This window comes from Pelodiscus sinensis, chromosome 26 (genome assembly GCF_052426305.1).
Source record: "Pelodiscus sinensis isolate ZL-2025 chromosome 26, ASM5242630v1, whole genome shotgun sequence".
Lineage (NCBI taxonomy): Eukaryota > Metazoa > Chordata > Testudines > Trionychidae > Pelodiscus > Pelodiscus sinensis.
The window spans coordinates 14,829,262-14,951,157 of NC_143077.1; the positions used below are offsets into that span (position 1 = coordinate 14,829,262).

Below are 121,896 nucleotides of genomic sequence, written 5' to 3' on the forward strand. Positions count from 1 at the left end.
ATCTACTGTAAAATCATCAGTGCTTTTCCGGAAAAACGATGCTGCTCCCGTTCGGGCAAAAGTCCTTTTCCGGAAAACTGTTCCGCGAAAATGACGATTGGGGCTTTTTTGCGGAAAAGCGCGTCTACATTGGCACGGACGCTTTTCCGGAAAAAGTGCTTTTCCGGAAAAGCATCCTGCCAATGTAGACGCGCTTTTTCCGGAAATACTTATAACGGAAAACTGTTCCGTTTTAAGCATTTCCGGAAAAGGATGCCGGTGTAGACATAGCCACACAGTATGGAAACAGTGAACAAATGCATTAAACATAGTACTGTGCCCAGCAAGAGGTCTGCATTTAATCTGCACTGGGAGGCAAGCTGAACCCCTGATCAGCCCTAATCAAGGAAGACAAGAATAATCCAAGCCCCCAGAGGAATTATTTCAGCAGCATCTTTGGATAACCCATTAGACCCCCTCTCTTTGATTCAGATGCTGTGCCAGTCAAAAGATCATTCCCTGGGAGTGTTTTGCAGATGGCAGCAAAATTATGGGAGTGGGACAGCTGTTTTTTACCCTTGATAGGGGAAAATCTGAAAGGGACTAAACTCAGACAGGGAAACCAACTTTAATTTCACTCTGCTAAATGGCCCTCTGTTAAAATAACTGCATGTATCTAATAACAAATCCTCCTCCCCCCTCCCCAAGTAATGCTTCAATAAAATTGAATTGCAGGAATGGATAAATAATGCCTCCGTCAGCATTTAGCAAACAGCAATGCCACGCACAAAAAAAACAGAGCAGGGAAGGAAACATACAGACATTCTGATCTAGGTAGTTAATTATCTAAAGCAAAGAAATGCCATAGGATGAATGTACTTCGTGTCTGGAAAATCACAACAGGTTTTAAAGCAAAGGGGACAACTATATTTTTATTTGAAGTAAAAATAGTTTCTGAACTAGGAACGTAGTCACTACCTTTTACTAAGTATTTCAAATATGTCTCTCCCACGCACGCGCGAAAGTTCGTGGAAAGGGCAAAAATGAAAAGCAGTTATAGCCGAGCGAGAATTTAAAGAGGCTTTTGTGAAATACAGGGTTCCCGACAATACTTTCCCTTACAAACTACTCACATATATTAGCGAGCAGACCCCAGAGAAACAGCAAAAGCAGAAAAGATCGCTTCCACAGTACGCACAACAGACAAACTAACTCTAATTTTAACAGACAACTTCGGGGCGCCGGAACCAACGATTACCAGCAGCCCCAGGAGCAAAAATTGTGCTTCCGAAATCTCTTGATGTCGATTCCGCACGAAGTAAGGAAAGCCGCAGCCACCCCACTCCATGTGTCATACATGACAGAAGCCCTTTTTAACGAATCGCTGGCGGCTCCGCCTCCCCAGTCTGTGTGTCAGACTTGAAAGTTACAGGGAGATGTTGGTTCGGCTCCCCTAAGGGACCGTGACATTATATCGCACAAGCACCCCGTTTGGGCCCGCCACGTCTCTTGCATGTATGTTACTGTGCGTCACCCATTAATCCTTAAAATACGCGCACCACAGCAGGCATGAGATGCAAATAAGCCGCATGGCATGTTGGGATTTCACCATAGATGACGCAGAGAGGAGCCGGAGGAGGGGCGGGGCCGGGGTGAGGGGGAGGAGGAGTCTCGCTGCAGCTCAAGACAAGGTAAAAAGCTTCCGCCAAACCCCAGGCTGCCTGCAGCCCCTGGCTCAGTGATGGGCATGAAGGAGAAACTGGAGGGCTGGAAAAGGGAACACTTTAAAGGGGGCACCTGGATTTGAACCAGGGACCACTTGATCTGCAGTCAAATGCTCTACCACTGAGCTATACCCCCCCACCCTGAGAAAACCTGCTCACCCAGATGTAAGGCTGTGGAGCTGGGGAACAGCCTGCTGCGTGGCTCTATCTGTAGCACTTTTCTTTGGCTGCCCTCAGCCTCTCCCTTGCTCTGGGTCTTTTCCCCCTTGCTGTATTCACTGGCTCGCTCCTTTTTCCTTCCCTCCACTCGCTCTCTGGCGCCCTTCTTCACAGTCAGTGCCCTAGTGGGGGGGGGGGGGGGGACCACACGGCCCTGCACGGCTCTCCCCGCCCCCCCCCCACCTTTCTGCCAACCGTCTCCCAGCGCCGACCCCCTCCCCATCCGAACTGAAACCGAATTGAGACCAGGTCTGACCGTACCTCGGGCCCCCTCCCTTCACACCTCAGGCGGGGCAGCCGCAGACTAGGACCCCCGGGGCCAGGCGCTCCACATGGATCCGTGTCCCGGCTCCCTGCGGGGCCCACTGGCTGCTACCGGCCCCGCCCGGCCGTGGGGACCGCGCTGAATCGCGGTGGGGGAGCCTCGCTGTTTGGGGGAGGGGGCTGCCCGAGGTCACATGGGGAGGCTGAAGCGTTGCCATAGGAACACGCCAGCGGCTGTGGGGCATGCGCAGTCTATGACGGGAAACTGGCGCCGGTGCCCTCTCGGGATGTCGGAGGTCACGCACGCGCCTTCTGGGCTGGATTTGCTCGGAGTGCGCATGTGTCGTTTCCTGGCCCGCTGTGCCGGGGAGGCGCTGATTGGCCGCGGCGGTGAGTGTTTCCGGGCGGCACCGGAAGGACGCTCCCGCAGGCGGCGAGTGGCGCAGAGCCGGCAGCAGCGCTGTAGCAGCGGCGGTTGAGGCGGGGGGGGTCCGCCCGCGGAACATGGGGCGATAGCAGGGGGGCACCGGTGAGTGCGGGCCCGTCCCTCGGCGGGGGACGAGGCTGCTCGCGGGGTTAAGGGCTCCCCCCGCCCCGCGCCGGGGCAGGAGGCTCAGGGCTGCCCGCGCTCCCGGAGGCAGGGGTAGCGGTTGGGCCGTCACCAGATAGGCCTCTGTAGAAGAGGCAGCGGCGGGGGTGGGCAGGTGGGAGCCGTGGTGCCCCGCGTGTAACCGGAAATGTTTTCAGCCGCTACAGTTACTTACACGCATTTTAACATCCCTAGAGTCAGCCAATCCTGCCACCACACTTCATGTACACGAACCTGCAAGGTACCTCTCCTGGGAGATCCACCACTTCCAAAGAGGTCCTCTGACAAAACAAGGGATGTTCAAACGTCTGAGATTTTTCTAAATTAAAAAGCTGTAAAGAAAACTTTCAGTCTGTCTTTTTACGTGATTAAAGAAGCCAAAACAAATACTTTAAAAGATCCTTTGCAGATTACTTTTAAATTCTGTGTAGAGATTTCTTTGCTAAATATCTTTTCTTCCTGGAATTAGAAGCTGCAAGCACTCTGATGAACGATTCCTCAAGTTGTCTTGTTGCTGTAGATAAGTAATGTTGCATTTAGCGTATTGGTGTGATAATGCTATTTAGTCAGTTGCAGTACCGATTAGTCAGGGACCAATGGCATTAGTACATGCCATGGGGCCTAGTCCTGATGTGAAGGAAGGCTAGTGTTTCAAAAATCTGTACTCAGCTGCTCTCTACTCCAATACCCACTAGCCCTGTATCTAAAAATGAAGATTTGACATAAGTATAAGCTTCTCCCTTGAGGATCCTGAGAATAACTTGCCATTTGAGAAGACAAGAAATATTAGGTTCACGATTGCTGTTTAAAGTAAAGCTTTGTATTCAATGCCCAGAAAATTGCATTTGATCATTTTAATAAGGACAAAAGATGCTTGTGTTGTGGTGAGTACTGTTTGCTGAAATTTGTTTCATTTTGATTTGCATTTGATAAGGTAGGTGACATGCAAAATAGCTGGTGTCATGAGAATGAGAAGTATGTAGAACAGGAGGAGGGAAGTCAAGGTTAACACTGGCTATTTGCTTACAGGGAGCTTTTGGAAAATGGCCTCTCCATTCGCTGGGCCCACAGCAGTTGCTGATGTAATTAAAGAACTAGATACTCAGATAGCTGTAAGTAAATTGCTTGAGCTTGCCATGAATTGGCATGTAGAACTTGAGGTTAAAACCTGTGCATCCACATTTGCTTTGTTTTCTGATGCCTTGATTATACCCAAAGGTTAAAATTAGAAGTGAGAGTAAACATTACTCTGCATTAATATAGTGCTTTTTGCCCAAGGATTTCAAAGCATTTCACGCATCATCTTCTGATGCCTCCATGGTAGGTAAGATTTCCTACTTTGTGGTTTTGTAAACTGAAGTGCACAGGGTTAAGTGACTGGCCCAAGATCATCAGCAAGCTAGTGGCAAAAGTAAGAATAGTACACTGGAGTCCTCTCTTCTGCTTCTTGAGCTATGCTCCAGAAAACAGGACCTCGCTCCAGAGTTGCCAACTAAGAGCTTACAGGGCTCTGTATGACTGAAGAACATCCCAAGGCATGAATGTAGAGACTTTTCATCATTTTCAGATCTGTTCACATTGGGCTAAAATTGCTATCAGAGCTACGTGAAGTTACTTGCATTTATATTTCTTTTTAAAAAGAAAAATGTACGTAATATGTTTGCAGCAGTGCATGAATTTGAGCATTGGAATGAAACACTAAATATCCACTGTCTTAAGCATTCTTGTGTGATTATTTTTCAAGAGTGACTTTTCTGTGTGAATTATTACAAACTAACAAAAAATCAAATGCTGTTATAGGGGAAAATCATGTTTTCTACAAAAAAGTAGAAAATATTATTTCCCTTGGTTTTTATGTAAATGTTCTGTGTGTTTTTTTTTTTTCCTGGTACCTGTAGCTAGTTTTCAGCTTGCATCATTTTTGTCACTGTGAACAAAGAAATTTCCAAAGAGTGCTGTTTTGTAGAAAAGTTTAAGGAAAACTGCAGTAAAGAGTATTTGAGACCCCAAAATCTAATTATGGAAAATAAATTGCTTAAAACAAAAGTCAGAAATACAAAAATTGTCATAACATCCATTTTATGTTCCAAAACAGAAAATGCAGTTGTCTCAATTATGTGGGCAATAAGATTTTTCAGAGTTAATACAGACTGTTATTAAAGTTTCCACTTAAATCATTTCACATCTTAATGTATGTGATTTAAAATAGTGAGATGCATTTTCTATGTAACAACCTACTTTTTGGTTTGAAGTAGTAGCAAAATTTCAGCTACCATTGACAACTCCATTCATTGAACTGAGATAGAATGATGAAAGACTTGTAAAAGCATGTGAAACCTCTTAATTCAAGCAATTTAATAAATATTTGTATATTAGTTCTAATCACTGCAGTTTTCCTTGACCATTTTTGGTGATAATTGAAGAACACAGGTTTGAAGAGAGCAGTGCTAAAGGTTGAACCTCTGTAGGCTGGCACTCTGGTACAACAACATCCATGGTCTAACATGATTTTAGTTAGCCGAATGTCCACTTATGGGTGTGGACAAGTTTCCCACAATTCATACTTTTTTTTTTTTTACAGCCACCAGTCCTGGCTGTCAGTGTTCTATGCTGTTGTTTAGCTCTAATTTACCCCCAGATATCTTCTAAGAGCCCAGTAACCAGTGGAAGTGTTGGTAATGCTGCTAGACAATATTGATCTCCCATGGTTTGGCAAATTCTCTGGTTTGGCACTGGTCAGGTCCAGAGGGTGCTGGACTAGAGAGGTTCAACATGTATTATGGAGTTGTGGGCCACAGATTTGACTACAAGAAAGTCCAAAGTGGTGGGTTAAGGGTAAGTAGTATGCTAGTAGTCTGAGCCTAATTACTAATCTAGGTTGCCAGTTCTAATTCAGTCCAAAAGTAATCAAAGTGTCTAGTGGCCTATGACATGAGTTAGTCCAAGAACCTTATTGCTAATCTGGAAAGAGCAGGCTGTTAGGTATATGAAATTAGTAAATCCAGGCCTTTGCTTGACAGTCTACCAAATTCCATATTGTGCAGCTGAAAACCTGAATTGAAATGAGGAATCAGATATATAAATCAAAGGAATTTGAGGCAGAGGTGGATTTTCTACTGTCCTGTCACTTTTGGAGGCCTGACTTAATGCTGACAAGGTCTATAGGTGAAATTGAATTTCAGGGCTTAGGCCAATCTTCAATATATTCTCATTACAAACTGTCATACTACTGGAAATATCTTGGTTTGGGAATAATTACTGGTGAGACTTGAAATGCCTTGTTGGTGTTGTGTGGCAAATGCTAGAACAGTGCCTTCCTGTTCTGTACCTGGCTGTAGACAGTGCAGCTACATGAGGAATTGTACTCCGCTTTTCCCTCTTCCCAAGATGTCTGAAATGTAAAAATGCAGTCTTTGTATTATTAGGACCTACATACTCCAGTTCTAGACCAGGTCCCGTTGTGCTAGGCACTGTACAAACACAGAACAAAAAGACCGTTCCTAAGCTAGACCTCAGGAGGTGATGTCATTGATCTGCCAGTTAGAAGTAAGTGTGGAGGCCTAACGCTGCCACCAAAGAGGCACAAGTAAGAGAAGAGGGAAAAAACCTTTTTCTTGTCTGTAGGATTCAGTCACTGATGGAATTTTGGTGTCGGACTGGAAAAAGGAATGCAATGTTCTTAGGATGTTATCCGGCTGGCTCAGACTTTATATTCCTCATCAGTTCTCTATTCAGTGAACTCTGTGCAACCGTAATGCCTTCCATTAAAGTTTTGTTTTTAATATGTTTTTTAAATCTTTTCTTTTTTTCACCCTTGTCCTTCCTCCCCTCTATGGTGAGAAATATCAGATTAAGTTGCAAACCTCTCTTGATGCTGCCTTTTAGGGAGTGGGATCCAATTGCTAAATATACATCTTTACCCCACTTTTAACTTTGACATTCCTTTCCTTCTTCAGCTGATTGGTCTTGGTCCTCACAACCCCAAAAAGAAGCAGGACCTTGATAAACTGTATGATTTGAAGACAAAAGCCCAGCAGATTATGAACCAGTTTGGCCCATCTACCTTGATCAACCTATCCAGTTTCTCCTCAATAAAGCCAGAACCAGCCAGCACGCCACCACAAAGCTCCATGGCAAACAGCACCACCGTGGTAAAAATGCCAGGGACTCCTAGTGGAGGGGGACGCCTCAGTCCTGAAAGCAACCAGGTAATATCACTTGTAATCTTGGACTAGCAAGGAGTTGTTCTGACCCTCTCATCGTTTGATGTCTCTCCTTTAAATGGCCTAGAAACATTTTACATTAATTAATCTGATCAGCAGAGTACCCAAAGTTCACTCAACACTACACGGTTATCCAGTTCCTGCCCCTTTTGAGCTTACAATGTGAATTAGTCACAGATGCTACAGATCAGCTGCAGATTGCTTCCAGTCTCCTAGTGATATATATTAGGGAGAGATCAGAAAATCCTATTCAATCTGTGGCTTGTATGAAAAACAAAATATTAATTACAATGAAAATCTGCCTTCTGATGCTATAGGTCATCACAACAAGTGTAGGGTAATGTGCTGGATTCCCTTCCCTGAAATAGGTGTGAACAGGTTTAAACTGACCTTTCGACTAGTCTGATTGCTGGTTCCATCCTTAACCAATTAACCATTTAATCGATAAGCTGGTGCTTATTGGTTAATGGTATCAGTTAAACTTGGCTGGTAGCGAAGCCTCCTCCCCAGTAGCTTGGAGGACAAGCGCTGCAGGTTCTGCTACTGAGCAGGCAGGAGCTGGCAGCCTGGCTCCTGGGGAGGCTTCGAGTCCACAGCGCGTGTAACCACTAAGATTTTTAGCAGATACGTGGTTACCATATTAAATGACTTGTAACCTCCCTACTGTGTATGTAGGTAACTTATACCCCCTAGGACAATGAGGAAGCTGCACCACAAAAAGCTGCTATTTTATGCATATATTGCAACATTTGTTTTCAGTTTTTAACACATGTAAAATGAATGTAATATTTTGATGCCAGTAGGCATCCGTGTTCTGAATAAAGGAAGATCTCTTATTTCAGTCTTCTCCAGCACCTTGCCTTCTCCTGCAGAAATACCCCCACCCCATGCAGTTCCACTCTTGTAGCAGTGCTGGGGTGTCTTTTGCTCAGCTTCTGAAGAACCAGAAAGAGAAGTGGAGATGGAGAGAAGGCCATGCTCCCCTGGAAGGGAGGTGGGATTGGGAAAAGAGGGCTTACCAGCACAATCATGTCTGAACTCTATAGCTTTCCTGGAATCACGGGTTCAGATCCCAGTTGCTTTGAGTTAGCCTGTCATTGTACCCTGGGAAACCAACCGAATGCTCCATAGTTGTGTGTAGATTTTCTGATACTTTTTACACTGAGGCTTTGTGCACATTCAGCTTCTTGGCACTTCTAAAAAGAGAAAGGGTTTGCCTCAATGTCACTGAACTTAATGTGTCGAAACAACGAGAAGTCCTGTGGCACCTTATAGACTAACAGATTTATTGGAGCATAAGCTTTCATGGGCAAAGACCCACTTCGTCAGATGCGTCAAGTTTCTCTTGTAAGATTTTGGGAATGGGTAATACCTTGCCTATATATCCTTCAACTGTCAACCTGCTGCTGGTGCTCAGTAACTAATAAAATCTCCACTCCATCCCTAACATGTTCTATGCTAATTGACTGCTATCCTTTGCCCAGAAGTGTCTGCAATTCAGTGATATTCTGTGTATCTTATTTGAAGCACTTCTGAATGACAGCCATAGAAATGTAAAATACTGTTTTGCCCATAATATAACCCTGCAGTTATTGAACTTTTTGCACATGCAATACACCTTTAAAAGTTCTCATTATGCAGTTGGTTTCTCTTGCCAGCACACTGTTGCTTTATTAAACATTATTTTGGTATGAAAGAGTTAGTAGCAAATGTTGACTCATGAAAAGACAGCCTGTTTTATTATTTTCTCCCATTGGTCATTGCTTTGTTTGCAGCTGCCAAATAGGTTTGAGTTTCTACATATTGCCCACTGCTTATCTGTGCAGTTATTGGGATTATGCTTTGTTAATACAGTGTATAGCCTGGACCTTTGATTACAGTTGTGGGGGGAAGGTTGCTGCTGGCTGTGTATTGCCAGATTGCCAATGCAGTGTGGAAAAGCCTTCCCTTTTTCCCTCAGGTTTTAACCAAGAAGAAGTTGCAGGATCTGGTGAGAGAGGTGGATCCCAATGAGCAGTTGGATGAGGATGTGGAGGAGGTAGGCCATGATTGACAACCTGTGCTAGTAAAATGACAGACATGGAGACCTAATCCAGAGCTGTCATATGCACCTGTAGCCCTTCACTCGATACAGGAGGATTGGTTCATATTATTGTGCTGTTGCATAAGCTCGGATCCGCATCAGACATGGTACTGATGCTCTGTGATCTCTTGCTGGTGACTCTCACAGACGCCTGTGGGGATTTTCTGTGCAGTATGGTCACACTGAGTTCAGCAAGCAGTGGCTTCTGTGGGCTGAATATCATAGTGGTCGCTGCGTTGTTTGTAACAGTCATGGAAAAAGGATATTCATGGGTTTGAGATGCTCATATCTTCATCCCCTCCCCCAGATGCTGTTGCAGATTGCCGATGATTTCATTGAGAGCGTGGTGACAGCAGCATGCCAGCTAGCCCGGCATCGCAAGTCAAACACTCTGGAAGTGAAGGATGTCCAGCTGCATCTCGGTAAAAGATTCATAGGTTGTCAGCATGAGATCTGTATCTCCTCAGTGAGGAGACAGACTGAGGGGTAGAAGTACCTGAAAACGGATAATCCCCATTAGACCCTGGGGTAGTGGATTGAGTACATGTTACACAAGCCAGGACATTGAGGGAAATAGTCTAACCAAAATGTGTGGAAGCAGAGACATAGAGCCTGTGAATGAACTTGAGCCTACCCTGGCTGTCTAAGCACCATTTCTTAATAGATCTGCTGGGCATCCAGTTAAATGTTGTTAGATTTTTCTTCCTCCAAATTCTCCTATTCCTGAGCATTGGCATGTCATTTTGTACCCATTCTGTAACTTGTATCGTGAGGTCTCTAGTGTGGGGCAGTTTATAATAGGTGTATATTTGGTGTTAGCACAGTACAAATAATAAATAACCTTTAAGAGCCCTAGTCACAGGAGTCCAGATTTCCGAGCACCCCTACTTCTCTCTATATATCCACTGCTTTGACCCGGGAGGGATCCTGTGAACAGTTCTTATTGTCCTGGCACGTCAAGGGCTTCCCTGGGTAGAGCATTCTGCAGTGATTCGTGCTTTCTGTTCCAGAGCGCCAGTGGAACATGTGGATCCCAGGGTTTGGTTCTGAAGAAATCCGGCCATACAAAAAAGCCTGCACTACAGAAGCTCACAAACAGGTGAGGAGCCCTTTGTGAATTCAGTAATAGCCAAATGCAGAGGAGTCAATACTAGCAGAGTGCTTGTCCGACTCCCAGCACACACACTGGTGCTGCTCTTGTTCATCTCCACTCTTGCATTCTTTTCCAAGGAAGAATGGAACCCTGATGAGACTGTGGCACTTTTATGTTCCCAGTGCTGCAGCAATCTAAGCCAGGAACGTTCCTGACTTCCAGCAGAGTCTCGCTTCAAATGCCGTTATTGGGAATCACAGTATGAGAGACTGCTAGTTTGTAATGCTGGCTCCATGCACAGCGGAACTTGTGCAGAGCAATTCTTACCTCACCTCTGATGCTCCAAGGGGGAGCCCAAAACGACCCTTTGCCCACAGGCAATTAAGTGGTCACCCGATTCAGGAGCCAAAACACAACACTGGTCATGGTTGTGTTTTTACAGTCAGTTATGCATGGAGCCAGCAAATGTCGATAGCTGGAAAGCTCTCACTCCAGAATAGTTTAAAAATCCATGTTAAGTGAAGGGAATCCCTGTCTGCAGAACCGCAGGAGTACAGGGATGCTGTTTGATATTGCGATTAGGGCTGTAAGTCTTGCTTTTTGTTAAACGCTGCATTAAAATGTGTGATGGCTGGCTCTGTCGGCTATTGGCAGCAGCCCTGCATGTGTACATCAGTGACACAAGTCTTACTGAGCTACTGCAGGCAGCTGCAGGGTCCCTCCCATTGGAAATACAATTACTGCACAACATGACCGCAAGTGACTTGGCATTGTATATGGGACAGCTGAACATTGTTCCCTCATCTACCTTAAATTTCTCATTAGGGTTCCTCTTGAAGAGCACTTGTGCTTGTCCTGGAATTTCAGCTGCTGGTTACTGTACTGTAGTGGTTTCTGTCTTGCTCCTAGTTTGGCAGTTGCTGAGGTTTTTAAGTCAAAGTTCAAAGTTGGGAATAAAAATCTCCTCCCATGAAACACTCCAGCATGGTAATATGACAGCTCCATTCCTGAGGATAAAATGGTGTGTGGGTGCAGACACAGGGCCTTAACATAGATTTTGATTCAGTGCACAGTGCAAGTAAAATATTAAACTGTGCTAGTTGACTGAGTGAAATTCGTATTAAGGTAGAATCACCAAACCAAAATGGCTACTCAAGACAGAATTCCTCCCAAGGAGAGAAGCACAAACTGTGACATTTTCTTTCTTTCTGGCTATGGATCTATTCATGCTAATGTTAAAATAGAAATCATGTTTAAACACAGATCTAGCTAAGTCATGGTAGAACACTGACTACAGACATGTGAAAACCTTAGTAGGCTCTAGACTAAAACACATCTCAGCATGGCTTATGGTGTGGCCCTTCCCACAAGTTAGATAAACCAAGTTACAAATGGATTTAGCTAGAACCCAGCCTAACTGTTGAAATATGGTTCCCAAACTGCTTAAAGGCCAATGTGTGTGTCTGTAGTTCTTGATATATCACCGCTGTTCAGCATATGGTACTGCACAAGCAACCTTTTGTGGGCCCTATTTCTTTAGTCTCGGCCTCATATGGCCACATTCCAGGCTTGATTTGCAAATAATTATTTCACAGATTCAGTTCTCTGTATTTTCATTTTTGTTTCAGAGGATGGCACTGATCCGCAAAACAACCAAGAAATAACCCCTAGGAATAGCAAGGAGAGAATGGTGCATTTTGGGATATCTGCCTCTAAGCTGAAGCTTCCATGATACCATCGATGGGATATTTTTTTTAATGCTTTACAGAGAAGCATATATTTTTTATTAACAGTGCAGCAATATCTATGACTTTGAGGAGATCGGCCAAAAACCATTATATGCTCACCTTCCCCAGCCCCCCAACAGAGTGCATTGTATCTTGAAACAAAGATTTTGTGACCTTTAAAGTGGTTTATTGTATAAGTGATTGTCCAAGGAACAGAGCATTTTGGTCTTGTTTGGGACAGTATTAGAAGCATCTGTAGAGGTTTTTCGTTTTCCTCCTTCCCACCTGCCAGTTCCAGTTCTTTGTAATGTCAATGTTTATATAAATACTTGCATTTTGTTTTACATTAATAAAGAAATTATTAATCTAAAATCAGGGCACAGTCTTGTGCTTCTGCTCTGAATGTGTGTGCAGCATCTCATTTAAAAGTACAGGCATCAGGAGAGAGCTGCTGCTTGTTGTAGAGATGTTTAAAGGACATACCAGGTTTTGGCTCAAAACAAAGGGGAAAATTAAGATTGCTCTTATGCTGGTAATGGGATAGTACAGAGTAGCCAGTTGAAATCTGGCCTAGGTGGGTAGTGATAACAAGTCCTACTGTCTCTTAGCTGTTTGGCCTATGTGAAATAAGCTAATGGTATCTGTCCGGTTCCTAGTGCACAAAGTTTCACATTAAGACCAACTGGAGCCCAAGCTGACAACTGCAGATGAGATGTCAAGGACTTGGTGGGTCATGGAGACCAGACTTCCCTCTCTGTCTCCCTGCAGTTCAGGGATGGTGGGATGGAAGCATGTGCCAAATGAAAATCTGGTCTCCAGGACTGTCAGCTAACATGCTTCACAAGCACATAACTCATTTTCAAACTGTTCAGAAAATAAATTGAAGCGGAAGCCCCAAATTTGCCCCTAGTAACTACAGCTAATCAGGTGGGAAAGATTCTTCAAATTGCAAACATGAAAAGGGTGGGGAGCATTCCTAAGTCTGTACCTACTGGCTGCGTCTATACTAGCAGGATTTTCCGCAAATGCTTTTAATGGAAAAGTTTTTCCGTTAAAAACATTTGCGGAAAAGAACGTCTAGATTGGCACAGACGCTTTTCTGCAAAAAGTGTTTTTGCGGAAAAGCATCCGTGCCAATCTAGACGCGGTTTTGCGCAAGAAAGCCCCGATCGCCATTTTCGCCATCGGGGCTTTTTTGCGCAAAACAGTTTTCAGCTGTCAACACTGGCCCTTTTGCGCAAAAGCATTTCTGGAAAAGGGCTTTTGCCCGAACAGGAATGTCAAAGTATTTGCGCAAGAAGCACTGATTTCGGACAGTAGAACGTCAGTGCTTTTGTGCAAAATCAAGCAGCCAGTGTAGACAGCTGGCAAGTTTTTCCGCAAAAGCAGCTTCTTTTGCAGAAATACTAGCCAGTCTAGACGCAGCCACTGTGTTTTGAGTCATCAGGACTGAAATCGAAAGCTGCCTCCAAAGGCTTTGTAATAAATGCATAGCCCTAAAATAGGTCATCAGCTTTCCAAACTAAAGGCTGCACCACAGATACAGTCCAGACTCTCATCTGGTGTGTCCATTGGCCAAAAACAATATTCAAATGTAAACTTGAACAAGACACATTTATTGCAGTGAGAGAGGGTTTAAAGGAGTCCTACAGAGATTGGTTAACCTGGGCGGGAAAGGGCAGGTTTGACAGTGCTAGTGACTGACCACGTAGGTAGTGTCTAGATGTTCCAAATTGCCATGCTGAGACCTGACATGGTCCTTCCAAAATGGGGATTCACACCTGTAAGTTTGAAGGTTGTCCGTTCTCTGTGCCTAGCTAGTAACTGCTCTTTTAGGGGCCAGTTGTAGTGATTGTTTATGATGTGGTTTAGATCAGTGGCTCCCAAACTTTACTGGTGCATGGACCACTCTCTTTAAAAAAAATTAAGTGAATGGATGGTATATCAAGTTTGGATACCACTGGTAGTACCCATACCACAGTCTAGTCTGGAACTAGATGGAGACCTGCTCAATTCATTTCTTCTAGTCACCTACAAAGCCAACAGATCCTAGTTTTTTTTAAAAAGCTACCGGCATGGTCTTTATTTTAATCAGTAATGGGCTTTTCAGCATCCTACCTAGTCACAAGAATCCAGCCCAGGGGGAATAGCTGGTCCTGTGGCCGTGGAACCAGATTACTAAATCTGAGGACTGAGGGTCGAGTTGCTTTACCCAGATAGTGACTGTTTTCATATTCAAAACTTGCAACCTTGTCCTTTTCTGCAAAGTCCAGTCACTTAAGTCCAGTGACGGGAGGGAAGTGGTGGCTGGATGATTTGGGTAGGACAGGCCTGCAGCAGAAAGCCACATAATGTTAACTTGAAGGTTTTAAAATGAGATGCTGCATTGAGAATGGGAGAAGCTGGGGGTACTTCAGGTGCTGTTGCTGGCTCTGTAGACTCCACGCTGAGCATCAATGCTGGGAAGTGCTTCACAACCAGGATGGCGAGAGGAATGGAGATTTATACCCTCTGAATCTGCAGGTCTCTCCTGAGTCTAGGGTTGCACTTTATTGCCACTCAGGGGACATTTGCCATTTTCATTGGCATATTTTGCATTAAATTGTTAGAATAATAAAGACAACCAGAAATATTAATAAAATATATTTAACTTTGCACCTAAGTATCAATTTGTCTTTCCCAGTGTGTAGACCACTGGATTGCTATTTGGGATTGCCTTCAAGCACCGAGAGAGCAGTGTAACGCTGTAGCTTTTGAACTTGAGCGGATAGAAATATCCGTTCCAGTTCTGCTTGTTGCTTTCCCTGAGAGAGATTAATGAGCACAACGAACTTGTTAGAACTGGCTCTTGAGACAGTCATTCCATAGAGTACTGCCTGGCAGCCAAGTCTCCTGTGGCAAGGTAGATGGTGATAGCTCATTCTGGCTGCTTAGTTTGCAATATCTGGCTAGCATGAGCACTTCTTCTGCTTCTCTTGTTTTTCCAGGTTCTGTACTTTGGGCTGCTCTGTGGGCGGCAGTTTGCTTTTCACTCCATCCCAATCATTGCTTGGACTCAGCACCCCAGCCTTCATAGCTTCATAGATTTCCAAGGTCAGCAGCCGGAAGGCATCTTCCACATTGCTGTTGCTCTTAGCAGATGTTTCTATGTATTTTGCCCCCAGAGAGGAAGCCAGCTTCTCAGCCTCCTTTCGCTCAACTTGGCGCTGTGCTGCCAGGTCGCTCTTATGCCCAACCAGCACAAAGACCATATGGAAAGGTTTCACTGTATCTGTCACCTCGTGATGCCACTCCCTGATGCTCTCAAAGGATGCTCGGTTGCTCAGGTCAAACATCAGCACTGCCCCAGCGGAGTTGCGGTAATAGGAGCGTGTCACTGACCTAGGACATGAGAACAGCACAACATGAGACTGCATTCTCTATTGCTATATATTCCCAAGGAGATCTTTATAGTACAGAAGCAAAATACAGGACTATGTAGCACTTTAAAGACTAACAAGATGGTTTTAAACCATCTTGTTAGTCTTTAAAGTGCTACACAGTCCTGTATTTTGCTTCAGCTACACCAGACTAACATGGCTACATTTCTATCACTTTATAGTACAGAGGCAGTGCAGGGTGCCTGGTGGAACTGTTTTGGGGGGTGGTTTGGCTGCAGAAAATGTCTGCTTTTTGGTGGAATATTGAAAACCAAAGCTTTAATGCAGAATGGCAGTATACTGCCTCATGGGAGTTGTACTTCAGGTGCTCTGCTTCCTACTGTCCTGGATGACTACATTTCCCATGCTGCACCATTTTCTCCTTTGTTGGTGGTCAGTGATTTATCCCATAGGAATCCCTTGTCATGGTGCATCATGGGAGATGTAGTCTGTCTAGAAATGAGCCAGGACATACAAAGCCCCTGAGCTACACTGCCTGTGAGATGGTTTGGTGCCATTTTGAATGCAAATATTTTGGGTTTGAGACTTTTTTTTTTTTTTTTACTATAGTGAGGAAAGCAGCTCTTTCTCGTGTCCAAACAAAACAAACCCCACAAAACAAAATGCTGCATCCTATGGAGAACTCAAATTGTTTCATCAAAATGGTTTTGCTGGAAATGTTTTGTAGCTAGCCCGAATGCCGCACTAGAACAGCTGTCTGTTGTACAAGTTGTATTGGATTCGTGACACAGCTAAGACTCATCTGTGCCAGTTGCTTGACTTGTGGCCACAGTGCGTCTTTTCTTTCCCCTCATTTAGCCTGGTTTATGCTCCTGCCATGCTGCCTACATATCAGTACACATTAGGAAAATCCAGGCAGCTATGCCATAGGACCCTGGCAGAGGGTAGAGCACCAGGAGGATATACCCACAAGTATCAAATAGAGAAGTGGATGCTGGAATACTCTGCTGCCTTGAGAGAGCTGGCTGAGCTGGTTATGCAGATGTGATTAGTGTCGGGTCTCTATTCCAAACCACTCTCCCGCACTCGCTGTGCTAGCTCACGCTGCTGGTGGCAGAGAATTAGCCATGCTGGGTGTGAACAGAGCATGTTTACAGCCAGTCTGGGTTCTGACGAGAGCAGCTCTTTTAGAAACTCTGCTGCTGCTACCTCACTACCGGTGCGGCCCCACCTGCAGTGGCAACAGCACAGGCATTACTCTTGTGTTGTCTGTGTGTGCTCCAGCACAGTGGTATTAAACAGCTGAGCCCCATTTGTGCTAATAATCACACCCGTGGGAAAGTCCTGGAAACCTGTCTGTGTCACTAACTGGTTACAAACTGGCCAAATCTCCAGTATAAATGAGGCTTCAGAAGCCTCTTTGCTCCCACGACCCCTGCTTTAGTGGTGCACAGCCTGCTCCTTTCAATGGGGTAGATGGATGGTTAATAATTATCCTCTTTGCTCAGGAAGCAGAACACTCTGCACCTAGTATCCTGGGCTGTGTCTACACTGGCGCGATCTTGCGCAAAAGCAGCCGCTCTTGCGCAAAACCTTGCTGCCTGGCTACGCTGGCCGCGTGTTCTTGCGCAAGTAAACTGACGTTCTAATGTATGAAATCAGGGCTTCTTGCACCAGAACTCTGATGCTCCCGCTCAGGAATAAGCCCTTTTGCGCAACTGTTCTTGTGCAAGAGGCCAGTGTAGACAGGCAACATGAATTTCTTGTGCAAGAAAGTCCTATGGTTAAAATGGCCATCAGAGCTTTCTTGTGCAAGAGAGCGTCTACACTGGCATGGATGCTCTTGCGCAAAAGCACATGCCAGTATAGACACTCTCTTGTGCAACTACTTTAACGCAAGATCTCTGATGGAGCCCTGGGGTGCTGGACTTAAGAGTCATGAGTGTGGACTGGACAGCTAGAGGCTGGGGGCTGGACTTGATGAGATCTCTTCCAGTTCTATGATTCTATGATTCTAGCTGGCCTCAGTCCAGTCCCCAGGAATTTCACCTGCACTGCCGTGGATCTGTGGCGCTATACTTAGAATGCTGCACGGACACAAAATTTGTTATCTGCATCCAAAAATGAGCCGCAGATATCCATATCTGGGGATATAAAGCAGATATCCATATCTGGGGATATAAAGCGCATATCCACAAATTTGCTGGGTTCTAGATACAAAATTTGTATCTGCATCCACAAAGGTGAGCTCTAATTGAGATTATTCCCTGAGCCTCCAGAAATCTACCCATGACGTTGTGTGTAGAGACTTACTCCAGACTAAGAGTGTCCACACACCAAAATGAGCTGCGGATATCTGCATCCATATCCACGGAAGTGGGTCCCCACAGATATAAAGCAGAAATCTGCACATTTGCAGGGCTCTAGTTATACCGGTATGAAGTAGGGATGTTAAAATGAGTGTACTGCCAGTCAGCAGCTGCCCAAGATAAGCGCCATCCAGCCAAACCCTGCATCCCTCTCCTCCTCCCACAGCCCAGCCACCCCCCACCCCAGGCCTGAGCCTCCTCCAGCACCAAACTCCCTCACACAGCTTGCACGCCACAACCCTTTCTGCACCCCCAGTTCAGCCCAGCGCCACCTCCAGCACCCCAGCCCCAACTTGTGAAAGAGAGTGAGTGTGGGGGAGGGGGAGGGAGGGAAGGAATGAGTGGGGGGGGAGGACCGCAGGGACAGGGCAAGGCAAGGGTGTTTGGCTTGGTGTGAGCAGACAGTTGGTGGCCCTAGTATGTATCACACGTGGCCCCTGGCCTGGCAGGCTCAGCCACGGGGCCGCAATGCCCCTCTCAGGCCCAACAATCCCTCCCCGCCTCCCTGAGGAGCAGGGTGAAGCCGGCTCCCGCTAAAGCCACTGGCGGGGCACAGGAGGGCTCAGATAGTGATATTCAGAGGGGAAGAGTCGCACCCCAGCACGGAGCCCTCAAGTCCTGCTCTGGGGCAGGTGGGCTGAGTAGGGGCCCACAGCATGGCTGGCTGGAGCGACTCCGCCTGACAGGGCCCCAGCCTGGCAGAGAAGACTCGTTGTGTATCGACGGTTCTCAGAACTAGTCTTGTGATACACAGGACATGCTGGAGCCCTGCGCCCTCCCACGCCGCACCTCTGCTCTGGGCAACGGAGCCGTGTTGGCTGGGCAAGGTGGCGAGTCTCCCCGACTGTGCCCTAGCAGGGCAGGACACATGCACTGAGACCCTGGGAGGAGGAGAGCCCCTGAAGAGAGGCCTTTAAACCCCCCAGCATGCACTAAAGAGCCCTGTGATCCCTGAGTACAGCCCCGGTTAAATGAGCTGGGAGCTGGGGCCCTGTCTGGTTCCCTGCTGATGAAACCACCCTCCTGCCTGGCACCAGCTGTGTTCTTTGCGGGCTGAGTGGCCATGGGGTGCCAGGCATCTGGTTTTCTACCGGGCAGTCCGGTATTTGCACCGTCTGTCCGGTAGAAACATTCAGACAATAGCGGACACGTGCAATGTCCGGTATTTTGTGAATTTCTGGCTGGGCGCCGGAGAGAAGCCTGGCGGGGGTGGAGGGGTGACTGGGAGCCGGAGCGTGATTGGCTTTGGGAGCCCTGCGGTCGCGTGGAAAAGCCGGGTGAGGTGGGACAGGGCGGGCGCCGGGACTCCCCCGCCAGGTCTGCTTCCCGCCCCTCTTCCTCTGTTTCCCCACCACCCCCTGGCCCGGATTTTGCATGGGACCGGAGGCTCCGCTGGTCCCATGTTGCTCCCCCGCCCCCGCCAGGCTTCCCTCCGGCGCCCAGCCGGAAATTCACAAAATACCGGACATTGCACGTGTCCGGTATTGTCTGAATGTTTCTACCGGACAGATGGCGCCAATCGCGGCCCCGCCTCCCAGCTGGGAGCCTCTGGTTGGGAGCAGAAGCCGGGCGGGGGGAGCGGCTCCCAGCCCCGCCCCCGCCCGTGCCCCCGCCCGGCTTCTGCTGGCAAGTAAAGGGAGCGCCTGCTGGGGGTGTGGCCAGAAGGACTCCGGCTGTGGCCAGTGGCTGCACCCCTCCGTCCCCCCACCAGCTCTGCTTCCTGCCCCTCTTCTTCTGTCCTCCCCATCCTCCCCTCCAGCCCCACGGCCCCCAATCCCCCCCCACCTCTGCTTCCGGCCCCCTCTTCCTGCCAGCCAGCCCCGTGGCCCTCAGCTCCCCACCCCCCCGCCCTGCCAGCTCTGTTTCCCGCCCCCCTCCTGGCCAGCCCCGCCCCCCTCCTGGCCGTCTCCCGTTCGTTTTTTAAATGGGGTCTACCTGGCAACCCTAGCTGAATCTGAGAGATTCTCTAGGGTCCCTCCAAGTTGGGCTAGGATGCAAGAGGCGCATCGGCAGAGGGCAGCAGGGGCGAAGTTAACCGAGCCGTGGCCCGTGCTTTTTCTACTCTGAGGCCTTTGGTCTTCGGGCCTGTTCCCCAGCATGATTCACTCAAGAAAATATCAGCCTGTGCGGTAGCTCGGCATTTCCTGCATCTGTATTAATCCCCATTGCAGCTTTAACGCTCCCTTTGCTGGCTCTGGCTCGGTCCTGCCCACGCCTCTCTAACCCTCCCCGGCAGGGGTGAAAGGAACTTCAACTTCTTCCAGGCCCTGCCCTATTGCACACTGGGCCCCTGCCCGCTCTTCAAAAAGCCCCCTGCTGCCCCCCCCCCCCCCCCAATCCCTTCACCTCTGCTCCCGGCAAACCCACCTGAATCGCTCCTGCCCAGCCGTGTCCCAGAATTGCAGCTTGATCCGGAGCCCGGGCTCAAGCTCCACAAACTGGACGTAGAAATCCACCCCCACGGTCTGGTTGATGGAGTCGAGGAAGGCGCCCTCGGTGTAGCGCTTCAGCAGGGACGACTTCCCCACCGTGGAGTCCCCCAGCATGATGATGCGGAACTGGTAGTGCCAGAGCGAATCCATGGGGAGTAGCACAGCGGGTCAGCGCTGCCTGGAAGCCGCACGGAGCCTGGAGAGAGGGGAGCGAAATCCTGCGGCGCGGCTGGTTGGGACTTGCTGGAAGTGGAGCGAGATTGCTTGAGCTGGTGCCGGAAGGCTGGGAGCTGCACTAGCTCATGTCCAGGCAGGCAGCTGCCACCCCTCCCGCTGGGCGCAGGGTGTTTATAGACAGGGAAGGCAGAGAGCACATGCTGCTCCGACACTCGCCGTCAGGCCTGTCTCTCCCCCGCCTGGTTCAGAGACACTGGGCCCAGTGTCAGAGGAGAGGAAGGAGCAAAACAGATGCAAAGCGCGGGGAAGAGGAAGCCGGTTGGAGTGAGATTAGATTACCTGGGGGGCCTTGCTGCGAGGGAGGCCTGGGCGCCAGGTGACTCTGGGTTCTGCTCTAGGACCTGCCACTCTCTGTCTCTGGGCCGCGGGTTCCCCACCCATGTACAACAAGAGTACTGGCCTCACTGGGGAGCTCTCCCAGAACACTCCCCCCCTGAATGACAAATGCCATGTGTGGACAAGAGGGGGCAAACGGGGCAGCTTGTCCCGGATTTCTCATCCGGGAGAGCAGATTTGTAACATGGTGCCCGGGGCCTCAGCCACGGCCCAGCAGCAGGTGTTCAGTTTCACTGTGCTCCTGTGCCCCACGGCCCACCCCACTCCCTCCAATTGGCCCCAACCTCCGGCATGATCAAGTGGTGGCCAGGCCAAACGAGCCAAGCTGTATCATGACACTCAGCATAGGGAGCTGGGCCTGGCCCTATGGGAGAGGTGCTGTTGGACTCCCCATCTAACCATCACCCTGGCACTCAGGAGAAGAGGGGGAACCTCCAATTCAGATTATGTCCTGGACCTCCAGAAATCTACACACATCCTTGTGTGTAGACACTCTTATTCCAGAAGGAGCATTCACGCTCACAGGTTTAATCAGGAATAGTTAAATCTATTTTAAATCCACACCCTACTTTATTACAGATTGTGAACAAGCCCTCAGTCAGTCCAGAGTTGAGCTCTTTGGCTGCAAAGCACTAGAGACAGGCTACATTTTAGCATGCTGGTATAGAGAATATTTAAAAGAGTTTCTCATTCCCTTGATAACTGTCCTGCTGCAGCCACTGTGGGCATGAGCCAAGCACCTGGGGGTAAGCAGAGACCTGTTGTCAGTACCACTGGTTTCCCTTGGGAGAATGTTTATGCAACAAGACACCAACTTAAAAAACAGCAAATAGTCCTGCAGCACCTTAGAGACTAACGAAAAATGTAGATGGTATGATGAGCTTTCGTGGGCACAGCCCACTTCTTCAGAGGGATGGAGCAAGGGGTCCGAGGTACAAATAAATAGCAGAAAAAAAACGGAGAAAAAAATCTTGTCAATTAGAGTGCCTGTGCTATATCAGGCTAATAGGGTGGGCTGTAAGTGCCCGAAACTTAGTGTTGATGTCATTTGGGTGTTGAATAGAATGGCCCATCCAGTTCAAGACACCCAAATGTCATCAACACTAAGTATTGGGCACTCACAGCCCACTCTATTAGCCTTATTTAGCACAGACACTCTCACTGACAAGATTTTTCCCCTCTTTTCCTCCCCATCTTCCCTCTTTTTCTGCTACTTATTTGTAACTCTGGACTCCTTGCGCCATTCCAATGAAGAAGTGGGTTGTGCCCATGCAAGCTCATGATACCATCTAGCTGTTTTGTTAGTCTCTAAGGCCTGCAGGACTCTCCATTGCTTTTTTCAGTTTTTTCAGTGACATATTAACACAGCCCGCACCCCCCGAGACTTGTAAGACACACCATGGTATGTGTTGTGTTGTGTTCACGCCTATGCACCCGAATGCCACAGGTCGTATGCATTAACACACGCCGTGCCTCGTGCCCGGGCGGCTGATTGGGCCTGCAAAATACTTGTAGTTGAATCAGCTCCAGCTTCTCTCCAATCTGAGCCCAAGTTCACCCCACAGATTTGAAAGCAGCGGCTCAGGCACCGTCCTTACTGCCTCAGAGGTGCCAAGCAGACATAACCCCACGGGGCTGTTGCTTAAACTCCCCCATTACAACGCTTCCTGCTGCAACACTTTCCCCTTGTGGCTCCATGGAAATTCCATGCCGGAGGGGTTGGGAACAGAGTGACCAAATACACCAGTCCCAAGATTTGGGGCTTTATCTTACACGGGGGCCTGATACTTGCTCTCTGCTCGCCCTTGGTGGGAAAGGGACCCTGCGAGGCAAGTGATGAGAGCAGTGTAAGAACCGGAAGAAAATAGATTAGGGAGATCCTGTCCAGTTTTTGTCCAGCTTTTCACAGTTTAAGGTTATCAGAGGCCACTATGATTATCTGTGATCCCCTGCATAACACAGACCTCAGAGGCAAGTTTCAGAGGAGTAACCCAGTTAGTCTGTTTCAGCAAAAGCAACAAGGAGTCCAGTGGCATCTCGAAGACTAACCCCTTTATTTGGGCATAAGCTTTCCTGACCAAGTAGGCTCCAGCCCACAAAGACTTAAACTCAAATACATTGGACAGCCATAGAACTTCCCTGCATTAACAGAGTCTCACATAATTATCTCCCTGTCTCCAGTGCCGCATTAACCCAAGCAAAAAGAAACGTGATTATTGCAGAAATTAATCACCAACGGGACCAGATACTGCAGCAGGGGCTTTCTAAGAAATGTGACGGTTAGACTAAAGCCAACATATTAGCTCATCCCCTAACATGATAATTGAAATGCAAAGTTTAAAATTATTTCAAAGGAGAGAAAGGGCAAAATATTGAGTAGGGAAGAGGGCCTAGACATCAGGACTTCTGGCCTTGCCATTCTTCTGATCAAGTCACTTGCCTTTATTGTGCCTCAGTTTACCCATCCATAAAATGAACATAATATTTCCACTCTTCCCAGGAGGGAAATTAAAAACTGTATAGACTGCTTTGTACTCTGATAAAATGGAACCACAGAAGTGCAGAGGCCTTTTGCTGTATAACCTGGCACCGTTTCTCCCTCCCTATCCCCCAGTCTTGAAGGAAGCACCACATTATACAAAGAAACCATGACTTGTTTTTAATGACAAATCCATACAAGCTGGAGATGTAAGTAGCAGCGATTGCACTAGTCCACATGTAGCACAGCTTCGTACCCACGAACAAGAGTAACAGGCACCAGTAAAATACACTGAGGTTAACTCTTGGCTTTACCTGGTCAGCAGGAGGGGTTTTCCCATGGGTCAGGTTTCACTAGAGAGGTTAATGCTAGCTTGAGTCAAGAGATGCAGTATGCTGGGGTACGGTGGAACAGAGCTGAGATTTTTCTAACTAGATGCAGTACGGTACCATAATGTCTCTCGTTAGATCCAGTCTGTGCCACTGAAATCTATAACGTTGTACGGGGGAAGGGAGAGGCAATCTATCTCTGGGAGTTTACTGCAGCAGTTTTAAAGTATTCAAATGCAATCTAACCAGCAGGCTAGTTAGGCACATGATGGCCCAGCATGTGTGGCTGCCAGATGGGACAGTCAGGAGACATAGGTTCTGTTCCTAGGTCTGCCTCATGAGCTTGGGCCAGTCATTTCCCTGCTCTGTGCCTCGTTTCCCTTCCCCACCCCTTTATGTATTTTAATTGCAAGCCCCTTTGGGCAGGGACTGTCTCTTGCTCTATGTTGAATAGCACCTAGTACAATGGGGCCCCCATCTTGGCGGAATACTAATAACGTACTTTTAACGCCTCCTCAGTCCAGAGCAAATAGTTTTGTTGGGTTACACTAGAGAATGAGCAATTCATTTCACAATTAAAGTAGTGCATAAGCACAATGCTGGCCCTTTGCAAAGGGATGAATTTCACCCCTCTGCACTGATCTCTACATCTGAGTTCCACCCTCTGTGAACATCTAATCTGCTTCATCGTGTCCTGAGAATTCTTCCAGTCACCACGCTCCTGAGGCCCCAAATCTGGCCATGATGGTTTCCTTGGGAAGCTGGGCTCTCTGAGATGTTTCAGTAAAACAGGGAGTTTTGGACTGAATCCCATGTAATGCTGGACCACTCTGGGGACGCTGCTCAGGATCAAGGCCCCACTGAATCACTCAGCTGTTTGGTGTATTTGATGCAGGCACATGCCTGCCTACCGGGGGAGAGCTGCAAAGGGGGAAAAAGCTCCAGGACTTGGCACTTCAAAAAGGTGCCTGGGGAGCACAGAGTCCTGGGTCCCCCGGGGTCAGGTCGGCTCTGGTTGGGTGGCGCTGGGGCAGGCGGGATAAAGGGCCTACCCGCAGTAAGGTAGAGGGGTGGGTTCCTGTGTGGCCTAGTGGCTAGGGGCTCCCACCTGGGGAGGACAGGGCTGCTGGTTCAAGACCCAGGTTGCCTCGGGTCAGGACAGGCAGCACTGGGGCAGGTGGGATAAAGGGCCTACCAGCAGTAAGGTAGAGGGGCAGGTTCCCCTTTAAATCAGCCCTGGAGCCCTATGTGGTATGCTCTGGAGGAGGCCAGTGTGGTCCAGGCAGCAAGGGCCAGTTGCCCCCTTTCTGCCCAAGGCTCCATCTCTTCTGGGAGCATGGAGCCTCCACCCATCATGCCCAGGCGGCCCAGCAAGGCTGGCAGCTCACCTGTGCAAGTACACGGATGTTTGAAAAGCTGCACATTCCTAACAATCTTCTTAGTCCTAAAATTCATTTTTAAAAAAGTTAATTAAAAAGCATCAGAGCCAATCCTGTAGTGTATTAAAGGGGCCTTCCCCGCTCCAAACCAAGGGAAAGCCTCTGGCAACTAGTCTGTGCTGCCTCACTCGATTCCTGTTCTCCACCTATAGGGGGCACGTAAAGAAGGGTCGGGGGGGGGGGGAGTTATTCTTCCTAGAGACCCCTTCTCTAGTTTATTTCTCAATCAGCCCCTCCCCCACCACTTTCATCCCCCCACCCTCTCCTGCCAGGTCCTCGCGCCTAGATGCTGGGTTAACATTGGCATTTTTCTTGTGGTTTTCGCCTCTTCTTCTGGGGGTTGCAGGTTCTCTTGTGAATCACCTTCACCCCCTCCCAGCCTTCCTGCAAGTCGATCTCCTTGTTCTTCAGCGCTTCGTAGATGGTGTTGGTCAAGGTCTCGAAGGCCAAGTCCACATTGCTATTGCTTTTGGCAGATGTTTCAATGAAGCCTATGCCCAGGGAGGCTGCCAGCCCTTCCGCTTCCTCGGCGGAGACTTTGCAGTCTGACTTCAAGTCACTTTTGTGGCCAATCAGGAGGAAGACGACCTTCTCCATAATTTGGATGCTGGCCACTTCGTGGTACCACTCAATGATGTGCTCGAAGGACTTCCGATTGGTCATGTCAAACACCAGCAGCACGCCCACCGCGTTCCGATAGAAAGACCTGGTAATGCACCTGGGAACACAAACGTAACAGCTCAGTGCCCCTTCACCCGGGGATCTCATAGATACTAGGGCTGGAAGGGACCTCAAGAGGTCATCGAGTCCAGTCCCCTGCCCTCACGGCAGGACAAGGTACTGTCTAGACCATGCCTGATAGACATTTATCTAATCTGCTCTTAAATATCTCCAGGGACTCCACAACCTCCCTTGGCAATTTATTCCAGTGTTTAACCACCCTGACAGTTAGGAACTTTTTCCTAATGTCCAACCTAAACCTCCCTTGCTGCAGTTTAAGCCCATTGCTTCTTGTTCGATCCTCAGAGGCCAGGAAGAACAAGTTTTCTCCCTCCTCCTTGTGACACCCTTTTAGATACCTGAAAACAGCTATCATGTCCCCCCTCAATCTTCTCTTTTCCAAACTAAACAAGACCGATTCTTTCAGTCTTTCTTCATAGGTGATGTTCTCTAGACCTTTAATTATTCTTGTTGCTCTTCTCTGAACCTTCTCCAATTTCTCCACATCTTTCTTGAAATGCGATGCCCAGAACTGGACACAATACTCCAACTGAAGCCGAATCAGCACAGAGTAGAGCGGAAGAATGACTTCTCGTGTCTTGCTCACAGCACTCTTGTTAATGTTTCCTAGAGTCATGTTTGCTTTTTTTGCAACAGTGACACACTGTTGACTCATATTTAGCTTGTGGTCCACTATAACCCCTAGATCCCTTTCTGCCGTACTCCTTCCTAGACAGTCGCTTCCCATTCTCTATGTGTGAAACTGATTGTTCCTTCTTAAGTGGAGCACTTTGCATTTGTCCTTATTTAACTTTTCATCCTGTTTACCTCAGACCATTTCTCCAATTTATTCAGATCATTTTGAATTATGGTCCTATCCTCCAAAGCAGTTGCAACCCCTCCAAGCTTGGTATCATCAGCAAACTTAATAAGCGTATTCTCTATGCCAATATCTAAATCATTGATGAAGATATTGAACAGAACCGGTCCCAAAACAGACCCCTCAGAAGCTTTGTGTTGCTGAAGCTGCCATCCAGGGACTAGAGCTAGTCTTTCAAGACCCTGGGGCTTCTGGGTCACACATCACTTTCAACCCTCACAAAATAGGGGCCCGGCCCTGCCTTGCTGCTTAATGACATAGCTCTGGGAGTCTCCCCTTCCTCCATTTACCTTTTACTTTAGAAATTCAGATCTCACCTCTTTTTGCTTTTCCTGCAAGATTCTATGGACAACTGGAGACCAAACTGTGGCTCCAAACCCATATCGCAGAAGAATTAGGATTCTAATCTCCACTGATTTCAGTAGGAGTTAGGCTCCAAAATACCTTTACCAGAGATGGCAAAGAAATAAAAGTGGATGAATTAAACAGGCAAATTTGTAGTCAAATGTCCTGAAACGCTTTTTGGGCAACATTTCTCTGACTCAAACGCTTTGCACACACGGTGGAGAAAAGCATTTTGTGTTAAAGATTAACTACCATCGCCCATTGAGTTAAGGGCTGAGAAACCTCCCGCTCCACGTCTCTGGTGCTTCAAGTTGCCCTTTGGCAGAACAAGGGAAGACAAGACATGATGGTCCTGACACGGTCTAATGTAAAACACTAACAGAAAAGAACAAGTCCAGACTTTCTGCAGACATCACGCAGAGACAAACAGGGGCACTATTTTATCCATCTCAAAGGACCTATGGTAAGAGGGATTTTTTTCCCCTGGGAGCTGATCTATGAAAGACTTGCTTTATGGGTCAGATGCTCTCCTACAACACAGCAAAGTGGCCAAGAAGCCAACTCCACTGGCTGGCTGGGGAGTCTCCTTGCATAAGAGAAATCCTTGAGTTATACAAGATGGATGTCACAATTCTATATTGCTGCCCTACTCTGTCCTCAACATGGCCAGGAAAAGGAGGCCATGGCTGATATTCCTGTGGCTGCCAGAATGACCTCTGGGTGTAATTTAGAGCAACCCCCAGACATCTCTAAATTGGGCCACAAGCTGGCTCCTGGATCAGGGAGCTGAAGAGCTGGCATAAAACCACCCATGTGCCTCACATACTCAGTCCACGCGCAGCTCAGATGGGCCTGAGGGTCTGGCCTAGGGAGGTAGGCTTTAGCCCTGTGGTTTTCAAACTTTCGTTCTCATGATGCAGTTGAAGAAAATCATTGGTGCCCATGACCCACCATCATTTGACTAGAGGTGGGCTCCTGAGTGGAGCTGAGGAGGGGAACTTTGGGGCACAGGAGGGGGCTCTGGCTTTGGGGGCTGTCAGGGCAGGCGCAGGAGGGGCTTGCCTTGAGCAGTCCCCAGTCAGCGGTGCAGCAGGGGGTCTAAGGCAGGTTCCCGCCTGTCCTGGCACCGCAGACCAGGCTGCGCCCCACAAGCAGCCGGCAGCAGGTTCCCAGCCAACGGGAGTGTGGAGCTAGAGCCCGGGGCAGTGCACACAGCCCTGTGCATTTTTCTGCCTCTCATTCACCTAGAAGGGGGGCCAAGGCTGCCAGCCGCTTCTGAGGAGCAGTGCAAATCTGCCCCCCACCCACCCACTGGTCACCTGATCCCCCTGCAGCAAGGAGCCCCAGTGCCCCACATTCCAGCACCCCGTGCTGAGTCGCGAGCCGTCCTCTGAAACCCGCTGGGCGAGGCCAGCCGTTCTCAGACTGTGGTGCAGGACCCAGCGGGGGTCACAGCCCCATTTCATGGGGGTGCCAAAGCTGGTGTGAGACTTGCTGGAGCCTGGGGCGGAAGCCAAAGTCGGATCCCCACCCCCTCGGCCCTCAGACTGTAGCCCACCCCCACTCCCTGCCAGTGCGGAAGCCCACGCGCTGGTTTGGCCCCCCAGCCTGGGATCATGCCGTCAATTTTGTTGGGGGGGGGTCATGGTGCAGAGAAGTTTTAGAAACTCTGTAAAACTGCCCCCCTCGCTGTGTTACGGCAGCACTTGAATGGGGGGTTTCCAGGCCTCTGGCCCGGAGGAGTCAGGCGCCGAAATCCCTGAGGCACCAGGCACCTATCCTAGGCCCTCGTCCAGATCCGTTGGTGCGCGCCATGTAGCGTGCGGGCCACGGGGCGAGGGGAGCAGGCCTGGAGTTCAGTGCTAGTTTCTCATTCACCCCTTAGGGCTCACACGGGCTTGGGGCTTCCCATCCCCCGCTTAGGACCGTGCCCACAGCTGCACCCCAGAAGCCCAGCTCACGAGCTGTCCTCTTGTGGCAGAAACCCAGCACATCCCAAAGTGCTGTCGGGTGCAAACCTCGGCTGCAGCTATTTCAGTGGGGCTGTTTGCAGAGCTAAGGGCCTGCCTAAAGCTCTGCAGCAGCCCAGGCCCATACATAGGGGCTGTGTCTACACTGCACCCCTTTCACACTCCCTGAATTATTTCTCCAGCCTACAGGAATCAGGGAAGAAAACCATCCTCCTCCCCACACGGGCAACAACAGGAAACCCTGCCTTCTAGGCACCAAGGTTCCCTGTGCTGACTTCACTCTCCTTCCTGCTGCTTTCTCCAGAAGAAACCCTGTTTCCCAACACAAACCGGGGGGTGGGGGAGAGGAGGGAGGGACAGTTACTGGCAGTTGAAACTGACCCGAAGTATAAGAAAAAATCAAGCTTCCCAATTGCAACGCAACCCCTCCCCCGGACCCGTCTGTACAATCACACAAGCGTGACTGAGTGACTTCATCATGCGCATGATAATGCTACAGCATGAGACTGCCCCAGCTGTAAAGAAAAGAAAACTGGAAACAAAAACCTTCAAAGAGTTTGCTCAGACAAGGGAAAGCACCAGATCAGGGATCCCCTGAGAGTTGGGATGAAGGAAACTGGTCTGAAGCTGGTGAGCTGGGTCCCCAGCTATGGGGAGGGGGTGTCGTCTGGGGGAAAGGCAGGAGACCTGTGTTTCTGGGGAGGCGGAGGGTTCTCTCTGTGCATGTTTCTGTCTCTGAAGGGATCTGGTCTCTGAGGACTGGAGCAGTATGGGGAGGAGCCGTCTCAGAGATTTCTAAAGGTTCCTATCTCACGGCAGTGCCTACACCAGAAAAGTTAGAAGTGTGTGTGTATACGTGTGTGTGTGTACGTGTGTGTGTGTACGTGTGTGTGTGTGTGTATATATGTGTGTGTGTACGTGTGTGTGTGTGTGTGTGTGTGTGTGCTTGGTGGGAATGTGGGCGCAGGCGTGTCAACCTGCAGCCTAAGGTGGCTCCGCTGCTCTGGCCCAGGGCGTGTGGGGTGAAATGGGGTGATCTGGTCTCTGGTCCCCAGGTTCCTCCTCACCTGAATCTCTCCTGGCCAGCTGTGTCCCAAAGCTGCAGCTTCACCTTGATGCCGGGAGGCAGCTCCATCATCTTGCTGTAGAATTCCACGCCCACGGTGGGGCAGGGAGCCGGGATGAAGCAGCCCTCAGTGTAGCGCCTCAGCAGCGAGGACTTGCCCACGGTGGAATCCCCCAGCAGGATGATCCGGAACTGGTAGTGCCAGTTGCCATTCAGGTTAGAGACCGGAGGGGATGGGACTGGCTCCATGCCAGGAGGGGCAGAGGGGCTGGGTTTGGGGGGACTGGAGCAGCCTTTGGTTTAGGGCACCGATTCCCCACAGGAAGCCTGGGGCGAGTTGGCCTGGAGGAGGTCACAGGCCCAGACCCTGGCATGGAATGACTGAGAGAGACAAAGGAGAGGGAATTTAACCAGAGGTCTCCACCCTCATCTCATTAACCTCCTCCCACCCCACCCTAGTGGAGTCCTCTCTGGGAGCAAAGTTCTTCTATGGGGAGAGAGTCACGCCCCCAGCCTCAGTCCCTATCACCTTCCCCCACCCCCAGCCAACAAACAGACAACTCCTCTGGATCAGATTACTGTCAAGCTGGGGGGGGGATGCAATTCTAGGAATGTAGCCGTTGTCAGACCAGATTGGAGCTGGGGTCCATCTGATCCGGTGCCCTGTCTCTGCGCAGGAAACCCCACAGTGGGCAGCTCTGCCCGTAAGAGAAGCTTCATCCTGCCCATAGGCTGCTGTTTTAGGCCCTGAAACATGGAGGGATTTAGATCCTCTTTGGTCTTTTTGTCTGGTCCCATGTCACCGTGAACTGTTCTTATTTGGGTCTTTCTTCGCATTTGTGCCAGTCAGCCCCCGACCTCAGTTATCCAAGGGAACTGAAAGAACATTCAGTGATTGGCATTCAAATAGAGACCATCTCCCCTCCCATTCACTAGCCCCGGCGGCCACGCGGCAGCTGCAGCAGTTACGGATCCAGAAGCTAGTGTTAGGCAAGAGCCCGGCGGTTTGCAAACTTTTCTTCTCATGACCCAGTTGAAGAAAACTGTTGATGCTCCGACCCAACAGTGTAGGCTCCAGGTGGGGCTGAGGATGGGAGCTTTAGGGTGTAGAAGGAAGCTCTGGCTTTGGGGGAACAGGGCTGGGGCAGGGGCTCAATTGGCTCCCTGGCAGCAGTGCAGTGGGGGCAGGAGGTTAAGGCAGCTTCCTGCCTTTCCTGGCACCACAGGCCACGCTGCACCCCAGAAGCAGCCGGCAGCAGGTTCCCAGCCAATGAGAGCGCAGAGCTAGTGCTCGGGGCAGCGCGAGGACCCCTGTGCGCTCTCCACACACCCCACCTAGGAGCTGGGCCTGCTGCTAGGGGTGCAGTGTGGTCTGCAGAGCCAGGCCAGGCAGGGAGCTGCCTTAGCCTCCCCCCCCCCCCCCTGCTCACCTGACCCCCCTGGTGCAGCGAGACCCAGTGCCCGACATTCCACCCCCCACTCCTGGGTCACGACCCGTCATTTGGAAACCCCTGGCCTAGCCAGCTCTCCACAGATCCCCAGCAAGTGCTCTGTGGAGCCCAGTTGGAGAGCAGAAAGCCCAGCCGTGGATTGGGAGTGAGGGCCGCACGGCTCCGTCCTGTTGTTTGTCTGTGCTGGCTCCCGGCTGGGTTTTCACTAGGTTTTCCTCTGCCCCTTAACATTTCCCCTGTTGCAGTCCCCACTGATAGCAGCACTGGGGGAGACCTTGGGCAGATGAGCTTGTCTACCTGGGATGGTAACTAAAATGCAGAGATTCCACGGCCAGAAGGGACCGTTGGGATCATTCTGCTCAGAACAGGCCAGTCTCCCCAGACTAATTCCTGAGCAAGAGCAGCACTTTTCAAATCCCAGCGCACTGCCTACACTAGAGCTCCCACCACATGTATGAGGACGGGGCTGCAGCAGTGGGACACTGTAGGGCAGGGGGCGATGGGAAGTCTAGTCTTGGCAAGACCCCAATGACCAGCACTCGCCTTGGGAAGTCTCATGTTGGCAACCAGATGGACTCAAACAACTGTGTTGGGGCAACACGCCTTTGTCCCAACCATCCCATATCAGGGTTTAGTGTAGCTTGTGTAGACAGACCCAAACTGGGCTCAAACCAATTAAGGGCCAGGACTCCTGCTGAGCATTCAGCCCAGTCCTGCTGGGGAGACCACGGCACCACATGGACTGAAGGCCAAGGAGGACATGTACCGAGGTGCCAGAGGGCTCGGAGACAGGCCTTGCTAGAAGAGCCGTGCAGGAGGGTAGAGAGGAGCCAGGCTAGGAGCTGCCTGTAGCAGGGCTTTCTGCCTCGGCTCTAATGCCTTGGGTAGGCAGGGCCAAAGGGGGAGACAGGAACCATAACTTAAGAACTTAAGAGCTGCCACACTGGGTCAGACTACATAGTCCATCTTGCCCAGTGTCCTGTCTCCAGTGGTGGCCCTGGCCAGAGCTTCAGAGGGAGTGTGGAGAACAAGGCCATTAGGGAGTGATCTACTCCTGGCTTCTGGTAGCAGGTTAGGGTTGCCCCCAGCATACAGTTGCATCCCTGCCCATCATAGCTGATAAGCATCGGGACCTATTCTCAGTGAACTGAGCCAGTTCTCATTTGAACCCAGTTCCACTTATGGACCACACAACATCCCATGGCCGTAAGTCCCAGAGCTGCCTGAGCCGTGCAGCATGTGAAAAAGCACGTCCTCTTGATTGGAGTAAAATGCTGCCTATCAATTTCATCAAATGACCCCTGGGTTTCACCCGGTGGGGCACAGTGATTGCTATTTCTCTAGTCACCTTTTCTGCACCACTCGGGTTTTAATAGATCTGCATCGCACCCTGCTCAGTCGTCTCTTTTCCTAAGCTGAACAATTCTCATCTTTTTGATGCTCCCTGTATGGAAGCTGTTCCACACCCAGGACCAGCTTTGTTGTCCTTTTCTGAACTTTTTCATCCCACTGTAGCCTGAGATGGAGCAACCAGAACTGGCCATAGTATTCCAGGTGGGGGTGCACGATGGATTTCTGTAGTGGCATTGTGATCTCTCCCACGTTAAGGCCTGACGGGGTGTGTGTTTACATTTGAGCTGGGATTCCCATGTGCATAGACAGACCCGTGCTAGCTCTGCTCCAGAAAGCATGTACAAATAGCAGCAAGGCCACAGGTACTGGTTCAGGCTAGGTGCCCTACGAGCAATCCCACCTGAGCACCTGGGTCTGTCTTCAAGCCACCGCCCATGCAGGGACACGCTGCTAGCTGGAGCAGGGCGAGGATCAAACCTCTCTTCCTGGAAGCTTGCCATGTATCACTGCTGCATAGAATCCAGAAATCTAACTCACGGCAGCTGAATAGAGGGAGAGGCCCGGAGGGCTGAGGGGCACAACTCACCCCACCTTGTGCCAGATCCCATGCTACCTGAGGAGCCCCCGGCCTACAAGCAGGAGCAGGAAGTCCTGCGAATGTAAAGGGAGAGCTTGTAATTTCAGCACCATTCTCAATACTCCGCACACAACAAGCGCGACAGCCAGGCTCTGGCTGAAGTCAAACGGACTCCAAGCACCCACAGCTCTAGCTGCTGGCTTCAGTCTCCGACCATAGGGCAGGGCTGGATCAGAGGCCACTGACCCACAGAAAAATCAGTCGGGGCGCACACAAGTGAGAAGCAAAAAAACCCCAAAGACCCAAACCCTCACTGACCTGGCCCCCGACTGAGGACACTCCCCAGGTTCCACTGCACATCAGAGCCTGGGGGGGGGGGGGGGAGGGCAGCCTAGATTTTGTGTGCTCCAGCCCTGCACCGGGGGGGTCTGCAGCACCAGTGTGGGCTCCCCAATTCTGGGCGGGGAGCCCCACGCCTCCAGGCTGATCTAGGCAAGCTGGGAGTCGCAGCCAGGCCCCGGGTTCTCCACCCCTGCTATAGGGCTTGAGAACAGTTTTGCCTCTAGCCTGGCCAAGCAGGGTCCCTGGAAGGGCTGGGTTCTGTGAGTTTGGCCCGGTCTATGTGACCAGGAGGAGAGGGGCAGAACCCCTGGGAGGGAATTTCAGTGCACACGGGTCCTTGAGTTAATTAGCAAAGAGATTATCTAGGAAGATACGTGCAGCAAAGCCAAGAACGAATCAAGTAAAGGGATTCAACTGGCTCCAGCTAAAGGAGCTCTGAAGGCTTTGCAAACAATAGAAGTTTGCAGTGTCAGGCGGGGCAGAGGCGGCCTTATCATCAGCAACCAATCTGCCCCTCCTCCTGGTGCTTCTCTTTATTGGGGTAAGAAGACATCTCTCTGGACATCTCTCCACTAAGAGACCTGCCAGCAAAGGGGAAAGGGAGCTGGGGGAGCAGGGATGGGAGCCAGCTGCAGTGCAGGCATGTTGGCTGGGCTGCCCACACTGGCCAGGTTTCAAAAGTGCTCAGCCCACGGGGCAGAGGAATTCACTGAACTCAACAGGGGTTTGATGCCCAAATCTGTAGAGCTGAGCCTGATCTTGGAAAGACTGGCCCCTGAGCAGGGTTCCCTGTAAGCTGGGGGCTCATGGGGCACTCAGGAGAGATTCCAGTGGCAACATGTGCATCCATGGTGGTGCACATCTACACATGCCTTGGTGCACATCACAAAAATTATTCCACACATCTTGCCCAGGGCCCCAGCAGTTCCCTGAGCCGCGCTGTATCTAAACTAATTGAGAGTTTTATCCATCTGACCATCCCCCTAGTACAGGGGTGGCCAACCCGTTAGAGATGAAGAGCCAAAATAGCAGTGGATAGAGTGTGAAGAGCCACGTACCGGGGGGGTGGGCGATTGGGAGTTATTGAACAAAAAAAACCAAACCAAACCAAAAAACAGACCGGGGGAAAATAGGTGCCGGTACACCTTCCCGGAGCATACCATCACAAACAAAGCACTGGGAAGGGTGAGAGGTGCAGGAGGAAGTAGAGAAGAGGATGCTGGCTCAGGGAGGGGGCTCCAGGCTGGGGAGTGTTGGGGTCAGGTGCAGGGTTGGGGTGCTGAGCAAGCTGTAGACTTGTGGCTGTGAGGGTGCAGGAGTTTGGGCTGGGGTGCATGAGGGGCTCAGGGCGGGGAGGTTGGGAGTCTGATGGGCTCAGGACACAGATTTGCAGTGTGTGGAGGCTGCCGGAGTGTTGTGGCAGGAGACTGGGGCTGCAGGAGTTTGGGGATGTGAGGGACTCAGGTTTGGGGTCGGGGGGTGGTGGAGCAGGAGTGTTACGATGCTTTGGCCAGATGGGGCTTGTTGGCCAGGCTTCATTTTTAAATAAAATGTCAAACAAAATGTTTCACCGTTGTCTGTATTTATGAGGGGTGGGGAACCTGTTTTGAGTCGGGGCCACACAAGTGAGCTCCAAAAACACCCAAGCCTCACTAATGTGGCCCCTATTGTGCTGGTTGGGGTAGGAGGCAGGGTGCTGGGGCAGGTACTCATGGGGTGGGGGGGGGGACAGACAGAGCTGGGGCCAGTACCTGGAGATCCTGGTTCTCAGGAAGCATGCTGGCTGCTCTGCCCCATCCCTCTCCCAGGCACCCCCCCCCCCACTCTAACCCAATCCCTCCCCTCCCCCCCATTAACCTTATGGCCAGGTCCCAGAGCTGTTGCTGGTGCCACGCCAGACCCAGAGTCCTCGCCACTGCCTGCACTTAGCAGCCGGCTGTTAGCACATGCAGGATATGACAGCGTGCTGGGGATCAGGAGCTGCAATTTTTTTTCAACTCATGAGCCAGAGGTTGGCCCCCGCTGCACTCGATGCTTCAAATCCAGCTCAGACCCCAGCAAGGTCACATCTACACTTAACTCTGCCACTGTCACAACGTTGGTTGGGATGATTTTCTTTTAATGACATTTTTATGCAGACTAGACGGCTGAAATGGAGACGTCCACCAGCATGGCAGCCAGCTTACATCAGGGCTACTGTGGCTTTGAGTGGTGGGCTCTCCAGCCTGCTCCTCAAACAGGGTCCCAAGCTGAGCTCAGTGATGCCCTTTGGATTCTTGATTTGATCCTGACCTGCATCCCCATCCCAGGCCAAGTGGACAGGTCTTCTGCAGCCACCACCGAAATAGATTGGGTAGTAATAAACTCCCTCTTAAGTGCTCCCCCCACCTATGTTTAAATCATGGAGGCGGCCAGGGAACAAAAGGGGGAGGGGGAAATAGGATTAAGTTGCTGTGTAAGCGTGCAGCTCTCCTCCTCTGTGCACCTTGGAAGTGAGGGCAGGAGGCAGAGCATGCAGCGTCTGTAATAGCTGTTCAGTCCATGCCTGCTTTCCTGTCACCTGATAGCATCAGGAGCTGCTCTTCTCAGCTTGGGAAGGCCGAGCAAAGAGCTGACACTGCTCAGAAGTGGCCAAGCTAAGTGTGGTGCAGGGGGCAAGTGCTGGAACAATTGTTGACATGTCAGTCAGAGGTCATCCCATGAGACAGCAAAAATGGGGAGGGGATACAAGACTCCCATTGAGACTTGATCCCCATCAGGCACAATAAAATGCATCCCCCTTCTATAGTTATAGGCCAAATCCTTTGTTTAGCAGAGGAAATAGGTGCCTCATCTAGGATCCTAAATCCACCTCTGGGCACCTACATTCATTACTACACTTAAGGTGCACAGTACACGTTAGACCCAGGAAGCAAACCTGGCCTCCCATGTTGCTTTCAGGGAAGAGTGGCAGCACCCAGGGTTATAGTGCTGGGGGGAATATTGGTTCCCCTGCTCCCCCCCCCCCTCCCCAACAGCTACAGGCCCAGACTTCCTGCAAGGCCCCATCTCCAGCATTAGAAAGGAAATCTATCTCCAAACTCCTGTGTGTGAAAGGGATATGTTGAGGCCTACCCAGAATGTCAAATGAGCACCAGTTTAATTGTAAGTGTAAAGGAAAGGCAACATTGTCGGATACAGGAGATAAAAATAACAAAATTTGAATGAATGATCAACAGTAACCCCGCTTATAGGGAAGTAAGTAACTTAGACAGCAGTATGCAACAGAAGTGCTGATTACCCCAAAGGGAGCAGATGTAAGTTTTTGTAAGGGCAGAATGCGACAACAAAAATCTAACATCAGCAATTGTCAGGCGAGTGGAGAAGTACCAAAATACAGCATACAAGGTTGGTTGAAACAGACCAAGAATGGACAGGCTGCGAATCCAAAAAGCTAGGTCTGATCAACCAGGGCTCCCTCCCTGGCGCTGAATCTCGCTGCCGCACATAAGCTCCGAAAGGGGAACGAACACCGGTCATAAGTTGCAACGAAAAACCCAAAGAAAGGAAAAACAAAGAATATCTCCTGAACCTAAGCAATGCCTCTATCTTTCTTAACATGAGTATTATATATTTGTTAACTCCATAAATTGTTTAAATGTAAATCAGGAGGGTATATCTGTAGAAGTTATTCCTTCCTTTTTTTTTTTTTTAAACTGTACTGTTTTTCCACTTTTTCTTGGTATATTGTATTGTCTTAAAGATTTTTTTTATTTACTTTATAATTAGCTTTCCATTTAAATCAATTCAGTATTTTTGATTCTTTTGTTTGACCCTAAAAAGTATTCCTGTCTGTGGTTTCAAATCCTTTAAAGAAGGAAACCCAGTGCTTTGGGGAGTACATGAAAATCTCCCCCCCCCGGGGAGAGAACGCCACCCTTACCACACTGGATTGACTTGGGTAAAAGTGGTAAATGCCTCCCCAGGCTTTCAGACAATCCACAGCAGTGGTGGATTGTAACATGAACAGCAGGGGGCAATCCTGGTGGACATTTACCAGGGGTTTTACCCCATGTTCATCACCATCGCTGAGCTTGTAAAATCCACAGCAGGGCTAGTCTCGTCCCCACTACTGCACAGCGCCATGAAATGAGAATACCCCATTCTCATTTCAGCTTTACCGGTTCATTGATCAGTAACACCCCTTAGGCCTTTTCTATAGAACCACTACCACAACGGCAGCCCCAGGCCTGCAGCTGTACCAAGGCTATACGCCTTCCTAGCAAATGATTTGTTTCCTTCCCCTGCTGCCGTGGATTTTGCTCCTGTAACGTTCAGCTAGAAACCTGCTTGCCCATCACCACGTGCAATGCCAGAAAAAAAAAAAAAACAGCAAGTCATCCCTTGGGTCAAGAGATAAGGGACCACTTGGCTCTTACCCGCGGCCCGGCTGACATCACTTGGCATCGTTCATGCTTTGGAGACACGTTTTAGTTTGGGACACAGGCAGTGGCTTTATTTCAACAGTTGTGGCAGCTCAGTCCCACAGGGCTGCCCGGCTCACCGTGCTCCAGGCACAAAGTCACGCAGTTTAGCCCAGCCACCGTGACACTAGCGCAGGCAGGCGAGGGTTGAGCAAGCAGCACTGTACCGGCCCAGTCCCAACAACTCACCACTTCAGTCCAGCCAGGGGAGAGGGCCAAACCAGAGTGTGCTGCAACCCTGGAGCAGACAGCCATGCCCTGCCAACCCCACAACACTGTGGGGCAAGTGCCAGGCCAGCTCCAACCAAAGCCACCCCATTGCTGCCAGCCCCAGACTACTGCCCGTCACCACTGGCCAGATGCATTTACAAACAGGCTCCTGCTCAGAAGGTTGAGAACCACTGGTCTAGCTCACTTAGCAACAGAGCTGGGAGCAGACGCAGACCACAGGCCAGTCAGATATCTGATTAGCAGCTGAAAGTATGGACAGAAGAGTCAGGCAGTGCTGCACTTGTCATTTCCTGATACTGCCTAGACCAGACAAGGTCTGGGGGAGGGGGAACAGGGATTTTCTACGCAGGCCGACGTTTGCTTTAGGACGCACTGATGGAGCTTGTAGGAGGGACTGAAAGTTGGAGGCAACAGTCCAGTGTCAGCTGTTTCTTGGGTCCACTTTGATCTGAAACGATAAAGTCGCTATTGAGTGACGTGTACGCCTTGGCTCCCAACTACACCATCAGATAGTTTTAAACCGAACCCAACTGCTTTTTTAGTGATGGTGCCTGGCCTCAGCCCCATATCCGCAGGATTCATCCAACAGTCACCATCTATCAGGAGTCATCATGGACCAGGCAGTTATGCAGGGCTTGTGTGTGGCTCTGCATTGCACTAGCACTAAGTTCCTGTTACTCTGTTTCTGCAGCAGCCAAACTAGTTCCTCATGACATTTCTGCCTCTTGTGTCAGGGAATAAAGCCTCCCCATCCTGCCCCACTACCAAGGCAGTCACACTTCAGCAGTGTGACGCGGGCACCACTTGCTTTGAGTAGAACATTCCCACTCAAAGATACAGGGTGTGATCCTCAGCTGGTGGAAATTTGAGCGTTACATGAAAATCAATAGTGCTAAGCGGACTTTCAACAGCTCCCAAGGCTGCTGCCTGGAATCGGCCTACAGATGCAGTTAACTTCAGAAACCCTTCAGATGATGGAAGGCCAGCCACTAAGATGCCATGGGCCCTAGGGACATCGGCCCCAGAAAGCAGTCAGTTAATGAACAAGCGTTTTGAAGCTCTTACCATTTTCTACGATTGGGGGGAGGTTTATGTTTTAATACCAGTCAGTCAGAGTGAGTAACTCAATGGAGTTTGTCAGCTCTGCGTGGTAAGTCCCTAACCCATAAAAAGTGAGTACTTGGAAGCTTACTTTTCCCATCCACAGGTCTGTCTCACGTTCTAGCCTCTTGGGAGACCCAGCACGTTCCACCACGTGGCAAAACCATAGTTCTGCTTAGCAGCAGCAGCAGCAGCAGCAGCTTCTTCCACTTAGCAAGAAATCCCTGCAAACGGCAAGAATGTAACTGGAATTTGAGCTGAAGTGCTCCAGCCCGTATGTACAGAAACATGCACTAGCTCAGCAGGAATACAGCCAGAACATCAGCACCGTGGAAATTCTACGAGGGGAGAGGAAGCCATCAGCAGAAACTGCTCTGGTTGGGATCATTCTGGCCTGAGCAGTCTAAGCACCCTCCCTCACCAAACTTTGCAGATCTGCCTTTCACCCAGGGCTTTGCAGATGAGTTGCTGTGTTGCAAGCCAGCCTCTCTCTGCAGGACTGTTCTAGCAGAGGATGAAACCAACTTGACATTTTACTTTCCCTCCTTTTTGACCATGAGATCGGTGTTCAGATCTGATGGGAAAGGGATCTGGAGGTGAAGGCAGCTGCACTACTCTGATGCAAGTTGTCAATCTCACCTTGCATGATAGCTGCTCTGTGTCCACATTCCAGCCAACAGGCCGACATGCTCAGCAACCGCTCTGGATTGACCCGTGTCTCCAGATGAGCCCTGGGAAAACAGATTTGCACCAACATTCTCACACTTGGTGAAGAACAGGGCTACAGATGCCACAGAACTAGGAACGTGCACAAGGAAGGGCCAAGAAAAGCACCACCCCTATGAGGCCAATGTCCTATAAATGGGAACATCCCAGCCAACCTGATGAAAGCTTATAGGAGAGACAAGTGACAGCCACAACCACACAGGGCTCAGCTGACAAAGTCCCTCCTCCTTGCTCTTGCATGTAGTTGGAGATCCTGTGGCCACTTCATTGAACCACAGCTCTTGGTTTTACATGCAGTCCAAATGTTTTAGCAGCAGGGGGATTGGGAGATAAGAGGACAGTGTGGTGTAGTGCATGGGACTGAAATTTAGGAGACCTGGTTCTAGTCTCAGATCTGTCACTAGGCAAGTCCTTTCCACTCTGCCTCTTTAAAATGGGAATACCACCACCATCACCAAATGCATTAAGCACTATTGATAAAAGCACTGTATGGCAGCTGGGTGCTATGCCATACAGGTTGTGGGGAGAGAACTGAAACAGTACTGGTAGGGGATCTGTGCCTGCAGAGACAACAAGGGGCTACCCCATGGATTGTGAACCTGAACATGTGTGGGCCAAGAAGTGTCTTTAGAACACCAACTAATTGCAAATCTTGGCTAGTGGTTTCTTTGCCATTTAGCATTTTACCTACAATCCCCCACAGGCCTCGCTGTTTCTGCTCAGACAATCACCAGCATCACAAAGAGAACATCTTGCACTCACCGGCTGGGCTCTGGAGTGGGCAGAGAGGCAGTTGTCAGCCCATTATCCCACTGCAATATCCATCTGCTGGACACCAAGTCCTACTAGAACAGGAATCAGCCTCTTAGAAAAAATAAAGCAAATAACTGTCATTGCACGTCCCTCTCCATTCCCCTTTCAGAAAGCACACACCATGACCTCTGCATGGTCCCACATGGCATTCGACAGCAGCTTCTCTGCCAGAAGATGGGACCAACCATTCAGGCTGAATCAATGAGCAAGCTTTATGAATGCCAAGTAGCTCCAGAACCTCCCCTTCCAAAGGGCAGAGAAGCTTGAAAATCAAGTTCAAGATAGCCCTGCTAGTCTATTTACAGACTTTAAGGTCAGAAGGGACCAGTATGATCATCTAGTCTGACCCCCTGCACAGTGCAGGCCACAGAATCTCACCCACCCCTCCTAGAATAATCCTCTCACATATGTCTCAGATATTGAAGCCTTCAAATACTTTGAAGGCCCCAAGATGCAGAGAATCCTCCAGCTGTGATCTGTACCCCATGCTACAGAGGAAGGCGAAAAACCTCCAGGGCCTCTGCCAATCTACCCTGGAGGAAAATTCCTTCCTGACCCCAAATATGGCGATCAGCTAAACCCTGAGCATGTGGGCAAGACTCACCAGCCAGACACCCAGAAAAAAGTTCTCTATAGTAACTCCTATCATCCCTCCATTGACCTATTTCCCACTGATAATGAATGGTCAATTAGTTACCAAGATCATGTTATCTCAGCAAACCATCCCCTTCATAAACCCATCTAGTTTAATCTTGAAACCAGATAAATCTTTTGCCCCCACTACTTCCCTTGGAAGGCCGTTCCAGAACCTCACTCCTCTAATGGTTAGAAACCTTCGTCTAATCTCAAGTCTAAACTTCCTACTAGCCAGCTTATATCCATTTGTTCTTGTGTCCACATTGGTATTAAGCTTAAATAATTCCTCCCCCTCCCTGGTATTTATCCTGCTAATATATTTAAAGAGTGCAATCGTGGTCCCCCCCTTTAGACAGAGGCCCCACTGCCACACTTAGACACATTGGAGAGGCAAAGCTTGTGCATCTGTCACCTAGCACATGTACTTTCCTGCAATGTTGCTGAACAGTTACAATGGTTCAAACTGAACAGCGACCGTCAAGGAAAATAGGTCACTTTTGGCTCCTTTTTGACCACATCAGCCACATGAGACAGACGCAGCTTCGATAGGGCCGTGGGAACATCAGAGGGGGTCATTAACAAGACATGGCCAATCATTGCTAGCTTCTTTAACCACGCTCCTAGTAGCTGTCTCCACAGCAGTAAGTTAACTGAGCAGAACCCATGTCTTCCTGGAGACAAGGTCAGCAGATGGAGCTTTTGAAAGCTCCATAGTAGACTAAGGGGAAGCAGGGAGTCACTTACAGCACAAGGAAAGCCAGTGAAAGCTCTGCTAGTCCCATGCTTGAGGGGTTCTGGCATCTCCAGGCTCGTCTCAGTCCAAAGAGACACCACGCAAGATCTGGAAGAGAGGAATGGCAGGATTAGGCCAGGTCTACATGAGGAGGAAAGCAGAACTAAGGAGGACAACCCCAGCTACGTGAGTTAGTCCATCTTACCATGGGATCCCTCCCCCCGAAGGCCAGGGTTCCCTGTAAGGCGAGTACTTGGGCAGCTGACCAGGAGATTCAGGTAAACATGCTGGTAGCATGTTTCTATTGGTGGGTGGAGTTCCTAAAATTTATTCTGCACATGAATACGAAAAATTGGAGGGAACACTGCTGGGGGGGGGGGGGCAAGACAGGAGAATGATCAACCCCCAGGAGACCTATCTTCAGTGTCCATCTCAGTAAGTGAAGACCTTAGGGAGGATAACATTGATTTTTTATTTTAAATTGGATTTTAACTGTTACTTATGTTTTCTACACATTTCCCCACATACTGTATTAAAGGCTCGTTTTGTTGAATACATTTCCTATGCGGTTGTGTTCAATTAAATATCGGTAGCCATCCTAACACAGCCTGATGCAAACCACGTGCAAAGTTAGTCATTCAGCACTTTCTATTGAGTTGTAAGGGGTTAAGCAATAAGGACGCGTGTGTCTTTAGGAAGAGACAGAAGTACAAATCATCACCCCACCCTGGGCAAGGCCTCACTGCACAAAGCCCAGGAAGCACAAGCATGGGCCTACTAACAGCACATTGGTAAGGGACCTTTCCTGTTAAATGCTCAGCGACCTTGCTACAGCTGAACATAAGCGTGAATTTTGCTTTGATCGGGGCAACCGCCCTTTGTTCTGCCTCTAGTCACTTTACCACTTATGAGTCTTGTATATAATCCCCCCCCCCAGAGCACCAGTCTTCCCTGAAAGACGAAAATTCAGGCCTGCCTCCATATAAGCCCATCTAACCCAAACGCCAATTTTCACACATTCCTGCACCACGCCTCCTTCCCTCCCCCCCAACCAAACTGCAGGGGCCAGAGTCCCACACTGCACCCCCATGCTGCATGAACGCCCTGGTTAATTGCCAGCATGTAGCCGAAGCCCATGGGGGCCATGGCACACAAGCCAGCTGAATCACACTCGTGCAAAGCCGCTGAGTGCAGAACCGTATCACGGCTGCAACCCCCCCTCCCCCAATCTGAGTCACCGCCCCAGCGCTGCGGAGAACAGAGATACCCGGCCCGGCGACTCCTCGTGTTTCAGCGCCCACAAAGTAGCTCCGCAGCAATATCGCAGCTCGACCCCGCCCCGCGGAATCCGAAGGAGCCCAGGGTAAAGTCTCGGGGGGCAGAGCACCCAGGCAGCCCCCAGGGAGAGAGGATGGCAGCGGATTGCAAGCAGCCCCGGGCCTTACCTGCTCCCCGGTGCCCCCAGCAGCGCCAACAAAGCCTGCAACGGAAAAGAGCGAATAGCTTCCGAGCCTTGCCTTTTAAGGGGCAGCTCTGCCCTCAGCGGAACCGCTGATTGGCTCCTGCGTGAGGGCCTCCCCCAAAGCCTCCTGGGAGTTGTAGTTCAGCTCTCTCCTCCTCTGCATTCCAAACAAAGTTTGGAATGGAAATCCATCAACCATACGAAGAATCGTCCTCTGCAGTCACCCAGCCTGCCCGGCCACGGAGTTATCGGCGGGGTTATCGCCTCCCCCTGCTGACCCCCCACTACCTGCCGGGAACCACCCCCGTGCCATCGTCCTTCTCTAGCTGGCCAGCCCGACAAGGAACAAGACGCTGAATTAGGAAGCTCCCCAGTGCAGGCGGCCTGTGCAATCTGAATCCACCCCTCCCCTATGCAGCCGGAGACCGTCTTGCTCTTTCCTCCCTAGGTCTCCTGCCTCCTTCGGTTACCGTGATCATCTTCACCGATTTAGGGAGTTGTCCTGCTCGCCACCCCCTAATGCCAACCCTGCACTTACAACCCCCCAGAACCTGTCCCATGGCCCACTTCAGAGTCACAAACCCTAGGGGTATCAGAGGGGTAGCCGTGTTAGTCTGAATCTGCAAAAGCGACGAGGAGTCCTGTGGCACTTTATAGACTAACTGAAGCGTAGGAGCATAAGCTTTCGTGGGCAAAGACCCACTTCGTCAGATGCATGACAAACCCTAGGTTGAGACACACAGTATAAACAGCTGAGAGTGCAATTTTAGACTGACTTACCTAGTGCTTTGTACGTACCCTGTTGTAAAACTAAGCAAATAGCTAGATAAGTTGACATACTTACTGGAAGACCTCGGCATACCACTGAGAACCACTGCCCAGGGACACCTGAACACCCACCCAAATGATGCAGTGAGGCATTGCCTCTTTCCTCTCCACTGGGGTGTGTTCAACCTACATGGGAGGAGGGAAGGGAAGAGAGGGACTGCTATCTTTTCAGAGTTCCCTATCAGTCAATAACCATGTCATCAAGTGCCAGCAATGCCCTTCTGCCATGTAAACTGGTCAAACTGGACAGTCTCTATGACAAAAGGACACAAGTCAAACATTTGAAATGGTAACACTCATAGAATCATAGGACTGGAAGGGACCTCGAGAGGTCATCGAGTCCAGCCCCCCGCCCTCAAGGCAGGACCAAGCTCCGTCTACACCATCCCTGACAGATGTCTATCTAACCTGTTCTTAAATATCTCCAGAGAGGGAGATTCCACCACCTCCCTTGGCAATTTATTCCAATATTTGACCACCCTGACAGTTAGGAATTTTTTCCTAATGTCCAATCTAAACCTCCCTTGCTGCACTTTAAGCCCGTTACTCCTTGTCCTGTCCTCAGAAACCAAGAGGAACAAATTTTCTCCTTCCTCCGTGTGACACCCTTTTAGATATTTGAAAACCGCTATCATGTCCCCCCTTAATCTTCTTTTTTCCAAACTAAACAAGCCCAGTTCATGAAGCCTGGCTTCATATGTCATAAACCTGTAGGGGAACATTTTAACCAGAAGAAAACACACACTCAGCTCCCACTTTCCTGACCAATTGTACTAACCACCAAAGGTATCCTCACAGAACATACATGCTACAGCTACACTGCCCAGTCTTGCGTAAGAACATATGCACATGAGGCATGGTGATATTCAGCACCATGCCTCATTTGCATACTTAATGAGACACCTTTTTTGCAAGGGGCTTTTGTGCAAGAAGGAGCAGTCTACACAGCTCCTTCTTGCGCAAAAAACCCCTCTTGCCAAGAGCCACTTATCAGGCACTCATCAGGCAGAAAGGCTCTCATGCAAAAGGGAGTTTTTGCACCAGAAGGAGCAGTATAGACTGCTCCCCCTTGCACAAAATGGCAGCTTAAGTATACAAATGAGGTGTGGCCTCATTTGCATATGTTCTTGCACAAGACTGGGCAATGTAGACATAGCCACAGATTCTTAAATCCAGCACAGCAATCATAGCTGAGGACAACATCATTTAACTGGGCAAGTAAAGATTATGGAGGGGAGATACATGTACATGCAGAGTATATAAAGGTCCTCTATTTCAGTGTTTCTCAACCTTTTTTTTTAAATAAAGTACCCCCAGTACCTACAGTTTTCAGACACAAAATTTTTTCTACCATTGCAACACATTTGTTTAAACAACTTAATTGTAGCCGGGTAGGCGATGACATTTTTGGGTGTAAAAAGTACAAAAATAATAAAGCACTATAAAACTTAAAACAAAAATTCAGTTTTTTCCAAATTTCAGTTGCATTGATGTACACTACCCCTCCGCCCCCGACATCTCTCGAGTAACCCTAAGGGTATTCGTTTCACTGGTTGAGAAACACTGCTCTATTTCTCACTGTCACTCATTTTAAACTACACTGAATACAGTTGTCCCATGAAACAGCATGTCATATCTACTATTTCCATTGCACTTGGTAAAATACACAGATCTGTATTCGAATGATGGAAACAGTCTTGTCATAATGGCAGGTGGCCTGAAGTACCTAATTTTTGCTGAACATTTCTGCACCAACATGACTGAGGAGTAATTAAATGCTTTTTAGTAGCAATTTTAGTTACTAAGTGCTTTCTTGGTAGATGTTTGTTGCCGGAGTTTGTCTGCTCCTATTTCTTGAAGACTTTATGGTGCCAAAATCTAAAAAGTGTTTATAATATACTAGTATGAACAAAAATGCCTTTTCTCCCATCACAGCACTAGCTTACATACACTGCTACCTCATCCAGCATACACAACAGTCAATAGAAAACTGTCTTTCATGTGTTACCTTGAAAGTTTCACAATATATTTAATACATTGCTCTGGCTCATTTCTCATTCACTATTTTAAATTTTACTTTTACAACATTCACTCAGGACAGAAGTAAAGTCTAGACCAGAGATCTGAAACTCCTGGCCTGCGAGCCCATCCTAGCTGGAGTGATTGTGTAATCTGGCCGGGAATTCACAGCGGGCTGGGCATGACCTGTCTGTTACAGGCCCCTCCCTATTCCACCATCTTTCCCCCATGGAACCCTTTCCCCTGAGCATGTGGCTTTGGGAATTACCGGGAGTGGGAGGGAGGCCTGGTGCGGCATGGTGGCAGTGGTTGCACCCCACACACACACACACACACACACACACATACTCCCCTTGGTGGCAGGAGCTGCAGGGGAAGCGAAGCGAGTGCATTCCGCTTCTCCCGCAGCTCATGCTGCTGCAGGGAGGTGCAACCGCTGCTGCCGTGTGGTGCCAGGCCTTCTCCCCTGTGATCCCAAAGCTGCGTGCTCAGGGGATAGGTGTCATGGGGGGAAAGGGCAGAGTGATGAGGGGTAGGAGCGGGGTTTGGCAGCTGATAATGTACAGGCCCCCCCTGGCCTGCTGGGAGTGCCAGGCCGGATTGCACAATCGCTCCTGCCAGGACTGGCCCATGGCCTGGGAGTTTGAGACACCTGGTCTAGACTCTTAATGGACCATTAAGGCTGGCCCACAACAATGGGATTGTAGGAGATGGAACCATATCTAAATGTGATTGCTGTTAGCAATGTTGTAAGTTGTTTCTTTAACTAGTCCGGGAGAAATTCTTCACACATGTCAAGACCTAGGCAAGCAAAATTATGCTAGTGGTTAGCTAGTGTGCATTAGTCTTTTATAATAAATGATCCTCATATTCATTCTCTCCACTTCCCAAAAAACCTTCCCTATCCATATTGGCCAAAATCCCCATGCTAGATGCCTGGTAGCTCTATATTGGTGTATAGATAAGGCATAACAAAAGCCTTCAGCTGTATGTTTTTCCCTGCGATGTACAGCCACTTTGCCCATTCAGTGCAGAGGTGCTGAAACATTTGAATGGTGATTATGTTATTAAAAAAATCACCTTTACTGTAAGCAGTTGTGTGACTAGAAGATAGTAAAATGGGTAGCAAAACAGAGAAGGGCGGGAACCAAAATGCAAAGAATAATTTTACTTAAAAGACCAATGTTTTTATTGTACATTGGGGAAGTGCCTTTCCCCTGTGACATCTTGTTTAAAGTTTATAAATTACAATTCCCCAAGAAGTATTAAGAGTTCATTTCAAGACAAAAGGAATAAAACTGTTGCAGTTCTAATTTTCACCATGAATAAAAGCTACCATGATGCTCCTCCAAGACTCATTGTGTACAGGAAATGCCACAGTCTTCCTTTACTTTGAGTCAGACCCGAGTGAAAGGGGGGCCAACCCTTCACTACCGCAGGTTCCAGGTGCAGCACAGGAGTCTGGTGCCTGCTGGTTTGACGCGTGGAGACAGAGCCTCAGCAATGAGGCTACAACATGGCTGGAATCTCTGAAGAGACAGTGTCCAAAGGCTGCCAGTGACAGTCCATCAAGGCATCATAGAGCTCTTCACTCTGTTCCATAAACTGTTTGTTTGCTTCACTTACGTCCATCTGAGGCATTGGATCTAAAGGAGGAAAGAAATAAGGCACAAATGGTTCATATACAAAGTATGTTTACAAATAACTAATACAAATTTTATTGGAACAAAATGCAAAGAGTTTTTGACCTGAGCATCTCAAAGTGCTTTACAGTCACAGACAGAAGGAACCACCATGATAATTTAGTCTGATCTCCTGCACATCAGAGACCACCGACCACTCTTGTAAAAGGCCCATATCCTCTGGCTGAGTTAGGGAAGTCCTCATATCTTGATGTAAAGACATAATTACAGAGAATCCACCATTTACTATAGTTCAAACCAGAAAGTTACCCATTCCCCATGCTGCTGAGGAAGGCAAAAAACCCGTAAGGTTTCTGCCAGTCTGACCTCAGGAATATTTCTTCCAGATCCCAGATCTGATGATCAGATCCTGAGCATGTGGGCGAGACCCACCAGACAGAAACATGGGAAAGAATTCTCTGTGGTAACTGAAAGCCCTCCCCATCTAGTGTCCTGTCTGAAGGTATTTGCCAACAGCTGTCATGGAGGAGCCATACACCATGCCACTGCAGGCAACTTCATTATATCGTCCCCACAAGCTTACCAAACTTAGTCTTGAAACAAGTTAGTGTTTTGCATCCTATTAATGTCCTCTGAAGGTTGTTGCAGAATTTCACTCTTCTCCTGGTTAGAAATTCAGTCTAATTTTAAGCCTAAACTTGATGACCAGTTCATATCCATTTGTTCTTATACCAACATTGGCCCTTAACTTAAATAACTCTTCTCCCTCCCTGCTGTATTTAGAGAGATCAACCACATCTCCCCTCAACCTTTATTTTGTTTAGTTGAAGAAGCCAACTCCTCAAGTATCCTTTTGGAAAGTATGTTCTCCATCCCTTTGATCAGCCAAGTAGCCCTTCTCTGCATGTGTTCCAGTCTGACTTTATTTATGCACACAGCATTCCAGAAGAGGTCTCACAGGGGCCTTGTATAATGGTACAAGGCCCCTGCTCTCTCCCTCACTTGATGCACCCTGGGATTGCATTAGCCTTTTTCACAGCTTCATCATATTGGAGGCTCTGTCACCCTGTGATCAACTAATTACATGTATGTCTTTCTCTAGCTCTGAGAGAATGCACTGTAACCTCCCTCCAGTTTGACAGATCACCTTTCAACATGATGCACCATAATCTTGCCTTTAACCAGTTCCTTACCCACCTTTTGAGTCTTGGAGTAATCTCCATCTTCTCCAATTTAATAATTTCCCATATGGAACTGTATCAAATTCTTTACTGAAATCTAGAAAGAACAGATCTACTGCATTTTGTTTGTCTAGAAAATCACTTATTTTCTCAAAGAAATCAAGATGGTCTGGCAACCAGGTGGTATTTTATCCCAATTATCATTTACCCCTATGTCCTTAACTACTCTCTCTTGCACAGTGTGTTCTAAAGCCTTGCATAAATCTGCAGTCAAGCTAATGAACCTGTAGTTTTTGGCGCTCTCCCCCCGCCTCCATAGGTACTATATTTGCAATTCTCCAGTCACCCCATGAGTTTAGAGTAATTAAAAATCCTTCCTATTGGGCTTGCAATTTCATGTGCCAGGTCTTTTAATATTCTTGGATGAAGATTGGTTCTATTAAGCTGTTGAGTTTGGCTTCCAGCTCAGATGTAGTAATTTCTACTTCCATATCCTCATTCCCATTAGCCACCCTACTACCATCCACAGGTTTCTCACTAATCTAATGAAAAACTGAGCCATAGTATTCCTTTTAGGTGTTAGGCCATACCTAGATTACCTTTAACCTCCCCCGCAATGTTCCCTCTAATTTTTTCCATCCATGTGCAAAATATATTTTGCTATGTGCATTGAGGCACATGTGGCTGTGCATCACCACTAGAAACACATGCTGCCTGCTGTGAGTGCTCTGCTAATCTGAATCTCTCCTGGGTGGCCAACCAAGTGCTCAGCTTATAACAGGTTCGTTGATGGCCGGGGGGGGGGGGGGGAAGAGGGGAGGAAGGAGCTATTGCCCCAGGACCCAGCAATTCAAAGGGGCCCAGGGCTCCAGCCGTCACTGCTGCAGTAGCAGCAGTGGGAGCTGGAGCCCCAAGCCCTTTAAAATGCTGCTCAAGTGCCATGTGCTCTGGGCGGTGCTAAGGGCTGTGGGAAGGGGGAAGCCCACTGCACTCCAGGCAGCAGGGAGGGCTGATTGCATTGACCCCACCCCTCCCACCTCTGGACCTGCCCCTTGGAGGAACACAGAGCCACCACCCTCCCTTACCTTCCCCAGGGGCCTGCAGTTTGTCACTCCACTGGCTTACAGGCAACACTGACTCCAGTGCTTTTTTTGTGACAATACTGCCAGGTACGCAGTACTGGCACCTCCAGATGCAGTACTAGCACCTCCAGTCAGAGCTCAACAACTTTTCCCCTGGAGTACAAGCATTTTTTTTTAAAATACAAAAAAAAGCACTGACTGACTCAATTCCCAATGCTTAGCAGTCCCACTTCTCTCCTTGTTTTCTTTGTATTTATATTAAAGAACCTTTTACTATTCTTGTAATTTCCTTGACAAGGTCCAGCTCTGACTGGTTTTTGGCAGTTCTCACTTTTTCCTCTATATTTTCCTTTCCTCTATACTTTCCGACCCCAAGAGGTAGCTTTCCTTGCTGATCCATCCCTTCTTCCATTCTTTGGAGGCTTCCTGCTTTCTCTTAATAACCTAAACTTAAAAAAACAACAAATGGTCTGCTAACACTTTATAGACTAACAAAACATGTAGATGGTATCATGAGCTTTTCTGGGCATCTACATGTTTTGTTAGTCTATAAAGTGCTACCAGACCATTTTTTTTTAAAGTTTATCCTGTACAGACTAACCTGGCTACCCACTGAAGCTTCTTAATAACCTGTTTGAGATGCCTGTTAAATCAGCAACCCCTCTCTAAAATTTCCCCCCTTGCTTGAGGTGCAGGCTCAAAATAGTTTCTGCAACTTTGACAAAGTAATTTCAAGCTTTTTCCACTTTCAGATTCTTGGAGTTCTTCAGTTCAGTCCACTTCGCTAATTAACAATTTTTTAAAAACGTTCACCCTTTTGAAATCAAGACTCCTACTTGCAGATTTACTTTTTTTTAACCTTCTATTTAGATTACACTGAATTGTTTCATGATCACTCAAGCCAATGCTTTCCTCTACAACCTGTTCTTCTAGGAAGTCCTCACAGTTTACTAAAATTAAAGCTAAAAATACTTCTTATTGGTTCATGGATATTTGGTAAAAACATCTGTCTGCTATCACATCCTGGAGTATCTGGGCCTATGATGATCATAGCACTTGTCCCCCAATCTATATCTGGGACATTAAAGTCTCCAAAAATCACAATGATTCTTGGTACTATTTATTTTGTTCAATTCATCATGAATTGAGCAAGTATCACAACAGCCCTGTGAAGTAGATATGAATAGGAGAAAATTACATTTGCAGAAAACATTTATAAAGCACTTGGACCTATGAAGTTGAGTTAAGTTTATACTTGGATTGTTAAAACAATGAAAAAAACAAACAAGAAAACCCCAAAAACATTCCACTCTAAAAGAAATCCCAAATCCCCTTTTGTTTGGATTTAATATTACCGGTCACATTTGCAACCCAAAGATTACACTATCAGGCTAGCACAAGCATCACATTAGTGCATGAGTCAGAGTATGAAGTGAAGCTGACTGATCCACTGAAAAGCAAAAAAGAAAACAGACCATAAAAATGTAAAAATTAGATTGGAATAATGCTGAATTTTAATCAGAGCAGATAATATTTGAAAAATTAATCACATGAACTGTTATTAGGATAATAGATAATATATTTTTGAGTTTTGTATAAAATTCAACCTCTAAATAAAGTAAGTTTAGTCAGCAAGAACCCCCCCACAGCACTGATACTCTAACTGGCACTTCAATGGATTACTTCCACCATATCAGAAAAGAGAAATTATTTTATGAAATATTTTTAAAAACAAAGAGCTTTCCAGTTAAGTGATGTCATAGTCAGGGATCTGGCTGTCTGACTTTTGTAAGTATACATTTAAGAGAGAGAGCGAGACATCTTATACAGTTGCATACTCAGCTCATGACTATCAGAGTAAACAGCGCACAATTGTTGCTGCTTCCCAATTAAATTCAAAGGGATAGTAAAAACTTGAACAAACAGAATACACATCTGTGATGGTTTTACAACAAGGAAGATTTATTAAAGGAAGGACAACATCTTTTGATCTCCACATGATTTTAGTTCGTATTTCCAAGAATCAACGGGTATAAGCACTACTCCATACAATCCTCTCAATGTTAGCCAAGACAATTAGTCTGCGACCCAGCAAGGCTCAAGACTGGAATAGCAAGATGGAAATAAGGGAGCAGTGTAAGGGACTTTGTAGGAAGTCTGTACCATACATGCTCACACCACCTGCGTGCAACTTTAATGAACCCAAATTTATTTAAAAATTACAGGTTATTAAATGCAGGTGTTAAATGTCAATCCATGAAAACCCTGTATCAATATAATGAAAACAGCCAGCTGCCATGCAGATTGAATATAAAGACACATACCTTCCAATGCATCTTCACCAACTTCTTCATATGTCTGCAAGGGCAACAAAAATATCTTCAGGGCAACAAATATATTACTGCACCCGAAAACATCTCTGCTGCCACACACTGGCACTTTCATACAAGGACAGACTAAGGTAGAATCCTTAGAACCCAAGCTCCTGGCTCCAGTCCTATTAGGTTCTGACTTACTGCAAGATCAATGCTCTAGAAGTCAATCTTCTAGTGTTTGATTTAGTGGGTCTAGTATACACCTGTAAATCGAATGCTGAGGGAAGCCCCCGCCAGCGTCTGGTACACCTCCTTTTGCCAGGAGAAGAAGAAGCTGACAAGAGCATTTGCTCCCGTCGGCCTCTCGCTGTGTGGACACTGCCAAGGCTTGGCTTAAGGTAAGCCAACTCCAGCTATGGATTTTGCGTAGCTGGAGTTACGAATCTTAAGCCGACCTTCCTGGTATAGTGTAGACCAAGCCTGAGATTCCATGTAGGTCTAAAAGATGCGGCACATCCTGGAATCCTTGCAGTATTGCATGTTCATACACAGTGTTTGTGGTGGGCTCCTCAGAAGACAGACTTAAGAGTGTTATCCGTTGTGCCTATACTCAAGGTATCTTTCCCCCAGCCATAACACAGGTCCCTTTATAAAGCTCTGACCCCTTTCCCCACCATAAAGAGAAAGCAGAAGGCTGCAGTATCAGCCAACTGTTTGCTAGCTGGCTTTACTTCCCTATGCAGCAGGAAGATCAAGGAATCAGGAAAACAGGTTTCCTTTTTGTTTGTAAAATGCTTTGGAATCTTTTGTCCTGAGAGGTTACTGAAATATAAAAAAATAGTGCCATGTCCCTACCTGCATGGTGCTCTGTGTGTATCCATACTGGGGATAGCTGTAGCTATAACTGCCTGTGTTCTGGTCGTATCCCCACTGGGCATAGTAGTTCTGATATTGTTGGTAATACTGGTTATAATTATAGCTGTACATCTGATTGTATTCCACTGTCTTCATACGGTTACTTTAAAAAATGAAAAGAAAGAAGTTACAAACAATGAAGACTTAAAAAAAAAAAAACCCAGATGAGTAACGTGATTTGATCCACAACTCCTTCCAACACCGTGGACCTCAGGATCCTTCAAATGTATCATGCGACTTTTGTTGGGGGTGGGTTTTTCCCCCATTTTCACACATTTGTGGGAGGGACTGGGTTGGTTTTCCATTCTCACTATTATTTTAGTTATTAGAACACTTTGCTTTCTTACTACTGGATTCGTGTAATACAATTTTAAAGAGTCGGAGAAGGACCAGCTGAGAACTGTGAGCATCAGGTGTGGAACACCTAGACTCACTGGAATCCAGGGTTCAAATCCCTACCAGGAGGATCTGATAAAGCAGAGATACACGGAGTACTGTGTGGCGTACTCAAGGGGGTGGTTTGGGGTTTTAAAAACAGAGGTTTCTTTTTCAGTATGTGGGTGCTGAAGACCTCTGAAAGCATTGCACAATAGGAGTATATCCTGCTCTGTAGCAAAACTTCCCCTCACAAGCAGTGTGCAGCAGACTGTGTAATGAATGGTTGCCCTCTTCCTTTCAGAGGGGGAGGTGCAGTTCTGTGCTGTATCATATGTGATATGCAGACCACTTATGATATGCATTCAAATGGTCTGTGAATATGCCAAATTCTCTTTGCTTTCCATACAACAATGTTTTACAAATTCCCGATTAATGTGGTTTAAAATAAAAGAGGGGATAGGAAGAGTGCAAAAATTTCCTTGAAAATGAAAACATTACTTCACATATGAAAATACCCTTAATTAAGAAATTAAAGAGTGCGAGAGTAAAGAGCAAACAAAATTTTATCACTACAGCATGACCCCTTTCCCTCATTAACTCCTAAGAGTTTTGGGAACACTGAAAAGTTGACTGGAGAGCATGTATTTATTAGTTGTATTACCATAATGCCTAGGAGCCTTAATCACAGATCAGGATCCCACTGTGTTAAGCACTGTACAGATACAGATCAAAGATGGCCCCCATTCCAAATAGTTTACTAGCTACTGAATATTGCTATGGAAAGTGACCCAAACTTTGGTTACCTAAGACTCAAACAATGTTAGATCATTTTCTACTTTAATGTAGAGGGACATTGTTAGGTCAAAAAAAATCTTATTTAAAAAAGAAACAAACCAGAAATTCTTACTGAAGTGTAAGATTAAAACAAAGGTGTCAAAACATGTTTAGTCTTGGTTTAATTTTTGCACTTCACTTAGGCTGAACAAAGAAATTAGACTGTTCATTTTAAATCAGATTAACCTTTATTTTTCATGTTTCTAGTAAATGTCATTGGTGGTAGTGGAGGAATTCTTGTACACGAGTATAGTGTGGCTATCTGAGACTCTTATGGGCTTTCCCTTGTTTGTTTTGTGATTTTACTGTGTGGGATAGGCACTGAAAGCACTGGATGGATGACTACATAAAATAATAAAATTTGGCTTGCTAGATCTTTAGGGAAATGTTTAAATCCAAACCACACACTTTTCAAAGAGTAAAAATATCAGATCTCTCTATTCATATTGTGTAAGACACAATCTTCTGAAGTGCAGAATATAAACTTCAGTCCTCAACTTCCTAACAGTGACCTCCTATATGTAGATAAGCAGCAAAAATCAAACAGGTATGAAAAGCTCAGTTTTCTTTATTGTATATGATTTTCACCACTACAAGACAGAGTAATAAAAAAGTCAAACAGTCCAAATCAATGTTTAATGAACTTCAGTACAGTAACTCCAATTTTAACATTCACATAATTCAGTTTAACTTAAATTGATCTTTACATTTTATTTTAAAAACAGATTTAAAACTATTTACAAATCAGACAGGCTTATGCAAATGCATCTACAGAGATTATGTTCAGACATCAGTTGCTAAATATAAAGTATGAGCAGAAAAGAGAATTATTACAAAACACTCATCTGCTCTCATACTTACGCTTTTGGTATGGCCACACTCAAGCGTACAGGTTTAGAGCCCAATCCCACAGCTCCTTGGCACTCTGTCAGGGCTCTTTTCTGTTCCAGCTCATCCGTGAATTTCACAAACCCATAACCTCTGCAGAAAGACATGGAATGATACGTATCACACTAAAGCAAAAGGCATGGCATTTTCAGATGTTTGAGACAAAAAACACCCGGATTTAGGAATCCTCTATAGCTAATAAAATATGGAGTTGGGAGAATATTTTACCAGGCAAATGGAAACACAAAAATGAAATCCTGTCCATGTGTTTTTAGCAGGGATTTAGCAGTTGTTGGATTCCCTAGTCCAGCAACTTTCTGTTATTTGCAGTGTTTGAGGTACTGCAGTATTTTCAAAGGCATCAGAACAATAATACCCATCTTGTATTAGCAGATTTTTGGGGCTCTTAATGGAACTGGCATGAGATACACTGGAGCTAAAAACCTGGACGGGGGTGTTGTGCAAGGGAGAAGATAGTTCTTAGGCACCTGTATAGACACTGTGAAAAAGGATCAGGCATTTGATCTGTGTTATCTCAAGCCATAGAGATGAAGGGAAGAGGAGACAAAGAATCAGACCAGGTTTCCTCCTCATCTGGCAGGACTGGAAGGGGGAAATCAAAGCCATCCAGGACAGCTTCTTAGTCAGCGCCAAGTTAATAAGCAACCATAGATTTCACTTGTGTCTAAAGTCGGCCCCGCTGTGATGCACAGAATTTGCCTTTTCTGCAGGATGGATTAACACAGGATTCCTAGTCAAAGCCATCTACACTGGGAACTTTTCTACAAAATTTCTTGTTGGGGCGAATACCTGCACTGCTCTGCCAGCATTAGAAACACTGGGCATATTAATTATATCTGTGCTGGACAGCCTCACTTGAACAAGAGTGGCATGCAGCCAGCTGCCCTTCAACACAAGTAACACAATGTTACTAACGCCAGTAGAGCAGAACCAGAATTGGCAACAGCAGAAAACATTTAGAACATTTTCCTAGCGTAGAAAAGGCTTTAAGAGTGGGCTCTAGATGCTGTAGTGAGTCAGAGATAATTCAGCAGCACACAACTGAATAGTGCCAGCTTGCAGGAGGTGGACTGGGCTGCCTCTCTGGACATGACAAAAAGATCACAGACTTAGGAGTGAGAGAAAGAGTCTATCCAGATAGAGAGGATGTTGGTAGGGAAAGAAAGTCTGGGCTTATCTACAAATTGATTAATTAAGGCCACGTCTATACCAACTGCACTAGAGAGCAATCTCCTAATCTTTATTAAACCCGCTAAATAAAATGCCAGGAATGTAAAATCCCAGTTAATCAGTTAACTGGTTAATCATTCGGTTGACCTAATTGGTTAACCTACTAAGCCTGGCTGGAGCAATCCATAGTCCATAGCACTGAGACTGGCTCTGCCAACCCCTGCCTGTGGGGCACCCGAGCTCCCCACGGACAGAGGCTGTTCTGGACGCTGGAGCAGCCCCTGCCTGCTGAGCACCTGGGCTTTCTGTGGACAAGGGCTTCTCTAGACGGCAAGCCCCCTGCCAAAACTGGTAAGCATTACCCATTTAGGGTAATGCTTATCGGTTAACCAGTTAACCTTTCATATCCCTAATACGGACCTGCCAAATAAAAGCTGAGCGTGCCCCCAGTTGATGCCAGTACTCCCCGATTGCCATCAACATCCTGCCGTGGAGATGGCGCTAATCTCAACTTAAGGTACCTCAACTCCAGCTATGTTATTTACTAGTATTGGTTTAGTTTGTCTACTCTCTGACATCCCTAGTACAGAGGCAAGCTAAACCAATGTAAGTCATGTTTAAAATAGATTTAAGTGTACATACAAAGTTGCACTGATCAACTAAAACCATTTTTTTTAAACTACACCTGTAATATAAAACCACTGCAATGTGTGGTGTTCAGGCCCTAGTTGGAGATGGTGGAAAGGTTTTACAGCTGAAGAGAATCTGACAAGAGCAGTCTTCCCCAGACATAAAGCCAAGACATTCACGTGTCTCAACAACATGTTTTGATTTTAAATGTGAGCGCTGAGCAGAGAGAGCTTTTATTGAAAAAACATAACAGAAAGGAAAATGGTACATTTATGGTGCCTATTTAATCATATAAAAAGGACAGACTTCAGATTTTGGATAGCTCATTTCCAGAATCTGAAAATAAGGGTTAAGCTACAACATACTTGGATAGTGAATACATTTTGTTTGGTATCTGGCTTCTATAACACCTAAAACATTCCAACCCATTAAAGAGTCAGGGGAAGATTTTTAAAAGTATTTACAGAATTTGGGAGCCCAATTCTCATTGAAAGTCAAAAGGTACTAGTGTTCCTAAATCACGTAAGTGCTTTTGAAAATCTCCTACAGAGAGAGACATTTTTAATAAAAACACACACAGATCTAATACAGAGTTGCAAAAGTATGGTATTATGAATAGCAGAAAACAGACATACTGAATATTTAATACAGAAAACTCATTGTTGTGATCTGGCGTGTTAAGTCCAGAGCAAAACTGACACAATTATTTCTTTTTCTTTTCCCTCACTGTCTTTGGAAAGAGGCAAAGTTTAAGAGTTGGAGAAAATAGGCTCTCTCTCAAAAAGTTCTCACAAGTCACGAAGCAGCAGAGAGAAAGACATAGGGAAAACTTACTTGGAAACTCCCGTCTGGTCCAAAACAACTTTGCCACCTCTACATGATGGATAAACTTTAACAAAAAACTCATATAACATGCCGTCATCCACATCTGGGGTCAGATCTCCCACAAAGAGTGAGTATTCTGGACTAAAAAGGAGTCAATACAGAATACATTTTATTAATAGCAATAAACCAAACAGTACGATACGAACAAGAGCAGAAAACTATCCAAAAGCTCTGATTATTAAGTGGCATGAGTTAATGGGACTATGGGGATATAAATATTATTTTTAAAAGCCTTACCTATGTAACTGGCTAGAGATGTTACCACGTACCTGTGTACATGGTTAACTGATGAGCCTGGGCTCATCGGTTAACCCTCACAGTTACATGCACACACCCACCGCACTGCTGCCTCTGATATAGAGGCAGCAGCACGGGAGGGGGAAGGGAGTAGGCAGGAGCCAGTACATGCAGGAAACTGGCTTTCAAGCCAGCTCCCCATGTATATTGGCTCCTGATGAGCTGCTTGCCCCCCCACGCACTCACTGGTGCCTCTGGGGATGGAGGAGGGCAGGCGGGAGCTGGCGCTCATGCGGAGCCAGCTTAAAAACTGGCTCCCTGCAAGCACCAGCTCCCGCCTGCTCCCCTCGTGTAAACATGTTTACAAAAATAAGGACATTTTAACATCCCTATTACTGGAAATTTAGATAATAAACTTAAATTTTTTTTTACTGCTTATATTTTCCTTCTCAGAGCAGCAAAACCAGACTGCTCCATTTCACTTTTTACTTACATACAATTTCTCTCTCTCTTGATTAGTTTATAGCATTGGGCTTGTGTTTTCAACACTGCAACATTTATATACCAGAGAAATAAAAAGAAAATTCAGTGAAAGAGAGATTTAATTTCACTTCATATTAAGGTTTACAATACCATTTTTTAAATTAAATTTGTGGATTAATTCTTTCAGAATAACTCTCAACACTTGTGTTGCTTTAGCTTTTCAAACCATTACTATCCATTTGTGGGTAATAGCTCATTTATAAGTTTGCTAGTTCCCTATTTACTGACCTTTATTTGCAATCAGTCTGATGCTGCAAATATTTAAGCACATATGTAGTGCAACTGAAGTCCGTGAGGCTACTCATGCTTAAAGAGCTTGCAGGACTAGGGCAATGTTCTGACTCTTGAAATTCTTAAACACAATATACCTTTCTGGAGATAAAAGACACCTTGCCTTTCTTTCCCGTCCTCCCACAGGAATGAATGTTAGGTTTGGAATAGGTACAATTTAAAATGTATTTATAAGATAGAAAGCCCTCAAGTGTTTAGGATGGAGTGAAGAGAGCAAGTTTTCCTTCTGACTGCCACAGACTTTTAGCATGCCCCTGAGCAAGTTATTTAACTCTCAGTAATGCAGGCTACCCATGTGTAACATAAGGCTAATACCTACCACATAGGGTGACTGCAAGAATTAATCACACTGTTGTTACATGGCTGGAACCCCTTTTCTGACCCCATGAGCCATGCTTTGACCCTCACCTCTGAGTCCCTCCTCAAAATGCATTTCTTCAAAGAGGCTTATGGATCAGAGTCTAAAAATAAAAATGTAACCCCTAAGATGCAAATATCACTCACCTAAGCAACCACAGAATCTTATTGTTGTCAACCCTGTATATATTCCTCAGTCCCTCCATTAGCTTCAGTTGTGTGAATTCTTCTGAGCAGGCACACTCTCTTTATTTTAAAGAGCCAGGCACATTTATGACATTAGATACACAATGCATACATATTTTTATTTTGTGAAGCACTTTTGAGATGCATGGGAGGTGCTAAGGCAATGCACTGTATCGTAAACTCACCACTGTATTTAATTACACTTTAAAGCAGTATAGTTCCGTAGTTATTGTTTTGTTGCCTGGCATTGCCCACCCAGAACGGCACTTACGATTTAAACTGTATGCATCTACTTAAAACTCTGCTACTCTGTATTGCTAAGAGCTGAGCTGGTCCAGCAATAGTGAATATATTGATTTGCACGCTGAATACTCTTTTGCAAGGGAACTCACAAACAAACAAGAACAATGTTTGAATACTGAACACTTACCTGTTATCTGGCTGTTTTCCATACGTTGCGTAGTTCAGTTTAAATCGCTTTGCCTGAAACAAGGATAAATAGAAACTGACAATACATAAAACCATGTGGGTTCACATTAGAATATTTTTATAATGACAATTAGTAAAAGTGAGTTATAATAGGCTAATTTTAAACCCTTTTCTTAATAATGGTAAATGTTAAATACTTAACAATGTCAGGTCTGAAGTAGGGATACGAAGGTTTGCCAGCTGGGACTGAAGCAGCTTGCTCCGCTGTGGGTAGGGGTGCTCCAGACCGGTTGGAGCGGTCCCTCTCCAAGGAGGAGGGGTTGCTCCAGCTGGGTCGTAATGGGGCCGCTCCATCCCAGCCAGCTATTACCTCCTTTAAACATCATTAAACAGGATTTTACATCCCTAGTCTGCAGGCTAAAGCATTATAGGGCAAGTCCTTAGAGGATGTAAATTGACTTCAATGGAGATAAGACAATTTACATCAGCTGAGGATCTGAGCCCGGGTCAGCAGGTCCCACCTGGCCACCCCCAAGATATTTGGGCTGCCTTTACTACAAAAATATTCTAATGGGCTATCAGAAGACTGGGAAACACACCAGGGTCTTTCATTTGCATATCTCCAGAGAGACGAGAAAACTAAAGTACCAAAAAATCACCATTAAATAAGACCTTCTGTGGAAATTTGGTGTTTTTAAATAGAACACAGAACACAAATTTAGAGAACTGTAACTTACAGGAATGTTAACCAAGCAGAGTCTGACACATTGGAAACTAAATCCTCAAACATAACATTTCTAGACACTTTAATGAAGTGCCATACTCTGTATGTTAGATTGCTTATGTAGTTCAGATATGCATTTCTGTGTAGTTGGACTTGAGTAACTTTTGTTGATAAGGGTCAAGAATGATGTGAGGCTTGAACTTCATGCTTCTTTTGGCAAACCAAAGTTACTCAAAATTCAGTGAAAGCTCAGCTCCATTTCAATGCACATAGATGTCCTATTCTATGCAAAGCAATCAGCTAGTATTGTGCTGGTAAAAGATTGCATAGCGGTTAGGAATGCGTAGCCTGCTTTTTCCTTCTCATTGCCTGGTTTTTCATTTGTCATGATTGGAAAACATTACAAAGAATCAGAAATTCACAAATGCAAATATTTGCTGCTACATACATTTTACCCATCCATTCACCCTGAAATAGGCATATGTCTTAAAAATTAATGAAACTCTTCCAGAGACATTGCTATGAAGAATGTTAGAATACTATGAAGAATATTTCATATCCATCAGCTCCTAAAGAAAACAAGAACTTCCATTTTGCTGATTATTCTGCTTATCTTAATTGCTAATTGTTGTGCGTTCCCTTTTCTCTATCCCTCCCTCTTTCTGCTCCTCTACTAGTCAATTTGGTTTACTTACTGGTGTGGCACCAGGAAGCGGTTTTCCATTGATTTTGTGTAAACACTTCTCTGCAGTAGCCAGATCTGCAAATTCTACAAAGCAATAGCCTGCTGGAATTCTGAATACAGGAGGACCGGAGAGAGAGAGAGAGAGAGAGAGAAAGAGTTTTAAGATTACACAACTTAGAATTCATTTTGGGAAAAGTGCAATTCTTATGATTCTCTGAAGGACACAGAGAGGGTGAGGAATTTCCTATAATCATTATTTGGAAATTAGAACTACATTTTTTTTTCAAAGTGTCAACTTCAGCTTTCACAGAGGAAGCTACTAAGCAGCAAATTATCTCCAATAAGTGAATGCCCACAAGGCCATGTCAGCTGCATTCTCCAGTTACAGAGCCAGCAGAGCTAAGCAAGACTGTGGCTAAACTGTAATTTTTTATTTTTTTTATATTTCCCACCTTTGTTAATAATGGTGCAGCTTCACCAGTATAGACTGGTCACGAGGGGCATGTCAACACTACAGAGAAGATCGACCCTTTGGAGGTCAATCTTCTAGTGTTCAATTTAGCGGGTCTAGTGTAGACCACCAAATCGAATGCTGAGGGTAGGTCCTGCTGACATCTGGTACGCCTCGATTTGCGAGGAGTCAGGGAAGGCAACAGGAGCGTGTGCTCCTGTTGACCTCCCGCAGCGTAGATGCCACGGTGGCTCAGCTTAAGGTAAACTGAATCTAGCTACATATTTTGCCTTCCTGGTCTAGCATAGACATCGCAGCATTTCGACTTAAGGTAAGCTGAATCCAGCGACATATTAGGAGGATGGCGTACCTTAAGACAACCTGCATTTTAACTATTATAGAACATTAGGTCTTCCATCTTTTACTGTGTAGTATGGGGCATGGGGTAGATTACTTCATCTACATGGCACTCACTATCTTCAGAAGTGAGCACAGAAGTCCATGCAAATGCAATATAGACTCATAGACTTTAAGGTCAGAAGGGACCACCACGATCGTCTAGTCTGATCACATAGCAGGAGTTCTCAAACTCTGAGATACCGCAACCCCCCTCTAAGTTGCTCATGACCCCCCACAGGGTCGGGACCCACAGTTTGAGAAACACAGCAATAAAGGATTCAAATAAACCTGTTCAAATACTGGTCGCAGCTTTCTCCACCATTATTTCCAGTGTGGCTGCTCTGTTGGTAGCAATGGTGGGAAATGTAAGGGAATACAATTTACCGAAGACAAGGCTACCAGGAGGTCTGTGGTTTGTAAATGGACAATCTAAAAGCAAGCATATATAATTAAAATGAGTTGACAGTAAAGATAAATGATTACCCTGTCAATCTATTTCGGATGATTTTTACACTCAGAACAAGTTCTCCCATGGTGGCAAAGGCTCTTGAGACAAAGTTCTCATCCATATATGGCTCCAGCTACAAAGAGAAGGCTGAAATTAGATAGGGGAGTTGGAGGGATAACACATACATCAGTATTACTATTCCTATGCACTTAAAATAAAAAAGCAGTAAGAAGGGCCAGTATCACCCAGCCTGGACCAACCCCCACAACCATAAACCAGCAGGGGCGCACAGAGCCAGTCCCAACAAGATGGTCTTCAAAGTGGAACTTCTGGGGGAAGTGAGGGATAACGATTTAGAGAGGCAGAGGCCTTTCTGTGACGGAACAGCCACAGGTGAGAGGCATTTAGGAACAAACCTTGTGTGGGATGGGGGGGGGGAATGGAAGGAGAGTAGGAAGTGACACTATCAGAGTGCAATGGGGTAGAGGGTGGCACACCGAGGGAGAGCAGGGTGGGGGACCTGAAGGCTGCACTGGGGGGGGGTAGAGGAGTTGTAGCATGAGGATGGGTGTGGCACTGGGTCTGTGGGCGGTTTGGGGTAGAAGGTTGCAGTGTGTGTCCGGGGAATACAGGGCTGGCACTGCACTTGTGGAGAAGGACCGGTGGCAGTGTCTGTGTGCGCCATGGGGCGGGAGGAGCCGCACATGGGCAGGGCGGGCTGCGGGCGCTGTGGGGCGGGGCGGGGCGGGGGGGTGCCGTGGGGCAGGAGGAGCCACACGGGTGGGCTGCGGGGACGGTGGGGGGCGCTGTGGGGCGGAGGGGCAGAGGGGGACACAGCACGGGGCGGGGGTGCCGTGGGGCAGGAGGAGCCACACGGGTGGGCTGTGCGGGGACGGTGGGGGGCGCTGTGGGGCGGCGGGGCACTGGGCGGGGCAGGCGGGCTGGGGGCGCTGTGAGGCGGAGGGGGGGCGGGGCGGGGGATGCCGTGGGGCAGGAGGAGCCACACGGGTGGGCTGTGGGGACGGTGGGGGGCGCTGTGGGGCGGCGGGGCACTGGGCGGGGCAGGCGGGCTGGGGGCGCTGTGGGGCAGAGGGGGAGGCGGGGGGCCGGAGCGGGGCCCGGGCCGCGCGTGGCTCCGCCGCGCGCCGCACTCACGTCCCCCATCCAGAGGCTGGCGGCCATGCTGCTCCCGCAGGCCCGGGCGGGCTCGGGCTCCCGCTCGGCCCCGCCGCCGGCGCCGCCTCACGGGGTCTCGGAGCCCGCCCCGGCCGCCGCGCGCCCCGCCGCCTGCTCCTGCGGCCCGGCCGGGCACAGAGAGCGGAGCCGCCGCCAGGCAGGGCCCGATCCGCCCACAGCGCGCCCTGGCGGCGGGAGGAGCGACCGCAGCGCGGGGGCAAGGGGGGGCAGGTAGGCTGGAGAGGGGGCAGAAAGGGGTGGGGTGTGGTGGGGGGGCAGAAGGGGTGGGGCGGGGGTGGGCTGGAGAGGGGGGTGGGAGGGGGCAGAAGGGGCGGGCGGGGGTGGGCTGGGAGGGGGCAGGGGGGGCGGGGGTGCGAGGGGGCAGAAGGGGCGGGCGGGGGTGGGCTGGAGAGGGGGGCAGAAGGGGGTGGGGTGGGCTGGAGAGGGGGGAGGGTGTGGGGTGGGGGGGCAGAAGGGGCTGGGTGGGGATGGACCGGGGGTTGTAGGAGCCGGGATGAAACGGGCAGGAGCAGGGTGCAGGAGGGGTGGAAGCAGGCGGGTTCTATCCTCTTCTATGATTCTGGTAGGGAGGTTGTGGAATCTCCCCCCCTGGAGATGAGGAGCAGGCTGCATACGCAGCTGTCAGGGAGAGACCGGGCTTGCTCCTGACCTGACGGCAGGGGACGGGACTCGATCCATCTTGAGACATAAGAACAGTCAGCAGGAGTCAGACCAACCGTCCATCTAGCCCAGTATCCTGCCTGCCCACAGCGGCCAATGCCCGGTGCCCCAGAGGGAATGAAAATGATTTGATGACCCCTTGAGATCCCTTCCAGTTCTAGTCTTCTGGGATTCTAGGTCAGCGGAAGTGTGAAGGGGTTGGGGCAGAGGAACTGGGTAGCATGAAGAGGCAGATGGAGATGGAGCTTGGGGTGGGATAGAGCGACCTGGGGCAGTGTGGAATAGCGGAGCTCGGAGTTAGCACTAGAAGTCAGGATAGGCCAGCCAGGACCATGAGGCAGGAATATGTATCAGAGCAGAGAGCTGAGTGGGCCTAAGACAATGAGAGCTGGAATAAAATAAGGGTGAAGACAGTAGGGGCACTAGGACTTGGCTGGGGAAGGGCAGAATTAGCTGAGGCAGGGAGAATAAAAGGTGGAGCAAGGAATGGCAGGGAGTGTGGCAGGAGGGCTTGTGACCCACTGATTTCTCAAAGGTTAAGGATTATTTTTGTTTGTTAATTAAAGTAGCAGCAGGCCTGCCTGGAGTGGGGAAGGAATATGCAACCTGATGCTTCTAGGTCAGTAGTGGGCAACCTGTGGGATGCATGCAGCCCACGGACTCCCTGGCGGCCGCCTTCTCCATGTGCCACTTGTTCAATGGGGGCACCGGAGCCCCGCCCTTCCTCCCAGCACTTTTGGATTCGGTCTCTGTCCTGCTCCTCCCACTCCCTCCCAGCACTGGAACGGTGTGAGTCAGTGCTCCAAAAGTGCTGGGCGAGGGGGGAGAAGCAGGTAAGTGCAGGGCTTCAGTGCCCCAGTGTGGGAGCGGCATGTGGGAGACGGGGGTAGAGAGGGGATCTATGGGGCCTTAGGTGGAACTCCAGTGGACCAGGGGCTGCTGTGGCCCTCTGAAGTGAAGGGGGTTCACTTATGTGGCCCACCCACTATTTGTGGTTGCCCATCCCAGTCCTAGGTGCTACTTTGATTCCAGCTGTGTGGTGACACTGCAGGTGTTTTTCTTAAAGCTCCAGCTCCTGGATTCATTGGATTACTGAGAAACTCCACTTTCACTTAAAAAAGAAAGTTTCTAGCCCTCAGTATGACTGTGCAGAAATTTGTTTTGAAAACATGACCAAGTGCAGCATAAAGGCTCTAGGTACCTAGGCCCAGGTACTGGCTGTTGGTATTTGGGGGGCAGATAGCATGGCCCTGGCATATATACTGGTAGCATATGGTATGGGGGGCAGATTGCAAGGCTGGGCACAACTACAGGGTGTCAAAGTCAGACAGGACTCACAGATTTGTCAGACAGCTCTGTTTATTAGCAAAGCTGCTCTGCTAAATGCATCCAGAAAATGTGAGTGCCATACAAGGTTCAAACCCCTTGATTTATACAGTCAAAAGAAAGCCAAAATTAACAGGATTAAAAGAGGGGCAAAACTTCACATAATTAGAGTGAGGCTAGTCAAGTATCTTCATTTCCACATCAAGCACACAGCAATCTCCTGTCCATATCTCCTTGGTTATCTTAATTGCTTTCTCCCTACCACCTAATGTTCCCTTTCCTATTAACTCTGGCTAGCACTCTGATATCTGCATACCTACAAACAACATTAACATACTTTTCTTCTTCCTGTTCAGAGACAAACAGTATTCCTTCAACTTATTCAATTATTACAGCATAATTCATCTTTCTCTTACAGTATAATTCTTTCTACTTTCACAAGGGTGTGTGTGGGTAGGCAGTTAGCCAGGCCTATCCAGGTACCAGCTGGCTCTGTGTGGTCCTGGCTGTATGTGGTCCTGATGGGGGCACAGTGCATGTTAGGGGCAGGGACCAGCAAGCTGGGTGGTTTTCAGGGTGGCTGGATGCAGGTCCTGCACCTTGTTAATGGTCCATTTTTAGTATTTTTTTTCTTGCATAAGATATATATAAAATGAGATTCAGGGAGGAAGGGGGATGGAGTGAGCAGGGTGAGGCTTCAGAGGTGGAGCAGGGGTAGGGCCTCAAAAAAGGGGGGGAGGGAAGTGGGGCAAGAGTATTTGGGTTTGAGGTAGATCTTACATTTCACTTAAATTAAAAAAGTGATCTTGTGGTTAAAAAGGTCTTCCAATATGGCTACAGAAAAAGGTTAAAAAGGTTGAAGACCACTAGCCTAAGACCAGAGCTGTCAGGACTCCACTGCACGATGTGACATGCAGCAGCGAAGATCCGGAGAGACTGACCTTGCTTGGCCAACAGGGAGAGTCTGCCTGTAGTAGGATTGGTGAGTATGACACTGTGCTTAGCATATGTATTCTGTTTGTTCGGGAATTGTCAATAAATAGAGTATAAGGATATTACGGTGTGAGGCTCTTTCAGTGGCTAAAGATCCTGCCAACCCGCAGGAAGATGCACCCTGAGCACTAGGAATTGGGTAAGGCTGGGTGTGTAAATTAACAGGGTTGCACCTTGAGCCCTAGGAATTGGGTAAAGGTGTGTGTCCCTACAGTGTGGAAGGGAGAAAGAACTGTTATTTGTGCGGGTAACATTAGTAACAGGTGGGTGCCACAGTGGCACACGTCCAAACAAGCGCACATGACTTCAATATTGGTGCACAAGACAAAATTCAGTCCACTCATGGATGGAAAATCTTAGAGGGAACCCTGGTGGAGACTTGTGTTTTTGAGGCTGAAGGTTCTGGGTTTGGTCTCTTGCTGACTGTACTATCTGTATGTGACCAAGGTGTGTTAGGCTTTTGTAAAGGGTTTTCCTTCTGCATATGCAGTTATGTATGTCTGTACACAAGAAACGCAGATGTATTTTAAAATGTCAGTGCACAGCTGTGCACCTGCGGGAATCGTGAACTGCTGGTGAAGGAGCCAGATTGGCAGTCCCACCTTTCCGCATCAAACAGACACAATATGGCAACATGAATGCCGGCTTTGTCCACCCTGTCCCCAAAGGCTTTGCTCTGGAGAGGTCCTCTCCAGGAGTGAGGGGGGATTCACTCCTTCGGCTCATCGCTGAGACTGCTAAAGAAAGGGGCCACTTGGGGCCAAGGTTGTTTTGTGATGTGGGACCCAATTCATCCCAGATGAAACCAGATGCATTGGAGTCAGTGAGGGTGAAGCCTGCTCACACCAGAGCCAACTGAGGTCCCTCATTTGTCTGCCTGCTTGTAAACTCCTCAGCTACAATGGACGGGCAGGTGTGCAGCATTAGCTGCAATAGGCCAAACCTCTGAACCTTCCTTCTGTGTAATAGGAACCACACACTGAGAGCAGCAGAGAGGAAGAAGTGCCAGTTGTTTACTCTCTCCATGCCAGAAAGTGGTTGCCAGATCCCTTTCCCATCTAATATATAAAGGAGAATGTTGGTAAGTTTGTGCTCTAATAACTTGGACACTACAAGAGCTACCGCAACCAAACATAGCATGGGATAACCTTTCATCCAGGAGAAGGTTGTAAGGTACTTTTGGACATGATCGGGCCCGAGCTTAAGCTGTAAAAATTAAAAAGTAACTCGCTGCACTGCAGGGGCCACCCCGCCCACCCTAGATCCCGTGCTTGCCGCCTGCAGCCTCCAGCGCTGTCCGGGACTCCTGCCCGTGAGGTTACATAAGTGACCTTCTTTTCTCACCTGCGCTGACCCCCACGTGCACAACGGCTCAGGCACCTGCCCTGCCCCCCGCAGCACCTGCAGCCCCGGGCGTGAGCTGGAGCACCCCTCCCGCGTGTAACCTCCCCTCCACCTGGGGTCACACCCCCGCCCTCCGGGGATGATGTGGACCTATATTTTAATCCCTATAGACAGGGCTCGCTGAACCACGGCCAACCCCGCTCGCCTGCCGCGTTGTCCGGCGATCGGCGCATGCGCAGATTGCCCGAACCCGGCTCTTCCGGGTTGCAATCTACTCGCCACGGGTGAGTAGATTGTATTATTTATTGAGCCCTGCCTATAGAAATCAGTGCAACTTTTCTACCATTCAAAAAAAGATAATGGACTACTGTTTTTCTACATTTTGTTCCTCCGGTTTCCTGAGCAAAGCCGGGTAACTCCAGCTAGTTCTGAATAAAGCAGAACCACATGGACATCCATACGCCTAGCTGCAGATTTGTGGCCAGCTCTGCTCCTGTCAGAACAAGAGAGGGCAGCACAAGCCTGTGTAATGCAGAAAGTTTCCCTCCGGAAACGTTTTTGTGAGCGAATGATTTAAAAGGGGTGTTTAAACCAGGGGAACCTTTTTTGGGTTCAGGCCCTCTGATCCACAGAAAAATCAGTTGGGGGTTGCTCACAAGTGAGAAGCAAAAAGATTCCCAACCCCTAAACCCTCATTGATGTGGCCCCCAGCTGAGGAGAAAGACACTCCCCACGTTTCCCTCGCACACGAGAGCCTAGGGGGCCGCCTAGTAGATTTTGTGTGCTACAGCCCCACAATGGGGCAGTGGGAGGGGCTGGAGAACCAGCACAGGCTCCTTACTGCTGCGGGTAGCCATGCGTCTTGGGCACCAGATCCAGGCAAGCTGGGGGCCGCATCCAGCCCTGGGGCCTGAGGTTCCCCACCCTTGGTTTTAACCTTTGTTTAATTCCTTCCCTGGAGCACTGGCCATTTGGAGCCCACAGCATGGAGGTAGTGCATGAAACTTGCTAGGGACAGAAAGCAAAACTCACCCATCAGGTTCCCCCTGCAAGAATTTCCAGCCCCCAGGGTATTTCTCAGGATTTTGCAGTGGGCTAAGGAAATTCCAAAAGTTTTGAGTTAGGCAGGGCCTGGTCCCATCACATCAGACTGCAGTATCGCCATCCCCAAGTGTCAGCACCCATGTCGGCTCTTTAAACATTGTAAGATGATCTAAAAGAGAAATGAAATGATACACTCTGTGTTCTTTTCATTTGCCTTCTGCTTTTAGAGTTTGTATGGTGCATGTGGATCACACTTTCCAGCTGTCCTCTTCAACCATGAGGGCCAGAAACTTTTGTTGCTGTTGTTGAAATGAAAGCTGGAATTCTCATATAATCACAGTACTCCAGGAGCTGTGGCTTTAATAAATGCTGCATATCAGGCCTGTATGCGAGAGGGGTATGTGAAGGGTGTGAAAGCACCTTCCGCCCATGGTCCCCCAAGTAAGCATGCTCCAGCTGGCCGGGGAAAGGCAGGAGTGGCGAGCTGCCCGACCCTCCCTCCCTCAGGCTCTGCCCAGCAGGGGGAAGGCTGGGGCTGATTTCCCCACTTAAGGAAGACCATGGGGGTGAGTGGGGGCAGGTGGGTACATTCACACCCTTGGTGTCCACATTTACAAAAAAAGCACTCCCGCAGCAATTCCTGCATGTGGGCCTGCATATATAGTGCAAGATGATGACAGCATGACTGTTTGCAAGACTCATACTGTCAAGCATACGGCCTCTTGGTTTTTTTGTTTGGGTTTTCTTTTCATTTAATGGTATGAATATAGTGCTTAAGAATGGCGCTGTCTTGATGACAGTGGGGTCTGACGCTGTGGGATCTGAAGAGCTCTCTTTTGGGACTGGTGGCATGATCACACCGCGCTTTTAACTTGGAAGTGGAGGCAAAGCCTCAGCTGGAGGGAAGAAGGAGGTTAGCCATAATATTTAGTTATAATCTTGTGCTTTTCATCCGTAGCTCTCCGAGGCTTTTACTTTGCTTCATTTACAGATGGAGAACCAGAGCGCAGAGAGGTAAAGTAATTTGCTCACTCAGCATCATCAATCAATGAGTCAGGGGCAGACTGGGGAACAGATGTTCCAGCTCCTGGTGTTCTGATCTGCTGAACCACACTGCCTCTTCTGATTGAAGTCTCTGCTGAGATTGCTAGTTAGTGGGTCAGTTTGATGTCAGTTTTTGTAAGCTGGACACTTTCCCACTGAGAACTGCACTGAAACCCATCAGTCAATGTAGAGAGCCCACTGATCAGTAGACAGCCCACCGATCAGCAGTCAGTTGCTCGCTGATTGTTATTACATAATGACATTCTGCAAACACATTCAAACTGTTAGTGATTTACTCTGTTGTAAGTGGTTCCAGTATCTTTAAGATTTCTTTGTATTTCCCCCTCTCAATTGGATAAATCAGAGCATGCTTTCTCCTGGGATAAGCCACCAATACTGGAAGCAGTGAAAGCACAAACAGCCCAGATCCTGTGACGATTACATTTGATCAAGTAGGAGGTAAGAGTTTTACTGGCTGTTCTTCTTCTGATGTGACTGCTATTCATAGAACAAAACTTGGCAGTGGAATTCCCGCTTGCTGAAGATCAGTGGCTTGACAAGGAAGCAGAGGGCGTCTATTACTAATGTGTGGGGGGGTGTATGGAGGCAGAGCTAGTCAACAACTGGAACATCTGGATAGTTAGTATTGATGTGACACCAGGGACCTCTTGCTAAACTTGGCCTGATCCTAGAAACTACTGAGATCTTTCAGGGGATTTTGAAAGAGCCCATTGTAAGCACATGGCAGGATTCAGGGGTCCCTAGTAGCCATCCAATCATTTCCAGTTCTCCTTGTTAAACACACCGACATTCAAGATGCTTGACTGGATGAAAGATTAGGGCCTGATCCTGTCAGCTCCTTGACTCCTGTTGACTTCAGAAGGAATGGAAGGGTACTCAGTCTCTCCCATGAGTGAGCTCTGCTTTTAAAATGAATGGGTTTGTGTGCGAGAATCCAGCCTGTGAGAGGTTAATTTTAATTTTCTAGCTTTAGCTTTGCACTTGAAATTGACCCAAATAGTTTTCTCATCGGTGATACTAGTAGTTCTTGAATAAGAAAGAGACTTTCCTCCTACTGATCTCTCAAGGTTATTTTGACTGACGTTATTTTGAAAAAACAATGCACAGCAGTTATTTTGAAATAGTGTAGACGTACCCTCAGGGAGGCTTCCTGAAGCCAGTGAAGTTAGATTAGGGATGGATTTAGCCTGGGATGCTTATTTTTTTATTTTTTTTGAAGATGCATGGAGCAAACGCCAGAGGCTTCGAAAAGCTTAAGTGACCTGCCCACTACATACTGAAAGTAATTTATACATTCAATGAGGAAAACTATGTGATGAAAATCTGTTCTCTATTATAACATAAAATAACGTCTTAAATTTGGATAGAAAACACTCTCTATGATGATGATGTAGTCTGATGCAAGAAATAAATCCAAGAATTCTTTGTGATATTTTCAAATTAGTATAGATGTTTGGCGCTTTTTTTTTTTTTTTTTTTTGTAACAACTTTGATTCCTTATCTCAGTAAGTGAAACATTGTCCTGCCTGACTTTGAGCCCCCAGCTCCTAATGGCATATTTGAGAGAAGCGGTGGCAAAACTGCATTACAAATACAAACATGTCTGCTGGTTTTATTATTGGGATTCAGTATTTTGCAATGATGGAGACACGATGATTTCTCAGACAGACGTCTGCCACTTTGGTAAACAGTGTGTATTGCTGCACACTGCATCTAAGGGTGCGTCTACACAGCAATACCATTCTGAAATAACTTAGTCCGTGTCTACACAGCAGGCAGTTGTTTTGAAATAATGTCGAAATACTGTCGAGCTGGAGCACTTCTTACTCTGACTCCTGTAACCTTCACTGTCTGAGGAATAAGGGAAGTTGGAGGAAGAGTGCACTGTTTCAAAATAAGTGCTGTATAGACGCTCTCTATTTTGATTTCAAACTAAGATACACAATTGACATAGCTCCATTTGCGTAGCTTATTTAGAGTTAAGCCCTTCAGTGTAGCTGCATCCTAAGTGTGTGTGGGGGACGGGGAAAATCATTGGATATTTACAAGGTACCTTGTGGCAAGTATTTAAGGAGCAGATAGCAGTGGTTTGTGCTGCCGTCTAATGTGTTCACATTTCACCAACCCTGTAAGTTTGTAATGTTTTTTTAAAAGATCAAGGTTCGAATGGGCTAGGAGACAGCACTCCTTCCTTACTCCTCAAGGGGTCCTTCCAGATGTGGAATGAGGTCCATCTGCAGGGTACCTAGGGGGTTGTCATGCACTTCCACTACTCTTTATCTACAAATACGTACAGCAAAGGATTTCAATTCCCAGGGCTGTCAAGCTGTAACAGTCCCTTAGCATGTGCCTTTCCTGTTTTTGCATTCGTTGTGCTATTTACCTTCCTTATGTTTTTGTTTGGCGGGAGTGTGGGGGTAGGTTACAGTCTGTTCTTTTGGGATCTCCACCCATCCCTACAGGGATAAATAGGCCATCTCCTTCCATCAGCACTAAATTCACAACATCCAAGCTTATGTTTACTACCAAGAAAATAAAAAGGGTTACATCTTGTTTCCACTCCCCTAGTTGAAATGTTACTCACCCTCAAGTAACTAATAAAAATAAAAGAAGAGAGAATGTCAGGAGTTGTTCCTAATTCCCCAGCTGGTGTTACATCCCATGGAACAGACTCAAACCCAGTTCCTGATGTGTAAGTGGATATCTTCCTTAGGGTTCAACAAAACAAAACAAGAAAGCTCCAAATGGCACCACCCATCTACTCTATCTTGATGTGTAATTTGAAAGGGGGTTAAGTTAATTTTTTGGGCTTCCAAGTGCTCAGATTTGGTTTGCTGTCAATCACTCCTGAATTGGATGATTCTGTTTGGAAAGGAAGCAAAAGCTATTTCCCCTTTTACATTGTGTTGTGTTTAGTGTGCGTCGCACAGGTGAAAGAGGGTGCCTTGACAGCACTGCCTCTTGTTAACCTCTAGAATAGGGGTAACACAAGCCATAGGGTACAGTGCGCAGCAGCATCTGAGTAGAGCCAGGGATCTGATGCTCCTGTGTAGCTATTTATACCCATGCTGCCAAACCAGACTTCTCCAGGCTCCTAATCTAATAGTAATGTTTTCGCCCATGTTGCACAGGGGTAAATGGCTGCGCAGGGTGCAAAGCAGTGGATAAACAAGTTCTCTGGGCTTGATCCTACAATCTTGACTTTGAGTGCCACATGCTCAGACAGGTACACTTATTAATGGGACTGCTTGCATAGTGCTTCTTAGCATGAGTACAAGTTGCAAAACCAGCCCCAGGAGCATATCTGACCACATTACAATGCTTGGTCTTAGCTATGGACACAGACACCTATTTAGCTGAAAGAAGAAATATTAACGAGGCGTTTGGCGGATGTCCTGGGCTCTTTAAATTCCACTGGTGGCAGCCCCTAGAAATGGCCAGAAAGGCCTTTACTATAACAGCTCAGTCTTAGGACAGCATCTGGAAGGGCTGGTCTGTATCATTGTGGTGGGGTGACTACCCCACACTGGCTAGAAGGGGTTAATGCAGGTTGGAGGGAGCCTGTGCAGAGCCTTGGCCTCTCAGGGGGAAGCTTTTAAAGAACCAATCAGAATATAACTTGCTGGAGCAGCCCTATATATAGGGAGCTGCCCAGCTGAAGGAGTCAGTTAGGCCCTGGCCAGGGAAGGTGCAGGTGCAGGTGCAGGTGCAGGCCCTGGCCCTGGCCCTGGCCCTGGCCCTGGCCCTGGCCCTGGCCCTGGCCCTCTCCCTCTGAGAAGCATCTTTGATAGAGCAGTGCTGGGCAAACTCAAGGGGTCTAGAAGAGGGAGGATGCAAAGGATCACAGGGCAAGTGGCCCAGGGAACTAGAGGCAGTGGAGGAGGGCAGGACAAGGCTGCTGCCAGAGGGTCCCTAGGTCGGGACCTAGAGTAGTGGGTGGGCCTGGATTCCCCCCTTGCACCATATCTAGTCCCATTTTTTTGTGTGGCTTGCCCCTGAAGTGAGGGGCTAGGCTCGGAGGACATTGGGGCTGCAGAGATGCCGGACTGCTGATTTAACATACACCCCCAGAAGGGGGAAGAGAGACCCCTGGAATGGGTGCTGCTGGAGGGCGGTGTCCTGAAGAGGACGCTGTGGTCCAGGAGTGATGTGGGTCTGGAATTGGAGAATGGAGCGACGGGGGAGACACCAGCCAGAGGGAGGCGCCCTGCTGACAAGAGCTAATTCCCAGTGCTCCCAGCAGGAGGCGGCGTGGCGGTGAGTTCGCCCCATGACAACAGTGAAATGTTACCGGGTTTGAAAAGGGCTGTGAATAGTCGAGTCAGCTGGCAGGAGGCTGACATAAGAACGGCCCTACTGAGTCAGGCCAAAGGTCCATCTAGCCCAGTAGCCTGTCTGCTGACAGTGGCCAGCACCAGGTGCCCCAGAGAGGATGGACCGAAGACAGTGATCAAGCGATTTGTTTCCTGCCATCCCTCTCCAGCCTCTGACAAACAGAGGCCAAGGACACCATTTTATCCCCTGGCTAATAGCCTTTTATGGACCTAACCTCCATGAAATTATCTAGCTTCTCTTTAAACTCTGTTATAGTCCTAGCCTTCACAGCCTCCTCTGGCAAGGAGTTCCACAGGTTGACTACACGCTATGTGAAGAAGAACTTTCTTTTATTAGTTTTAAACCGGCTACCCATTAACTTCATTTGGTGTCCTCTAGTTCTTCTATTATGATAACTAATAAATAACTTTTCTTTATGCGCCCTCTCCACACCATTCATGATTTTATATCCCTATCATATCCCCCCTCAGTCTCCTCTTTTCTAAACTGAAAAGTCCTGGTCATTTTAACCTTTCTTCATATGGGACCCGTTCCAAACCCCTAATCATTTTAGTTGCCCTTTTCTGAACCCTTTCCAAGGCCAAAATATCTTGAGGTGAGGAGACCACATCTGTACACAGTATTCAAGATGTGGGCGTACCATAGTTTTATACAGGGGCAGTAAGATATTCTGTGTCTTATTTTCTATCCCTTTCTTAATAATTCCTACCATCCTATTTGCCTTTTGGACTGCCGCTGCACACTGTGTGGAAGTTTTCAGGGAACTATCCACGATAACTCCAAGATCTCTTTCCTGATTTGTCATAGCCAAATTAGCCCCCATCATACTGTACGTATAGTTGGGGTTATTTTTCCCAATGTGCATTACTTCACACTTATCCACATGAAATTTCGTTTGCCGTTTTCTTGCCCAATCACTCAGTTTGGTGAAATCTTTTTGGAGTCCCTCACAGTCTGCTTCTGTCTTGACTATCCTAAACAGTTTGGTATAATCCGCAAACTTTACCTCCTCACTGCTTACCCCTTTCTCCAGATCATTTATGAATAAGTTGAACAGGATCGGTCCCAGGACAGACCCTTGGGGAACACCACTAGTTACCCCTCTCCATTCTGAAAATTTACCATTTATTCCTACCCTTTGTTTCCTGCCTTTTAACCAGTTTTCAATCCATGGCTTTGTGGTTAGTGTACATTGAACAAACCACGTTCAGTGGCTGATGTAATTCTTCACAACACTGTTAAAGAAGTTAATGTAGCTCCAGACTGACAGTGTAGTGCTGTCCCGGATACATGACATATTGTCTGTACTGTCCTGGAGCAGTGAGGGGCAACCTAGGCTTGAGAGTGGGTCTGTTGCAACGTATGCAAGTCCCATCACAGGTCCACATGACTGACCCTCCTCATCTCAGTGGGCCACAACAATGTCCTAGCCAAGACGGTCTCCCGGGACAAGGTAGATTTACTTACTGCGCTTGCAGACCTAGAATTTGCGGGCTGTGCCGATTGCCCCATACCAGCGCTTTGACTGTCTGCAGAGGGCGCGTGTGGCTCTGTGTTGTGTGCAATCCACACACCCCTCGCTTCACATGCTCCCGCTTCAATCGTGTCACTTTTGTAATTCTGGTAGGAAACAAACCGTGTGGACAAAACCCAGCGGAATCTGGCAATGCTGTGCATGGGCAACAGCAACAAAATGTCTCGCGGGCCGCACATTGAGCCCCGATGGGCCACAGGTTGCCCACCACTGGGCTGGAGTCCTGTTTAGAGTAATGCTTGGAGCGGAAGAATGGTTTAGGGCTTCAGGCATTAGCTCAATACTTTGAAGACTGACATTTTGGGCCCTGCTGCATCAGACACCTGTGTGACCCTTGATGAGTTGCTTAGGTTCTCTGTGTCTCAGCTCCCAATCTGTAAAATGGGACTTTTAGGGTGTGTCTAGACTACTGAGTTTTGTCGACAAAACTATACCTGCGTCTACACTACCGCTGAGTTCTGTCGATGCTGGTAAACCTCATTTTGCGAGGTTTTGTCGATGCTACAGTTTTGTCGATGCTGGTAAACCTCATTTTGCGAGGCATAACACCTTCTGTCGACAGAGTTCTGTCGACAGAAGGTGTTATTGCCTGTAGGTTGCGTCTAGACTACAGGGTTCTGTCGACAAAGCAGCTTGCTTTGTCGACAGAACTGAATGTGTCTAGACGCTCTATGTCGACAGAAGTTTTGTCGACAGTACCTGTCGACAAAACGTCCGTCGACAAAACCCTGTAGTCTAGACGTACCCTTAGTGTTTTCCTACCACCAAGGGCTGTTGTGAGGATAAATATTTCAAAGGCAGCATCCGAGCATCTCACAGAGTAATATTGGGGGGGAGGTCGTACGTGCCATCAGTAGGTGCATATGCAGCCTGTGTGGCAGATGGCTTCGCTGCCTGAGCGTCAGGCTTGGTGTAGACAGAATTCCGTCGATCCAGTCCAGTGCCAGCAGGGTCAGCTCAGCCTTCGATCCTGCCCTGACAGATGACATGAGATCCATGTGGTCTATTGGCTGATCATCCTGCATGAGCCTTAGCTACAGCACTACAACCAAAGGAGCCTGAAACAGGACTGGGACTGATATGATTATTGCAGACTTGAAGACGGTGTTTTTGTCCCCCTAGTTCTTAGAAATATATCAAAGGGGGTTAACTAGAAACAGCTCTTGCAACATTGGATCTGAGTAGGCCCCAGTGAAGTGGATTTGGGGGTCTCGATTTAATCCCCAGTGGGCATTTATCCTGAACACAGACCCACTCTGTATGTGTTGCGCCCTGGGGCGTGAGGAGCCCGGGATGGGAGTCCTAGAAAGGAGTGGTAGGAGTGCAGTGCTGAGACGCACTGGCAGAGCAGTGGGTTTGTGGGCAGGTGAGTGGTAGTGGCAAAGCTCCATGTCAGAAATGTGCACCATGGTGCCTGCACCGCGCCTGGCTCCTGCTGCCATCTCCCGCTTTCTGAGGGACCAAAACATTGGAGGCAAATGAGATTGGAATTGCCTGGCGTGTGTAACCGTGTTAAACAAACAACAGGGCTCGACATTCCTGTAAGGTACAAATGGAGCAGAGAACTGTCCCTTGGGGGAAGGGGACCCCTCTTAGGCCTTCTTTGTCCATTATAAAGATGCAAAAAAGGTACAATCCCCTGTTAAAAGAAATTCTTTTGCAGGCCATCTTAGTGCTCTGGCCAAGCTCTGGGTTGAGTAATAACCTTCTGCCTCCTGAACTCTGCCCTCGGAGATACCGTTATAAGCAGGATTCTTTCTCTTCCTGCCTGTGGGGGATATTGTGCTCTGCTAATGGGGCCAGCAATGGTTTTTCTTTAAAAATGGGCTAGAACTTGTTTTGTTCCTTTATGATACATTAATGGGACTTGAAAGGCTTTATTAATGTTTTTCCCCCTCCCCTTGTTTATCCTTTTAATTATCAGGAATGTCAAATCTGCTCTTTCCTGACTTTTTGGAGAACCTTTGGTAGCTCAGGGATGTCAACTGTGCCACTAGTTAGTTGGCAAGGATGTCTGTGTGTGATTATATTCAACAAAGGCTTCCTTTCTCCAAATTGTTTCTTACCCCTTGCCACATTATTGGATTTTATAATGAGCAGACAGGTCACTGCTGCGCCCACTAGTTTGTGTTTGGTCCAAATTCTGTACAAAGTGTGCCAGGTGAGGTGTCAATTGAAAGCTCAGGCTACACTGAGTCTATGTCTAAAACAAAAGGAAAAATTATGTAGCACTTTAACGACTAACAAGATGGTTTAATAGGTGATGAGCTTTCATGGGCCAGACGGTTTTTCCTTTTGTTTTCGCAAGATCAGACTAACGCAGCCACCTCTCTATTATGATTCTATGTCTGCTACTCATATACTCATACTCGTTTTTGTATGTGGAGTTATGACTGTGGGCTCTGTTCTTGTATTTTAATTTTCTCTGTCTGGGAGGGAGCAATGGGCCTTAACCACCTATTGTGAGGGCTGGAAATGAAAAAAATTTATAGTCTAGCAGCACCTTATAGGCTAACAAAAATGTAGATGGTTTCATGAGCTTTCATGGGCACAATCCACTTCTTCAGATGAATGGGATGTAAGGGGTCCAAGTCCCAAATAAATAGCAGAGAGAGAGGATGGGGAAGGGAAGGAGAGGAGAAAAAATGGGAAAAGAATACAGCAGGCCCCTGAGATGCAACCGCCCGAGTTACGACCTCCCGCACTTACAACCATTTGTGTATGTGCGGAAGGGGCCGGAAACCCCCAACTTACGTCCTCATCCTGCATTTACAACAGCGCATGGCAACTACCGTAAATGTGGGTTCGAGTTACAACGCCCCCAACTTGCGACACTTCCTCTGGAACGCATCCCCTTGCAAGTCGGAGGCCTCCTGTCGTTTCCATGATAAATGAAGCTGACAGAGAGGGTTCTAAGTGTTTTTAAGTACCTAGCATTTGGCCTTTTATGTCATTAGAATGTGGAATGTAGCGGGTAATCCCTTTAAGGTCTTTGTTTAAACCTCTATTGTAGGTATCAAGCTTGTAAATGAAATTAAGTTCTGCAGCTTCCCTTTCAAGTTGTTTTTTTAAATTGGCTTGTAATAATACGCTGACTTTGAGATCCATTAATGAGTGCTCAGGCAAGTTAAAATGTTCCCGAACAGGTTTCTGTGTGTTACCTTTTTGAATATTTGTCCATTAATCCTTTCTTGTAGAGGCCATCCAGTTTGGCCAATATCCATGGCAGAGGAGCACTACTGGCACTGGATGACGTAGATCGCATTGGTGGATGTGCAGTTATATTGTTGTACTTAAAGTACTGCACAGGATCTCTTTCAGGGGGGATAAGGCAAAAAGCCACATGTATTGGTAATATATATAGCAGTCAACACTATATCATATGCATATGATATATTGCATTCACACACACACACTCAGTCTTATTGTTACCAATAGTTGCTCCCCCAACTGCATTAGCCAGGTGAGCTAGATGGGGGTGGGGTGGAGCCAGGCTTTCGTCGATCCGGATCAGTGTCCAATGGTGACAACAAAAACCCAGGGTCCTCCTGCAAGATACCTTGGATTTATAGTAGCTCCCCTGTCATGCAAATCTGACATCATATGCATATGCAAAATCTGTGTCATTATATGCAGTTAGTCATCTGTGGCACCTTCTGGGTGTTGTCTCAGTGCTGCCACATTCATCTTCAAAGAGGGGGCTTCCAAAAGCAGGCATTTGCTGCTGACTCCCAAGGCATCCATATGTCCAAACTTATTTCACTTGACAGGTCTTCTAGTCCTTGGATCTGGCTTCCATCCCCTTGGAGGGTGCTTGCCTTTCATGCCTTATCCATTCACACCTCATTCACTCAACAGTTAAGTAAAAGGGGAGAGATCTATTCTGGTACAAAGACCTACTTTTTAACCTGACCTATTTTTAGGAACTGTTCTACCAAGACTTAATACAAAAGACTTAATACAAAGTTTCTATGCTCTGTATGAAAAAATACAAAGTTTCTAAGTAAAAGGACTTAATCATTTTCATATGTATCAAGACAGAGATGTATCTACAATTTGAGCCTCTGATGTGGTGGTTTATGTGGTTAGGTCTGTGATGATGTCGCTTATACAGATGTGTGGACAGAGTTGGTATCAGGGCTGATTGCAGGGGAGGGTTCCTGGAATGAGTATGATGGAGGTGTGCTGCATGGTTGCTGGAAAGAATTTGTCTGAGGTTAGGGAGATGTCTGTAGGTGAGGACTGGCCTGTCCCCCAAGGCCTGTGAGAGTGAGGGGTCATTTTCCAAGATAGGTTGTAGATTGTTAATGATGCACTGGAGAGGTTTAAGTTGGGGGCTGTAGGTGATGACTAGTGGTGTTCTGTTTTCTTTGTTGGGCCTGTCTTGAAGTAGCTGGTGTCTGGGTACTTGTCTGGCTCTGTCAGTCTGTTCTTTCACTTCTCCGGGTGAGTATTTTAGTTTTAAGAATGCTCTTATAGATCCTTTAGGTCAGGGCTACTGAACACGCAGCCCGTGGGTGGGATCCTTTGAACGTGCCCTCCACTGGGAACACGCTCCACAACAGTGATTCAATATAAAGGTGTTCTTTTGAGATGTGTTTTAGTAGTTAAATTCCTGAACTGTCATTGCTCATTAAAAGTGCTGTCATATGGGTGGAAATCAGGTAAATATTGGTTTTTAATTTCAGCAGAACTGACTTAAATGGGGCCTGCCTGTTGTGTAGTCTTGCATTCATCTTTGTATTCATGCCCATCAGTGTCAAAGAAGCTATTTGCATATATTTGCCTATATATTTGCATGTATATGCAACTTAAGTTGCAGCTCTCGCCATGTGCTATGAGTATCATTGTGGCCCTCGAAGCTTCCAAAGTTTAGTAGCCCTGCTGTAGGTGTTTGTCTCTGGCTATGGGATTGCAGCAAATCCGGTTGTATTTTAGGGCCTGGCTATAAACAATTGACTGTGAAATGTGTCTTGGATGGGAGCTAGAGGCATGTAGGTAAGTGTAACGATTGGAAGGTTTCCGGTGTAAGGTGGTGGGAATGTGTCCGTCATGTAACTGTACTCTAGTGCCAAGGAAGTGGATCTCTTGTGAGTTATTCAGTGAATGGCTGGGCTAATTAGCGATGCTACATGGATAATAGCTCTCAGAGTTGCCGATACACACCTGAGGGATGCATCTGGAAACCTGCAAACCAGCCAGTGCATCATGGCTACTTGCATGAAAGACACAGACAGGTCACTTGATCATGTGACTAGCTCCAGTTTGGGAGGCACCAGGAATATAAAAGTACCTTGAGGCTGCCTCCATCTGGTCTTCAGTCCTGCTCTTGATTGCAGAAGCATCCTTGCTATGGACAGAGCTGGGAAGGATCTGATGACCCGTCTGACATAGGATGTACACCAGAGACTTTTAAGCTAGCAGTTTGTAACATCTGTGCTAAGAGCCTGCACCAAGAACTTGGTGACAGATGTACGTCATGTATTCTACTTAACAATCTCACTCTCAACCCTTTTCTTTGTTTGTATTAATAAAACTTTAGGCTGTGTCTAGACTGCATCCCTTTTCCGTAAAAGGGATGCAAATTAGACACATCGCAATTGCAATCCTTTTTTTAAGAGGAATAAGGGATCTTTCGGAAAAGGCTTTATTTTCCGAAAGATCCCCGTCTAGACTGGCGCTTTTTTCCGGCAAAGCTCTGAGCCGGAAAAAAGTGGCAGCCATGTTTATGCAAATGAAGCAGGCAGGATTTAAATCCCCGCTTCATTTGCAATTGCGATGTGTCTAATTTGCATCCCTTTTACAGAAAAGGGATGCAGTCCAGACACAGCCTTAGATTTTAGATTCTAGAGGATTGGCACAGCGTGCTCTTTTGGGTAAGATCCAAGATATAACTTGACCTGGGACTGGGGCTGGTCCTTTGGGACCGGAATAACTTGCTCGTAGTTGGAGAGATTGGTTTTATAACCTCTCACCTGTGTAAGGTGTAGGTCTGGTTGTGGCACAGGGAATACTGGGGTATTTAAAGTGTTTTGCTCGTGAGGCTTCCTGCTGGCCAGAGGGGCAGTTGAAGTGCTCTGTGTGACTGGTCTGGTGCCTTTATAGGGAAGGACCCGAGTCCCCCTTGCAGAAATGCGGATTGCTGTGACTTAGAGAAATGTGTGTCCTGGGCCGTTTCTTTCGTTTGTCATTTATCACTTTGAAAGTCCAGGAAATGTATTTGGTTAATTTTCCATAGCAATTTGCCTAGATTCTGATCTCAGTTATGCTGCTGTGCATCTGGAGTTACTCCACTGGTGTAAATGGAGTAACTCAGGATTTATACCAGTGTAACGAGAGTAGAGTGTGTCCCTTAAAATGCATTCATACCTGTCCTATACCACCCTGAATCTGGGTTTTGGGCAAGTTCAGAGCTGGATTCAGGATTGGAATTTGGCTGCTGGCCCTGATCTCTTTACTGAGTCCAAGCAAAAGCTGGATCCAAACACCCCCACCACCCAAGCTGAACAGGCCATGGAGACAGAGCTGAGCCAGTTCACCCAAGGCAAGGTGCTGAGGCAGTATTGGGAGAGCTTTGTTGTGGATAACCAGAGTCCCCAGGGCACTCAGTCTGACACCTGTCCAAATCCTAATGTACCCTGGGCTTACCGCCATGATTCTGGAGCAGGCAGCTCTGGTACAAATCGGGAGTAACTTCCCTGAAGTCAACAGTTCACCAAGGTAAAATCAGCATAAGGGAGACCAGAATGAAGCCCATTTTTCCTCTTCAGATTTATAGGATCACCATGGTGCGAATCTCTTAATCTGGGGCGGACGACAGGAAAATACCTTTAGCTTTCCCCACCCTTGGCTGAGTGACCTAAGGATCATGCAAACTAGGGATGTTTAATTTAGCGTAATAAACTAATAGACGATAAGTGGGGGAGCCACAGCGGGTTTAGAAAGCTGAAGTGCAGCCAGGGGGACCCTGCATGAGCGCGGAATAAATAAATGGATATTGTGCTTGCGTACCAACCTGTGTATGCCTGTGATGCCAAAATGTCATTACGCTTCCCGGGATAGTGATTTAAAGAGAGGAAATTAAAATTATTGATTTAAACCACTTGATTTTCAAAAATTATTGATTTAAATCAGGTCAAGTCTTTGTAAAACTAACTTGAAAAATCGTGTTAATGTAGCTTTAAATTATAATTTATATTTAAATTGTGAATGTTTGTGGGGTATTTTTAAATGCCACTACTGGTAGGGTATCCAATTTAAATATTACGAAACTGCCATGGGTAGAAAGGAAACATTGCATACCAAGGCCCTGACCCTATAGACACTTAACAGTAAATTTGAGATTTATTCTCAGATAGTCCATTGACTTTGATGGGAGTCCTCGTGATTAAAGTCAAGCGTCTGTAGATATGTATGTAGCAATAGGGGCCAATGTGTTTTTTATTAAAAGCTTTTTTTCTCAGTGGCATAAAGTCTTTGTCACATCAAAGCAAATTTGCTTCAGTGTTAACAGTGAGACATTATATAGACTTCTGATAGATTAACAAAAGTGAACTTTTTGTTTTAGATCAGGCAAAAATCTCAATAATATTCTGAAGTTAGGCTTCTAAGCTCATATTTAGGGACATGTAGGTGGATGTGAAGTCCACTCCTGTTGACTTCAAAGCCTGATGGAGTATAGCTTGATTGAAACATTTCAACATTCTTGACTTGTGGAAGTTCGGTGTATTGGAAGATGGTATTGGCTGCAAACTGGCTTATCAGTTTTGTGTTTTGAGTTTGTGTTTCGAGTAAGGATATGCATGAGACCCTGAACTTGTCTTTTTCAGCCTAGATGAGTATTCTAAGTAGGAAACTTCCTAGCAGATAAAAAATTGACATACAAAATCTGAAATTCTAATAATTAGAAAACCAGTTAAAAGAAGCTAGTATTCACTTCAGATATTTAAGACTATAAAATAGAAAAAGTAAAGCACAAGCAATATATACATTTAAAAAGCTGATTTAAGTTTTAAATCAATTTAAACTTCAATCATGATTTTTTTAAATTGAATTTTTAAGAGTTTTTAAATTAATGGTTTTATTAGGCGTGTAATAGTATAGTCAGTTTAACTGATAAGCAAAAGGTTATATGCTATAAACTACAGGCAGTCCCCGGGTTACACGGATCCGACTTACATCGGATCCCTACTTACAAACAGGGTGAGGCAACCCCGCACTAGCTGCTTCCCCCCAGCAGACTAGGGAGACGCGAAGCTAGCACCCCCCCCAGCAGACCAGGGAGACGCGGAGCGGCTTTTCTCAGCAGACACCTCAGCTTGAGAATAAAGGACTGAGGGAAGTGAGGTGTGGGAGAATAAAACTGAGCTCTGGAGAAATGTTTGGCTAGAGTTTCCCCTACAATATGTACCAGTTCCGACTTACATACAAATTCTCTTCTCTCTGTCCTCCCCGTGTGAGAAGATGTAGTGGTTCCTTTCAGCCTGGGCTCTATTGGCTAATCGGACTGATTGCAGAATGACCTGTGTCTGCACGGGAGCAACAGTTCCATAAATGTGAGAGCCCCCGCACCCCCTTCCGCGGTAGTGTGAGGGATACAGCCCTAAATACCCAGGTCCGGCCTTACGACAAGGAGAGCAAGGTGTTTGCATTGGGCCCTGCGCTGCCTGGTGCCTGCCCGCCCGGCTGCTTGCTTGCTGGTTTGGCTGGGACCCGCCTGGCCGCACGGTGCACCCAACCCCAATATGCTGCCTTGGGACCTATAAACTCTTTGGCCAGGCCTGTAAATACCAGTGCATGCACTCCCAGCCCTTTGGGCCAGCTTTCCCCTTTGCTTCTAGCATTAGCTGCTATGATTTGGGATTCAGTATTTCAAGCTACCCAGTGGGGAAGGCAAGGCAAAATGTTTGGGATGACAAAGCAAACTGCATAGGCAGGGCCAGTGTGATTATTTGTGAGGCTTTGTTTGACTATATGTTTGACTTCTGTATGTAGATAGATAGTGGGGCACAAAAAATGCCGTTTTTTAAAAACAATGTAAAACATCAATAGTGATAGAGATGTAGCCGTGTTAGTCTGGTGTAGCTGAAACAAGTGTCAAAATGGCCACTAGTCCACTGTGCATGACACACGAGCGTCTCTCTGTGACACTGCAGTGTGCGCGTTACGGACTTGGTGACAACGCTTGGTTTAAAATGGGTGTGCACATTTCGACCATATTTGTATATGGCGTAAGGAACATTTTGCATCCACAAAACAAATCTCTGGACAGAGGTGTTTTACATATAATGCAAACTCTTCACCATATGTAATCAAATTGTCTACAGCTGCGGTACATGAGACTAGAGCCTGGGACGGGGCCAGTAATAAAGTGCGGGGCCTCGTGCAAGGGAACCTGCACATGCCTCCTGTCCACCCTGCACATTGGCAGCACCAGTCTACGGGGCACAGGGCAGGGAGTCTGGAGTTCTCTGTTGCTCCCCCAGCTGCTGCTGTCATTGTTATGCAAGAGCAAGCGAACATGATTCATGTGTCACTAATTGTTTCTGGAGCTCATCAAAGCCACGGTGCAAAGCGTTTGAGCTGGTGCCCTTGTCCACACTTGCCCACCTGTCCCTTACATGTCTGCCCAGATTTGCTCTGTATTAGGCAGAAGTGGGACTTGCATTCTTCCTTGCACTTTCCTTAAAGCCACAGATTACACACACAGTGAGGCGTCTCCAGAGAGCACCTCAGGGTGAATGTTACGGGCACAGACACAGCATCACAGCCAAATGCAGCTCTCACAGGCCGCAGCAGGAACCTCTTTCTTCACGTGCAGCTTCTGAGAACGTGGCCTTGTGCTGTGGCGTTGCAAGCACCAGCCTCTTCTGCGCGAGCTTCAATTTCCATGGGAAGCGGGTGGGTACCAGCCTCGTGGCAAACCTGAGTCTAGTGCAGCCATCACGTGGGCCTAGACTCCGTTCTTGCCTAAGACGCCGCTGCAGCCTGGCCGAGCTCCCTGCACCTGCTTTGCATCTGGTGTGCCCCGAAGGCTGATGCTGCCAGCAGGGGCGGTGCCCGGGCTGCAGGAATATTCAGCACCCCCAGCTCCACCAATGGTTGGAGCCAGGTCTCTCTCTCTACCAGCCCAGCCTGCCACCCCCACACGCCTCCCCTGGAGCATCCCCCGGCCAGCACATCACTGCAGGCCCTGGACTGGAGGGTCTCTGCATGCTACCCCCACCCCATGCACAGACTGGTGTGTGGGTGGCTTTCAGGAGCCAGCCCCAATCCCCTGCGCCCCAACCCTCTGCCCATCCCAGTGACCACAGTGGCAGGGCAGGGCAATCACTGAGGCTCCTGATGGGCATTCAGTGGGTGGAGCAGGCACTTGTACAGTAGGTCGAGCTCTCCAGCGGGCTCAGCATCCCTGTGGTAATTTCACTGCCAGGGAAGCCCTCCCTGCTGGGCCAGCGCCAGCTAGCGAGGCAGCGAAGTGGGGCCAAGCAGGGCTCTAGCTCGTTCTGCGCTGGAGATGCCTTAGGGTCTCTCTTGAATGTATAAGGCTGTAAATAGACACTCGCCCATCCCGAGCTCTGATGGAGAATTAAATCTCAATGGTCTGCTCCTCCCAGCACCGCTGCAAATACATCCCACGCTACCGACCCCTCCGCCAGGAACACACTCACCACCCTCAGCTCGCCCCAAGGTGGCCGCTGCTGTGGGCCCCGACGCCCCCAGCCCCTGGCCCTTTGGAGATCGATTGGAGGGGAGACAGGGTTCCATCCCTGGGTGTGGGGAGGGGTGGCCTTTCTGTCCTTAAAGCCACGCAGCTTTTCCCACCCGCCTGTGACTCAGAGCAGCATTCTCCGCCTCCTGCCTCCCACTGAAAGCGCCGACCCGAGAGAGCAGTGAATTCAGAAGCTGGGTTTCCATCTACCTGGGATGAATGTTTGGCTCTCATGAGAGAGCTTCACAGCCCCAGGTAGACTGGGTAGGTTGCTCAGGCGCTCAGCATTAGTAACCCCAGAAGCATTGCATCTTTCTTGAGAGTTTTCTCTCTCCCTGTCTCCTCTGACCTTATGACGAAATGGGCTTCTTTCCTCCTTGGTGGGTAACTCTCCTGAGCAGAGACTGTGCAGGAAGAACATGCAGAAGGTCCGACCAGGTGACTGCAGGGATCCTGTCTGGATTTATAACCTATGACCAGCTCAGGGGAGACTAGACTGGAGACACCAAACTGGCTGTAACTGACACTGAATTTGGACTGGATCCTAAATCTGGGCGAGAGGAAGGCAAAGGATTGGAATCTACATGCTTCCTGGATTCTCATGTGGATGAAATTCAGCATGTTCCATATACAGGACCAAATTCATCCGTGGTGTAACTGCACTGATGTCAGTGAAAGTCCCACAGGGATGATCTGGGCTGATTGCCAGCCCAGAGGGTTTACTCCAATAAGGGTTCTTTCTAATCATTCCTTCAGGCTGCAGCAGCTTTCTTTTCTTTTCGTTTGGTTGGTTTTGCCTGTCAAAAGCCACGTGCTGTATCGCCAGGCACCAACTTTCAAAACAACATTAAGTGACTGTAGGGCTGGTAAAAGTTGACTGCTTTGAAGATGGCTTCCCTGACAGTGACATTACCACAGGGATGCTGAGCCTGCTGGAGGTCACAACGAGGGTCAGGGAAGGTGGGTCCTTGTGCCACAGCAAAGCCTCAGAAGCACGGGACCCCTCCACCTCCCCGGCTTTGCTCCAGGTGTCCCTGGTCTGCTGGAGACGGTCCCCAGCAGACCAGGGCACCCGGAGCAGCTTTTCTCGCCCCGGAGGTCGAGGTGGCGGGACCGCTGCGCTCTGGGCGGTTCCCCTGCCTGCGAGCTCCGGGGCGAGAAAGCCCCGTTCGTAAGTGCGGATCCGACATAAGTCGGATCCGCGTAACTCGGGGACTGCCTGTATTCCACTTTATTCAGCACTGGTAAGGCCACATCAGGAGTACTGCATATAATTCTGTCCCCTCCCCCCTAATTTCAGAAAAGACGTGTATATATTGGAGAGTCCAGTGGAGGGCAACCAAAATGATGAGGGGGCTGGAGCACATGACTTACAAGGAGAGGCTGAGGGATTCGGACATCTTTAGTCTGCAGAAGAGAAGAGTGAGGGGGGATTTGATAGCAGCCTTCAACCATGGGTGTCAGGTGAAAGGCCAGCTGAGGAAGGCAAGCCCCAGCCACACCCCCTTTCTCCTGAGACCCCACCCCTTCTGCCCAAGGCCACACCCACTCCTAGCCTTATCTTTCTGGACCATGTGGAGAGCCACGGCTGCCATGCTGTGACCCCGGCCCAGCTCTCCTTGGCAGCCGGGGGAATCCTCCTTCCTCCCCAGTGGCTGGGGGAAGCCAGGCTGCCTTCCCTAGTGCTGGAGCCAGGCTGCTGTGCCGCAGCCCCAGCCTTCCCCAACGGGGGCCCCAGCCTTACGTGGTCAGTCGTGTAGGCAATTTTGGGAAGGCTGTGCCTCCCCTTGCCTTCAACTACCTGCAGGGGGATTCCAAAGAGGATGGAGAGAGGCTGTTCTCCGGGGTGACGGATGGCAGAACAAGGAGCAATGGTCTCAAGTTGCAGAGGGGGAGGTCTAAGTTGGATATTAGGAAAAACTATTTCCCTAGGAGGGTGGTGAAGTGCTGGGATGGGTTCCCTAGGGAGGGGGTGGAATCTCCATCCCTAGAGGTTTTGAAGTCCTGGCTTGACCAAGCCCTGGCTGGGATGATTTAGTGGGGTTGGCCCTGCTTTGTGGAGGGGGCTGGACTCAGCCTCCTGAGGTCTCTATGACAGGGGACAATATTTTTGAAGCGCAGGCTGAAGGGAACAGCAGCCCCAGATGTCCCATTTTTAAAGGGACAGTTCTGTATTTAAGCTTTCCTACTTAAGCCCATCCGGTTTCTAGCCGGCACAGGTTGCAGTGGTTGGCGAATGTGGGCAGGTGCCAGGCTGTGGCTGGTTGTGTCACCGGTGCTACCCACCCATGAGCCCCCCCTCACACAGACCTCTCCCTGCTTTGTCCCATCAACTCCCCCACCCCACCCACCCGCCTCACTGCTCCTCCGTGCCCCCCCGGCAGGGCACTTCCCACTCCCAGCACTGCCTGGAGAACCAGCCCCTGACCCGAGCACTCAGCCCCAACAGCCTGGCTGGGCCAGCTCCTGGGAAAGCCCCAGGCCCTCTGGCCAAGGGCGCTGGTCAGGAAGAGCTGAGCCCTGTGTGTGCCAAAGCCCTGCCCAGCGCTGGCACGGGGGAGCCTCCCTGCCCCTCGACTGATCTCTGGCAGTGGGGGGAGAGCGATTTCCAGCCCGTTCACACCCCGAACCTGCAGGCTCCACAGCAGCCTCCGGGGCAGGGACTTAGCATCCTCTTCCCCCACACCCAGCCCTGGGCCCTGCTCCCAGTGACCATGGGGCTGCTCCATCCCCCAGGCAGCCGCCTCTGCTGAGCCGCCTCTCTGGCTGGGCTTGCTGAAGCTCCTGCAGCCAGGTTCCCTGGGCCCTGGTGCACAATGCACCCTCAGGGCTTAACCCCTTCCTGCCCACGCTGTAGCCAGGGGACAGGAGGCAACTAGGTTATGTTGGTGGCCAGCAGCCTGGAGGTGTCGGCTGCCTTTTGGCAGTGTGGACAGGAAGGGAACAAGCTGCTTCCTGCCACATGGGATCAGTGGAGGGGAGAGAGAGACTCTGCCAGATCATCCCTCCCCCACCATCCTCATCTGCAGCTGGAAGCAGCCCCCTTCCCTTCCCTCCTGCACAGCGCCGAAGGGCTGCTACTGGCCACATTCGGGTGTGAACCCTGGCAGAAATCTGGGGAGGGGCATGTGACCCTGCATTCTCCCCACATGTTGCCCCAGGAAGATGCTGTGCCAGGTACCCGGAGAGGTAGGTCCTTCCTGGGGCCTCTCCAGGGGTGGAAGGCAAAGAGCACCAGTCAGGAAGGGTTGAGTGGTCATAGAATCCTAGAGCTGGAAGAGACCTCCGGAGTCATCAAGTCCAGCCCCCTGCCCAAGGCAGGACCAATCCCAACTAAATCAACCCGGCCAGGGCTTTGTCAAGCCGAGACTTCAAAACCTCTAGGGATGGAGATTCCACCACCTCCCTAGGGAACCCATCCCAGAGCTTCACCACCCTCCTAGGGAAATAGTTTTTCCTAATATCCAACCTAGACCTCTCCCATTGTAACTTGAGTCCATTACTCCTTGTTCTGCCATCCATCACTCTGTGAACAGCCTCTCTCCATCCCCTTTGGAACCTCCCTTCAGGAAGTTGAAGGCTGCTATCAAATCCCCCCTCATTCTTCTCTTCTGCAGACTAAGCAAACCCAACTCCCTCAGTCTCTCCTCATAAGTCATGTGCTCCATCCCCCTAATCATTTTGGTCACCCTCCACTGGACCCTCTCCAATGCATCCATATCCTTTCTATAGTGGGGGGGCCCAGAACTGCACATAATACTCCCAAGTGTGGCCTCACCAGACTGAAAAAAGGGCACTTCTCTAGATCTGCTGGCAATGCTCCTCCTAATGCAACCTAATATGTCATTAGCCTTCTTGGCTACAAGGACACACTGTTGACTCATATCCAGCTTCTCATCCACTGTAACCCCCAGGTCCTTTTCTGCAGAACTACTACTTAGCCAGTCAGTCCCCAGCCTGTAACAATACTTGGGGTTCTTCCATCCCAAGTGCAGGACTCTACACTTGTCCTTGTTGAACATCATCAGATTTCTTTTGTCCCAATCCTCTAATCCGTCTAGGTCACTCTGGACCCTGTCCCTGCCCTCCAGCGTATCTACCTCTCCCCCTAGCTTAATGTCAGTCACCCTCCCACACAAGAGAGGGGTGTGTGTGTGTGTGTGTGTCACTCTTCCCGGTCTGAACCCTAATGCCTTAAAAATAAGAAGGCCAATAAGAAGAATCTAACAGGGCCTCAGTCCTGTTGATAAGGTTTGTAGGATTGATTGCCATTGAACTTGCTTGAATATGAGTAATTTTACCAGGTGTCTTATATTCAGCAGAGGGAAATATGGTCACCCTGCCCAAGGAATTGTATGAGGATGCTCTTGTTCTGGTTTCTGATTGTTTTTGTCTCAGATTCACTCAGCAGCATTACATAAGTTTTTAGCCATTATCCAAACTCCTTTTAAAAAATGTAATAAAAACAAATTTGAGAGGAGCCATTGGCAGGACATGGACGGTGAATCAGAGAAGAACATGACAATTAAATGAAATAAACAGTAAGCATTCTTCGCTCTAGGGGGATATTAAACAGTGTTGACGTCTTTATCCCTTCACTGGAAACGATTCAGGCAGAAAGAAGAGACACAAATTACTCCTAGCTTGGGTGTTTCCTCCCTTTGAATGTTCTGAGTCACTCTGCCTTAATGCTCTTCTTTTGGCTCAGTTGACAGAACCAGGCGTGGTTTTAATTTTTCCAATGCCCTGAGGAAGAACTCAGTGCTTGAGCTACTGATAGTACATGCAAGGGATCTACAAGAGTCAGTAGTCCTTGTGTGTAGGGCCTTCTCCTCCAATCCTGCTACCAGAAGAAGGTAAATGTTTGGCAGGCCTTCTCCTCCTGGAAGGGAAGCTATTCACGAGCAGCCGTGTGCAAAGGCTCAAAGCTGCCATTTGTTTTGCTTGGACTTTGAGTGGTTCTGCTGTGAAAAGTGACTCAGCAAGAGTAACACTGGAGTAACTCTAGGGTTCCATGTGCTGCCCCTCATCTACAGGCCCCGACCCCACAGCTTCCACTGGCCGTAGTTCTCCATTATTGATCAATGGAAGCTGCAGGAGCGGTGTCCACAGGCAAGGACAGAGTGAAGTTCTCCATGATTCTGGTTCCCAGATTCCTCAGCTAATTTTTCTCAACTGCTCTTCACCTACTGCTTTTGGTGCAGGCTCACCCTGGTGTCTGATGCTTTGGGTTGCCAGATGGTTGAAACAAAAATACTGAACACCAGCCCCCACCAAAAAAAAAAAAAAAAAAAAACCACTGGGAAAAAATTCTGTTGAAGGAAAAAAAAGGGGAGGGGACCTAAGTTGTTGAGCCAAAAAAAAAAAAAAAAAAAGGACTCCAAGACTTATTAAGCAAAAATAAAAAAAAATTAAAATAAAACAGCATGTCCCTTTTAAGAGTGAATACAGGGATAGGAAAAGGGGAATGGTTGAGCACTAAGACCCAGGGGAGTCATTGCTTCCCCTTGGTCTTTTTGCCGGCAGCCATTTTGTGCCAGCAGCCTTGCGGAACCAGGTAAACATGGGGTCTGGAGTCAGGGGTCTGGGAGTGTTGAGGGCCGGGGGGAGGAGGCCGGGTGCTGAGTGTTTGTAGGGTTGCCAGGTGCCCAGCATTTTCGCCTCCTGGCCAGGGAAAAAAATCAGAAAATACCGGACATCTTAGGTATCCGATATTTTCTGAATTTTTTTTACCAGAGGTGAATACCAGACACCTGGCTACCCTACTGACGCTCATGCTGGGTTCTCTCATCCCAGGGACTGCCTGGGACTGCCTCTCTCAACTCTGCGGCTGAGATGAACGAGCAGTCCCATGGCACCTTAGAAACTAATAGATATATCTGATCATTGGCTTTTGTGATAAACCCCTCTTCATCAGATGCGTTGGAGTGGAAATTACATCAATCCATAAGAACATAAGAACGACCAGACTGGGTCAGACCAACAGTCCATCCAGCCCAGTATCCTGTCTGCCGACAGTGGCCAATACCAGATGCCCCAGAGGGAGGGAACACAACAGGTACTCATCACGTGATCTCTCTACTGTCACTCATTTCCAGACAGAGGCTAGGGACACCATTCCTACACATCCTGGCTAATCCAGATGTGTGGCTGTTGGCAAGTATTTGCTTAAAGAAATACCAAGGTTGCTGATGTATTTGCTTAAGGAAATTGTTGGAATCCCTATGGAATTCTTTTACCCCACTATCAGCCTGGGCCAGTCCACACTTCCTTGACACTACAGTACAAATAAATGATGGTCACATAAACACTACCCTATGCCAGAAACTTACTGGCTGCTATTCTTACCTACATGCCTCTAGCTTCCATTCAGGACACATCACAGGCCATGGGAGATAGGCCAGTCCTCGCCTACAGACATCCCCCTAATGTGAAGCAAATACCAGCAGCCATGCACCACGCCACAGATACACTCACCCAGGACAAATCCAGGGGCCAACTCTGTCCCACATATCTACACAAACAACACCAGCACATGACCTAACCACATCAGCCATCACATCAGAGGCTCAGACAACTACATATCCACTAATGTGATATATGTCATCAAGTGCCAGCAATGCCCCTCTGCCACATGTATTGTCCAAACCGGACAGTCTCTGTGACGAAGGATAAATGGACATAAATCAGGAACCTGTAGGGGAACATTTTAACCTCCCCGAGCATTCAATAATGGATTTAAATGTAGCCATTCTTCTAAAAAGGAATTTTATCACCCAGGCTATGTCTAGACTGCCGGGTTTTTTTCTTTCTAAAAAACTCTGTTTCGGAAAAAAGCGGTGGCCATGTTTATGCTAATGAGGCACAGGATATTTAAATCCCTGCTTCATTAGCCATTTTGATGTGCTTGATTTGCATCTCTCTGTGGACAGAGAGGTGTAGTCTAGACACACCCCCAGTTACAGAGGGAGACAGTTGAACTGGAATTCATTTAAAAGTTCGACACTCTCAACTTGGGCTTGAATAATTATATTAACCGGTTAACACACTACAAAGGCAATTTTCCCCACCTTTGATATTCACATTTACACGTCAAAAGCTATGAATGGGACACATCCAGTCTGACTCAATTAACTTCATTAATGCTGGTCCTACAACTGACACAACTTCTTTTGCTGTTATTTATATTCTGGATTCTATAATTTCCACTCCAACTCATCTGACTAACATTGCTACCCCCCGAGACCTTTTACTAACTGAGAAGGAAACTTCTGAATCCTTTGAAGTAAAGATTCTGAAACTGGGTTAGCTGTTCTGTTATTGAGAGAGGAGCCAGCATAGAATCCAGTTCATGCTGTTTTAGCCACTGTGACGGGGCGCGCCGCCCCCGCACCCCATCCGGCGGCTCGCCCCACACTCAGCCCGCGGTCGCGCTGTCCCTCCTGGGCGCCACCCAGGAGGCGCGGCGGTACTGCGGGGCCTGCTCCCTTGCCGCGGCCCGGATAGCAGGAGGCGCGGCGGAGACGGGGCTTCGCCCGGGCAGTGACGTAGGGCGGGGGCGGGGCCTCGGCGGCGTGACGGCTGACGTCACCGGGCACCGACGCACGGCGAGGGCGGAGCCTGATGACGTGGCGCGTTGCGTCGCCCCGGCTGGACGCCGGCGGGAAATTCAAAAGGAGGAGGGAGCAGAGAGAAAGGGGGAGGACGGAGGAGCAAGGAGGAGGAAGGAAGGAGACATAGAGCTAACGGAGGAGGAAGGAACAGAGAAGGAGGAAGGAGCGGAGAGGGAGGAGGAGGAAAGATTAGAGGAGGAGGAGAGAACAACGGAGGAAGGAGGCACGGAACACAGGAAGGAGGGAAGTGGGGTAGCACCAGGGGTAAGGGGGACTACGTAGAAGGTGGGGGAAAACAGAGACAGCGGGGAGCCGGACGGGCGCAACCCGTTACAGCCACGTAGGGAAGACAGGCGGCCCCCCCCCCCTCTGTACAAAGGTGGGATTAAGATAGTTCATATGAGAAGTGCTACTTTACGGGTATCTACACTGCCACTTGATCAACAAAACTTTTGTTGTTCACGGCTGCTTAACCCCTTCCCCCCTTGAACCACAACGTTTCAGTGTGGCAAGTGAAAGTGCGAATGCTGCTTTGTCAGAGCAAAGCAAAGCAAAACCTGCTCAGTACGGAGGGAGTGGAAGTATTTTTATCGGCAAAAGCGCCGACAGACAACATTCATGCAAGCTGACTTTTAGCAACAATTCTGTCGACAACCTTGCCTCTAAAAGTGGCCTAGTTTAGGCATGCCTGATTCAGCATTGCCTGTTTTTAACATTGTGAACATTTTATTAGCAACATTCTCGCAAGATAAAAGGCGTATGGACCACTGACAGGCCTTCACCTTGACAATGTTTTTTCCCGAAGAGGGATTATTTTTGTTGTGTGCTGAAAGCATGCTCTGTTCTCCTAGCAGTAATTATGCTGGTAACACTTATATAATGGTGCCAATCCCCCGATCTCTGACAGGTAGGTAAGTATTATTATCTCTGAGTCATGGCGTGGCTGTAGCATGGTCAGCATCACATGGCAAGTTTGTTTCAGAGCAGAGGTTAGAACTCAGCACCTGGCGCCATATACCACTGAGTAGACGGAGCTGCCTTTTTATACTGTTCTCAATTATTGAGCAGTAACAAAAGTAGCTATGATTTGTAGTAGAGATGGCACAGATACAATGTGGCCAGAATGATTTGCAATCTAGCTGTGGATTCTTTCTTTATTGCAGGAGGAAAAGGAGAAGAGAGATGCATCGTGCCCTACCGCAGCCTCTCTTATTTCCACCACCTGCGTGTCCCGCAGAGTGCGATTTTGAGCAGTGGGTGTCAGACAGCAAAACTAAAGCACACCTGAAAGGTGCGATGGTCTCCGTGTCCAGCTAGACAGCTGTCGTTTTGTAACCACTCCTGGGCGCAGTGTGTCGATGCCACTTTCAGTTCATGAAATCCTTTGTGTAAAGACATAATCCTCTGTGACGTCAGAACCAGCTTCTTTGGAAACGACCAAGAAATCACCAAGCTACAGGTGGGAGAAAAGTGGGAGGAGCAGATGATGTGGTTAGCACTTCACTGGTGCCTTCCGTGCCAGGATCCCGAGGGGTTTTATAAGTAGTCACAAGAGGCTGAGAAAACAGAGGTTGAGAGGGGAAGTGGCTTGTTTATCTCACTCACTTTGTGACTGAACAAGGAATATGGAACCTAGCATCCGAATTTGAACTGGAAAAGGGGAGAGAGGAGTGCTGAAGTTGTTTGAGGCCACTTTTGAACTCCCTATATTCAGGATCTGTTAAGGGCCCAGTACAGGACCAGGAGTAAGCTGGAGCAGCCTCAGGGCTGCTCCTACGTAGGCCAGGTCTACAATGGGGAGAAAGTTGACTCTAGATACGCAAATCCAGCCATGCAAATAGGGTAGCTAGAGCTGACGTATCTTAAATCAAATTTCTGCAGCATCCCCATTGTGGGAGGTCGATGGAAGAAACTCTCCCTTCAACTTCCCTTACTCCTCATAGAATACCAGGATCGATGGGGGTCGCTGTCAATGGTTGATTTAGTGAGTCTTTTCTAGACCCACTGAATCAAACCCCGGAAGATTGATCTCTGGAGCGTCAGTATTGCGGTAAGGGTAGACCTGACCTTATTCTGCTTCCCTTGCCCCTCTGTGGGTGCCGGGAGGCAGAGAATGATGACGCCCTGTGCACCGAGGATAATGACACCCCTTATACTTGGGGATGAAAGCAGGCTGGAGTAGGTCCAACACTGGCCTGGGAGGCCCACTGCACTGGGCTTATCATAGGGCTCTTCCCACCCCCTTTACACTGTTAGAGCAACATAAAAGGGTCTTAGTGTAAAGGAGAATCATGCCCCGGGTCTCCGGACTCCCAGACTTTCATCGCTAGTGCCCACTTCCTCTCTGTGCGCTGTGCAAAAACACAAAGTCCTGCTTTTACACGGCACCTAGGAATAACAAGAAAAGAATGGATAAGGAGCATGGAACATACGATAATGTGCAAGATAAACCATTTCTAATCTAAATACCACATTTTGCATAAGGCAATAGTGTAGGCAGCTGCCCAAAATATTAAATCAGTCGAGATAATGTTGAGAATTTACCCTAATGAGCTATGGCTGCTGTAGCTTCATGGAACAGTACAGAGAGAGGTTTTGATGGCTGATTATTATTGTCCATAGCAGTTTTATTTCAGGTTTGCTATGCTAGTTATAAATGACATGGTTGGGTTAATTGACTTTGCAGCCCACTGAGATGCAAAGAAAGACCGAGTATTTATACCGCAATGTGACTTTTGTTGGGACAAATACCCAGTTTTGGAAAAAAAAAAAAAAAAAAAAAAAAAAAACACCCTTCCAACCCCATGAGAGACTTTTGTCTTTTCCCCTCCCTTTATTGTCGACAAAGATCCACTGTGGACTCTGCTGTTTGTTTTGTTGTGCGTACCAGCTTTCACCAGTATCCCACAATGCCAGTCCTGATGGCTGTGCTCAGTGTTTTATGATTTCTGCTGCCCTGTAGGCATGTGCCCCTCCCCTCACAACTCTGGGAAGTATCTGACAGCTGAGTGAGCTGCTCCATTTGGGGAACAAAGCAAATCATTGGAGTGCTCCTGTTCTGCCCTGCTAGGAACACAGGGGCAGGCAGATGGCTGCTGCTGCAGGGGGAGGGTGGGAGAGACGGTTGTGCTGCTTTGACATTCGTCAGCACAGAGAGCTCACGGAGCTAGAAGGGAATCCCAAGAAGTGCAGGGATCAGCTCAGCCTTCCCACAACACTGTGCTGTGGGATGCTTATCCACATTGCCTTGCTCGATCTGGCAACAGGGTTCTAGAAACATGGCCATGAAATGTCGACAGCTGGAGGCAGAAATAGGGATGTTAAATTGCGTTTAATCAGCTAATTGAGTAGTCGATGGAATTTCCATTGATTCGTTGATACTGGGGGGAAACTGCAGAGACGCAGCTGGGGGACCAAGCACGAGCCAGGAATCAGGTGTCTGTAATGGAAATGCGGAAGACGGTTTGAGGTCGAGGAAATTAGGTGGTGTACTACAATTGTTCCTTTTGTGCCTGCATTTTCTTACAGGCCTGAATGCTCTAGGCAGCCATTTGTGCTTTTTGCTTCTTTTGTTATTCTCAAAGAGTTAGCTGTTTGCTCAAGATGTTACAGTGTAGGAATGCACTGTTGACTTTCAACAAGTTCTAGGACTGGTCCCAAGGCCAGCCACCTGACATGGGAGTGTAGGAGTGCTTGGGAAGATCACATAGCTATCTTTGCTGAATGTTTTCCACCTGATAATGCTAATTATTTGGCCTGGGAAAATATGCAAAATATCAACAAACTAATTATTGGATCTAGGAAAATATGCAATGTATCAATGATCTTGTTAGGTTCTCAAAACAACTGGTGTGATTACTGTAGATCCAACAGCATATAAAGTCCGGGAATACTCCTGACATTGGAACCTCGGCGTAGACCGAAGCCACAAGAGGTTCTACGTACTGGCCACTGGGGTCTGTCCGCTGTCCTTCAGGGGGTTTCCGACAGCAGAAGGGACGTATGCATTGCATTTTATTCGGAGGCTTGCTTAGGCTTAATAAGCAATGTACTTTCTTAGTAAGCATTGCATTTTACTTTAAGATAGGCTTAGGCTTAATAAGCATTGTATCCTATCCTAAGATTTTCTTCTGAGATTTGTTTAGGCTTAATAAGTATTGTTTTTTATTCTAGAGTTGCTTAACAAGCATTGTACTTTATTCTAATATTAAGCATTGTATTTTACCTTAATATTTGCCTAGTAAAGTTTTTAAGCCTTCACCCAATTTGTGTGCTTATTGCCTCCGAATCCATTAAGGGAAGAACCACTGCCTCTTTGCAATACACTGTCCCAGCTTGTGCACAGTCCCAGGCTTGCATTCAGTCCCTCCCCACCTCGCCTCTGCTTTTTAAATGTATTAAGAGCTTGATGGCTCTTAATACATTTAAAAAGCAGAGGCTCAGCATCTGGGACCAGGCACAAGCTGGGAATCAGCTGATTCCCAGCTCACACAGTCCCTCCGCTACGCCTCTGCCTCCCCTGCCCCTCCGTGGAGATGGTGCTGGGGGGAACTGGCTTTTAAGCCGGCTCCCCCCAGAACCGGCTCCTGCCCCCCCTTGCTGCCTCTCTCTGATATTTGAGTGACTACTCGATGCTTATCAGGTAGTCAGTTAGTCAGTCGCTTACATCCATAGTTTGGTGGGTTTTCACTTTTGGCAATTTTTTGCATGTCGATAGCACTTTTGTCACCAAACCTTCTATGGAAGCAGGACTAAGGGAAAGGGGATTTGGGTGGCCATTTCAGGGTTTGTCAGTAGCAGAGCAGGAGTCTGGGTCACTCTGACTCCTGCTAACGCGAGAGCCAAAAGAGACGCTGTGTTCGCCTTTGTCTCTCCCATATTGATAAGAGTGGAATGCTTACCTCAGTGAGAGCCTTGAGATAAGACAGTGTCCGATGGGAACTGAGTGGGCAGGGAAGTAATTGTTTAATGTTATATGTAATAGAAAGGTATATATATTGGCTTTTAATTGTTTTGTATTTGAAGATCCGCTTATGGATGTCTTCCCTTGCAATATTGCTCGGTTAAACTGCCTCTGGCTACTTGTTGCCTAAACACAACGCAGAGTGAAGGCTCATTTTCTTCCACAATTTGGTGCCGTGACTCGGATGGCAACGCCCGGGTAAGGGCAGCGGCAGCTGCTGCGGGCCGTCTCCCCTGCTAACCCCAAAGGCGCCTTGCGAGAGGTAAGAGACCTTTTGAAATCTCTGAGGGGGTCAGAGGGAGGACTGCCCGTGGAGCTGTCTGCCTCATTGGGCTCACGCCATCCGAACTTCTTGAATCTGCAACAAGGTCAGACGCAAATCGGTTAAACTGCCTCTGGCTACTTGTTGCTTAAACACAACGCAGAGTGAAGGCTCGTTTTCTTCCACACTTCCCAGTGTAGACACAGCCCAAGCTGATGGAAGCATTTTTCTATTGACCTAGCCATGTCTACACCAGGGCTTAGGTTGACATAGTTAAAGCACTTGGAGTGGGGGGGAGGGGGAAGGGAGCATTTTTCAGACCTAAGAGTGCTGTAGCTATATCGACCTCAGTTTTCAGTGCAGACCAGGTCTGAGACTGCTCTCCTTTGTCATGTACATATGCTGAGTTCAGGTTCCAGCCTTGCTTTCCTATCCCCCTCATCTCCTGGTGGGTGGCAGGGCCCTGCTTTGCCATACAGGACTAAGGAAACCAACTGGGGATATGGTAGAGGTCTATAAAATCTTGACTGGTGTGGAAAAAGTGAATAAGGAAATGTTATTTAGTTATTACTACAAAATAAGAACTAGCGGTCACCAAATGAAATTAATAAGTGGCTGGTTTAAAACAAAGAAAAGGAAGTTTTCCTTCACTCAGCGTACAGTCAACCTGTGGAACTCCTTGCCAGAGGAGGTTGTGAAGACTAGGACTTTAACAGGATTCAAAAAAGAGCTAGACTGATTCATGGAGGTTAGGTCCATCAATGGTTATTAGCCAGGATGGGTTGGAATGGTGTCCCTGGCCTCTGTTTGTCTGGAAATGGATGACAGGGGAGGGATCATATGAGAATTCCCTGTGGTGTTCCCTCCCTCTGGGGTGTCTGGAATTGGCCATGTCAGCAGACAGGATACTGGGCTAGATGGACCTTTGGTCTGACCCAGTCTGGCTGTTCTTATGTTCTTAACTGTTCCGGATTGTCAAGGCTGTCCTTTTATATGACCCCTCCCCTGTTGGCATAGGGACCCCAGGGCTAGTATTTCATCAGGAATCACATGAAAGATCAGACACTGTGATACAGGTGAGTGCTCTTCCCCCATCTGGTGACTCAAAGAAAACCTGTGTGGGAAGCTGCTCCCTTTCATTTCCCTGAAGGGCAAGTAGCCACCCTATCAGAGCACTTGGCTTCAGGGCCTGCTGTCTTGTAGCTTTTACTCTGAGGCAACCAGAGGTCCTGTTTTTAAAGGGACAGTTCCCTATTTAAGCCCTCCTTCAGGTGTCCCTACTTAAAAAAAAAAAAAAAGAAAAAAGGGCAAATGGTCCTTGTATTTTCTTTCCTTCCCCTCCCATCAGTAGTGGTGGGTCCTGCTGCTATCTGGATCCTTGCTCACCAACCCCCACCCACCAACGATGAGTGTGGGGGAGGAGTCCAGGGGCTGCTGCTGGGAGTGAGCATGCAAGGCTGGAGGTCAGGCAAAGCTGTAGTGTGTGGGGCTGGCTGGTCCCTCTGCTGTGTGCCAGCTCTTGGCCATAGGGTTGCCAGATGGTTTAACCAAAAATACTGAAACCCCTCCCCCCAAAAAAAAAAAATTCTGTTGAGGGGGGGAAAAAAAGGGAGGAGAGGAGACCAAAGTTGTTGAACCAAAAAAAAAAAAAAAAAAGACTCAGAGTTATTAAGCAAATAAAATAAAATAAACCTGCCTGGCCCCTTTCAGTGCATGCAGAGTCAGACTAGGAATAGGATCAGGGGAGTGGTTGAGCACTAAGACCCAGGGAAGGCATTGCTTCCCCTTGGTCTTTAGGCTTTTTGCTGGTGGCCGTTTGTTTTCTTGATCAAGCCAGAATACAGCTTCCCTGTGGAACTAGGTAAGCAGGGGATCCGGGGGCAGGGGTTTGGGGGCTGGGCCTGGTTGCCAAGTGTGTCGTAGGGTTGCCAGGTGTCCGGTATTTTCGCCTCCTGGCAGGGAAAAAAAACAGAAAAATACCAGACATTTTAGATGTCCAGTATTTTCTGATTTTTTTTTTTACCAGACAGGAGGCGAAAATACCGGACTGTCCAGGTCAATACTGGACACCTGGCAACCCTACTCGACCAGCTATCTCTTCCCCTTCTCGCCCCGTTTCCAGCCAGCACTGGCTGCTTCCTGCCGTGGCCGGTTACTGTGTCACCTTTACATGCTCCCCCTCTCACTGTCCTTCCCCTGCCCCACTGCTCCTTCACTTCCCACCCCCGCCGCTCGCGCACCCTGCTCCCTCCACTGGCCGTAGAACCAGCCCTTGATCAGATCAGGCAGCTCACAACGGCCTGGCTGGCAGGCTTCTTTCATCCCCCACGGCCTCGGGCTGGGCTGGCCCCCAGGGGAAGCTCAAAACCCTCTGGACCAGGGGTGAGCCAAGTGCAGCCCAGCCCTGTATGTGCCAAAGCCAAAGCCCCATACCGTGTTGTTCCAGGGAAGCGTTTTCGACTCTCAGCAAATCTCTGGAGTGTGTGTGTGTGTGTGGGGGGGGGGGGGGGCGGCTATTTCCAGCCTGTTTACACCCCAACCCTATAGTCCCTAGGCAGGGGCACTTGGCACCCTCTTCGCATGCTGCCCTTCCCTAGGTCTTGCCCCCAGGGCTGCTCTGTCCCCTGGGCACCTTTCTCTGCTGAGCCACCTGAAGCCCTGGCAGTCAGATTCCCTGGGGCCTGGTGCTCAAGGCATCCTTAGGGCTTAACCCCTTCCTGCCCACAAGGTAGCCAAGGGACAGGAGGTGGCTGGGTTATGCTGGTGGCCAGCAGCAGATCAGAGGTTTCAGCTGCCTTTTGACACTGTGCAGGCAGGAAGAAGCGGGGGGGGGGGAAGGGGTGTTGGTGGGAAGAGATGAGCTCTGGAAACACACATCCACACCCTCCGTCTGGAAGCAGCTCCCGTCTCTTCCCTCCTGCAGTGTCAAAAGGCATCTGCTGGCCACGCTCAGGTGTGAACCCCTGCAGAAATCTGTGGAAGGGGGGTTGTGATCCCACATGCCCCCCATGTGTCACCTCGAGAAGACGCAGTGCCAGGTGCCAGGAGAGGTGCCAGCCAGGCATGGAGGGTGGAGAGCACGACGTCGAGAGGGCTGGCCCAGGTCACTCTGTCACCCTCATCGCTGTGTGAAAAAGGTGCCCAGGAATGTGTGTGTCACCTCTCTCTGGGCAAGCTTAAAGATAAGGAGGCAAATGGAAAGACCTCAGCTGTGCAGCCTTTCCTTGTCCTAGGGGCTCAGCCCACCGGCTGTGAATCTGGATGCCTGTACTGCGCAGTGCTGATGGTTTGCTGCTGAGCTCGCTTGAAGACAAGCCATTTCACTAGGTTTCCCACATGCAGCACAGGGAAATTCCTCCCTTCCCACCCGTTTTACCCGTCTGGGTCAGGTGGGTCTGCAGGCCCTGCTGATGCACTGTCACTGCTGGTACCAAAGGGCTTCTAACAAAGCGAAACCTTCCCTCCCTGCCCCCTCCAAGGGCAGTAGTTACTCCAACAATGCTTCACTTCGAGGGTACCGCTCCTGGTCCTAAGGAAGGTGGAGAGGAGCCAAGGAGGAAGCTGTCTCAGGCTTCCCACGAGGGAGTAACAATCATACAATCCTAGTAAGGATTATTTTGCCAGCACTTGATTTCTGCCCGTGGAATGCAGGCGAGTCCCAGACTCCACCAGCAGCCCGGGGACCACCCAAGGCGCAGGACGCTGCTACCTTCTCTGGAATTCAGCAACTTTTTGGTTCACTCAGTTTGGGCCACTCTCCAGCTTGTCACTCGAGGGCAGGGCACGCCCCATCGGGAGGCTATTTGAAGAGGCTCCCGTGTGCACCATTCTCCAAACGGAGCGGAGAGGGAGCGAGAGGGCGAGCTGTCAGTCGGAAACCTGCCCTGCCCCGCTCGCTCAGGATGTGCGACAGCTTTGGAGCAATAACCGGGGCTCTGCTCCTCCTCCTCCTCACGCCTGCTGCCGAGGTATGTATTGGACTGCGGTCGTTTTGTTTACTTGGAGGAGCTTTGCAGCTGCTTGTTTTGATGGGGGCAGGATGCTTTTTGCAAGCCGAAGGGGGGCAGCTGCCACCTGCCTCTGGCAGCTCCCAGGAGTTAGCAGATAACTTTGCATCTAGCCTCACTGCGAAGCAAAGTGACACTCGGGTGGGCACGCTGCTGCCAGCGACCCCACAGTGCCCTGCATCCTGGGATCTCCAAGCGCTGTGCAAACATACACGGAGGAAGCGCCCCCATGCTCTCCTGAGGTAGGTATTATCCCCGAGTTCCAGGAGGGGAACCCAAGGCACAGAGGTCAAACAACTTACTCCCGGCATTACCCGCCAAGTGTGCACTGCCAGGGGTAAACCCTTGATAGCTCAGCCTTGTGCTGGCCTCCCTGTGGAGGGAAACAGCTGCTACTAAACCCCAGCTCTGTGCTCCTTGAAAGGAGTCTGACATCCGAAGGAGAAATTCATTGGAAGCTCTGCAGGGGCAGGTCCGAGTCTCCATGCGCTTTGTGGAGCTCTGATTCTGATGGGGCCTTTGCATGTGACCACAATACAAGTGACAGCCGCGGGGACATTATTAATCATCATGATGATTTGTTATTATTGAGCCTAAATTGTACTAATCACCTTGCAGACCAGGAAGGAGCCAAGGTTCCTGGTGCCGGTAGCTCAAGAGTTAACTGGAATTTGGTGGCTGATGTAAGCAAAATGCTTTAGGTACCTGAACTCTGCCTATTGATTGTTGCTGGTAGCACCAAAAACGTGCTCCATTATCATCCAAGAAAGCGACTGTTGATCTCTGCACTGAGAAGCTTATAACGGTACCAGGGTCAGGGCAGTTTCTGCGCTTAGGGAAACGACTGAACTTTTTGGGGTAGGGAGAGCCTGTCTTTTTCTTCTGTGGTTGTGCAGTTCCTTGAGCAATGGGCTCCTGGTCTGTGACCGAGGATCCTGAGTTACAGTAACGGACGTAATAAATAATAATCCTCCCCCCCCACACACACACAGTTTCTGAAACACTTTATGGTCAAACTTTGGCCACACATTTGATTTACCCAAATGAGATCATGTTCTCAAGCATCCGCTGAGTGCTTTGAAATTGGGACTTTGGACTCCAGTTCTCTTCCTAGCTCTGGGAGGGGAGCAAGGGTCTGGTGGCTGGAACAGAGGAGCAAGAGCTTCTGAGCTCTGCTCCTAGGTCTTGAGGAGTGTCAGCTACTGGTCAGAACGGAGCACGTGGATTCAGGACCCCTTGTCTCTTGCTATGTCTACACTACACTTCTTTTTCCTATTCTTTTTTTGGAAGAGGCTTCCTTCCGAAATTTGGCCCGTCTACACTGGGCCAAATTTTGGAAAAACCTCCTCTTTCAGAAGAGCCCTTCTTCCATGTGGAAGGAGGAAGACAGGGCTTCTGAAAGAGTGCGTCTGCTCTTCCGAAAATAATTTCTGAATAGTAGTTGCGTTCCCTGGACGTGGCTGAGTTTTTCCAGGATACCTCCAGTATCCTGGGAAAGCTCTGTAGTGTAGACTTAGTCTTGGTGTCGCTACTGTCAACTCTGCCACTGACTTGTGTGACCTTGGGCACCTCTCTTTGCATCCATTTTCCCTATATATGTGAAAGGGAATAGAGACTCTTTCTTATCACACCAGGGGGTTGTAAGGCCTAGTTTATCAGTGCCTGTCAGGGTGGGTAAAGTGGTGTTATCCAAATTAGTTCAGTGTTAGGAGCATTGGAATGATCATGATTTGCATCCTTTCTTAGCTTTCTTAGCTGTGGTCAGTGTCATCCCATACAAAAAGCATCAACCGTACCTGCCTTTTGTCTTGCACCTGTCATCCCAGGCACGGTGAGTGCTTTGTAAACATTTCACCGAGCCTTACAACACCCTTCCATGCTTTTTTGATTGGGATCATGGTCCAAAAAGCAGCAACAACAAAGAAAGGTTTTATTTTTAGTGAGCCTGCTTAGCTCACTAACTGGCCCTGAGATTTCCCTACTGGAGAGCCAGCAGCTGCAGAGAAGTGAGCCGGTTTTCTCCACCCTGCCCCAGATTCTGCACCAGGGCGAAGAGTTATGTGAAGCAAAAAGAACATTGCTCATCTCTCTTCTTCCAGGGACCTCGGCACAGCCCACAGTGCCGGCAGTTAGCAATCTTGTTTTGACTTGTCTGCTCAGCCGCTGGGACCTGGGAGCCAGTGATGGAGAATATATACGCAGCTTGGAGATGTGATTCTGCTAGTCAGCTTTTTGCCCACAACGGCAGCTCAGTCTGCGCTCAAGGCTCCTAGGAGTGGCAGCTTCGCAAATGAAGTTTGTGATGCATTCCAGATCTGTCAGCCTAACCAGAGGCTGGGGAACCATGGGTTTTGGCTTCTTTTTCTTTTTCAATTCCAGTAGCTCTCATCGGGTATGTCTACACTACCCCGCTAGTTCGAACTAGCGGGGTAATGTAGGCATACCGCACTTGCAAATGAAGCCCGGGATTTGAATTTCCCGGGCTTCATTTGCATAAGCCGGGCGCCGCCATTTTTAAATGCCGGCTAGTTCGAACCCCGTGCAGCGTGGCTACACGCAGCACGGAGTAGCTAGTTCGGATTAGGCTTCTAATCCGAACTAGCTGTACTCCTCGTGGAATGATCTCTGGGGTGGAACATAGCCCTCTCTGGGGTGGAACATAGCAGCCTAGCAGTGCACAGGGGCATCACACAGCAGTTAAACACTGGAGGTGAAGAATCACCCCTTATTCTGGTAAAACTATGCAGTGGGCATGTTGGTGTGCAGGCTGTAGCTCCCCACATGGGAAAGCCAGGACGCTAGGGCTAACACCATTTTTTAAATGGAACGGGAGCTCTTTAATGACCTTAGTTTTATATCCCCTGCCATGTACAGCAGCTGGGCGTTGGTCCAGCAGAGGCAGTAGGAGAAGGCTGCCACCTACTGAATCACCAACAGAACTTCCAGCATCCTGGCTTTTCAGAGAATCATAGAACACTAGAACTGGAAGGGACCTCGAAAGGTCATCAAGTCCAGTCCCCTACCCTCACGGCAGGACCCAGGACTGTCTAGACCATCCCTGATAGATGTCTATGTAACCTGCTCTTAAATCTCTCCAGAGATGGAGATTCCACAACCTCCGCAGGCAACTTATTCCAGTGTTAAACTACCCTGACAGTTAGGAAGTTTTTCCCAATGTCCAGCCTAAACCTCCCTTGCTGCAGTTTAAGCCCATTGCTTCTTGCCTTTTCCTCAGAAGCCAAGGAGAACAATTTTTCTCCCTTCTCCTTGTGACACCCTTTTAGATACCTGAAAACCGCTATCATGTCCTCATCATGTCTCAGTCTTATCCTTTCTAAACTAAACAAGCCCAATTTTTTCAGTCTTCCTTCTTAGATCATGTTCTCTAGACCTTTAATCTTTCTTGTTGCTCTCCTCTGGACCTTTCCCAATTTGTCCACATCTTTCTTGAAAAGTGGTGCTGAGAACTGGACACAATACTCCAACTGAGGCCTAATCAGTGCAGAGTAGAGCGGAAGAATGACTTCTCGTGTCTTGCTCACAACACTCCTGTTAATGCATCTCAGAATCATGCAAAAGCGGCGAGGAGTCCTGTGGCACCTTATAGACTAACCGAAGTGTTGGAGCATAAGCTTTCATGGGCAAAGACCTACTTCGTCAGATGCATCTGACGAAGCAGGTCTTTGCCCATGAAAGCTTATGCTCCAACACTTCAATTAGTCTACAAGGTGCCACAGGACTCCTCGCCACTTTTGCAGATTCAGACTAACACGGCTACCCCTCTGATACTTCTCAGAATCATGTTTGCTTTTTTTTTTGCAACAGTGTCACACTGTTGACTCATATTTAGCTTGTGGTCCACAATGACCCCTAGATCACTTTCTGCAGTACTCCTTCCTAGACAGTCACTTCCCATTCTTTATGTGTGAAGCTGATTGTTCCTTCCTAAGTGGAGCACTTTGCATTTGTCTTTATTAAACCTGTTTACCTCAGACCATTTCTCCAGTTTGTCCAGATCATTTTGAATTATGACCCTGTCCTCCACAGCACTTGCATCCCCTCCCAGCTTGGTATAATCTGCAAATTTAATAAGCATACTCTCTATGCCAATATCTAAATTGTTGATGAAGATATTGAACAGAAACAGTCCCAAAACAGACCCCTGTGAAACCCTACTTGTTATGCCCTTCCAACAGGATTGTGAATCGTTAATAACTACTCTCTGAGAACAGTTATCTAGCCAGTTATGCACCCACCTTATAGTTGCCCCATCTAAGTTATATTTGCTTAGTTTATTGATAAGAAGATCATGTGAGACCATATCAAATGCCTTACTAAAGTCTAGGTATACCACATCCACTGCTTCACTCTTATCCACAAGACTTGTTATCCTATCAAAGAAAGCTATCAGATTGGTTTGACATGATTTGTTCTTTACAAATCAATGCTGGCTGTTATCTATCACCTTATTATATTCAGGTATTTGCAGATGACTTCCTTAATTACTTGCTCCATTATCTTTCCAGGCACAAAAGTTAAACTATTGGTCTGTAGTTTCCTGGGTTGTTCTTATTTTCCTTTTTATAGATGAACACTACATTTGCCCTTTTCCAGTCTTCTGGAATCTCTCCTGTCTTCCATGATTTTTCAAAGATGATAGCTAACGGCTCAGATACCTCCTCTATCAGCTCCTTGAGTATTCTAGGATGCATTTTATCAGGCCCTGGTGACCTGCAGACATCTAACTTTTCTAAGTGTTTTTTAACTTGTTCTTTTTTTATTTTATCTTCTAAACCTATCTCATTCCCACTAGTATTCACTATGTTAGGAATTCCTTAATCATCAGACTTCTTGGTGAAGACTGAAACAAAGAAGTTATTAAGCATCTCTGCCATTTCCAAGTTTCCTGTTACTGTTTCTCCCTCCTCACTGAGCAATGAGCCTACCCTGTCCTTGGTCTTCCTCTTACTTCTAATAAATTTATGTTTCCCTTTTTGTATGTAGCTAGTTTGAGCTCGTTTTGCACCTTTGCCTTTCTAATCTTGCTATACACTTTTAATCTATAAGGCAACACCTCCTCCTGAGTAAGTTGTACCCTTCTATACCAATATTCCCATCGTGTGCATTATCCCACCAAGTCTCTGTGATACCAACGATGTCATAGTTGTGTTTGTTTATTAGCACTTCAAGTTCTTCCTGCTTATCACCCAATACTTCTTGCATTTGTATATAGGCATCTAAGATATTGATTTGATCTTCCCCAGAGCTTTCTCATCCTTCCAGCTGGCTCAGCTCTGCTTTCCTCAGCAGAAATCCTGGTGGTGGCTTTCTGAAAGAAGAGAAGGACAGCTCTGAGTGCTTTGAGCCAGGAGGGCATTACTTCCAAAAGGTCCCAAGGAAGGCGGACCATCCCAAGGTTCCTGAAAGGCAGGGTAAACCTCTCAAGTCTCCCTTGAAGTTGTGTGGCCTAGTGAACCTAGCAGCATGCTGGGACTTAGAAAACTGAGGTGGAGAAACTGAGGCACAGAGTGGTGAATGCATTGGCTCTGCTGCTGGGTGACTTTGGGCCAACCCATTCACCACTCCGTGCCTCAGTTTCTCCATCTGTAAAATGGGAATAATGATGGTGCCCTTTTTTGCAAAGTGCTTTTTGCTCTACTGATGAATGAGCCAGTCAGGTGGTTGTTGTTGCTGCCAGATGGAAGGAGTCTGATCCCACAGAGTGGCTAACTCCAAGCATTCACTGGCTCTGTTTGGGTGCGTCTAAACAGCACCCGGAATAAGCTACATAATTTGTACTTCGCAAATTGCGTAGCTTATTCTGAGTCTAGGTTGAAAGAGCTTATTTTGAAATTTGGTGCTGTGTAGACAATGCCCAATTTCAAATCAAGGCACTATTCTAACAAATCCCTTAACTCTCGTGGAATGAGAGTTACAGGGACACTGGACTAGCACGCCCGCGATTTTGGGAAATAGCAGGCACATTTAAAGATACAGCGTTGCTATTTCAGGATACTTCCGGTATCCTGAAATAGCGCTGCAGTCTAGACGTGCCCTTAGCGTTCAGAGTTGACTCTGCCCGCAAGGGGATTCCTCTTTCTTGAATGCCACTTGATCTTAGAGTATGAAGGGGTTTGCGCGTTGGGAGCTGCATGGGAGCAGCTGGGGAGGTGGGTTTATCCTGCTGGGCTGGGGGTGGGGCAGCAGATTCATGTGCTTTGATCTCTACCCGACTGGTTGTGAGAGGAAGAGTCTTATTTTCCCGGCTTGTCCTGCAGGCCGAGTCACCGGCGTGTTCATACCCGTGCCAGTGCCCCTCCCAGCCGCTGCAGTGCCCTGTTGGCACCAGCCACGTGTGGGATGCCTGTGGATGCTGTAAGGTGTGTGCCCGGCAGCTGGGTGAGCTGTGCTCCCTTCAGAAACCCTGCGATCACCACAAGGGACTCTACTGTGACTTCTCCAAAATCCACCGAGCCAGCGGGATCTGCTTAGGTGAGCAGCTGCGTCTCTCCCCCCGGCGGAGCTGCCCTGCTCCCAGTCCCACCTCCCATGGCAGAGCCGGGGGCACCTCCGAGCTTCCCTTTGGGAACACACTGCAGCAGACCAGACAAGGGTGTAAATGGGTCTCCTTATGCAGCTGTGTGGTGGAGCAGAAAGCATGGAACTGGCTAGAGGGCACAAGTCATAACTCAGATACAACCTCCTCACCTCAGTGCAGAGGGCAGAGGGTTTGGATTAAATCATAAAATCATAGAACACTAGAACTGGAAGGGACCTCGAGAGGTCATCAAGTCCAGTCCCCTGCCCTCACAGCAGGACCCAGCACCATTTAGCCCAGCCCTGACAGGTTTCTGTCTAACATGCTCCTCAATATCCCCAGAGATGGAGATTCCACAACTCCCCTACATAATTTATTCCAGTATTTAACCACCCTGACAGGTAGGAAGTTTTTCCTAATGTCCAACCTAAACCTCCCTTGCTGCAGTTTAAGCCCATTGCTTCTTGTTCTATCCTCAGAGACCAAGGAGGATAATTTTTCTCCCTCCTCCTCATGACACCCTTTTAGATACCTAAAAACCGCTAACATGTCCCCTCTCAGTCAAGCCCAATTCTTTCAGTCTTCCTTCATAGCTCATGTTCTCTAGATCTTTCATCATTCTTGTTGCTCTTCTCCGGACCCTCTCCAATTTCTTGAAAAGTGGTGCTGAGAACTGGACACAATGCTCCATTTGAGGCCTCATCAATGCAGAGCAGAGCGGAAGAATGACTTCTCGTGTCTTGCTCACAACACTCCTGTTAATGCAACCCAGAATTGTGTTGGGTATTTTTGCAACAGCATCACACTGCTGACTCATATTTAGCTTGTGGTCCACTGTGACCCCTAGATTCCTCTCTGCAGAATGAATGGATCCAATCGGCATTAGCGTCGTGCAGTGCTGGGTTTAAACACAATGCATTGTCTGCTGATGGCAGACTGTCCTCTGGCCTCTCCCAATAGGGATTTCTGGGTCAGACCCCAAACCCAAGGCTCCCTGGCCTGTAGTCCTGGTGCACTGTGGTACCAGCCTTCCCGAGATGAGAGACTGATTTCACTACTTCATGTTAATGGGGGAGATTTGCAAGGGCCCTAAGTCCCATTTGTGCCTAACTCTAATTGTGCTCAGTCTTATCAATGGGACTCACAACATGGCCCTAAGTGGTGGTGAAGAACCATTGCCCTGGGCCCAGGCTGTCCAGAACTATGGGGGGCTTGGGGTCCTGCCTTAAGCCTGTCCCTACTCAAAAACAGCTCTAGATACGAGGGGACCCACAGAGAGCTCCCAGCAGTCGCTCTTCCTCCAGGGATGTGTCAGGCCCAGGCTAGATCCGCACACGGGGGTGTTGCTGAACGGTCGGCCAGCTTCTCCATCGTGCCTGCTCCTCGTGATTCCGGCAGCCTCCAGCTTCCTGCCCGGGCGCTCATGCGGTCGCGTAGGTCTCTGTGCCAGGGTCAGTCCTGCAGGGTGCTAGTGCCCTCTGCTGTAACGTAACAGGCCAACGCCGGCATCTCATGCCTCTGCTGCTGTGTCCAGCCAAAGCACTTAGCTGGAGTTGTAGCAACCAAGGCTTGGACCAGACCTCCTGGTCACCTAGTCCCTCCCCGGCACGGAGACAGGGTTTTACCAGCTCCTTTCGGGCACGGGGCTCGGCCATGCAGCTTTGAGCAGAGCTGTCCCGGACATGACCCCGGCGCGTTACTGGCTTGGTCGATGGGCTTGTGAACAGGGTGGTCACAGCCGGCCCCCTCATGTTTGGATGGGGGCTCAGTTTGCTGCTGGTGAAACTGCCCTTGTCCAGCCATGCAAATTGAGCCAAAAGGGCTTGCTTCCCTGGGGGGAGGGGTGCAGCCGGGTCCTCGGTGGAGTCAGGGCGGCTCAGGCTCCCTCAGATGGGCACGTGAAACTGGCTGCTTGGGGCCCCAGATGCAGGCTCACCCCCCAGAAGTCGTAGGCGTCAAGCGGGGGGAGTTTTCTGTCCAGCTCGCTGGCTGACGCTCACACGCTTTGATTCCGGGTTTGCGCGTAATCCCGAGAGCACGAGGCCTGGCCTTTTTCTACTGAATCTTCCCCTCCCCCGTCTCTCCTCACAGCCCACGAGGGGGCGACCTGCGACCTGCTGGGGAAGATCTATCACAACGGCGAGAGCTTCCAGCCCACCTGCCAGCTGCAGTGCATCTGCATGGACGGCGCCATCGGCTGCATCCCCTTGTGCGCCCAGGACCTGCGGCTCCCCTCCCCGGACTGCCCGAGCCCCCGCCGGGTGACACCCCAGGCCCAGTGCTGCGAGGAGTGGATTTGCCAAGGGGGCAGCCAGGAAAATCGCTTTGAAACAACCAGGGCTGGTGAGCAGGCTGGTGGGGGAGGGAATGTCTTTTATTGGGCCAGCTTCTGGTGGTGAGAGACCAGCTTTCCTGGGGTCTGGGAAAGTGTCGCAGCCCTATGCAGGGTGGGACCGATTGTTTCGTGTCCGGGGTTAGCTCAATTTTCCTACTATTCAAGGTACAGCGGCCTGTTAACACCCCGGTTAGTAATGGGGCACCTCCTGCTGGTAGCCCTGGGAATTAGTGCTTGTCAGCTGCTTGCTGGACGCCTCCCTCTGGCCGGTGCCTCCCCCTGTCCTCACTTCACTCTCCAGTCCAGACCTGCGTCACTCTGGACCGCGGTGTCCTCCAGCAGTGCCCACTGCAGTGTCTCGGCCCCGTTCCGGGGGGTGTTTATCAGGATCCTCCCCTCCCAGGGAACAGCCAGTTCTGACCCTCCTTGTCTTAGTGACCCACTGCCAGGCTTCATATAGTCCCTGCCTCGGGGCCCACTGCACTCTGGAATGGCCACTCAGCATTGGCAAGGGGGACGTGGGGTGGACCTCTGCCTTTTTCTAGCTCAGCTATCTCCCGGCAGCCCTGGTACTCTCAGGCCTTGCCTCAGACCCTGCAGCCTGGGATGAGGGCAGGCCAGAGCTTCCCAGCTCTGCCTGCCTTTCCCCAGCCCTGCCCTGTCTCAGGGAGCCTCTGGATTCCCTGGCAGCCAGGCCCTTCCTGCTCCTCACCTAGAGCAAGAGTGAGTCCCCCGCCAGGAGCCCTTCTTTATATAGCCCCCAGCTGGGCCCTAAACATCAATAACTGCCTCAGCTGGGGCTTCGCTGTCAGCCCTCACTCAGGGCTGGGTTTTGCCCTTTAAGGGCCAGTGCAGGGCAGACACCCTGGCTACGTCTACACTGGCATGATTTTCCGGAAATGCTTTTAATGGAAAACTTTTCCGTTAAAAGCATTTTCGGAAAAGCGTGTCTAGATTGGCAGGACGCTTTTCCGGAAAAGCACTTTTTGTGGAAAAGTGTCCGTGGCCAATCTAGACGCGCTTTTCCGCAAAAAAGCCCCAATCGCCATTTTCGCTGTCTACACTGGCCCTTTCGGGCAAAAGTCTTTCGGAAAAAGACTTTTGCCCGAATGGGAGCAGCATAGTTTTTCCGGAAAAGCACTGATGATTTTACATGAGATCGTCAGTGCTTTTCCGGAAATTCAAGCGGCCAGTGTAGACAGCTGGCAAGCTTTTCCTGGAAAATCAGATGATTTTCCGGGAAAAACTTGCCAGTGTAGACACAGCCCCTGGCTGCATCTAGACTGGTCTGATTTTCCACAAATGCTTTTAACGGAAAAGTTTTTCCGTTAAAAGCATTTGCGGAACAGAGCGTCTAGATTGGCACGGACGCTTTTGCACAAAAGCACTTTTTGTGGAAAAGAGTCCGTAGCCAATCTAGACACGGTTTTGCGCAAGAAAGTCCCACTTGCCATTTTCGCCATTGGGGCTTTTTTGCGCAAAACAGTTTTTAGCTGTCTACACTGGCCCTCTTGTGCAAATACATCTGTGCAAGAGGGCTTTTTCCTGAACGGGAGCAGCATAGTATTTGCGCAAGAACACTGACAATCTTGCATGAGATCATCAGTGTTCTTGTGCAAATTCAAGCGGCCAGTGTAGACAGCTGGCAAGTTTTTCTGCAAAAGCGGCTGCTTTTGCGGAAAAACTTGCCAGTCTAGACACAGCCCCTGTCAGAGGTAGAAAGGAGGGCTAGTGGGTTACAGTTTGTAAAATAAACCCTAAATGCAGCGCTGCTCAGTCCATGATCGCTAATCTCTGCCGTGTTATCAAAACCCGTAAGTCCTGTGGCACTGTAAAGACTAACACAAGTTTTTGGGCACAAGCTTTCGTAGGCTGGAGCCCACTTCCTCAGCTGCATGAATCGGAAACTTCAGTCTGGCAGGGATACAAGTGCATAGAGGTAGGCTTGCCAGATGCTTTCACCAAAAATCCCAAACATGGCAGGAAAAAAACGGGAGACCAAACTTCTTGTTAAGCAAAAAACAAACCCGGAGACGGAAGTTGTTGAGCAAAAAAAAAAAGTCCCCACCTGCCTTCCAGCCAAGAAAACCAGAAAGCACCGGACATTTTCCACCTGGCATCCCTACATCGGTTGGAGTGTTACATTGCTATGCACCGGGCCAGTTCAGTCAGGGTAGATGAGGCCTGCTCCCAACAGCTGATGAGAAGGCGAGGATACCAAAAGGGGGAATTCCTTTTTGCAGTGAGTTAGCCACTCCCTGGCCGTGAACCTTGTGCCAGGTCCCTGAAGGCTCTCTTGTGTCTCCCTTGACCTGGGGCAGTTCACAGGCAGAACCCAGCGCCGAGGCCTGAGCTGAATGGCCTCCAGAACTGCCTCGTCCAGACCACGGCGTGGAGTGCCTGCTCCAAGAGCTGCGGGATGGGCATCTCTACCCGCGTCACTAACGACAACCCCCAGTGCCGCCCGGAGAAGGAGAGCCGGCTCTGCCTGGTCCGGCCCTGTGACTTCCTCCTGGAGCAGATCATCAAGGTACGGGGCCCCCAGTGTCTGTGAGACCAGACTGGGGGGGGGGCAGGGCTGGGGTGGGTCAGACAAGGGAGGATGGGGCTGAATACCCGGTGGCTGGTAGCTGATGGCCTTTCCCTTGGACTCTGAGCACAAGCTGCCACTAGCTCGCTGGCTGGCAAAGGCATGAGGAGCCTGCCTGCCCAGCTGCAATGCCGGTGTCGTCTGTTTGACACAGCTCAGGGATCATACTCGGGAGCGCTTCAAGGCATCAAACAGGACATGAGATGGGTGAGCCAGTGCTCCGAGTTGGTGCAGCCAATCCTTTCCCTTAGGTGCCAGCTGGTGGGTCTTGTTCCCATGCCCAGAGTTGAACTGGTCTCCAGGTTTAAGGAGTTTTTCCCAAGTCGGGAGGAGAGGGGAGCTTCACCTTTTCTGCGGTGTGGGGCACGGCTCAGTCCCTCGGTCATCCGGCCAAGTCTCACCCAACCAATTCCCTACCATTGCGGAGGCCTTGGGCATGGGTGACCCCGCAGTGCTGTGCCCGGGACACAGTCCAGGAGGTCAGACTAGACGGTCTCTTGTGGCCTTTCAGTCTGTAAGTGTGTGCTCAGGAGGCCACCCGCTCGCTCCTCAAGACACCGGTCATTGCACACCCCTCCCGGCTCACATTCAAAGCCCCCTTCAGCCCTGGCATAGGCAGGGGCCAGCTTCTCCTAGGGTGTGTCTAGACTACATGCCTCCTTCGACGGAGGCATGTAGATTAGCCAGATCGGAAGAGGGAAATGAAGCCGCGATTAAAATAATCGCGGCTTCATTTAAATTTAAATGGCTGCCCCGATCTGCCGATCAGCTGTTTGTCGGCAGATCGGGGGAGTCTGGACGCGATGCCCCGACAAAGAAGCCTTTCTTCATCGACACAGGTAAACCTGGTTTCACGAGGCTTACCTGTGTCGATGAAGAAAGGCTTCTTTGTCGGGGCATCGCGTCCAGACTCCCCCGATCTGCCGACAAACAGCTGATCGGCAGATCGGGGCAGCCATTTAAATTTAAATGAAGCCGCGATTATTTTAATCGCGGCTTCATTTCCCTCTTCCGATCTGGCTAATCTACATGCCTCCGTCGAAGGAGGCATGTAGTCTAGACACACCCCTAGTGACCCAGAGCCTGAACTGAGCGTGCTCTGCAGGTCCATCAAGGACACTACCAGACATAGCCTCATCCCTCCAGGCCTCAAAGACAAGGGGGTGTTTGGAACATGAGTTCTCCCTAAACGTGCATCACATGCAGCAGGGCTACTCAACTTTGGAAGCCCCGGGGGCCACAGTGATACTCTCAGCACATGCCGAGGGCCACCACTTAAGTGTGGGTGCAGACACATGCCAATATATGCAAATAGCTTCTGTCACACTGATGGGCGTGAATACAAAGATTAAGCCCTAAGCAACAGCGCTGGACCCAAACGTGGCCCGTGGGAGCCAGTCAGCATCTCTCAGGCTCTGCCCACAAGCCTAAGCAGCCAGCACGTCCCACAATGCCCCAGTGGTCCCGGCACCTCCTCCCTGGGGGCCAGAGACGCCGACATCCTGCACCCGCCTGTTCCAGCCAGCCCGTCCACTTGCGTCTCTCCATGCTCACCCCACCTGGGAGACGCCTCGCTGTTGTGGGGCGTGTTCCCAGTGGAGGCCACGTTCAAAGGATCTTGCCCACGGACACGTGGTGAGCCCTGTGTAAACCCAAACTGCACCACGGGCCACAAACAAATGGACTGCGGGCCACATGGGCCCACGGGCCACCTGCCCTATGCAACCACACTTAAGTTGCGGCCCTCGGCATGTGCTGTGAGTATCATTAGAAGCCCCGGGGCCACAAAATCGAGCAGCCCAGCTATACATATAGGCTGTGTCCACACTGGCATGATTTTGCACAAATACTTTTAACCGAAGAGTTTTTCCATTAAAAGTATTTGCGCAAGAGAGCGTCTACACTGGCATGTGCTTTTGCGCAAGAGCATCCGTGCCAGTGTAGACGCTCTCTTGCGCAAGAAAGCTCCGATGGCTATTTTAGCCATCAGGCTTTCTTGCGCAAGAAATTAACGTTGCTGTCTACACTGGCCTCTTGTGCAAGAATACTTGCGCAAGAGGGCTTATCCCTGAGCGGGCGCGTCGGACTATTTGCACAAGAAGCACTGATTTTGTACATTACAATGTCAGTGTTTTTGCGCAAATACTCGCGGCCAGTGTAGACAGGCGGCAAGATTTTGCGCAAAAGCGGCCACTTTTGTGCAAAATCTTACCAGTGTAGATGCAGCCATACATTGTACCTATTGGGTCCAATCCTGAGAGGTGCTGAGCCCCTTCCACTCCTATTGACATCAGTGAGAAATGAGCCACTGGCTCCTGGCAGGATCAGGTCCCATAGCCAGGGCTGGTCAAAAACGTTATGTCTTTATAGAGAGAGTGAAAAATGGTGTTTGGGCTCAGTCGAAGAGTCACCCAGAGTTCTTTGGAAATCCCTGGTTTTCCTCCAATCTTTTAAAACATTGTAAAAATGTTAACAAAAGGCTGTTTCATTTTGGTGGGGGAATTCCTGCTTCTTGCTTTTTAATCTGTTTCCCGACAGCTTTATTTCGCTACTTTGCCTCGACAGAGACCGTGACACTGAAAAAAAAAATGTTTCCAAAAACTGGAATAAATAACACTCATTTTGAATTTTTTCCCTAGAAAACCAATGCGTTACAACCCACACAAACCCACTTGTGTTTCCTTTGGCAGTTTTTCTACCCCACACAGGTACCTTTTCCCATTCCGTTATCCCATATTGCTGGGTTAACCCTTCCCTCCCTGCTGCTGTCTCCCCAGAAAGGAAAGAAGTGTGTGCGGACCCCAAAGCCTCGCCAGGGAATCCGCTTGGAGTTCTCAGGCTGCACCAGCAGCCGCTTTTACCGGCCCAAGTTCTGCGGCAGCTGCACAGACGGACGCTGCTGCACGCCGCACAGCACCAGCACCGTGGAGGTGGAGTTCAAGTGCCCAGAGGGAGACGTCTTCCAGCATAAGATAATGTTCATCAAGACGTGCTCCTGCCACCGGGACTGCCCCAGAGACAACGACGTCTTCCTGGCCACCTACCGCAGATGGATGATTGGGGACCATGTCAAGCTAGAGAGACAGTAGCCACTCCTCTCCCTGATCCCTGGGCCAGTGCATTGAGTGCTCTCGAATGCCTGCTCCCTGAATCCCAGGACATGGCCGTCTCTCCCCTACCCCAGGGACTCTTTGGCACTGGGGCACCTGGCCAACGAGCCAAGCAGCGTGGAGGAGCAGCTCCTGGGCCCCCTGTGCGTGGGGATCTTGGACGATGCCAATCCTGCTGAGCTGGTTCCTTTTGTGGACGTGGAGGCAGAATGGAACTAGGCTGGAAAGAGAAGTGGGCCTGGCCTGAAATCCTGATCCATGTTGCCCACGCGCCCAGGCCGTCTGGATCTGGATCTAAGCCTTGTGGCCTGGGCCCATTCCTAGCTGAAAGTGCAGTGGGGGAACAATTCCCTTAAAGCTGCTGGCAGCAAAGCCAGGGCAGGAGGCAAAGGAGAGGCCCAGGAAGTGAGAGGCCCTGCATCGGTGTGCCAGCACAGTTCCCCATTATCTGTCCGCAGTGCGGCCCTGTGCATGGCCCAGGGTGGGTGAGTGGGGTGGTTGTCAGTGACTCTGAACTGACTGACACCTGCCACAGCTCGGTGCTGTGGGACCAATGCTCCTCCCTGGCATCAGCCGCTTTTCAAAAGCCAGGGAGAAGAGGAGAGAGGGAAACAATGGGAGTCAGCCCATCCTATTGCAGGCACCTCTTGGGCCTGGGAGGCTTTCTTTGGAAAATCCAAACCCCGGCCAAGACGTCCCCATAGATGATGGGACTGCGCCAGGCTGTCCCTCTGCCCACTGTCAGTGCTGAAAGGGCGCCTCCAGGGCAGGCCTCGGCACTTTTTCAAACCAGAGAGCCAAACGACATGCAAATTCAGAGCAAGTGGTCAGCAAAGGGCCCATTTGCATGATTAAAAAATACAATGTACTATTATTGATAGTTGACATGACTGATAATAGCATTACATGAAACATTGTACTCGCACTTTCAGAGAATCCTAGAACACTGGGACTGGAAGGGACCTCGAGAGGTCATCGAGTCCAGTCCCCTGCCCTCACGGCAGGATCAACCACCATCTAGACCATCCCTGACAGCTGTCTGTCCAACCTGCTCTTCAATATCTCCAGAGATGGAGATTCCACAACCCCCCTGGACAATTCATTCCAGTGTTTAACCACCCCGACAATTAGAAAGTTTTTCCTAATATCCAAACTAAACCTCCCTTGCTGCAGTTCAAGCCCATTGCTGCTTGTCCTATCCTCAGAGGTCAAGGAGAACGATTTTTCTCCCTCCTCCTTGTGACATCCTTTTAGATACTTGAAAACCACTAACATGTCCCCTCTCAGTCTTCTCCTTTCCAAACTAAACAAACCCAATTGCTTCAGCCTCGCCTCATAGCTCTTTATTTCAGGGGACTTCTGCTCCTGCATCATTCTGGACATTTCTTTGAAGGTTTACATCATAACTGGTAACATTCAGCTTCATGCACCATTCAGGCTGTCTTCTGTCAATCTTGAGCACAAAGTACCCTTGATGTGACCTGCTCCCCTTGCTCTCTTCCTCCCTGGTACTCACACCCTCACCACCCTCTGCCCCAGTTCTCCTCATGCTCCTCTGCGCCCTCACACATGACTTGCTCCACCCCCCACCTTCCTCATGCCCACCCCTCCTTTCAACACCTCTTTTCCCAGGACCCACTCTTCCCCTCCCCTCTCGTTTCCTCTTGCCCGCATTACCCCTCCCCTCTCCTCTCCCAGCATCACCCTGTCCCCTCTCCTCTCCCACTCCCACTCCCACTGACACCTTTGCTTTGTGTCTTCGCTCACTTTTTGCCTTCCTGACACCTGCACCCCTCAACCCTCTCTAGCTTCTTGGTTCTCAGGCCAGGCCATGTGGTGTGCGGCTGCCCTGTGTGCCTGGGCTGGAGCCAGGGCTGCAGTGCTATTTTTAGTACCCTGGCCCTGGCCCAGGAGCAGCTGCCCTGTAGCTTGGCTGCAGTCCCAGCACACAGGGCAGCTGAGGGGGTGGACGGGTGCACAAACTTTGGGCTAGGGCAACAAAAGGCTGCGCTGGAAAGCCCAAAAAGCAGCCTCTGCTCCCCTCTGGGCAGATGGATTCAGGGGCCCTGGGGATCCATTCCCTCCTCGGAACTGGTTCCGGGCACCAAGCTGTGTGGGGTGCTGGAGTCGGGGCTGAAAGACTGAGGCTGCTACCACTGAGCTGACAACTCTAGCGAGGGGATGGGGCGGAGTGGCCAGAAGGGGAGGACGGGAGGCAGGGCGGAGACCAGGAGGATGGGAAGGAAGGCGGGGTAGCAGGGAGGGGTGAAGAGATGGGCAGGGGCTGGGAGACAAGGGAAGGCAGGAGGAGGGTGGCCCCAGCGGGCATGGAGAGGTGGCTCCAGGGTGCAGTGCAGGACTGGCCCTGCTTCCTCTAGGGCAGAAAGAAACGCAGCTCGGCTGCCAGCTGAAGGCCAAACACAGCTCCCAGCACTGCTGCCTCTCACTTCCCGCGGGGCTGAGGGCTGAAGTGGTGGTCACCCATCTCTGCTCCTTGGGGCAGCACACCCCTTGGGCCAGGACCCGCAACGGCTGTTTTTAAAGACGCCAGCATCCGCCCGCCATGTGGCAGCTGAAGATAGCCACTGTGTGGTGCAGGGGGCCAGATGCACCCCAATCCTGGCCCCCAGCCAGCCTGGTCCTGGTCTTTCTCCCCCCCCCCCAAGTCCAGCAGCAGCTTACCTTCAAGGTGCAAGGAACGTGATGGCTGCTGTTGAGGAAGTGGACAGAAGTACAATTCTTTGTGCCCCACCCCCAGGCACACAACCAATCAAAGAGCCATATTTAGGTCGCTTGAGAGATCTATTTGGCTCGCAAGCCATACGTTGCTGACCCCTGCTCTAGGGCCTGATTCTGATCTGAGAGAGCCTGGTGTCAACCAGGAGTAACTCCACAGCACACTGCCAGTGTAAAAGTGGGATGAGCTAGATTAGAATCAGGCTCCCAGTCTGAAAAATCT

At 48.8% G+C, this 121,896-nt stretch overlaps 5 protein-coding genes, 2 long non-coding RNA genes and 5 other non-coding genes across 23 annotated transcripts; 3 read left to right on the forward strand and 9 right to left on the reverse strand.

The window, feature by feature from the left end:
• Nucleotides 1-1,213: 1,213 nt before the first annotated feature.
• LOC112546864 (U11 spliceosomal RNA) lies at nt 1,214-1,354 on the reverse strand. Its single transcript, XR_003090578.3, has one exon. It is a non-coding gene; the product is annotated as a U11 spliceosomal RNA (small nuclear RNA).
• A 293-nt stretch (nt 1,355-1,647) lies between these two features.
• On the forward strand, nt 1,648-12,276 carry TAF12 (TATA-box binding protein associated factor 12). 3 transcript variants are annotated; one of them, XM_075908961.2, is made up of 7 exons: nt 2,589-2,715; nt 3,805-3,887; nt 6,732-6,983; nt 8,959-9,036; nt 9,389-9,503; nt 10,092-10,180; nt 11,803-12,276. In XM_075908961.2, the coding sequence occupies exons 2-7, from the start codon at nt 3,819-3,821 to the stop codon at nt 11,836-11,838; spliced, it is 639 nt and encodes a 212-aa protein (XP_075765076.1). In that variant the 5' UTR covers nt 2,589-2,715; nt 3,805-3,818; the 3' UTR covers nt 11,839-12,276. The 3 variants fall into 3 exon arrangements, with proteins under 3 accessions (XP_014431985.1, XP_075765078.1, XP_075765076.1); XM_014576499.4 differs by lacking the exons at nt 2,589-2,715; nt 3,805-3,887 and adding an exon at nt 1,648-1,670; XM_075908963.1 differs by lacking the exon at nt 3,805-3,887 and having other exon boundaries at nt 2,576-2,715.
• Nucleotides 1,768-1,839, reverse strand: TRNAC-GCA (transfer RNA cysteine (anticodon GCA)). Its single transcript has one exon. It is a non-coding gene; the product is annotated as a tRNA-Cys (tRNA).
• A 2,280-nt stretch (nt 12,277-14,556) lies between the features above and the next one.
• Nucleotides 14,557-20,499, reverse strand: LOC102456424 (ras-related protein Rab-39B-like). Its single transcript, XM_006111977.5, has 2 exons — nt 20,018-20,499; nt 14,557-15,282 (listed from the first exon to the last, which is right to left on the reverse strand). The coding sequence occupies exons 1-2, from the start codon at nt 20,230-20,232 to the stop codon at nt 14,850-14,852; spliced, it is 648 nt and encodes a 215-aa protein (XP_006112039.2). The 5' UTR covers nt 20,233-20,499; the 3' UTR covers nt 14,557-14,849.
• A 2,265-nt stretch (nt 20,500-22,764) lies between these two features.
• Nucleotides 22,765-31,296, reverse strand: RAB42 (RAB42, member RAS oncogene family). Its single transcript, XM_006111975.5, has 2 exons — nt 29,885-31,296; nt 22,765-25,620 (listed from the first exon to the last, which is right to left on the reverse strand). Exons 1-2 carry the CDS (start codon nt 30,130-30,132, stop codon nt 25,197-25,199), a joined length of 672 nt encoding a protein of 223 aa, XP_006112037.1. The 5' UTR covers nt 30,133-31,296; the 3' UTR covers nt 22,765-25,196.
• A 5,432-nt stretch (nt 31,297-36,728) lies between these two features.
• LOC102456672 (uncharacterized) lies at nt 36,729-43,872 on the reverse strand. The gene is made up of 6 exons (XR_331262.4): nt 43,755-43,872; nt 42,321-42,417; nt 40,890-40,991; nt 40,041-40,132; nt 39,493-39,625; nt 36,729-38,748 (listed from the first exon to the last, which is right to left on the reverse strand). It is a non-coding gene; the product is annotated as an uncharacterized LOC102456672 (long non-coding RNA).
• LOC112546865 (small nucleolar RNA SNORD99) lies at nt 38,850-38,921 on the reverse strand. Its single transcript, XR_003090579.1, has one exon. It is a non-coding gene; the product is annotated as a small nucleolar RNA SNORD99 (small nucleolar RNA).
• On the reverse strand, nt 40,292-40,424 carry LOC112546862 (small nucleolar RNA SNORA44). The gene has a single exon (XR_003090577.2). It is a non-coding gene; the product is annotated as a small nucleolar RNA SNORA44 (small nucleolar RNA).
• Nucleotides 41,994-42,133, reverse strand: LOC112546861 (small nucleolar RNA SNORA16B/SNORA16A family). Its single transcript, XR_003090575.1, has one exon. It is a non-coding gene; the product is annotated as a small nucleolar RNA SNORA16B/SNORA16A family (small nucleolar RNA).
• A 3,899-nt stretch (nt 43,873-47,771) lies between the features above and the next one.
• TRNAU1AP (tRNA selenocysteine 1 associated protein 1) lies at nt 47,772-64,605 on the reverse strand. Of its 5 annotated transcripts, XM_075909042.2 has the most exons (11): nt 64,466-64,605; nt 63,346-63,443; nt 62,023-62,122; nt 60,605-60,657; nt 58,510-58,641; nt 55,828-55,947; nt 53,695-53,857; nt 52,849-52,882; nt 49,459-49,539; nt 48,367-48,507; nt 48,127-48,264 (listed from the first exon to the last, which is right to left on the reverse strand). In XM_075909042.2, the coding sequence occupies exons 1-10, from the start codon at nt 64,490-64,492 to the stop codon at nt 48,392-48,394; spliced, it is 924 nt and encodes a 307-aa protein (XP_075765157.1). In that variant the 5' UTR covers nt 64,493-64,605; the 3' UTR covers nt 48,127-48,264; nt 48,367-48,391. The 5 variants fall into 5 exon arrangements, with proteins under 5 accessions (XP_075765156.1, XP_075765159.1, XP_075765157.1 ...); XM_075909041.2 differs by lacking the exon at nt 48,367-48,507 and having other exon boundaries at nt 47,772-48,264; XM_075909045.2 differs by lacking the exon at nt 49,459-49,539.
• Nucleotides 64,593-100,587, forward strand: LOC106732426 (uncharacterized). 6 transcript variants are annotated; one of them, XR_016347878.1, is made up of 6 exons: nt 64,593-64,717; nt 67,314-67,475; nt 68,456-68,567; nt 70,833-70,888; nt 71,283-71,370; nt 96,296-100,112. It is a non-coding gene; the product is annotated as an uncharacterized LOC106732426 (long non-coding RNA). The 6 variants fall into 6 exon arrangements; XR_016347879.1 differs by adding an exon at nt 100,158-100,587 and having other exon boundaries at nt 68,456-71,370; nt 96,296-96,591; XR_016347877.1 differs by having other exon boundaries at nt 68,456-70,888; nt 96,296-100,122.
• A 2,634-nt stretch (nt 100,588-103,221) lies between these two features.
• On the forward strand, nt 103,222-119,631 carry LOC102444334 (CCN family member 2-like). Its single transcript, XM_075909040.2, has 5 exons — nt 103,222-104,325; nt 110,643-110,856; nt 112,994-113,245; nt 115,559-115,767; nt 118,605-119,631. The coding sequence occupies exons 1-5, from the start codon at nt 104,260-104,262 to the stop codon at nt 118,914-118,916; spliced, it is 1,053 nt and encodes a 350-aa protein (XP_075765155.2). The 5' UTR covers nt 103,222-104,259; the 3' UTR covers nt 118,917-119,631.
• The last annotated feature ends 2,265 nt before the right edge of the window (nt 119,632-121,896 follow it).

Excerpts from the sequence above, each read along its gene's own strand:
- TAF12 (XM_075908961.2), top strand. The coding sequence starts at position 3,819 with ATGGCCTCTCCATTCGCTGGGCCCACAGCAGTTGCTGATGTAATTAAA. Across the intron at positions 3,888-6,731 it reads AACTAGATACTCAGATAGCT|CTGATTGGTCTTGGTCCTCA; the intron begins GTAAGTAAATTG and ends TTCCTTCTTCAG. Across the intron at positions 9,037-9,388 it reads TGGATGAGGATGTGGAGGAG|ATGCTGTTGCAGATTGCCGA; the intron begins GTAGGCCATGAT and ends CCCCTCCCCCAG.
- LOC102456424 (XM_006111977.5), bottom strand. The coding sequence starts at position 20,232 with ATGGATTCGCTCTGGCACTACCAGTTCCGCATCATCATGCTGGGGGAC. Across the intron at positions 15,283-20,017 it reads GCTGGGCAGGAGCGATTCAG|GTCAGTGACACGCTCCTATT; the intron begins GTGGGTTTGCCG and ends CTCATGTCCTAG.
- RAB42 (XM_006111975.5), bottom strand. The coding sequence starts at position 30,132 with ATGGAGCCAGTCCCATCCCCTCCGGTCTCTAACCTGAATGGCAACTGG. Across the intron at positions 25,621-29,884 it reads GCTGGCCAGGAGAGATTCAG|GTGCATTACCAGGTCTTTCT; the intron begins GTGAGGAGGAAC and ends TTGTGTTCCCAG.
- TRNAU1AP (XM_075909041.2), bottom strand. The coding sequence starts at position 64,492 with ATGGCCGCCAGCCTCTGGATGGGGGAC. Across the intron at positions 60,658-62,022 it reads CGCTTCCTGGTGCCACACCA|GCAAAGCGATTTAAACTGAA; the intron begins GTAAGTAAACCA and ends TCCTTGTTTCAG. Across the intron at positions 48,265-49,458 it reads ATTACTCCAAGACTCAAAAG|ATCCAATGCCTCAGATGGAC; the intron begins GTGGGTAAGGAA and ends TTCCTCCTTTAG.
- LOC102444334 (XM_075909040.2), top strand. The coding sequence starts at position 104,260 with ATGTGCGACAGCTTTGGAGCAATAACCGGGGCTCTGCTCCTCCTCCTC. Across the intron at positions 104,326-110,642 it reads TCCTCACGCCTGCTGCCGAG|GCCGAGTCACCGGCGTGTTC; the intron begins GTATGTATTGGA and ends CTTGTCCTGCAG. Across the intron at positions 110,857-112,993 it reads AGCCAGCGGGATCTGCTTAG|CCCACGAGGGGGCGACCTGC; the intron begins GTGAGCAGCTGC and ends CTCTCCTCACAG.